Source organism: Delphinus delphis, chromosome 19 (genome assembly GCF_949987515.2).
Source record: "Delphinus delphis chromosome 19, mDelDel1.2, whole genome shotgun sequence".
NCBI lineage: Eukaryota > Metazoa > Chordata > Mammalia > Artiodactyla > Delphinidae > Delphinus > Delphinus delphis.
This window is the reverse complement of record NC_082701.1, coordinates 19,558,246-19,663,832: the sequence shown is the minus strand read 5'-3', so window position 1 is coordinate 19,663,832 and position 105,587 is coordinate 19,558,246. Positions and strand designations below refer to the sequence as shown.

At 48.0% G+C, this 105,587-nt stretch overlaps 7 protein-coding genes and 1 pseudogene across 16 annotated transcripts; 5 read left to right on the top strand and 3 right to left on the bottom strand.

The window, feature by feature from the left end:
* Positions 1–1,950: 1,950 nt before the first annotated feature.
* Positions 1,951–2,622, bottom strand: LOC132414959 (nucleolar protein 56 pseudogene; annotated as a pseudogene).
* A 7,104-nt stretch (positions 2,623–9,726) lies between these two features.
* On the top strand, positions 9,727–63,112 carry ATP6V0A1 (ATPase H+ transporting V0 subunit a1). Of its 3 annotated transcripts, XM_059996863.1 has the most exons (22): positions 9,727–9,835; positions 11,734–11,897; positions 21,702–21,780; positions 23,178–23,275; positions 24,235–24,363; positions 30,106–30,188; positions 30,723–30,849; positions 32,717–32,799; positions 33,421–33,514; positions 35,725–35,937; positions 38,360–38,510; positions 39,406–39,545; positions 40,367–40,524; positions 40,963–41,053; positions 43,127–43,245; positions 43,794–44,010; positions 44,573–44,680; positions 49,924–50,031; positions 50,993–51,010; positions 55,344–55,461; positions 55,754–55,925; positions 61,495–63,112. In XM_059996863.1, exons 2-22 carry the CDS (start codon positions 11,781–11,783, stop codon positions 61,586–61,588), a joined length of 2,517 nt encoding a protein of 838 aa, XP_059852846.1. In that variant the 5' UTR covers positions 9,727–9,835; positions 11,734–11,780; the 3' UTR covers positions 61,589–63,112. The 3 variants fall into 3 exon arrangements, with proteins under 3 accessions (XP_059852846.1, XP_059852847.1, XP_059852845.1); XM_059996864.1 differs by lacking the exon at positions 50,993–51,010; XM_059996862.1 differs by lacking the exon at positions 50,993–51,010 and having other exon boundaries at positions 30,085–30,188.
* Positions 48,101–48,567, bottom strand: LOC132414390 (large ribosomal subunit protein uL15-like). The gene has a single exon (XM_059996865.1). The coding sequence runs from the start codon at positions 48,560–48,562 to the stop codon at positions 48,116–48,118; it is 447 nt and encodes a 148-aa protein (XP_059852848.1). The 5' UTR covers positions 48,563–48,567; the 3' UTR covers positions 48,101–48,115.
* A 5,498-nt stretch (positions 63,113–68,610) lies between the features above and the next one.
* Positions 68,611–76,465, top strand: NAGLU (N-acetyl-alpha-glucosaminidase). The gene is made up of 6 exons (XM_059998545.1): positions 68,611–69,429; positions 70,282–70,429; positions 71,687–71,833; positions 72,019–72,104; positions 73,115–73,371; positions 74,376–76,465. The coding sequence occupies exons 1-6, from the start codon at positions 69,044–69,046 to the stop codon at positions 75,584–75,586; spliced, it is 2,235 nt and encodes a 744-aa protein (XP_059854528.1). The 5' UTR covers positions 68,611–69,043; the 3' UTR covers positions 75,587–76,465.
* A 1,803-nt stretch (positions 76,466–78,268) lies between these two features.
* Positions 78,269–80,201, top strand: HSD17B1 (hydroxysteroid 17-beta dehydrogenase 1). The gene is made up of 6 exons (XM_059996700.1): positions 78,269–78,365; positions 78,475–78,642; positions 78,787–78,966; positions 79,134–79,227; positions 79,695–79,872; positions 79,962–80,201. The coding sequence occupies exons 1-6, from the start codon at positions 78,269–78,271 to the stop codon at positions 80,199–80,201; spliced, it is 957 nt and encodes a 318-aa protein (XP_059852683.1).
* Positions 80,202–87,739: 7,538 nt separating this feature from the next.
* On the top strand, positions 87,740–92,202 carry COASY (Coenzyme A synthase). 2 transcript variants are annotated; one of them, XM_059997661.1, is made up of 10 exons: positions 87,768–88,452; positions 88,843–89,550; positions 90,131–90,345; positions 90,591–90,722; positions 90,865–91,054; positions 91,138–91,202; positions 91,394–91,478; positions 91,632–91,729; positions 91,818–91,964; positions 92,066–92,202. In XM_059997661.1, exons 2-10 carry the CDS (start codon positions 88,854–88,856, stop codon positions 92,123–92,125), a joined length of 1,689 nt encoding a protein of 562 aa, XP_059853644.1. In that variant the 5' UTR covers positions 87,768–88,452; positions 88,843–88,853; the 3' UTR covers positions 92,126–92,202. The 2 variants fall into 2 exon arrangements, with proteins under 2 accessions (XP_059853645.1, XP_059853644.1); XM_059997662.1 differs by lacking the exons at positions 91,632–91,729; positions 92,066–92,202 and having other exon boundaries at positions 87,740–88,452; positions 91,768–91,873.
* A 378-nt stretch (positions 92,203–92,580) lies between these two features.
* Positions 92,581–100,175, top strand: MLX (MAX dimerization protein MLX). 6 transcript variants are annotated; one of them, XM_059997664.1, is made up of 9 exons: positions 92,581–93,045; positions 93,251–93,334; positions 93,870–93,906; positions 94,385–94,474; positions 94,753–94,859; positions 95,106–95,205; positions 95,393–95,492; positions 95,862–96,063; positions 99,039–100,175. In XM_059997664.1, exons 1-9 carry the CDS (start codon positions 92,695–92,697, stop codon positions 99,093–99,095), a joined length of 1,128 nt encoding a protein of 375 aa, XP_059853647.1. In that variant the 5' UTR covers positions 92,581–92,694; the 3' UTR covers positions 99,096–100,175. The 6 variants fall into 6 exon arrangements, with proteins under 6 accessions (XP_059853647.1, XP_059853646.1, XP_059853649.1 ...); XM_059997663.1 differs by having other exon boundaries at positions 93,251–93,496; XM_059997666.1 differs by lacking the exon at positions 93,251–93,334.
* On the bottom strand, positions 99,783–105,045 carry PSMC3IP (PSMC3 interacting protein). Of its 2 annotated transcripts, XM_059997670.1 has the most exons (8): positions 104,923–105,045; positions 104,734–104,834; positions 104,455–104,544; positions 101,526–101,637; positions 100,891–101,036; positions 100,717–100,770; positions 100,536–100,595; positions 99,783–100,449 (listed from the first exon to the last, which is right to left on the bottom strand). In XM_059997670.1, exons 1-8 carry the CDS (start codon positions 104,954–104,956, stop codon positions 100,393–100,395), a joined length of 654 nt encoding a protein of 217 aa, XP_059853653.1. In that variant the 5' UTR covers positions 104,957–105,045; the 3' UTR covers positions 99,783–100,392. The 2 variants fall into 2 exon arrangements, with proteins under 2 accessions (XP_059853653.1, XP_059853654.1); XM_059997671.1 differs by lacking the exon at positions 100,536–100,595.
* Positions 105,046–105,587: the final 542 nt, after the last annotated feature.

Here is a 105,587-nt window from a genome sequence, read left to right as displayed (position 1 = left end):
CTTGTATTCAGAATCTCTAAAACTCTAAGCAAAAAGAAACTTGTAATGGAAATACAGCTCAAGGCAATATCCAACTGAAGGTTCCCTCTTGGATAACTTTCTGCTTCCCCTAAAAAAAATTTCTCCTCTGAAGATGACTCCCTTATACATCCTCCCTACAAATTTCCTGCAGGCTTCCTTCCCCACCATTCTCCCTCCTTGAAAATACCACAAAAGCCTGGTAAGCTGCTTTTATAAAACAAAAACAACTGAAGTGTAAAGCATAGCAATCTCCAGCCTTAAAGAAGTACGTGATTGCAAATAACCTGCACCAGTTTGTCACAAGTTAAGATATTCCACAGTATGGAGGTTCCTTAAAAAAACTAAACATAGAACTACCATACGACCCAGCAATCCCACTACCGGGCATATACCCTGAGAAAACCATAATTCAAAAAGAGTCACGTACCACAGTGTTCATTGCAGTGCTATTTACAATAGCCAGGACATGGAAGCAACCCGTGTCCATCGACAGATGAATGGATAAAGAAGATGTGGCACATATATACAATGGAATATTACTCAGCCATAAAAAGAAACGAAATTGAGTTATTTGTAGTGAGGTGGATGGAACTAGAGACTGTCATACAGAGTGAAGTCAGAAAGAGAAAAATAAATACCGTATGCTAACACTTATATATGGAATCTAAAAAAAAAAGTTCTGAAGAACCTCGGGGCAGGACAGGAATAAAGACACAGACGTAGAGAATGGACTTGAGGACATGGAGAGGGGGAAGGGTAAACTGGGACTAAGTGAGAGAGTGGCATGGACATATATACACTACCAAATGTAAAATAGATAGCTAGTGGGAAGCAGCCACATAGCACAAGGAGACCAGCTTGGTGCTTTGTGACCACCTAGGGGGGTGGGATACAGAGGGTGGGAGGGAGACGCAAGAGGTAGGGGATATGGGGATATATGTATACGTATAGCTGATTCACTTTGTGATGCAGCAGAAACTAACACACCATTGTAAAACAATTATACTCCAGCAAAGATGTTAAAAAAAAATAAATGAATGAATAGAAAAGAAATTCCCAGTTTTGCTTTCTTTCTTTCAAAAATATTAAGTGTAGGGGCTTCCTGGTGGGTCAGTGGTTAAAACTCCGCCTGCCAATGCAGGGGACACGGGTTCGAGCCCTGGTCCAGGAAGATCCCACATGCTATGGAGCAACTAAGCCACACGCCATGGAGCAACTAAGCCCGTGTGCCACAGCTACTGAGCCTGCACTCTAGAGCCCACAAGCCACAACTACTGAACCAGCGTGCCACAACTACTGAAGCCCGTGTGCCTAGAGCCCGTGCTCTGCAACAGGAGGAACCACCGCAATGAAGCCCATGCACCCTAAGGAACAGTAGCCCCCGCTTGCCGCAACTAGAGAAAGCCCACGCGCAGCAACGAAGACCCAACGCAGCCAAAAGTAAATAAATAAATAAATTTATGTATTTTTTAAAATTTCATTTATAAAAAAATATATTAAGTGTATATCGAAGCCATGCACCAAGATAAGCAGTGAGAATACAAAAGTTCAAGGTGAATCTATCCCTTGACCATTAAATCAACCGGATTCAATGAACCTACTGGAATTTTCCCATGTATTTCTTTACTACAGATCTCACCTCCTATCTCCAAGTCACTAGAAACTCAATACAGAAGCATTTGCTAGATTCTCCACTTCAGAAATCTTGAGCTAGTTTCTTGTTTACCTGGGCAAATACTTCAGGTCTAATGTCACAGAGAGGTGTCTCTGCTCTCTGACACTCAATCCTTCCCATCTCCAGTTTTCTCAATTTGATTTCTTTAAGAAGCCTCTTTCCATGGCATTCTTTTTTTTTTTTTTTTTTGACTCGTGAATTTGTTTTTATTTTTATTGGGCTATAGGGGATGGGTTGGGAAATATCTCTGTAATTTATGCCCTACTAAGGAAATGTCCATTCTGATTTTCCTGGGATAGCTTTCGGAGCTTTTTCTTTTTCTTGGAGCTGCTACTCTTACTGGCAGCAGCCTCTTCAGGTCCATTGCTGAGAGGCTCCTCCTTGGAATAGAATTTCCTCTTTTTCTTGGGGACCCTCTTGTTTCCTGACTCTTCAGGGTCACTATCTGGTTCCTCTTTGGGGAAAGATTTCTTCCTCTTGGTAAGACTTCCACTGCCAGCTGTCTCTTCAAGATCGCTACTAACCAGCTCCTCCTTGGAAAAAGATTTCTTTTTTTGGGGTTTGGAGGAGACAGATGGGTCTTCCATTCCATTCTCCGGAGGAGCCTCCTGGGGCTTTTGCTTTTTCTTCTTTTTGGGTCTTTCACTTGTCTCCTCACATTCCTCCGGGGTCCTACTGCTGTTTTCTGAAGACACCAGGGCAATCGCAGCCAGCCTTTTCTTTTCCTTCTTCAAGCGTTTCTTCTCCTGTTTCTCCAGCTTCCTAGTAATCTCAGCAGCCGCTTCCTCTGCCTGAACCATTGCCTCCTTCATGACATCCAGATTCTTTCGTGGAATCTCTCCAGTCTCATAGAAGGACAGCCGCTCCTCAACTTGTTGTCGAAGCTTCTCCCCAAATACACTGGTAGGTACCTCTGAGAAGCAATCAGTTCGTGAGGCAATACTGCATTTGTTTGCCAGGTATCGGGAGATGCGGCCTCTGTTCTTGGAAGCTGCTCAGCCAATGAAGGTAGAGTGGGAAATGAGTCCATATTTTGGGGTGTTGTCTTCAGGGCTCTGGAAAGTTGGTCCCTGTGCTGGGCCCAGGGAATCACTCAGACACCAGGACTGGCCATCCATGGCATTCTTAACTCCCACAAGTTAAGAGGCTTTTTGCCTCGTGTGGGTCACAAGAGTCTTAAGGGTTGCATAAAATGTCACATGCCTTAGTCTCATTCATATCCCCTCGTGGATGTAATCATTACCAGAGCTAAAGGAAGCTGACATTGCCTGAGCTTCAAAGGGAGCCTCAAGATCTATTATGAATGGATTTTTACTTAAAGACTTTTATTTGAAACATTGACAGGCTTTGCAAGTAAAACCACAGTGTTATGTTGAGGAACTCAGAGTGAAACTGCAAAAGTAATTAACATGTTTCTGTGGAGACAAACTGCTAATCAGTATTTCAAGAACAATGGTCAAGGTCATGCCGGGTCACCTAAAGGTTGTGCAGGAGAAATCTCTCAACCAACACTCAAATCAGATCTTTGGTAGAATAGTTTAAGAATTAGAGTTCATTTTGATATAAAAGGGAAAAACAAAAAAATTATTTGACGGGACACATATGATCATTACACTGCACTGCTGTCACCTCAATGAATGTAGACAAGCAGAATTAACTTTTATTTATTTATTTTTAATTTTTAAAATAAATTTATTTTATTTATTTATTTTTGGCTGTGTTGGGTCTTCGTTGTTGCGTGTGGGCTTTCTCTAGTTGCAGCAAATTGGGGCTACTCTTTGTTGCAGTGCGCGGGCTTCTCATTGCTGTGGAGCACAGGCTCTAGGCACGCGGGCTTCAGTAGTTGTGGCTCGCAGGCTCTAGAGCACAGGCTCAGTAGCTGTGGCACATGGGCTTCGTTGCTCCTCGGCATGTGGGCTCTTCCTGGACCAGGGGTCGAACCCATGTCTCCTGCATTGGCAGGCAGATTCTTAACCACTGCGCCACCAGGGAAGCCCAGAATTAACTTTTAAATCAAAATTTTAGCTGCTAACTGCTTGCACTATTATGCAGAGCAAAATTTCCTTCCCCAAATTGGTAAGGGAAGTGTACTGGGTTAAATAGTACTCCCCCCAAATTTATGTCCACCTGGAATAGGTGAATATGTCCTTATTTGGAAACAGTATATTTGCAGATATGGGCAAGTTAAGATGAAGTCGTACTGGATTAAGGTGGGCACTGATCCAATGACTGGTGTCCTTATCAGAAGAGGGAAATGTGGATGCAGATACAGACACACAGAAGGAAAAATGCCATGTGAAGTTGAAGGCGGCCATTGGAGTGATGTATCCCTAAGCCAAGGAATGCCAAGAATTTTGCACAACCACCAGAAGCTAGGTAGAGGGAATGAAGGATTCTTCCCTAGAGCCTTTAGAAATATCATGGCCCTGTGGACACCTTGATTTCAGACTGCTGTCCTCCAGAACTATGAGAGAATAAATTTCTGTTGTTTTAGGCTACTCGGTTTGTGGTAATGCATATGGCCGTTCTAGGAAATTAATACAGGAAGCGTATGGCAGAAAAAGACATGAGCAAATATGTTTTTCAAAACACTTGGTTTAACTTTAACATTCCCATCTAGGAATCTAAGTTGGATGAGCAAACATGAGGTGACCTTTCACTGGTGGAAATTTAGACAATTGCTGTGCATTCATTCAAACTAAAAAAGGAAGGAAGAAAAAGGAGGAAAAAACCATTTGTTTTAGTCATGTCACTACAGTGACAATTCTTGTAACTTTTTGAGACTCGGTTAGATCATTGCCTCTGTTCTCTCTTTTGTCTCGGTAGTAGAACTGATTTTTGTAACTATTGTTTAGACATTTTCACAGATGCTAAGAAATAGCTCAGTTTAGACACCCAGAATTGTATTAGAGGCTACGCCTCGTATGGAATTTCTCACGTCTTCTGGGGCTGTGTGGTAACAACCTGTTTATACTGGATCTTGTTGGACATATGCTGTACTTGTTCAAATTACAGAAAAGCGTAAGCACAAGTTATTTCTTCCCTAGAGAAGCATACAGGTAACTCTAGATAAAATCAACATAAATGCCTGATTATTCTGTATCAAAATATTTTAGTCAGTTTTGGGCTAAGTTGATGTATTTGCTGACTGTGATGAAGACAACATCTGAATTTAGTTTGATATTAGTACTATTTCTGTTCTGTTAGCCTTTGCCTCCTCCTCTGAACAAACTTCTATTAATCCCTTAATACCCATCGCAAATGTCACGTCTTCTTAAAGCCTCCTGCAAGGCCAAACAGGATTAGTAACTCTTTCCTCTGGGCTTACATAGACTTCTACTTCAATTGCTGCTATATCATGTATGTTATACCACAGTTAGTTGTTTGTCTGTCTCTCCTGATAGACTGTGAGCTCCTTGCTCCTCTTTGCATTTCCAGTTTCTAACATTATGCCTGGTATAAAGTGTGCACTTAATAGATGTTTGCTGAAGGAATGATGGATTTTTGATGACTGAAAGCTATTTATTAAAGTAGCCATCATTGGGGAATTCCCTGCTGGTCCAGCGGTAAAGCCTTGGCACTTTCACTGCCGTGGATCTGGGTTCGATCCCTGATCGGGGAACTAAGATCCCGCATGCCACAGGATGAGCCCCACCCCCCCAAAAAGTGCTCATCATTGAAGTTAGAGTATTTTCCTTATAGGAATGTTCCAATGTAGAATAACTTTGGCAACTGTACATGGAATACAAGCATCAGCAGTATTAGTGTACTGAACTTGATGACTCTGTAAAAGTTTTCACTGACTTCACACACAGTTTCTGATTGTAGATTCTGCTTGGAAACTTTCCCTCATATCTCTGTCACAAGCATACAAGCATCTGTCACGAACTCTGTTCCCCACAGATAATGAAGTCCATAAAACAAAGGGGACAGAAAAAATGCAGGATGTGATCATATTCCTTTTTGTCTGATAGCTGTGTTCTTTTGTTGATAGTAGATTTCTATTAGGAGGTCCCCGTTTCTTTCAGGATCATCTACCCATTCACTATTCATCCAAGAAATGGTACTTACCATGGAATGAGTAGGCTCAATGCTAGGGGAGAAAAATCAGGTAGAAACTACTGTGTTTGGGGGAATCCCCTGGCAGTCCAGTGGTTAGGACTCCGCTCTTCTACTGCAGGGGGCACGGGTTCGATCCCTGGATGGGGAACTAAGATCCTGCATGCTGAAGGGCACGGCCAAAACAAAACAAAACCAAAAAAACTCAGTGCTCTGTAGTGACCTAAAGGGAAGCAAATCCCAAACAGAGGGGATATATGTATACATATGGCTGATTCACTTTGCTGTACAGCAGAAACTGACACAGCAGTGTAAAGCAACTATACTCCAATTTTAAAAAAAAAAGGAGAACACACTGCCACAAGGACCTCACTACTGACCCTGTACAAACCTTCTAGGCCTCTGTACAAACCTCAGAAGACAGACTTAGGGCAGATTTATTTTTAAGCTTAATAGCTATTCTTACTTATTTAAAGTTTTATACTCTCTATACAAATTTTGTTCAAGAGAAAACTCAAGGGCTTCCCTGTGGCACAGTGCTTAAGAATCCACCTGCCAATGCAGGGGACACAGGTTTGGGCCCTGGTCCGGGAAGATCCCACATGCCGCGGAGCAACAAAGCCTGTGTGCCACAACTACTGAGCCTGTGCTCTAGACGTCGCAAGCCACAACTTCTGAGCCTGCGTGCCTAGAGTCTGTGCTCTGCAGTGAGCCCGTGCTCCACAGCAAGAGAAGCCACCTCAATGAGAAGCCTGCGCACCGCAATAAAGAGTAGCCCCCGCTCGCCGCAGCTAGAGAAAGCCCACGTGCAGCAACGAAGACCCAACGCAGCCCAAAATAAATAAATAAATTTAAAAAAAAGAGAAAACTCAACACATAATGTTGACCAATTAGACATTCTTAGACAATTATTAGAAGAAAACATTCAACTGAAAGTGAAATTTTTACAAATTATAGAGTGGTTGCTTGATTTTTCACAATATAAATAGTAGAAATTGTTCTCAGAGATATTTTAATATCCAACTTGTGTTAATTTAGCTTGTGTTAAAGTAAACAATGTTAGATAGAAAAAAAAGGATGGCTTAAACTTGGAGCCTGGGTAACTAGGAAAACAATGATGCCATTAGCAGGATTAAGGATCTCAGAGGAAGAGACAGTTTTTATTCAGTGAGAGCTCTAAGTCTTCAAAACTCGTGTCACCACCTCCCTGTAAACTTTTCTGATGTCCTCAGGCCCAATACTGAGATATAGTGTTTTGTATCTCGACAATAATAATGATGATGATGATGGCTAACAGTTTTTAAATGCAGACTGAGTGCCAAGCGTGTACTAAGTTCCTTTTCTTCCTTACAATAAACATATAAGGCAAGTACTATTATTAACTATTTTATAGAAGAGGAAACTAGGGCTTAGGGAGTCGTAAAGTGAGAGATATTAAATGACAGACCAAGATTTGAATTCGGGTTGGACTCAGAGACAGCACTCTTAGCAGAGTCAGAACAGTGCAGTACTCGAGAGCACAAGAAATGGGGCCTAACTGGCTGAGTCTGAATCCTGCTCTGCTATTCATTAGCTGAGTGACTTTTGGCAGATTAGTGTACCTCAATTTCACCATAACATCTGTTAAATGAAGACAATAATAGTGTCTGCCTCCTAGTACTGTTGTGAGGATTAAATGAGTTCATATTTATAAAGCACTTAGAAGAGTGCCTGGCACATGGGAAGTATTAATCTCATCTCACCTTTCTCTCTCTCTCTCTCTCTCTCATAATTGTTGGAACTTTATTTCTCACTGAGCTGTGAGCTCCTCTAGGGTAGGAAGAGTGTCTGTTTCATTTTACTATCTCCAGCACCTAGCACCATTTCTCCGATATAGCAGACTGCCTCAGCAAACGTTTATTGCCTGAATGGCATTATTCAGGCAGCTTGAAATTCCATTTCTGAGCCTTGGAGGAATGAGGTGGGTAGAAAAATAGGTATGTCTTACACATAGACATTTAAGCCTGACAATAGGCAAGACTTCCAAGGAAGAGAGCATGGAGGGAAAAGAAATAGAACACTGGAGAAAGATTGATGGTGGGAAATGAAAGGAGACAGAAAAGGAGCTCCGAGAGAAGATACTTTCAAGGAAGCCGTGAAAAAAGGGAATTCAAGGGCACTGATATGAGTCCAGACGAAAGGCTGTCTTAAAGGTAAGAGTATGAAAATTTGTGGTTAGCGAGCAGCTGACCCTGAGGTTAAAAAGTAACTTTCTTTTAAGTCTCAAAGGAAGGAAATGAGTCATTGTGTAATAGTTTATAAAACTTGGCAGGCTTTCTAATGTGGAACCCTATCAGCCTTGCGGGGAAAGTTGAGAGAACTAGGGAGCAATTAAGCTCACAGGGAAAGGGAGGGCCTGGGGCTCTCCAAGGTGCTACTTCTCAACAAAATCATAATGAAGTCGTTATATCTTCATTCACAATGTGAGATGAAAAATGCAAATTAAACGTCGGTATTTGCCCTTTATTATTTCCTTTAGGCTGGTAAAGCAAGATTGATGATGTTTTTGCCAGGTAGACATATCTCCGTCATTACATTTGAATCTCAGTAGGGTTCCACCACCCATGAAGTATGAATAACCAGTTTTCTGAGTTTTCCTGATATGGTTCTGGTTATGACAAACAACTTGGGATCCCCACTCTTCCTTAAAAGAAGGGCAAGAAAAGGGAATCGACATCAATAGTTGAGAAAGGCGTTTTTATAAATAATAGGTAGACGTCACTTAACGCGTTTTTAAAAACTTATTCTTTTACAAATTTTGAGGAATAGAAAACTTTTAAGTGGTCAAATGGGCGCACAGGAATCCATCAAACAAGATTCGAAATTAACTTTCACAACACCTGGTCTAATAAGGTTCCTGACGAGGTCCGAACGCGGGTTGGGAAAGAATTTCCAGACACAAGGCAGAATGTAAGGAAGATAGAATTTATTAGAGGGAAGGGTCACTGCCAGAACAGCGGCCAACTTCCTAATATCCTGGGAGAGTCAAGCCCCAACATGTGCTATTGATCAGTTTTTATAGCCAGAAAACAAAAGAAATAGTCCGAGGTGAAAATTCCCTTTACTGATTGGTCGAGGCACATATACCTTCCTTCTTAGGGTGGGAGTGGGACAGGGCATATGCCTTTCATTACTTGGGACAGGTCCCGTTGCCCAGGTAGGCATCGCCCAGGTGGTCTCACAAATTTCGTAACCATCGCAACATGGTGAGGAGGGCGATTAGGAGTCCAGTAGGGGGTGTAACGCTGACACTTTTTCACGCAGGGTCGTTCTTTGTCCTTGAAGCACCATTGTCCTTGAAGCACCACAGTTTCTCCCACTGTTAACTGGAGAAAAATAGAACCTGGACAGTTGCTGGAAGGACTGAAGCAAATACCTTTTTAAAGAGGGGTTCTCTATTCTTAAATGAATGAGCCCCCTGATCAAGGCTCCTCTACAGGATCTAGTACCTTTAGCAAGTCGTTCTCCACTCTAGGGCTCAAATTTTCTCCCCTGCATAATAAGGAAAAAGGGTGTGTGTGTGCGCGCGCGCGCAGAGCAGATTGCTCCGCTCGAGCTCCGCTCGAGCTCTCCAGTCATTTCATAATAATTTCTCTCCTTCTTGCTACTTCCCTCGAGGAGGAAGAAGTTGTGAATTAATTCCTCGGGTATGAAAATAAAGAAAGCAGGCAGTCTGGCCTCAAGGATACATATTAGTGAGAAAGGATTCTGAAGGGCTCAAGGACTTAAGGCCTAGAGCACCTGCACCGCCCGCCCCACACACCCGCCCTTCTGGGGCCGGCAGCCGAGGCTGCGGGAACAAGATGGCGTCAGCACGCAGGGTCTCGCCCACGCCCCCGCGACTCCGCAATGAGGCCTCCGGCCGAGTCCTCACCCCATTGGCCAACGGCAATGAGGTCATCGTGGGGGAGGAGGCCGGCGGCAGCGCGGGGGCGGGGCTTTGCGGACGCACGCACGTCGAGGTGCCGCTGCCGGGAGCTGAGGAGGCTGCGGCGTTGGTCTGCGGCGGTTGCTTTGGCGGCGGCCTTCCCGCGGCCGGAGGTGAGCTGGGGCTGTAGGTACAGCGCGGCAGGGAGCGGCCTCCGAGAGGCACAGCAAACCCTTCTAACGGCCCCCTCGGTTGTCAAAGGAATTAGCAGGGGCTTCAGGTCTCAGAGGAAATGGGGGTTCACCCCTCTTCGGGCACCCCTCCTCTGGGCAGAGAAACAGGAGGTTCACTCCCTTTTGGAGGCCCCGATCCCTTACCCCATCTAAGTGGAAGGTGGAGGAACTGAAGGTTATTGGGTAGGCTGAAGAATCGGGGGGCTTCCTAAAGGGGCTCCCCATTTGAGGATTATCACCTTTTATTCCCCACTCCGGGAGGTAGGTGTGCCTGGGCTCGGAGAATTTCTCCTTCTCACTAGGTAGACAGGAAACGAGGCAGGTGAATTTGAACAGCTCGTTAGGAGGCGAGGACTGGATGACAGTCGTGAGGCAGGGCTCGGGAACACTTTATTTGGACTCCTCTTGCGCAGGATTACTGTTTCTTCATATTTTTTTTTGCGACCCCCACGCGCCCGAAGTGCTGTGGCCTTTTTAGTTTTCTCTTTGGTTCCAGTGGGATAGAGATGTTCTAGGGAGACTTGTAATCGTTAAAGAACAGAAACAGGGAGGCAACTCATTGGAGGCTGTCATTATCGGCAGCCTCTGAACTATGCTGGTCTGGCATAATTTTATGTGTTTAGAGGTTGTGGAATCTATTCTTGTTGAGGATAGTGTGGGATCTGTTAACAGCTGTTCTGGATGATTCAGGTGTAGGCAGTCTTAAAGACAAGCTACATGATCTCTTGAGAAATTCTTGCTTATATCTGAATGCGTGGTTTTGCTGCCTTGAACGTCAAATGCACAAAGGTTTTGTCATTCAGATTTCTCAAAATGTCTCCCAGGCTTCCGGAAGAATAGCTCTTCCTTTGATGCCAGTTTCACCTATCATTAGGGATGCCCTCATGATACTAAAAATACCTTACATTTTGTTGAGTTTAGATTCTGTACAGCCTGTGCCTTACAATAGCTGATTGAGAATAAATAATTGCAGTTTCAGGACCACTGATAGCGCCAATTGTCTTTCCTACCCGGTAACGGTAAGACCGACTGAAAAGGAAATCTTTATTGGCTTATTCATGCGAAGCTTTAACAGATGGAAGAATGTAGTTAATCTTGAAGGTGGGGATAAGAAACAGAAAGCTGCGGAGGTCCAAAGCTTATTCTCTGTGACTTAAAATTGCTTTGTCATTACCATGTATTCCTGTCATGCTTGACTTGAAATTGAGCTTAATGTGTAAGCTGTTTCTGTGTTTTTCTGTTTTTGTTTTTTAAGTTAATGCTTATGTGTTTAGATTCTTTTGGGAGAAAATGGTGTTTTCCGAGGAGTTTGGAAAGTTAAACCCTTTAAGGTAGCCGTACCTTTAGGGCAGTCCTGGGACTTTGACTGTTAGAAATTAGCAGTAGAGGATAGAAAACTAGATGCAGCGGAGACATGCTTTATGACAGGGTAACCGAGGTCTCTTCTGTTTGTTACCTGACACAGGAAAAAAAAATGTCAGCTGCCTCATAATATTGTGTCCAAGGTATTTAAAGAGCTGTTTCGGATTCCCAGTTTCTGTTTTTAATCTTAATACATTCTTATGTATTGAGATGTCCCAAATTATTGTCATTCAATCCTGACCTCGAGTGCAAAGGAAGTGACTGTTCATCAGACACTCTTTGGGAGAAGATTCAGTAACAGCCGTTGCAATTTCTCCTTTCTGTCTTTCTAAGAAGGATGTCAAAACAGTTGTTAAAGACCTGTCAGCATGGAGTGGAAGAAATGAAATGCAAAACGGAAGAGGCTTCCTGGGGTGTTGTTTCTCTCAGTCCTCTTGATAATTCCAAGGTCATATAATTTTCTCTTTTTGCCTTAGGTTGGAGAGAAATCCAGGTACTCAGTTGACCGGTCCTTTCTGCTGCCATGGGGGAGCTTTTCCGGAGTGAGGAGATGACCCTGGCCCAGCTTTTTCTACAGTCAGAAGCTGCTTATTGTTGTGTCAGTGAATTAGGAGAACTCGGAAAGGTTCAGTTTCGTGATGTAAGTAGTTATGGGGCTGCTTCTTGATTACCGCTGAACTCTATTTTTCCTGTCATATCATGGCCAATTTGCCTTAAGACGAACGTTTTGCTTTTTATTTTCAAAAATAACATTATAGCACTGGCTTCTATTGGAAGAATGTACATTTCAAGTTGTCTTTGTAGAGATGAGAATGTTTTGTGCCAATCCTTCCATACTTTCACTAGCTACCGCTTTGAGAATAATCTTAAGCATTCTCAAGGTAATTGCTTGGGATGCAGGTGGAGGACACCAGACTAACCTGTTCAAGGCTTGCACTTTGCTTTTGGGCTCCTTAACACCCACAGTACAGTATTTTAAAAAAAGTGTCATAGCTCTTCCATACAATAGGACATATTTATTACAAAATCTGAAGCATCCAGTTACAGATATATAGTATATAAGTAAGCGTATACTGAATACCCATTGTTCTGAAGCATTATGCTGGGCACTTGGAGGAGATACCAGAAGAAAATGGGCAGTCTAAGAATATAAAAAAAGTATGACCTATGGGGCTTGCAATCTGAAGGCACAATCTACGCTGCTGAAAGGAGGGGGCAGGTAACAGTTCCTCGTGATGCAGTCTCAAAGCTCCATGTACCTCTCATTTATAACAGTCATCATAGTCGTGATTTTCCATTCATCGGTGCGACTGGCTGATTAAAGGATCTCTCTTCTACTGTGATCTAAACACCAGGAAGACAGAGACATTCGTTATTATATCCTTAGTGCCCACATAAAAGATAATCAATATTTGTTGGAATGAATGGATGGATGAAAGAGGAGTGGTCAGAAAGGGGTGGAATTAATCAGTTTTGGCTTCCTGGAATTGGCAAGCTTTCAGGAAGTTCTCAGTCTGAGCCGAAATTGCACAAATATAATCCAGTGATGTGGTCTTATTCCCTATTCGCTTTGAACTCTTTTATATCAACTCTCTTCAAATGTTCTCCTCCCTGACTCTGGTTCCTTTTCTTACCTTTCTGAAAACTCATTGTTATCTTCCACCAACCACTCTCTTATGTTCCTTACTCCTGCCATAGGTGTCAGTGTTCCCAAATCTCTTTTCTTTGCTCTCTCTGGCTAAGCTCTGTACCCACATCTTCCCTATCACTTTTTTTTTTTTTTTCTTTTGGTGATCTCATCTATCCTCAAATCTTCCATCTTTACTCAGCAAGTCCCAAATCTGTGTCTCTGGTCCTGACCTCCGAAACACCATCCCTGAATTAACAACTCTCTAAGATTTCTGTCTAACACTACATTGTAAATTAACTGTACTTCAATTAAAAAGAATAAAATAAAATAGCTCAGAAGGCCTTTGTCCCCCCATCCCACCTCCCCCCAAAAAAGATTTTTGTCATCTCTGCTTCTCAAGCTTGTTATGTCTAAATCCCAGCACCTTGCCTTTTAACAAACTATTTCTTCATCCTGACTTTCTAAAGATGAGCTAATGCATCAATATTCTTCCAGTTTTCTAGACTTGAAACCTGAATCAAACCTAAGTCATCCTTAATTTGCAATCCTTTGTCTGGTACTATGGTGTCTCCCTACCTAACACCCATTGTGTCTATTCAGTGTTCTTAACTTTTACTTATGTTGTATTTCAGTCATACAAAACATTATAGGGACTAATACAATGAATATTTATTTTAGTTCCAGACCACTACAGTAAAGTGAGTATCTCAGTAAAGCTAGTCACACAAATTTTTTGGTTTCCCAGTGCATGTAAAAGTTATGTTGGGAATTCCCTGGTGGTCCAGTGGTTAGGACTCCACGCTTTCACTGCCGAGGGTACAGGTTCAATCCCTGGTCGGGGAACTAAGATTCCCACAAGTTATGTTTACACTGTAGGCTATAGACTAAACTGTAGTGTATTAAGTGTGCAGTAGCATTATGTCTTAAAAAAATGTACATATATTAATTAAAAAATAGTTTGTTGCTAAAAAATGCTAACCATCATCTGAGTCTTCAGCAAGTCGTAATTTTTTTGTAATCAAAAGATCACTGATCACCATAACAGATATAATACTGGAAAAGTTTGAAATACTCAGGGAATTACCAAAATGTGACACAGAGACACGAAGTGAGCAAATGCTGTTGGAATAATGGTGCTGATCAACCTTCCTCAATGCAGGGTTGCCACAAATCTTCAATTTGTAAAACAAAGTGATATCTGCAAAGAAATACAGTAAAATGAGTTATGCCTGTAACTATGTTTCTACTATCTGCAAAGAAATACAGTAAAACGAGTTATGCCTGTAACTATGTTTCTACTATCTAATTAAGAGAAACATTCCACAAATAATTGAAAGCTCCTGTGTATCCTTCTTCCCTGCCATTCATGTCTCTCTCCTCCCTCACAAAGGTAATCTCTACAATCTTTGCTTTTATCATTCCTTGTTGTTTTTTTCCACTTTTGCTGTGTATGTATGTATGTATGTATCACTAAATAATATATAGTATAATTTTATGTTTTAAAACTATGTATATGGTTTCATGTTGTGTGTATCCTTCAGCAAGTACTTTTTAAATTTAATGTTTGTAAGATTTAACCACGTTGATACAGATAGTGCTAGTTCATTCCTTTAAATTGCTATATAGTTATTGTAAGAATATACAGTTTATCATTTTTTCCTTTTAATGAACATTTTGGTTGATTGCAATTCTTTGCTCAACAGTGCTGCAAGGAAGATTCATATATATGTCTTGTGGTATACACGTGTGATAGTTTCTCCAGGGCAGTGGTTCTCAAACTTTTTGGTCTAAGGACCTCTTTAGACTCTTAAAAAATTGAGGACCCCAGAGGGCTTTTATAAGAGTTACAGTTAGCGATATTATTGTACTGGAAATTAAAACTGAGAAGTGTTTGAAGTATTTACTTATTAAATCATTTAAAAATTATAATAATAAACCTACTACATGTTATCATAACATTTTTATGAAAAATAGCTATGTTTTCCAAAACAAAAAAATAGTTTCGAGAAGAGGGATATTGCTTTTACACTTTTGAAAATCTTTTAGTGCCTGAATTAGCAGAAAGCTGGATTCTCATTTGCTTCTGCAGTCAGTCTGCTGTGATGTATCTCATGAGCCTCTGGAAAACTTCACTGAAACACTCATGAGAGAATGAGAATGAAAAAGGCAGATGATGTCCTAGTGTTACAAGAAAAGGGTATTGATTCCATGGACCTGCTGCTGCTCCAGGGATTATAACCAGGAGGCGTACTGCTGATGCATCCCTAACTGTTAGATGTTATCAGAGTGAACTTCAGAGTGAATGTACCTGTTCATGCTCCCATCGCTGGCAGAAAGAAATTTGCCAGTCTGATGGTTGTGAAGTGGTGTCTTGTTTTAATTTGCATTTTCTAGATTAGTACATTTAGTATCTTGTTTGTTTATTGGACATAATGGGTTTCATTTTCCATGAATGTCTGTCTATATTATCTGCCTGAAGTTTTTCTATTGGGTTTGCTTGTCTTCTGTATTGACCTGTAGGATTTTTTTTTCAAGTTCTTCATGTACTCTGGAAGCTAATCTTTTTTCTAATCCTCTACTGATAACTTCTTCCAGGCTGTGGCTTGTCTTTTCCCTCTGTTTTTGGTATATTTTGTCATATATATAAAGTTTATTTTTCTTTTTTTGTTATCAGTATTTTCTGTTTTCCTAAATTTTTCTTTTTTCATTTATTTTTGGCTGTGTTGAGTCTTTGTTGCTGTGCACAGGCTTTCTATAGTTGTGGCGAGCAGGGGCTACTCTTCGTTGCAGTACGCAGGCTTCTCATTGTGGTGGCTTCTCTTGGTGCAGAGCACAGGCTGTAGACGCATGGGCTTCAGTAGTTGCGGCACGTGGGCTCAGTAGTTGTGGCTCGCGGGCTCTAGAGCGCAGGCTCAGTAGTTGGGGCGCATGGGCTTAGTTGCTCTGTGGCATGTGGGATCTTCCTGGACGAGGGATGGAACCCACATCCCCTGCATTAGCAGGTGGATTCTTAACCACTGCACCACCAGGGAAGTCCCTCCTAAATTTTTTTTTTTTGCGGTACACGGGCCTCTCACTGTTGTGGCCTTTCCCGTCGCGGAGCACAGGCTCCGGATGCGCAGGCTCAGCGGTCATGGCTCACAGGCCCAGCTGCTCCGCGGCATGTGGGATCTTTCCGGACCGGGGCACGAACCCATGTCCCCTGCATCAGCAGGCGGACTTTCAACCACTGCGTCACCAGGGAAGCCCCCTCCTAAATGTTTATCTTGAAAAATTTCAAGCCTAAATACTCTAATGTAGACTCACCAGTTGTTAACATTTTGCTACCTTTGATATAATCTTTTTTACTGCACTGTCAGAGAGTGAACTGTTTCTTTCAAATCCTTTTCCTTTTCTTTCTCTTATTTTACTGTATCCATTGGGACCTCTAATAACATAACTTTTTTAAAATTTATTTTTTAATATTTATTTGTTTATTTTGTCTGCGCCAAGTCTCAGTTGTGGCATGCGGTGGGATCTTCCTTGTGGCATGCGAGATTTTTAGTTGTGACATGTAGGCTCATAGTTGCAGCATGCAGCCTTCTTAGTTGCAGCATGCAGACTCTTAGTTGTGGCCCATATGCAGGATCCAGTTCCCCGACCAGGGATTGAACCTGGGCCCCCTGCATTGGGAGCTCGGAGTCTTACCCACTGGACCACCAGAGAAGTCCCAATAACATAACGTGTGGATGAAGAGTAAGAGCAAGCTAATACTGGTTAGGATTGTGTTTAGCTGTATGTAACTGAAGACCCAAATGTTAGGGGTGTACTTTTCTCATGTAACATGATGCCCAGCTTCACGCTGTCATCAGTGTCCTAAGATCATTCTGTGTTTCTTTTTGGCCATCCTTGAGCATTTGGCCTTTGTCCTTATAGATGACCACCACAGCTCCCAGCATTTCTTCCATATTCTAGACAGGAAGAAAGAAGTGCAAGGAGGAGGGGGAAGTACTTACATACGGAGGAAAACAACTTTCCCAGAAATCCTCAGCAGACTTTGCTAATTTATCATTGGCCAAAATTATGGCATACTGTAGCTGCAGGAGAGTCTGGGAAATGTGGTGGTTTTCTTTTTTTTTCAGCTGAGCAGTTGCTGCTCTAAACAAAATTGGGATTATTGTTAATAAGGAAATAGGGCAAAGATGACCGGGGCACGAACCGTGTCCCCTGCATCGGCAGGCAGACTCTCAACCACTGCGCCACCAGGGAAGCCCTCACAGTGGTTTTGCTTTGCATTTCCCTCATGGCTAATGATGTGGAGCCTTTTTCATATGCTTACAGACCATTTGTATAGTTTTTTTTAAACGTAAAATCATCCTTGTAAGCCTGGGAAACTTGGTCATGAGGTGTATTCAAAAGAATTTTAGGGTTCAATTTCCTAATAATTTTATTAGGATTTTTTCATTTATATTTATAAATGATATTGGTCTGTAATTGTCCTTTCTCAAACTATTCCTATCTTATTTTGGTATAAAGATTATACTAGCCAATCTCACTTATTGGTTGAGGAATGTTCCTTTCATTTGTCTCCTCATTGGAATAGTTTTTCTTAGCTTTGGGCTTATCTAGTCTTTGAAAGAACCTATCTTTAAACCTTCTAGGCCTGGTGTTTCTAGATGGGTATATTTTAACTATTGAAATTTCTATCTGTAGTGAACTTTTTCTATTCTTATGTTTATTTATGCCTTCTCTCAGTCTTATAAAAATTTGGTCCATTTTGTCTTTTTAAATAACCAGCTTTTAAGAAAAAATGATAACAAATAAAATGATAAAGAGGAATAAAAGAAAAAAGTCAGCTTTTGACTTTGTTTTGTTCAGGAACTTTTATTCATTTCTGCTCTTTTTTTAAATTTTTTTAAGTCTTTTTATTGAATTTGTTACAATATTGCTTCTGTTTTATGTTTTTTGGTTTTTTGGCCCAAGGCATGTGGGATCTTAGCTCCCCAACCAGGGATCAAATCTGCACCCCCTGCATTGGAAGGTGGAGTCTTAACCACTGGACCACCAGGGAAGTCCCAATTTCTGCTCTTTGTTGTTTTCTACTTCCTGTTATGTTTTTTTTAACTTCTTGAACACTTGACACATTAATTTTTTAGTCTTTTCTATTTGCATCTAAGTCTATAAAGTTCCCTTTAAATACCACTTTAACTGCATCCTACAAAGTTTGATCTCTAGCATTTTCTTTATCATTCCATTCTAAATATTTTAAGATATTTCAGGGAATTCCCTGGCAGTCCAGTGATTAGGACTGTGTGCTCTCACTGCCGAGGGCCTGGGTTTGATCCCTGGCCGGGGAACTAAGATCCCGCAAGCCACGTGGCATGGCCACAGGAAAAAAAAAAGAGAGATTGATTTTCGTTATGACTTCTTCTTTGTGCTGTGAATTACTTAGAGCTATTTTAGAATTTCCAAATATGTTAAGTTGTATTTTTGATATGGATTTCTAACTTAATTGCATGATAGAGAACATTTTATGGTACCAATTCTATACTGAGACTTGCTGTGTGACCTATTTTGTGGTCAGTTTTTTTAAAAGAACTCTTGAAGAGAGAACTATTGGATGCAGTGTTAGAAAATGTGTGTGTGTGTGTTAGATTAAGCTGATTACGTTGTTCAAATTTTCTCTGTCCTTTTATAATATTTGGTGGACTTGATGTATCAATAGTTTTAAAATTGTATTAAAATTTCTCACTACGGAGACAGATTTGTCAGTTTTTTCTTGTAGTTCTGTTAATGTTTGTTTGAAATATTTTGAGAATGCCTTGCCCACATATTTCAGGACTTCTTACCCAAAGCAGGCCATGGTGTGGCTACAGTTGAGCCTTGACTCTTGATTATGAAACCAGTAAAGTTACCATGAGTCTTGTGGCTACTTTCACTTCAGAATGTCTTGTTTATTGAAGTGGAAATTTCTGAATGAGAGGCTGAGTAGTGCCTGCTCAGTGAAAAAAACCAAAGCAAAACAAAAACAAATAAGCACTTTATTAGAGACACACAAGTTTGGAATTGTTTCCTTTTCCTGGGAATTGTTCTTATTATCATTATGTAGTGATTCTCTTAATCTCTAATAATGGTTTTTACCGTAGATTCCATCTGTCTAATATTAATGTAATACATAATACCAATAATTTACTTGCTAGGTTCTCTGTTACCAGTCTGTCTCTCTCTCTCTTACAGTTCATTCTTTTTTAAAACATTTATTTATTTATTTATTTATTTATTTATGGCTGCATTGTCTTTTTTTTGAATTTTATTTTATTTATTTTTTATAACTTTATTTATTTTATTTATTTATTTTTGGCTGTGTTGGGTCCTCGTTGCTGCGCGTGGGCTCTCCCCAGCTGTGGCGAGCGGGGGCCACTCCTCGCCGCGGTGCGCAGGCCTCCCACTGTGGTGGCCTCTCCTGTTGTGGAGCATGGGCTCTAGGCTTGTGGGCTCAGTAGTTGTAGCACATGGGCTCAGCAGTTGTGGCTTACGGGCTCTAGAGCGCAGGCTCAGTAGTTGTGGAGCATGGGCTCAGCCGCTCCGTGGCACATGGGATCCTCCTGGACCAGGGCTTGAACCCGTGTCCCCTGCATTGGCAGGTGGACTCTCCACCACTGCATCACCAGGGAAGCCCTATTTATTTTTTTATACAGCAGGTTCTTATTAGTCATCCATTTTATACACATCAGTGTATACGTGTCAATCCCAATCTCCCAATTCATACCACCACCACCACCACCACCCGCCGCTGCTTTTCCCCCTTGGTGTCCATACGTTTGTTCTCTACTTCTGTGTCTCAATTTCTGCCCTGCAAACCGGTTCATCTGTACCATTTTTCTAGGTTCCACATATATGCGTTAATATGCGATATGTTTTTCTTTTTCTGACTTACTTCACTCTGTATGACAGTCTCTAGATTCATCCACGTCTCTACAAATGACCCAATTTCGTTCCTTTTTATGGCTGGGTAATATTCCATTGTATATATGTACCACATCTTCTTTATCCGTTTGTCTGTCGATGGGCATTTAGTTTGTTCCATGACCTGGCTATTGTAAATAGTGCTGCAATGAACATTGGGGTGCATGTGTCTTTTTGAATTATGGTTTTCTCTGGGTATATGCCCAGTAGTGGGATTGCTGAGTCATATGGTAACTCTAATTCTAATTCTTCATTGCCGCACTCGGCTTTCTCTAGTTGCGGTGAGTGGGGGCTACTCTTCGTTGCTGTGCATGGGCTTCTCATTGTGGTGGCTTCTCTTGCTGCAGAGCACAGGCTCAAGAGCGCAGGCTCAGTAGTTGTGGCTCATGGGCTTAGTTGCTCCACGGCATGTGGGATCTTCCCGGACCAGGGCTCAAACCCACGTCTCCTGCATTGGCAGGCAGGTTTTTAACCACTGCGCCACCAGGGAAGCCCCCCTCTTCTTTTTTATGGAGGTAAACTTTATATTCAGTGAAATGCATAGATCTTAGGAGTACAGGTTGATGATTTTGGTAAATTTATATACCCTTATAACCACCACCCGACTCAAGGTATAGAATATTTCCAGCAGCCCAGAAAGCTATCTTGTGCACACTTCTGGTCAGCCCCTACCCATCATAGGTAACCACTGTTTTGATTTCTACCATCATAGATTAGTTTTGCCTGTTCTTGAACTTCATGTAAATGAATGATACATTACAGACTCTTATGTCTGACTTCTTTCACTCAACCTCGTATTTTTGAGATTTAATCTTATTTTTATATATATATATATCTGTAGTTGATTCTTTTTTATTACTGGATAGCATTCTATGGTACGAACATATCACAGTGTCTTTATCCAGTCTCCTGTTGATGGCATTTGGATCATTGCCAGTTTGGGTCGATTATGAATAAAGCTGCTGTAAACATTCTTTTACAAATTTCTGTGGACATGTTTTCATTCCCTTTAAGCGGGTGCCTAGCAGTAGAATGCTCAGTCATGAGGTAGGTAGATATATGTTTAACTGTATAGGAAACTGCCAGCAATATTTTGCTTACTCTTTAATAACGTTTATCACAAAAGTTGTATTGATTGGTTTGTGTCTCTCTTCTGTGGGGCTGATAGCTCTTCAAAGCTAGGTTATCTCTTATTCTTTATATTTATGCCAGTGCCTAATACAGTGTCTGGGACATATATGGTGCTCCACAAATGTTGAGTAACTAATTCTTTCTTTGTATTGCTTTTATGGAATTTATCACATGCTCTCTTATTGGTTGTATTCATCTTCTCTATTAGTTTGCAAGCTTCTTAATGAGTAGGAACTTGTTTTATTCTTATTTGCATTTCCCAGAATATCTGCCACATTGCTTTGAAAATTACTTGTGATGTATGATTGAATAAACCAGCCTATCACCTAGAAGGTGAAGACCCTGGGTCAAAAGAACAAGAGAAGTTTGCCTTCTGTCTCTTCTGATTGGGAAGAAGGAGAGAAGGAAAACCAGGCAGAGCTTCTATTATATCCATTGCCCAAATGTGGGAGATGGTTGTGCTCACTGAGACTTTTGGCCCGGGAAGAACATTTTGTGCCACTGTGCTTGTCTAATCTGCCTCCATTCCAGGGATATGTTGCAGCAGTGAGGGAGGGGATTTTACTTTTCATTGGTGAGACTGGTCCCAAAGCAGGTTGTGTGGATCAGTAGAAAGTTTTAATTAGTGTCGCATCATACACTGACACTAAATTAGGTTTTCACTTTGCAGGATGTGTTGCTTATGAAAGAGAGGAAATGTAACATTTGAATATTTGGTATTCTGTTCTTATTTTGCAGTTAAATCCAGATGTGAACGTTTTCCAGCGGAAATTTGTGAATGAAGTTAGAAGATGTGAAGAAATGGATCGAAAGCTTCGTATGTGCATTTTGGCCTTGTCTGATGTTCCTCTAGTGAGCCATTTGTCTTAAATTAGAGTCCTCTTAATAAAGGAAGAAACTACGACAGGAGGAAAAGAAAAGAGGATGTAAAGATGAATTTCTTGTGCACGAGTAGACGTGTGGTGTTTGGGCTAGGTGGTGCTTAATAGAAACTTTGTTTGAGATGACAAGGCTGCAAGCTGAAACTGGGTTTTCTTTATGGGAAGGCTTTTATGGCAGTACTACACTGTAGAATTCTGAGAGGTAGAACCCAGAACACCATCAATTTTAGATGTCAGCAGAGCCCCCTTTTAAATTTTTTATTTTATTTTATTTATTTTTCCGGTACACGGGCCTCTCACTGTCATGGCCCCTCCTGCTGCGGAGCACAGGATCCGGATGCGCAGGCCCAGCGGCCATGGCCCACGGGCCCAGCCACTCCACAGCACGTGGGATCCTCCCGGACCGGGGCACGAACCCGTGTCCCCTGCATCGGCAGGCGGACTCCCAACCACTGCACCACCAGGGAAGCCCCAGAGCCGCCTTTTAATTTGAGCTATTTATGAGGGAAGAATCTAACATTTATTAAGGTCCTATTGAGAGTTAAGGTGTTCATATACTTTATTTTGTTCATTCCCCACAGCATTCCTTCAGGATGGGTGATTTAGTACCCATATTTAGTAAATGAAGAAACCAAAGATTAGAGAGGTTAAGTGACTTGCCCAAGAACGTAAGCTGTCATGATGGGATCGGTGTTTGAATCCAGGTTGTCTGTCTTCAAAATCCAAGATCTTGCTACTATACTATGCCAGCTTTCAGTTAGCTGTTAGGTGAATTTAGTCCCTGTGCTAAAAACTAAGTCAGTAGTTATCACCTGACACACTTTTGTCTTCTGGTGTTTTGGGGCCTTATTCTGTGCTTTGTTTTTTTGTATTTTTTAAGTCAAAACTGACCTGTTTTCAAATTTAATGAAACCCATGTAGGCTGGAGTTGTCTCACTAGGGTGCTAAGTTTCAGCTATTCTACTGAATCGCACTCTTCTGTAGCTCCTCTCTGCCAACAGTATCTGTGCCCAGAACCATCATACAGTAGAAGTCACAAAGGGTAGAGAGCTGACACAGATGAGGACCAGTTTTAATATCAGAAGAGGGAAAGAAGACAGTAGTGGGATGATAAACCTGTTTGGGGTAGCTATGCTTTAGAGACAGTAGGGTAGGAGGAAGAGGAATGTGGAGAAAAAAGGATTTATACGATCTGCCTTTTTTATGTAAAAGTGTCTTTCTTAGAACGAAGCTCTTTTTAGCCAGGTTTGGGGTCTTATTATTTTTTTCCTCAAGTATTGGCAATTCCAGACATGTGCAGCTAGACATGAATGTTTCGATTCTGTCTTTCTAGGATTTGTTGAGAAAGAGATAAGGAAAGCCAATATCCCAATTATGGACACTGGCGAAAACCCGGAGGTGCCCTTCCCCCGGGACATGATTGACTTAGAGGTAAACAATTCTTCTGAGGAAGCCAGATAAGTTTCTTTCTATTTAAATGCAGAAAGTAATTTCCTGAGTAGTTGGAGAGTAGAATAATTCTTGCTGTCCTTGTCTGTTGATTGCAACAGCATTGTCTATTGATTGCAAGTTTCTTGTGGATGGGACTTAAATGAATTTGCTTTTTTATGGTATAAAAACCACTGTGGTATCTCAAATACTATCACATGCGACTAAATAAATGTTTATTGGCTTATTGAAACTTTATTGGATCAATGTTAATTTATCCAGTAATTTATTAATCTCATAGACTAAATGAATAGCCTTTCATTAACTTTTCAATAATTATTTTATCTATCCCAAGTCCCCTGAGGAATTTAACCAAGTGTACAACAGAATCTATAGACAAAGAAAGACCATTTTAAGCCAAAAAGTTTTCATGAAGAAAATTGCCCTGGTAAAAACACAATACAGTTGTCCTTCAGTATCTGAGGGGGATTGGTTCCAGGCCGTCCCTCGGATACCAAAATCTGCTGATGCTCAAGTCCCTTATATAAAATAGCTGTAGTATTTGCATTAAACCTATGTACATCCTCCCATATACTTTAAATCATCTCTGGATTACTTATAATACCTAATACAATGTAAATGCTATGTAAGTAGTTGTAAATACAATGTAGATGCTAGGTAAATAGTTGCTTGTGGGCAGCAGATTCAAGTTTTGCTCTTTGGAACTTTCTGGAAAATGTTTTTCCCCAAATATTTTCGAACCATGGTTAGTTGAATCTGCAGGTATGGAACCCAAGGGTATGGAGGGCTGACTGTACTTGCTGTGTTGTTCAAAGATACTTTTGAACCATCTGGCTGGCGAGTGTTCTGTGGGATGGATGAATTCATCTGTCTTTCAGAGCAAGCATTTTGAGCTTCCTTTGAGTAAATTGGTTTTGTTATTGTTGTTGTTGTCTCTGTAGGCCAATTTTGAGAAGATTGAAAATGAACTGAAGGAAATCAACACAAACCAGGAAGCTCTGAAGAGAAATTTCTTGGAACTGACTGAATTAAAATTTATACTTCGCAAAACTCAGCAGTTTTTCGATGAGGTCAGACTATTGTTTCTTTTAATATTTGAGCAGCTGATATTACACCAGCAAAGTGGGCCATATTTTTATTCCAATAATTATTTTAATTTGCTAGTTTGAAAGCAGTACCATTTCTGCACCCTGTTTTATTTGAAGAAATGTCAGATTATGTTCCATTTTTCATGCAGTACACAGCCAGCCATGGTTTTGTATAATTTTGCATTTTCAGCAATTTTTCATCTCAAGATGGGGAAAGGAGCCCTAAAATAGTTGTATAAACATAGTTAGATGAAATTTTTACATTTTAAGGTAAGTATATGCTTAAAGTTGAAGCAACAGGAAACAGTTATACATGAAATTATAACAAAGGTTTAATCTCCAAACCTTTTGTCGTTAAATTTAAATTTTTATCCTCTATGTTTGCTTGTCAACCTTTGAGCACATTTTTAAGTACTCCAGATTGCACATCACACTTAATTTTTCAAGAGCTTTTCTTTATGTTGTTTGGAAAATTGGTAGGATGCCTTTTTGAAATTCCTGGATTTTCATATAAACTCAACTTTATTACCTTGTAGGGAAAAAATGTTAATAAATTCCTGGGTTAAAAATGTAGGTGACTAAGTTGCCAGGTGACAGCTTGCTGAGGTGATCCCATGGAAAGGATTGGAATAAGGCTTTCAGAAGGCTTCCTCCTCCTAATTAAACCTGAGAAGAAGTCTTAGCTTTCAGCCTGGACGTGCTTTTTCTGATGGCCTAAAATATGGGTAACTCTCTTTTCAATAGGTGTCTTTGCCACCAGATTAACAACATCAGACATTTCAGAGATTGTCCCAGTCAGTCTTCAGTGTACCTTCCCATAAGTTCTTTATTTCCTTTGCTCAACAACAACAAAAATTAGCAAAGCTTTTGAAAAATAGAAGGCCCATTTTAGTTAGCATCTTATATGTCCTCAGTTTTACTTGTAATTTCTGTCTTTTGAGGAAAGAATAAGTCTCACTAGCTCTCTAGACTGGAGCAGGGGGTTGCCAACTAGCAACATCAGCCTCACCTGAGAACTTGTCAGAATGCAAATTTTCAGTCCACACGAGACTTTTTCGATCAGAAACTCTGAGAGTGGTGCCCAGCCCAGCAATCTGTTTTCACAAGGTTATTCTGAAGCATGCTAGTGTGAGAACCACGGGGCTAGAGAAAGTCAGCTGAAGATGTGATACATTCTTTAGTAACTAAGGATGTGACTCAGAGAAGCCATGCTAATTAAAAGGATCTGTTGGGAAAGGAGAAAAGCTCACAGGAATTTAATTGCCCAGTCTTCCTGAGAATCAGGATCTGGCTACATACCAGGAGAGCGTTGGTGTGAATATTCAGTTTGCTCACTGAGTTGAGAATTTTGAGACTGATGGTAACTTCTTTCACCAGTCCCCGATCTCACATTAAAGGGTGTGGGACAGTGTGATTAACTCTTTCCAGGTGTTACAGGTCTTTTGCAACAGGCACGGCCACTTACGCCCAAGGATTTTGATAAACAAATAATCTGGAATTCCAGTGTACTCACTGTGAAAACATTATTGTGTTTATACTCATTAATTCACAGAGCATTTGAAGAGCACCTGCTGTTTGTAAAGCGTAAGATGGGTAAGACATGGTCCCTATGTTCAAGGAATATGTCACTTACTCATATCAGGAAACATCCCTGAACACAGTGCCTCCCTATGCTCACAGGTGTGTGCTTTTCTATACATGTCCAAGCTGCTGCCCACAGATCCAAAGTAAATCTGGCCTCCAGGTCAAAGCTCAGTTACTTTTATCATTATTTGGGACTTAATTCTTTTACCCTCTCCCCTCTTTCTTTCCCTTTTGATATAGCCTTTAGTTTACTGCTGGGATGTTGCTGAGATGTATGAAAATGTTTTTCATAACCTCCTGAGTTTAAGGATTGGGATAGGCTTCCTAGTCTAGTTCATTTTGGTAGAAATTCTGAATAAAGACTGACAAATGGACTCCCTTAATGGAAATAGTTTTTTAAACTGTTAATTTTATAGTTAAAAAATAGTAAAAACAAAATAAGAGGAGATATAAAATAGATAACTAATAAGGACCTACTGTATTGCACAGGGAACTCTTCTCAGTACTCTGTAATGACCTATATGGGAAAAGAATCTTAAAAAGAGTGGATATATGTATGTGTATAACTGGTACCCTTTGCTGGTACAGCAGAAACTAACACTGGTACACTGGTACAGCAGAAACTAACACAACATTGTAAATCAACTATACTCCAATAAAAATTTTTTAAAAAATAAGAGGAACCACTTGGAAAGATGATATAAGATTTTAAAATTGTAGCTATGGGTTTAGGAATTTTCTTTGTGATTAATAGGTCTAAACATGAAATACTCATCCTGAGAAGGCAGACATGACCTTCACGCCCTATCCATTTTGCATTGTTTCCCCTCTCCTACTTGTGCAAAACGTTTGTTTTTAATCTCTGGAAGTACTTTTGAGCACGAGGCCTTGGCTGTGAGCGGTTCTTCTGTTGCTTTCGTCATCAGTCCCTGTCACTCCCCTGTGAGGAGTCTTCTGGCAAGCACCACTCCTCCTTTTCTCTACTAGTGCCCAGTCAGTGTCTTGCCCGCTCTTACCATTAGCTCTTAGTCTCAGCCAGGTCCCTTTCACTAGCCCCTGCCCTGCTGTGGCCATACAGCAGTCTCAGGCGTCACTGCCATGATAGGAGACAAGGCCTCACAGAGTTAAGCACATCTGCACATGCGAGTGCACGCTTTACTTAATGCAAGAGATAAGGAAACTTGGGACTCTCAAATCTCAGAGATGTGGAATTTCATGAGACTTTCTTCCATGCCTGAGATTATAATGTTTGCAAGTGGCCTGAAACACTACCAATTTTAAACCCTTCTTTTTTAATATAATTTGGTGAATATGATCAGTAATTTACAATAATGAGTTAGCAGAAAATGGCTAAATCAGAAGATGATTCTTTGCATCTCCAGGCATAGGGGTTATGATTGGCCAAGTGTGTAGAAAGGGAGAAGTAAACATATATTGAATATTCTTATGATTTATAATGATTAAAAATTTGATTTAGCCATTTCTTATCCAGAGCATTTAAAATGACTTGTTAATGATTATCCTTTTCTCAGTCTTCTTGCTTATGAAGAACTGTAAGAGCTGGAGAGATTTCTCTGCATCTTTTACCATAAGCACCATAACATATGAGAGCGTAAAGAAGACTGGAAAAGTAATGGTTAATGGCATGCAGATCCCTGCCTTCCTTTCCTTCTGAGTTTTCCATCCATCTGCTTTCTTTACTTTTCTTTCCCATCTGCCATCTCCTTTGGGGCTTGAGTGAATACCTTAGGTGAAGAAATATAATTTCTTTCTCAATGTAGATGGAAACGGGAGTGTTTGCTCTTGGTAATGTAGCTTGAACTGGATGTGCCGCTTATACTGAAGTGCAGAAATAGAACTACTGAAATTCTGCTACTTCCTTTTTTCAAGGCATGGTTTTAGTATTCTGACTGGGGGAAGGGGTAAATCAGAGGGCATAGCAAGTAATTTAGAAGAACCTTGGCAGTACTTTTATTAGAGAACCCAGATTAGTATTTAGATACTTGATGACATGGTTTTCAATATTGCTTTAAAGGCCATCGGTTAGTGGTTGTGGACATCTAGTTTCTCATCAGGCACAGTTATTTCATTTGACAAATTTTAACTTTCCTCTCTAAGACTTAGGATTCTTAAGTATGAAATAGTGAAATTATTAATTAGAATATTATTGCAAATTTCTATTTAATTTTAATTCTGCTGGGTTTTTTTTTGTTTTTTTAATTCCCAGAGAATTCTGGATATGCTCTTTGGAGTAGTCTAGTTGCTAAACACTACTTGCTGTTCCATCAGTTTTCCCCTTTAGAGCACATATGTTTGCACCGAGTCTGATCTTTATGGTTTACGTAAACCAGGTCTTGTGAACCATGTAGGGAAGTAGACAGGAGGCTTGTGGGTAGTAATCAGTTTCACTGGTTTTTGGCAAGGGACATCCTAAGAGCAAGTTGAAAGGCAGTAGTCACCTGGATCCTCAAAACAAGTTGCCTGTGGCTTGCAGTCAGCTGATCTGATTTTAAGTAGAAACAAAAAGAGCCCCTAAGCTTCCATTTGAGGGCAAGTGGTAACCTGTGCCCCCATTATCTCATCTTAAGGTTTTCTAAATCTCATGACAGTATTTCTCTGCACTTCTGGTGTACCCAGTGCCTATCCTTCCTTTTTTTTTTTTTTCCTTTTGGTTGTTGAGAGTAGATCCTGCTTCTAGAATTTACTTCCCAAACAATTGCTTTCACTTGTTTAGACTTTCAGACTTATCATCTGGTTTATACTCAGTTCCCCACCCACCACCCTTTGACTTTACATTTATGGTCCTATGACTTTATCAAGAGGGGTTCCCACGTGGCATTTTTCGATAGTGGGGTTGACAGAAATAGAGTCAAATTGAAATTTAGAGTGAAAATGATAGAGAAAAATTCTCCTGATTTTTTGTTTAGTTTTGCTTTTGAAAAAGAAGATTATTCTGGCTTACTTCTAGTCTTTGGTCAAACACGTAGTGCATGGATATTGAAGTTGGGGAGGTCAGTCAGTGGAGAAGTCAGTTGGCCTTCATTTTTTAGGGTAGCTTCTCCTTCCTGATGAGAGGAAAGGTGGTAAGATGTATTATGAAGAGAGAGACTAGGAAATGTAGACCTACATCGGAGAAGGTCCTGCTCCTCCTTCATTTTATTGTATAAACTGTCATGGTGGAAATCATTTTAAATCTAAACAATCAAACTAGTCCACATTGCTCTATATTGGCTTATTAGCTCTTACTTTTTCTTCACTTCGCTTGATTTAGATTGTTGGCTTAAGCTATGTTCTCAAGAATCCTTAAACTGTAAAGCGTACGTGAACTTTTTAATATTCCTAGATTCCTGGTCAGAAACTAGGACATTCAGATATGTTTTCACTTTTCCTTCCCTTTATTGATGCAATGGAGGCTCATGCCTGCCCAGCTATTGTGCTTCTTATCCTTTTGGACAAAGAAATACTCTTTAAATCCCATGGTTTGGAGCATTTTTTACAGTGGTCATGCTGAAAGTTCTCATGTTCTGAATTTTTAAGAGCATGGAAAACTTAGAAATCTGGAGATGGCCCTTCTATCTTTCTCCTGTTCAAGACGGTGACAACGCCTTGCTTTCTTCCTTAGAAAGAGAGTCTCCATCTTTTGCATTCTTACCCAGAGAAAATTCTAGCTTGTAGCTGCCTGTAAAGTTGGTGTTGAATGTTTCTGCAGAGTTGCCTTGTTTTTGCTCAAAAGGAAGAAACACTTCAGCTTCTATCCATATGCAAAGGTATTTCTTGGTACTTTCATGGCTCATTCAGGGAAACATAAGAGAAAAAATGGTTTCCACCAAGTAACAGATTTATACAGGTGATACCATCATTTAATGTTTTTTCCTTTATTCCTTATTTCTAAAACCATTTCCCCAGATGCTTTACTGGGGTAATTCTGCTTCCTTTACCTCTTGTTTCTTTCCTTTGTTTTCTTCCCCTGTTCTTTTTGTCTTCTTTTTGTAGGTATGTCTTCTCTTTTGGTGTTTTTTTTTTTTTTTAATCTTTATTTTCTGAACTTATCTCCTGGTTCCTCGTTCCCTGCATGCCACTAACTATTTTCATTAGATATTAATTGATTTGTGAATTCAGGCTGAATTGCATCATCAGCAGATGGCGGATCCAGACCTGTTGGAAGAATCCTCATCCCTCTTGGAGCCAAGTGAGATGGGAAGAGGCACGCCTTTAAGACTTGGGTATGTACCACTTCAGCCCTCTGTACTCAGTGGGGTCATGTTTATTTTTGCTTTTCAAAAGAGCGGTGTTGCTGGGCATTCACTTGCTTCCAGGATGCCCTCTCTTCTGAGCCCATTGCGAAGTGTTGCTAAGTTGCTTTGCATTCGGTTACTGAGTTGTTCTGTCAACCCTCTGCTGAGTCCAGGAATCAGACTTTGGCAGCCCTTTTTTTTTTTTTTTTGGCGGTACACGGGCCTCTCACTGTTGTGGCCTCTCCCGTCGCGGAGCACAGGCTCCGGACGCGCAGGCTCAGCGGCCATGGCTCACGAGCCTAGCCGCTCCGCGGCATGTGGGATCTTCCTGGACTGGGGCACAAACCCGCGTCCCCTGCATCAGCAGGCGGACTCTCAACCACTGTGCCACCAGGGAAGCCCCTGGCAGCCCTTTTGACATAACAATGCATATCCTCCTGTTTGGCGTCTTTGCCCCCTGCTCTCACTTTCCTCCCATACCGTGGCGTGGAATTGTTCCCAATCTGGCTCTTCTCCCCACAGCTTCGTGGCTGGTGTGATTAACCGGGAGCGCATCCCTACTTTTGAGCGCATGCTTTGGCGGGTGTGCCGGGGGAATGTGTTCCTGCGGCAGGCTGAAATCGAGAACCCCCTGGAGGATCCTGTGACTGTAAGACAAGGAAATTGCGTCTCATGGAGTAGGTCTTGTAAAGGGAGCTCAGAGCAGTAACTCAGCAGGTGCCACCTGAATCTGACCCTCCCATGGAGGAGCCCTTAGGTTTACTCTGCTTTGATCTATGAATTTGAAGGACTGCTCTTTTCCTCTTTACCTCCATCACATGTGTACATACAATGTATATGTGACGTATACATATATATGTTCAAGCTTTACCCGTGTAGGTATTACTTTGATTAGAAGTGTGTTTTTTCCAGTTATTTTAAACTTTAGCTTTATATGTTTTCTGTTACTTATCTGGGACCAAAAGAAAATTAACTTTCTATGAAAATTAACTTAAAGAAAGACATCTAGTTCCAAGTCTGGTAACATCCATATGTAAAAAGAGGAGAGATTTCCTAAACTGTGATCTTTATAAGCTGATGAAACTTTAATTGGTAAAGTTTTTTGTCTACTTGTTTGTTGGGAGTTTTAGGAACTTAGTTTAAAGATTTATATTGTACAAGATGGGATGATCTTCCCCACCCAATGCTTTGGAAAGTAGGAATAGCTTAGCATCTTGGCATTTGACATAATGGGACAGAGTTCTTAGCATAAACCTACATTTAGAATGGTGAGTCCTAATTTCAGGGATGACAAGCAAAGAAGATTAAATGTTCTGCAAAAAATTTATTTCATTTTGGTATTAGTATTATTTGGAAACCTGGAGTTGGTTTTTATGTTCTCAAGTGTCTTTTGGGTTTCTTAAATTAGTATTCTTTTTTCTACCTAAGAAAAGAGGTTGAATTATAAGGCTTCTCAGAGTCGGTGGGTCATACAACTAGAAATGATCCTGGTAAATGGATCTTCTCCTCGGTACCGAGTAGGAGTGTGGTGACACTTAGGTTACAGTGAGTGTCTCCTTACACTGAGGAGCAGTGTTATAGTCTTACTGAAGGCTGTCCCTGGGTTGTAGAGACATTGTAGTCAGCAATCACACCTAGTGTGGAGCTGTTCTCAGGAATATTCAGCCAAGTTCCTGGGCAACAGAAACATTATTTTATCAACAAATCGAGTAAGGGAGGGTCTGGATATCTACAGCAGAGCAGCTGCACAAAGAATGTGCTCCAGTTTATTCCTAGAGAACTTAGGAATTTCAGACTCTTGAGCCTTACTTTCTTCACTCCTTCACTCTTTTTCCCTCTTTATCCTTCTATAATTTTGTTTGTTTTCCTGTAATAAAGGCTCTATAGGAATAGGAGAAAATACAGGCAACCAGAGACCATCCTGGTTGACACCCACTATAGCTTATTTTCCTGATCTTTCCTTCTAGCCTTTGCCTCATACTTCAGGTATAAACTTGGTATTTGGAATGGATTGCCTTCCGCCCTGCCCCCTAAGGTGTAAATGGGCATGAATCATGAGATTCTGCATCAACATTCTTCCCAACTACTCAGTCCCTTGTAGTTATTCATTCCCCTTTATCTGGAGTTTCTAAGCATGGGAATAAGCAGGAATGGCTTCCTTCTCTTTCCTCTTCTCTGTACTTATGTCATTTAGGCAATATAAGATTTGTTCAGTTTAAAGTTGAATTGGTAAGTAGGGCTAAATTGTTCTAAGAAGAGAATCATCTTTGCATCCGTGTCAATCTCCTGGTTGAGTTGAAAAACAAGTACAGAAAGATTTTTGTGAATCAGAGATTACAGGGCAAATGTTCTTGTAGTGGAGCTTAAGAAATGGATTGAGGGTAATGGTTAAAACACACAGTTGCCATACCCTTAAAAGATTCCAGTTGTTTCTCTGTCACCAAGAAAGTAAGTTACTTAAGAAGTTTTCTTCTGGATTATAAGTCTGAATTCTTGGTTTTTGGTTTGGGGCCTAGGGAGACTACGTGCACAAGTCTGTGTTCATCATTTTCTTCCAAGGCGATCAGCTGAAAAACAGAGTCAAGAAAATCTGTGAAGGGTAAGAGGAAGGTGCCTCCCCCTAGGGTGCATCCAAGCCACCTAACTATTATTAAGCCTAGAGAATAGAGAGACACAAAGCCTGTTCATCCACCTTGACACGGTGAATATGTCTTTTAATAATGTTAAGGTTATTTTAAACAATGAGAAATGGCCTAAGTTTATTTTTTTAGACTGTCAAAATCACAATTTCCTTTTCTTAGAGAAAGTAGTTAGGACTCATGATTTATAAATTCTACATTGTTCTGGGACAATGGGTCTTCATACCTAGCAGTGTACCATAGGCACTGTGCCCTTAAACTCTTCTGAAATTCTGCCCATGAGATCTTTTTTCCATGCCATTTTTCTCCAGCAATTTATAATGTAATTTGTATCACCATTTCTTTTTCTTTTTTTTTTTAATCTAAAGGAATTTAATAGCTACGCAGAATGTTAAAACAGTTCAAATGTTGCTGCTCTATCTGTAGGCTCCTTCTCATAAATAATTATTATTAATTAGTGCATCAGTCTGAACGAATCCTGTTTGGGTCCTTCTAGTAAGTTAACATTACTTTCTGAGATTACTTAAATTGGCTACGTTAAGGAATTTCAGTGTTTCTCAGGCTGTTTCTGCACATTCCAGGTTCCGGGCCTCAATCTATCCCTGTCCTGAGACGCCACAGGAGAGGAAGGAGATGGCTTCTGGGGTTAATACCAGGATTGACGATCTCCAAATGGTACACAGAGGCCTGGAGGGAATTTGTTTTTGTGAAATACTACAGTAGAACACCATTCTTCTTCCTTGAAACACGAACAGTTAGTTTATTAGGCACCTGCAGCAGCCCAGGATACATTTCTTTTTTTTTTGCTATTTTTAATTCATTCCTTGAAACTTTTCCCCAGCTCCCATGGGGAATGACTTAAAAATGGCATGAATCATCTTCAGATGCTACGCATCTGAAATCGTTGTTGCCTAGAGTATTCAGTCCCCCTCCTCATGAGTCTGAGATACTTTTATAGTGAAGTGTGCTTAGTTAGGGAAAAAAATCAAATAACATAGAAGTACACATCAAGTCAATTCTGCCTCACACGCACTGTCTCCAGAGCAGCCACTCTTAACAGCTTGGTGTGGATCCTTCTGGTCACCTTGAATCTGAACCACAGAGTCTAGCCAGTGAGTCCTGGTGTAACTCTCGTACCCAAGAAGAAACATTTCCCAAATTGCAGTGTGTGTGGTTTGCACACACCATGGTTGTCACGGGGTTCTCAGTAGGGGGTCGTGATTTATGCACACATGGAAGGAAAAGGGTGCCCAGTGGGAGCTTTGTTCCCACTATTGAAAGGATGTGATGATTGCCCCCTTGAAACGTTAATAAACATACTTAATCCCAAAGGCAGTTCTTTGCAGCAGTGGCAAATTGTCAGAGATGCGTTGTAACTCCCATTTCAGCATCGTTTCTCATCTTTCCCTCCAACCCCCTCTGTACGTGACCCGCCGACTTGACCTGTTGCCAGCTCCTTTCAGATACACTTACCTGTTTAACCAAAGGAAGAGTTTTTTTAGAACTGCTGGTGGGTGATAAGCCATGCTAGTACATTCTGGGTTCTAGGACTGTTCTACCCCCTCCTTATGAGGTAGGCTTGTGGTAGATTTTGAAGAGCATGTGCAATAGTCGTTATAAATGACTAGAATCTGATTTTTAAAACACCAAACTGTGTGAAGTAAAATTTTAAAAGGGATTGAATACCAAGGGGTGAGATGTGTGGGCGTGGGCTGGTGGGGAAAGAGAAAAGCAAATAGAACATTGCTTGCAAGTTTATTTAGCATCTTTCCAGAAGTTTAAATAGTGATTGTGAAATTGTCAACAACCACGAAAGAAAGTAGCTTTGTTCCTTTATTTTCAAGTGATACAAGAGTTTCCCTAGCATGCCATGGCTTTTTTTTTTTTAAAAAAAAACACCTCTCATGGAAGTTACTTTCTACTGCCCAAGACAGTTTCTCAGGGAGCAGTGACGACTTTTTTCCCAAACTGACTTGAAAAGCTAGCTATGATGGAGACTTGAGCTAAAATGATTAATGTATAGTTTTTTCCTCTTCAAACAAATGTGATTTAAGGTAGATTCTCATGCACAAGTGTGAATGGTGGGGTGCTTGCCCAATTTTGGCTTAGCCCCTCTTCTGCTGTAGAAATCTTAACTATTTGGTGATAAACAAGGTAGTAGAATGTAAAGTGTTCCTGGCCCTTCCTCCCACTCTATTCTTGGCAATGTGATTCCTCCGAGGGAACTCTGTACTGGTTTCCAAAGGATCAGCCTTCTTGGGGGGAAAGGAAGCCTGACAGAAGAATCAAGCCTTATCTGCTCCATGCTGCCCGTGGTATGTGGCGGTGTAAATCCGCTCTAAAGGCCGTGTGTCTCGTCCTCCTGGCAGGCAGCCTCTCTTGGCAGAGGCAGATGCTGGTGTTCAGCGGCACCTCTGTCTCCCGGTCCCTGAGGCTGGCTGATGTTCAGGGTGCGCTGCCGCTTGCTGTGCTTAAGTAGGGATTTGACAACTCGGTCAGCTCCTGGGCCTGTGATGCTGACTTCTTTGACTCTGAGTTACAGGCTCCACATGGAAAGTCATTGCTCTTTAGTGAGCCAGATAAAAGCCAGTGACCTACATTGTTCTGCTGTGGATTTTGTGGTCAGATTAAATTTAGAGAGAAAAGCTAAAAACCACTTCCTCAGGTTTCTCTTCAGCTTGAAACTAAATGAATATGAATGTTAGTCATTGGAACTCTAATTTCTTATAATTTGGCCAAAAAAAAAGAGAAAATTCTAGCCAGAGGAAGAAAAAGCCCAGATCCCCACCTGCCCTTCTCAGAAAGCTGTGCCTCTTTGCCTTCATATCCTGAATTCTAAGACTGGTGTTAGAAGGATCCCTGTCTGCTCCTTTCTCTCCCAAAAGGTTCTGAATCAAACGGAGGATCACCGCCAGAGGGTTCTGCAGGCAGCTGCTAAGAACATCCGTGTCTGGTTCATCAAAGTGCGGAAGATGAAGGCCATTTACCACACTTTGAACCTGTGCAATATAGACGTGACCCAGAAGTGCCTGATTGCGGAGGTCTGGTGCCCTGTCACTGACCTTGACTCCATCCAGTTTGCGCTCAGAAGGGGCACGGTGAGTCCCCCACAGCTAGCAGTGCAGCCTACAGCTAGGAAGAGAGGATCCCATCCATAGTAACATGAACCAATTACATTTTTATGGCATTTTTAGTCTCAGAGTTCTTTAATATACTCATCTTGTATCCTGACAATACATTTCGTATATGCTTATTTTTCAAATGTAGAAATTGCAGTTGAAAAGAAGATTAAATGATTTGGTCATATACCCATGATCCTTCAGGATCAGAACATCAATTTCCTGATCCACTCTCTCTGTCCGTTAGACTAGTTCCATAATATAACCCTCGCAGTTCCATTTAGTAGTTAATTAGAGCTACTGCCCTATCCAAAGCACTGATCTAGGAGCCCGGAGGTACAGAGATGTAAAAAATAGGCCTTCAGGTATCTATGACTTACTTGAAGAGGCTGATGTGCATACAACACAGTCTGTGCTAAGAGTAGTTTATGTGTGTGGAGGGAAGGAAGGCACTAGCTTTTCCAACTAGGATGATCAGAAAAAGCTTCAAGAAGGTGGCATTTACTCAGGGCTTTGAAGAATTGGTAAGATGTTGACTGGCAACAATGAGAAGAAAACAGTATGGACAAAGGCAGGAAATACAGTGTGACCATGTGTGGTTGGGCCAGAACAGGAATGGTAATGGGTGAGCTGAAGAGCAGGAGGCAAACCTAGGTCAGGGAGACTGGAACCTAATTGTCAAGGGTTGTTTTTTTCTGTTTTGCTTTTTTAATTAATTAATTTATTTATTCATTTATTTTTTGGCTCTGTCGAGTCTTCGTTGCTGTGTGCGGGCTTTTCTCTAGTTGCGGCGAGCGGGGGCTACTCTTTGTTGCAGTGCACGGGCTTCTCATTGCAGTGGCTTCTCTTATGGCAGAGCATGGGCTCTAGGCACGTGGGCTTCAGTACTTGTGGCACACGGGCTCAGTAGTTGTGGCTCACGGGCTCTAGAGCGCAGGCTCAGTAGTTGTGGCACACGGGCTTAGTTGCTCTGCGGCATGTGGGATCTTCCCGGACCAGGGCTCAAACCTGTGTCCTCTGCATTGGCAGGCGGATTCTTAACCACTGTGCCACCAGGGAAGTCCCATGAAGGGTTTTTAATGCCAGCTTAGTGGGTTTAAATTTTATCCCAGAGGGAGTGGAGAGACATTGGAAGTTATTTAGCAGTGAAAGGACATGATCAAAACGGTTTTAAAAGAGTAATCCAGGGACTTCCCTGGCGGTACAGTGGTTAGGACTCTGTGCTTCCACAGCAGGGGGCCCGGGTTTGCTTCCTGGTCAGGAAACTAAGATCCCATATCCCACATGCCTCGAGGCGTGGCCAAATAAATAAATAAATAGAATAAAATGAGTAATCCATTGATAGCATCTGGGTTGGATTGGGGAGTAGAGAGAGTCTACAAGTAGGGGTTCAGTTAGGAGGTAATTGTAAACACAGAGCAGTAAGTGATAATGACCCCTGCAGTTAAAAGCAAATAATGATGAATTTGTGAGACACTCTGAAGGAGGTATCAATTGGTATATTTGGTATTTTGCAATGTGCAGGAGAAGTACAAGGAGAAAAAATTAAAAATGTTTCTGAGGCATCAAAGCTGGGTGGCTGGTAGAACAATAGTTTCATTGATGGAAGTAAAAGTTCAGCAAGAGAAACTTATTGATCTGAGAAAGATGATAAGTTCAGTTTCAGTCACATTGAGGGGTTGGACAGAAATCCACATGGAAATCTCAAGCAGAAAATGGGATAGGCTCTCAAAAGAAAGGGCAACATGAAAGAGACGGGTTGCATGAGGTTGGAAGGGTGTGAGACCTCCAAGAGAGAAAATAAGGAGCTAATAGTAGAACGTTGGGGGCCCTGCAGTGTTACAGGCAGGGGAGGAAGAGCCAGCAAAGAGACAGGAAAGGCATGGTTGGTAAGCAGAAGAGGTAGCTCTCCAGCGTCAGGGGCTTGCATATAAGAGAAAAGACCTTTGGATCCGGTGATGAGCCAGCCACTTTGGCCAAGTGTGCTCTGCTAGACTACAAGGATTAGGGAGCTAAGAGTAGGTGGCGAAGGAAGAAAGTCAGAGAATAACTTTGCTTCCTCCATAAAAGGAGAAGAGAACAATGACACTTGTAGACAGGCAGATAAGGATGTCTCCAGAGTAGGTACCACATTTTCTTTGGTTACATATTTTAGAATTATTTTTTTTTCATGGTGAGGATAGTTTTCCTAAGACTTCATTTAAATCTTTCATTGTAAATTTTATAGCTAGTTCCAGTTTCCCCAAAGACCGGAAGGCTTGAGATATAATTTACATAAAAGAAAATACACATATTTTATGTGTACTGTTCGATGAGTTTTGATAAATATATATGCCTGTGTAACCACCATCACAATTAGGAGGGTGACCTGATTCTGAAATATGTGCTTTATGTTTCCCAGGAACACAGTGGCTCTACCGTGCCCTCCATCCTGAACAGGATGCAGACAAACCAGACTCCCCCAACCTATAACAAAACCAACAAGTTCACATGTGGCTTTCAGAACATAGTGGATGCTTATGGAATTGGAACTTACCGAGAGATAAATCCAGGTAAAAAAGCTTGAATCTTTTCCCTCTTAGAGGTTTTATTCTTTGTTATTTCTTTCAGTGCCTCACTCTGAATGCAATTGAACACAATTGGCTTAAAACTAAAGATGTTGTCAAGGCCTCAGCTGTTGTGTATTTCCTGTGAGGAGGTGCCTGTGTGGATGCAGGGAGTGAGGTTTATCGCTGGGTGGCACCCCTTTGGGAGGTGCTCTTATAGGAGTTTTGTAGGAATGAGCTCCATGGATTGGATTCCTCTCTGCCCTCGCGGCTGTACAGCGCCTGGCTTTCTCTTGCACACCATTTGCTGGGACTGCTTTAAGCAAAAAGTTTTCTCCAAGGTAATTGATATTTTAAAATAGCTTCCCTGTTCCAGGTTAGAGAAAATATAGCAATTGTTGACCATTTTAGGCACAAGGCAGATTTCTCCTCTGTTCAGAGAGTTAATGATTAAATCCGGAGTCTGAGAGTTCATTTTCAGTGGGAGCCTTCTGCAGGACCTGCTTTACTCCAGGTTCTGGGCTTTCTCCCACTCACCCAGTGGCTTTTTTCAGCTGATTACTATACAAGGGAGGAAAGCTGGCCTGCCCCAGGAGCAGTGTCCCAGGGGTGAGAGAAAGGAATCAAAGAACAAATCACACTGGTGCACACTAGAGACAAAACTTTGATTTCTCGTGAGGTTCTTTGTTGAAAATGCGGGCAGTAGCTGGGATGCCACCAGAGCTGCTTTGTGAGGCTGTGCAGATCCTGCCGTGAAAGTTACCCCTGCGAGTCCCTCTGACCAACAGCTTGGGAATAAGTCACCTTATATTGATCTTAGATGATGGAGAGGGATGTGATATGCTCGGAATTGCTGCGGTTTTCTGTACTTGGTCTTTTTCCTTCTTTGGTTTCTTTATAGCTCCATATACCATCATCACTTTCCCTTTCCTATTTGCTGTGATGTTTGGGGACTTTGGCCACGGCATTTTGATGACCCTTTTTGCTGTATGGATGGTGTTAAGGGAGAGCCGGATCCTCTCCCAGAAGAATGAGAATGAGGTAATGTTTTGTTTGTTTTTGATAGAAACTCAGAAACATAAGGTAATTTTATTATTTTCTTGACATATTTCTAATATTTTTCTCATATAATCTTTGGCTGCTTTACTATCATTGTCTCTTCATAGGGCAACACATTTTTAATAATTTTGTACAGACAGAAGGATAATTCAGTCTTTCCTCTAGTATGATTGATGGAAGTGTATTTATTATATTTTTATTTTTTTATTTATTGAGATATAGTTGATTTGCAATATTATATTAGTTTCAGGCGTACAAATAGTGATTCAAAACCTTTATAGATTATACTCCACTTACAATTATTATAAAATATTGGCTCTATTCCCTGTGCTGTACAATATATCCTTGTAGCTTATTTATTTTATACATAATAGTTTATACCTCTTAATCCCCTACCTCTATCGTGTCCCTCCCCACTTACCTCTCCCCACTGGTGACCACTAGTTAATTCAAGAACGAGGTAATGTTTAAGTTACATCTGTGTCGGTCTGAAACTTTATAATTTCTCAAGCATTCATTATGAAAATTATCTGGAAATCTTTGATCCATGAATTTATAGAGAAGTTATAGAGACTATTTAGAGAATAGAGAAGTTATTTTCATTTTAACACTAAAGAGGTCACGTGCTGTGAAAGTAAATTTCTTGTTAGCGTTGTATTTTGGTCTTTACTTCAAGCTCTCTGACTCAGAATGGGGTAAGAGTGGTGTGAGAGGAAGCGTCTAGTACATTATAAATAACACTGTCACGACATTAGCTGCATCTAATGAGTACATTTCATTGACCTCTTTCTCCTGGCTCCCAGATGTTTAGCACGGTGTTCAGCGGACGGTACATTATTCTGCTGATGGGTGTGTTCTCCATCTACACGGGCCTCATCTACAATGATTGCTTTTCCAAGTCTCTTAATATCTTCGGGTCATCCTGGAGTGTGCGGCCAATGTTTACTTTATACAATTGGACGTAAGTTGCAAAGAAGCTGAAAGTCAAAGCTTATTCCTTTCGTGTTCAGCTCTGGTTTTCCAGACAAGTGGTAAACTAACACTTCTTTAGCAAGCGGTTGACACTGTCTCTATTCCAAAAGAATGTAGTGTCTCCTCTTATTTATGCTGCAGCCTGGGAAGTGCTTTGTGATTTGTTCATCATTGTTAAGGAACATTGATTCTTTTTGTAAGTTAAAAGCGGGTTCCCCAATTTCTCTATCTGGTCTTGTATGTGTGTTTAATTTTTCTTTTTGTTATTTCGGATCCCTTCTCACTCTCTGATGCTAATCCCTCCTCTTCTATTGAAGAGACAAAATAGCTATAGTATCAATGGTTTCTTTGGGGATCAGTTTTTGGACCCCAGTAATTTCCCTCTCTTGAATAAAAAATAAATGCAGCTTTTCTCCTAACATGGTAGGGAAGAGACGGTTCGGGGAAACCCTGTCCTCCAGCTGAACCCAGCTGTCCATGGAGTTTTCGGTGGACCATATCCTTTTGGCATCGATCCAGTAAGAGCACTTCTTTTCTATATGTCTGACACCAAATGTTTTAACTGAAACCCAGAAGTGAGAGAATGAAAATGAAGATAAATAGTTATTGGGTTTCAGTTAACATATTTTTAGAAAATTCAGTGTATCTGTCCAGAGCACTTTAAAGCTGCAAGAGATCCAGATGCCTTGGGGAGCCAAGGAATTTTTCCTGTACTCCTTATTTTAGAGGTGGCTAATAATACTGACTCTGGGAAGATTGATTTTCAAGACTCCTTCCCAGTTTATTTTTGTTTAACTTAGTTTGGTTTTTATTTTTAGCAGATGTTTTAACAAAGAAAAATAGCTCTTTTCTATGGATTTTAGATTTCCATTCTTATCTTTACATACTTAGACAAAAACTTATCCCAGAATTTTATTTTTTTTCAAATACTTAGGCAAGTAAAGTGTGATCAAGTCTTGTGTGTTATGTGCTTAAACAGGGGAGGGGGGGGGCAGGGGAGTGTGTGGAATTTAAGCCTAAACGTTAGATTGTAAGGATTACAAAATTCCAGAGGAAAAGCAGATCATTATGGACCAGAAAGATTAAGTTTCTTGTAAAAAATGGGAATTAATCTGGCCTTTGAAAAATATTTCAGATTGTTATAGGTGAAGAGAAGTGTGTGCAAAAGCATAGACGTAGGGAGATAACAAAGTTAATTATTTTAATTGTTATAGAAATTAATGGTACTGAAATGCTTACTATAGCTCAGAGACTGTACTGAGCCCTCAGCATGTCTGATTTATGCCCAAACAATTCTATCAGGTAGGTACTGCTATCTGTATTATACAGATAAGGAAACTAAGACTTGGAGATATTTAATAAGATTTCATATGTGCATTTAACAGATGTTTACTGAATCCCTATTGTCTGCAAGGCATAGTGCCTGCTGGGGGAAACACGTAATTCTAACACACAGCTCCTGCCCTCAAGTAACTTGGAATCTAATAATAATATTATCTCACATTTAGGTAGTGTTCTGTAGTTACAGAGTTTTTTTTTTTTCAGACATCTCATTTGGTGCTTACAGGGTAGATACTGAGTTTAAAGTGCCTGTGGGACACCCGAGTATAAAAGTCCATCAGGCAGTTGGAGTTGCAAGACTGGGGCTGCAGAGAGAACCAGCCACAAGTTGTCAGGTTAGAGGTCACCGAGGATGAGCTCTTCATGAGGAGGCCAGTTCAGAAAAAAAGATGCTGGGCTAGATGGTGGAAGATCTGGCTTATCAGGGTACAGAGTTTGCACTTTATTGTAGAGATGACAGTAGGGGTTCTGGGAGGTTTTAGCACAGGGAATGACTGCCTCGGAGTCACGATTTAGGAAACATAATCTGATGGCCAAGTGGAGGCAGAACTGTCAGGAAAATTTTACAGGCATCCAAGCCTTAGGTGACAAAGCATAAGGCAATTAATGTTTAAAAATAGATGGAAGGACAGCACCACTGGGTTTCAGTCAGCAAAATATAGATTGTGGGAGCATCTACAAGATAAACGTCCCAATTTCTTCAACAAATCTTTTGTAATGAATAAAAAAGGAGAGCTGGAGGGAGAACCTATAGAGACTTAAAAGCTTTATCAAGCAATCATTGTTATAGACCTTGTCTGGACCCCACTTTGAATAAATGAATTATTTTAAAAAGTATGGATACAATTGGGGAAATTTGAATACTAATGATTCCAGGGTATTACAGAAACATCGTTAATGCTTTGGGGTATGATAACAGTATTGTGGTCATGTTTTAAAAATGAGTTCTTACCTTTTAGAGATCCATACTGAAATATTTACAGGTAAAATGACATAGTGTCTGGACTTTGCCTCAAAATAATATGGAGGTGGGGAGTGGGTTGGGGATATGATGAACACGATTGACAAGGAGTCAGTAAATAATCGTTGAAGCTGGGCCATAGGCACATGGGAGTTTGTTATGTTATTCTCTCTGCTTATGTATATGTTTAGCATTTTCCGTAATTAAAAAAAAACACAACTATTTTTTAGAATAGGTGAATATTTGAAAACTCTTTGTAATGCCTTTTTGTTTTCTTGGGTTGTGACAGATTTGGAACATTGCTACCAATAAACTGACCTTCCTCAACTCCTTTAAGATGAAGATGTCTGTTATCCTTGGTATCATCCACATGATGTTTGGAGTCAGCCTGAGCCTTTTCAACCATACGTGAGTCACTCTGTTTCATCATAAGAATGCACTTAGTTCAGACAGTGCTTTTGCCTAAAGAAATCATAACAGCTCTAAGGAGGGATTAATAACTCAGAACACTGTTCTATGTTAAAGAAATGCTTTTATAAAAATCTCATTTGTTTGAATGAAGCTTGCTTAATATTAGTCCCTTAACAATGTACAGTCATACTCAAGATCTTTTAAAAAGCCTTGTGTAATTTTCATCAAAATGAGAGTTATGTTCTTTTCCCTTGATGTGTAACTCACATAAACTTATGAACTGTGGTCTCAGAATGTACTAGATTTTCCTATCTCTTCCTCATGAGAGATTGGTAGGGGTGGTATTGGAGCTGTTCACGGTCCAAAAGTTTGGTAGTCATAGTTAATCCTGCTTGTTTCTGTTGCCTCCAGTTCTTCTGGCTTTTGCTTCTTCAAATGATATACATAGAGTTGAGTGAGCATTAGGTAGAAAATCTAGTATACTTGGTATAGGGGTGACCCTGGGTCTGTTCACCTTTAACATTTTTTTCTCTCTTACTTTTTAGCTATTTCAAGAAGCCACTGAATATCTACTTTGGATTTATTCCGGAAATAATCTTCATGACCTCTTTGTTTGGCTACTTGGTTATCCTTATTTTTTACAAGTGGACAGCCTATGATGCTCAAACATCTGAGAAAGCACCAAGTCTTCTGATCCATTTCATAAACATGTTCCTCTTTTCCTATGGGGACTCTGGTAATTCGATGCTGTATTCTGGACAGGTGCGTCAACCCAGAGGTAGACTGTCTTAGGTGGTTTTCCTAGGTCAGGAAGCCAGATGTTTCTGTGACCCTGAAAAAGCCTTAGGGACTTCCCTGGTGGTCCAGTGGTTAAGACTTTGCCTTCCAGCGCAGGGGGGTTGTGGGTTCGATGCCTGGTCGGGGAGCTAAGATCTCACATGCCTCACGGCCAAAAAACCAAAACATAAAACAGAAGCAATATTGTAACAAATTCAATAAAGACTTTAAAAATTGTCCACATCAAAAAAAAAAAAAAAAAAAAAAGCCTTAAAAAAAATCCCCATCAGCCCACACATCCAAATCTAAATTCAGGCCATCCTCCTCCTTTGGGAGGGTGAACTGTAACTTCTGTATGCAGAAAGGGTAGAATTTATAACTCTCATCCTATGGGACAGTCCTGGGCTTTGCCACAACATCTGCTAATTATTTTGAGGTTATTTATTCATAAATCGGCAGGAAAGTACTATTTTAGAGGGAATTTGTGCCGGAGTTGGAAACTGCACATTTGATTAATGTGATGTGCCTTGTCCTTCTTACTTTGCAGAAAGGAATTCAGTGTTTCCTGGTAGTGCTTGCGCTGCTGTGTGTCCCTTGGATGCTGCTGTTTAAACCACTGGTCCTTCGCCATCAGTATTTGAGGAGGAAGCATTTGGTGGGTGTATTTCTATGGCTGAAAGTTTACTAGACTTTTTTTTAAGATCAAGGCAATTCCTCATTGGATATAATGAGTTGTGCATAGCCTGTATTCTCTTAAAATGCATTTGTGTTGTATCCCAGCATGAACACTAGACCTGCTGAAATGAAAAAAACCAAAACCAAGCATGTAATTGCTGCTCAGACATCCAGATTCAGCTTTGAGTAGCCCAGGTAGTGAGAACAAGTCATTAAGTTTTTACCTCCTGTTCACGCTTTGCTCATGTTGTGCTCAGCAAAATCCAGGTCTGGGCCTGTCTCGATGCAGCATCAGCCAAAGCAAGGCTGCAAGAGCTGCAGACAGGTGAACCCACTCATGTGGTTTGCCTGGGCAACCACAGGGCTGACACTGATATATTTTCTTTTAAAATGAGACCGTGATACTTTCACCAACCAAAACATCCGGGGCGGGGAAAGATGTGGTTTAAAGCACATTGACTTTTTTTATTTTTAGAAAACAGCATACATACTTGTGTTTACTTAATGTATGTATGTGTGCACCTGAATTACACACACATACACGCACACACACTTAAGATGCCAGATGTCCATTTCTGGCTATGCGATAATGCTTACTTATTATATTGCCTGGTAAAGACCAAAAGATCGTGTTGCATGACTCATGCAGCTGTTAGATTGTTACTCCTGTTGGAGAGCAGCTGAGTTACAAGACCTGCCTTCTCCCTTTTCTGACCATCTTCATCCTTCCATGTGCCCTCATTCGTCTCCCCTTTCACTCCCTCCCTCCTTTGTTTCCTTCTCCCTTCCTCTTTTCTTCCATTCACTACCAGGAAGGGGCAACCTGTGGAGGCCCCAGTCTGCCCAACCCCAAGCCAACAGGGACTAGAGGCAGCAGCGGCTGCAACAGTGAGTGAATTAAAACCAACAAACCATCACGTTTTGTTTAAAGAGGTGGCAAACAGTGCAGCAGAATTCTTTTTAATTATATCGAGAGCATGGGACATGTGTGCTCTTGGGAAGTATGTCCTTGTTACTCATTGAGAGGATGACAGAAAAGATTTCCACCTCTTAGGAATAGATTCTGATTATCATCTTTACCATTGGTCCACTAAGTTTCCATTCAGTATGTAAGTACAGTCCTGTCTGTGGAAGCAGGGCGGTTGTTGTACCCTCTCCAAGCCCCATCATCTTAATCCAAGAGGGCAGCTCTTAGACTCATCCACTTTCATGTCTGCATTTTGTGACCATGTATTGGATGGTTTTTTTTAGCATGGAGTGAGAACATCTCTGTGATTCTTGAATTGATTTCCCTGCACTTTAAAGTTCTGCTTCAGAGTGATGCTTGGACATTTGGTCCATTTTAGCTATAACTTACTCTCTTTCCAGTGGAAGATTATATGTGTCTACTTTTTTGTGAGAGACTCAGAAGCCCTCATGTCCTCAGCTGTTCATTGAGACCTCCACCCTGCCATGTGTCTCGTGTGTACTCTGCATCTGGTGTAATAACCAAAGTCATCTTCTGTTTTGATCTTTCCTTCTTTCAGTACTAACTCGTGATTCGGTAACAGCACTTCGAATGTTAAGCATTTCAATATTTGTCCTTAAAACATCTCTTGACCAAAATCTTATAATGCACTAAGATCAAATTAGCCCAATCTATTCTAGGTAATGAATCTATAATATTTTTTAAATCTCACCAGTAGTGATTACTCATATACTGTTGTGTTCTAGTAGCATCATACTCCTTTAGATAAAGGAAACATTTAGATGATGACTGTTTCCTTCATTAGGTGTTCCTGATCATTTTAACTCAGAAACTTGCTATAATTATCCTTCTAGGACTAGTCTAAAAAGGCTGATATTTTGGTTCAGAAGATACTTAAATGTTGCTGCTTAAAATTATTTTCAAATGGGGACTTACTCTCTTCTTTCTAATGAGAGGAAAAAAAAACCCTTAAAGCACACACTGTCCACATATTGGCGTTCTTTCCATGTGCTCTTCTTTCTGCTAGTCTTAGTTTATTTAAGATGTGCTTCTGCTGCATCAGTCTTGATACTTTTTTTTTTTTTTTTTTAGTCTTGCATCCTCTTTTATGATAATATCCAAGTTAAAAGTCCCTGGTCTGGAAACCTGCACATTCAGAGGGACTTCTTAGCGCACTGGTTCTTTAGCGGCCAAACATCTGTTTCTGGAGGGCAGCCCGAAGGCATCCGGATGATCATTCTACCACGGGGGTCCTAGATTCCTGACCCCAAGGGCTGAGGACATGAACACTGATCTGTTTTTGTTCTGTTCTCTGTCCTCTTGGTTGTCTGTAAGCAGTGTATCACAATTTAATATTTTCTTTTCTTCTTTCTGCTGCTGTGTGTCTCATCCCCCTTCCTGTAACTCACATCCCCTCTGTTCTGAAGCGACACTTATTCGTGTCTGGCTGGGAGGTTTAACCTGTCTGCCCCTCACTTCATCTGCTGATTGGGGGAAGCTTCAGAAATGGCTTTCTGCTTTAGGCCTTAAAGCCTAAAGCCTGCCTCCGCGACCCTGGGATCCATCCCAAGATACTCTGGAGTCCTCTCCTGTCACCAGTGTGGTGCAGAAAGTGCTGCAGAAAGAGCACCTGTGTTGCACCTTTAGTCCACCTTTTGTGGGTTGTCTGGTGTAATATTTGCATGACCTGGAGGTGCCAGGCGCTTCAGTGGCTCCCAGATCTGCCTACACAGCAGAATCACCTGGTGAACTTTAAATTTGTTTCTTAGGGCATTAAGACAGAACAGACAAGTGGAGGAGAACATAAAGATTGCCTGTAATGCCATGATCCAGACAACCCCCTACTGACATTAAAAACTAAAATCAAAGCAATAGGTGCACTTGTTAGAGATGCAAATAGTACTGACTGTGAAAGCCTCCGCATCCCCAGCCCTTCTCCCCCACCTTCTCCTCCAGGGTATTGTTAACAGGTGGGGAAGTTTGCCTTAGAATTTTTTTCTGCAGATATCAGCATATATCTATCATCTATTGATAGAAATATGTATATATGTACGTACATATATATTTAAAACACAAATTAGCAGTTGTGTTGTAAATTGTAGCACTCTGCTGCCCCTTGATTAGGTTTTTTAAAATTTAGTGTCCTTAGAGATTGTTTCGTAGTGATACTCTTATAGTTGCCTAGCATTCCATAGAACATTCTGTTGGATGTGCTTAAATCATGTAATCATTCTCTTGTTGGTGGCTCTGTTGGTTGTTCCCAGTTCTTTGCTATTCCAAATAACACAGGGAACGTCCTTGTCCTTGTATCTTGATAAAACTTCCCAGGCACAGATGTTCCCAGCAGTGGACTTGCTGTCTCAAAAGGTGCAGGCATTTTTTTGTGCGTGCCTTTTTTTCTTTTTTTTTTCACTTGTCATCATTTAATGAACCTCCCACCATGTGGCTTCAAGCTACCAGGACACAAGGCCCACCCACACCCTTAATCTTCTCCTCAGCTCTTCTGCTGAAGAACTTGGCCTTAAGGATGACAGCCTGCTTTGGGAGCTTTCCCTCCCCCAGAACTTTGTAGTAACCCGATCGCACCACATCAGTGACAGGAGCAGCTCCAGTCTTGCTCTTGGCGGCATTTACCCGTGTCTGCTCACTGACCAAGGTCCACAGTTTATCAAGGTTGATGCTTGGGCAGAAGCTCTGGTCCCTCTTTAAGTGGTAATGCCTCATACCAACTTTCCCAAAGTATCCTGGGTGATATTTGTCGAAGTTGATCCTGTGGTGATGCATGCCACCAACATTACCGCGGCCTCCCGGGTGCTTCCGGTGTTTGCCGATGCGGCCGTGGCTGTGGCTCACGTGGCCCCTAAGTTTCCGGGTCTTCCTTATTCTGGATGGCATGTCGGCGGCCGAGACCAAAGAGCTGTGCATGCCTTTTCCATTTTGATAGACACTCGAAATGATCATACAGTTTGTACTTGGGGAAATATTTTTTTAAATACAGATTTTCTAGGCCCCATCCCAGACCTACTAAATTTACAATTTCTGGGGGTGGTATCTGAGAATCTCTGCTTAATGAAATGCAACTTTCAAGGTGATTCTGATGCAACTGGTTCTCTGACCACTGCTAGAAGAAGAGAGAGAATCTGCCCAAACCCTGAGGGTTGATGGTTGTATGCTGTGGTCATAGATGCACGCCAGAGGTGAAGCTGCGAGGAGGGACCTTGGGGCAGTTGACCGAAGCTGCGTGCACATTCTTTGTGCTGCTGCTCAGAGGCCATTTTGCAGGAGAGCAGTCTTTGAACTCTTGCCTTGTTTGACTCCCCTGACAGAAACCACATGAAGTGGGTCTTGGAGCTGTTTCTTCAGCTCCTTTTCACTCTATGGCAGGTTAGCACTAAGTGGTATCTGTCAGACTTAACCCCAGTTCTGCCTGGTTTTCGTACCCAAAAAGTCCTTTTGCCTCAGCAAACCCAAACTTTTCCAAGTCAGGTTGACTTAGAAATCCTGGTCCTAGGGACCCTGCTGAAAACTGCCTGGGGAGTGAGAGGCAGCAAGCAGCCAGTCGGCCTCCGCCCACCTGCCTGTGGGAGAGCTGTGTTGACACTCCAGAATCCTCCATTGAAGGATAGGGTCAGGGTTGTTTTGGTTTTGTTTTGTTTTGTTTTAAGTCAGTATTCTCTAGCTACAAGCTAATGTACATTAAGGTTTTTTTTCTTCTGTGACCTGGGAAGTCCTTTGTTCCTGGGCAGAGACCCGGTGCGTTTCAGGGAGAGGTTGCTGGAGCTCTCGGGCTCCTGTTGAAATCTTAACAGATTCGGTTGCAGTCACCATGTCATTTGGCTCTCCTCCCTCTTAGAAAGTCTAATCTTTAGTTCCAGAAAAACTTAGGCCATTGAACTCTTTACACATAGAGCTGCGCTTGTCAGGAGACTTTGTTCGTATTAAGCTTTTCACGCAAGCAGGACTCTCAGTCGGCATTGGCCGAGGCAAGGTTGGTGTCTCTTGGTGCAGCAGGAACTGCCTGTTGCCTCTGATCAGCATGAGGTGCTAAATGTAGTTCGGGCTGGGCCTGGGCGGTGGTAGTTGGGATGGGAACAGTGGCTTGGTTTTACTTAGCTGTTCGATCAGTGGGTTTTGTTTTTGTTGTTAGAATATATGCTTTTCTGAGGTTTGTATGTACTAACCATCGCCCTTCCCCACGTCACAGAATGTCACATTAAAGCCCAGGCAAATTCTACTCTTTCTGTTCATCTGTGTAGGGAACTCTCAACTTTGGTGGGATCAGGGTGGGCAACGGACCGACAGAGGAGGATGCTGAGATTATTCAGCATGACCAGCTCTCCACCCATTCAGAGGACGCAGAGGAGGTAAGATCAGTGGTGCGGGCTTCCTCTCCTCCCACCTCGGGTCAGCCCTAGTCTTGTGTCCCTAAGTGGCCTCACTCCTCCGCTCCTTGAAACAATGAAAAGACTAATACTGAGGATCGGCTTGCTTTCTGGACTTCTGAGGGCGCTACAGCTTTTTCCAGTGGCCCCTGCTCTGAACGCCAGGTGTTGCCTGCAGAGCCCGCAGCAGTTGTGTTCTGTTGTCCGGCTTCCTGAGTTCCAAGCGGCCCACAGTACCCTGCACGCAGATCTCAGTTATTGACTGCTCCCCTCGGGGCCGAGGCAGAGCCAGCCCCAGCGCCCCAGCTCTTACTGCCAGAAACCCAGGCCACTTACGGCGGCTCCTTCATCCCTTGCCCCTGCCCAGAATGGTTCCCGTTGGAACTTTAATCAGCGGGACTTTTGAATTCCTGTTCCACTAATGTGCTCTTGTTGCAGACATTTTATTGAGCCTTTTAAAAATGTGACTTGCCTGCTTTTTAGCCAAGTTTAGTCTAGTTTAGCCAAGCTAGACTTTTCCTTAAACCACCATTGGATTTTTTAAAATCCAATCTCCTTGCCTGACCGTTCGTACCACAAAGCCTCTGAGCTGAACTTTTGAACCTCATCTATTCAGTATATTCTTTTTAAAACAAATAGAAAAGGAGTTGAGGACCCAGGGGACTGGACTTTGCAGTCTGACTGACCGCGTCTGCTATGTGTATGACTTTAAAAATAAATTGCAAGGCTTGAGATGCCTTTTAAAAATTAAGTATCAACACTCTTGGTCCTGCTGACTTTGCTCTCCGTTTGTGCTGAGGAGGCTTGCCTCCAATGTCAGACCATTTAACATTCACAGTCCCCACGCCCCCGCCCCCAAGAAGCAATCAGTAGCCTTGTGCTCATGACTTGTGACCTTGTGTGTGGCATGGCTTCCCACTAAGTGTAAATTTGTGTTTTCAAGCCTACCGAGGATGAAGTGGTAAGAAACAAGCTGGCTTTAGCTTCATGTTTATCTGGGGCTTCTCTTCCCGTCCTTGTGATCACTCTGCTGTCCCTGCTGCATCCTGGGGCCACACATGACACCCATGTATTCTGCATCTCACTGGCCATTTCTAACCAGTTTGTGAACCCGTGTTCTGAAAAAGCTCATCTCCATTAACTGCATCTCACGTCAGTCACCTCTGTCTTTGTTTCATTGACTTTGCTGATCTAATGCCTTGAGAATGGCTTTAAAGGAGCTACAAGTAATGTCTGCACTGGCATTCTTGAAGTGACTCCCCTTGGGAGTTAAATCCCATTGGCCCCTGCCTTCCTCTCCTGTGTTGTTATGTATGGTCGCTCTGCCCCGGGAATAACTGTTTCCTCCCTGCTCCTCTGAGTGCTTATGGGAAAGCTCGCCCTTCCTCCCTGTCTGAGATGCAGCCAACCTCTTCCTGCTGCCCTCATCGGCTTGATGATGCTTGGAGTGAGAATGCTGGACGTTCGCTTGGGGTCAGCTTTACCTCCACGTGACCCAGTTGGGAGGTAGACAGTTTTCAAAAGGAGGCTTTGCCTCTCAGATGCATCCCAGAAAAAACAATCCATCTGTGTGAAAGGAGTTCATGTTATACCAGTCACACATAGAGGACAACAGAGAGTAGAAAGAAAGTTGGCTAAATATTCTGGCCACAGCCAGAGAAGAAGGCCTTCTAGCTCAGCAGTAGTTCATTTAGCAATATACAAGCTTTGAATTGGGTTTTTAAAATAGGCCTTGCTGCACTGTTTGCATCTTCCCCCCAAATTTCTCTCTTAAAATACCCAGACCTGTGAACCTTTCCCTTTCCTGGCTTTCCTGGTCCTCTCTAAGGGGGCAGTGGGATGGGAATGGGAAAAACCTTTGCTGTTCTGTGTGAAAGCAGACAGTTGTCCGTCTTCCAGAAGGCCGGAGAGGCTCATTTGCTGGCATCTAGGAGCTTCTGCGTTCCTCTGGACCACTCATCTGTGCAGAGCCACAGGCTGAGCCGCCTGGAAGGTCCCTGTCAGCACAGTCCTCACGTGTAGCCACGTCCCAGGGGAGTTGACATCCAAACAAGATGGACTGGAATTCAGCCTCCCCAGTCTCTGGCCCCCCAGCTCCATCAGAGGTTCAGTTTCCCACAGCGTCCTAAGTAGTGAGGACATTTTATCATCGTTAGGTACATACACAGTCTAGTTCTCTACAGCCAAGTTTAGATAGCTGTCTCAGTTACCTAAATACGTCACAGGTGGAAGCAGCAGTCCCTCTCCCTGGGGCATCAACAGTCCAGCTGCAAACCAGAGCCAGGCTCGTCAGTTGTCTGGGAAATTTTTGAAGGCCGTAACCACTCAGCAGGGGTCAGTGGGACCTCTCCCCACTGTGTCATCTCTCTAGGTACATTCATCCAACCCATCCATTCATTCACCCTCCATGTGCCAAGCACTCTGTTTAGAGCTGCAGGAACTGAGAGAAGAAAAACAAGTCCTTGCCTTCAAGGAACTCCCAAATTTAGGACACAGTCTGTGATCAAGGTGTGCCCAGGATGCTGTGGGAGCACAGGAAGAGGGCACCTGACAAACACTGGGGTGGGGGTAGGGAAGAGGAGGCCTGGAAAGGGCTCCCTAAGGAGATGATTGCTGAGGTTAGCTTGGTCAAGGCGGCGTCTCTGGAGGGAGAGGGAGGGAATGCGGATGCATCAGTATGTATAGTTATCATAAAGATACAGAGGCTGCGTCATCAAGATGCATTTCGGGGATAAACAAGTATTCAGCTTGGCTGGAGCTCGGAGTCAGGAGTTGAGGGACTGGTGAGAAGTGAGGCTAGAGGTTGGAGGACACCAGCCGTAGTAGAGTGTTTGGGTAAGAAGGAGCGTCAGAGGGCAGTGAAGCTGGAAGTGACACAGCGCATGCCATTGCTGAAATACCCTAGTGGCGGGTAGAGGGTGTATTGGGTGGGGGAGGGGCACAGTCTGAGAGGAGTCGGGAAAGAACTGGGAGGCCTGAAGGCATTTGCAGTGGGAGTTGGAAAGGAAGGGACCAGTATGAGCTGAAGGAAGTAAAAGCTGCAGGCCCCAGCGCCTTCATGAATGTAGGCAGTGCGAGTGAGTGAAACGTCAGGCTCGACTTCCAGGTTTGGGTGCCTGGGGCACTAGTAGCGACCCCCTGTTAGACATGGGACGAGGAGTAGAAGTAGGTCTTGGTGGGTCAGAGGAGAGCAATCGATGAGTTTAGTTTGGGTGGCATCGAGTTTGAAGCACCTGTGCTGCAGCAGGAGGAGATGTGGCACAGCTGGTTGGAAACGGGCAACACGGAAAAAGAGGTGTCCATTTGTAAGCCCCTCCCGGCGTGGCCACTGAAGGCCCGCGTGGCAGTGCTACAGGAGAGACGTTAAGGGCTGAGGCAGGAACTCCAGCACTTAAGGAGGAACCAAGAAGGAGGCTGAGAAGGAGCATCCAGAGGTAGGAGGAGAACCAAGAGGAGGTGAGCCTTCTCAAGAGGGGCCAGGACAGGGCAGTAGTGGCGGACACCGCAGAGGCTCAGGTCACAGGATGTCTGTGAGACCTCCCGGCTGGGAGGTGAGGGGAGCGCGCGAAGGAGGCGCGCGGAGCCGAGAGGGCGCAGGAGGTGAGGGGCAGCCACGGTGCGGCAGCGGGGAGGTGGTAGAGAGTTAGACGGGGCGTCTGCAGTGGTTCCGGGTCAGTCGTAGCGGACTCACATGGGGCAGTGACAGACCTCTAAGCGCTTGCCTGGGTTTCTCGCTTAATTCTCGCCCCACTTAATATCTCCCCCCACTACGTAGATAAGAAAACTTACCCAAGGTTGCAAAGCAGGAAGTTGGGAATGGAGGAGAGGAAGAAGCTAGAGCAGTGCCTGGAAGGGAAGCTGTTCATGGGAGAAACTCAAGGTGGAATAAAAATGCTGCAAGGGGCTGGTTCTGAGGGAGCCCCGCACTCGCTTCTTTCTCAGAGCTCTTAGTTAAAGCCCTGCGCTCCTTGGAGCTGGGGGCCTGTCCTTCCTCAGAACGTGGGCTTTGGTGCGACGGCGAGCAGTGGTGGCAAAGAGCTCTTAACGGCACGTTGGGGTTCTGGTGACTGTGATTATCCTAGTTTTCAGGGTAACTAGGAGACTTGGAAGAGCCTGTTTCAGAAGAAAAGCCCAGAAGTACTCTGGGTGTAGATAGTCAAAGGTGAGGGAAAATGAGGCAGAAGCCCAGAGATGGCGAGTTGGAGCGGGCCTCTCCCCCCACTGGCCATGCCTGTGAGGCCTGGGCCGTTAGCGCCTTACCAGCCAGCCCTCCTCTCCTGGCCCCATGTGATTTCTCAAGACTGTTCTTTCTGGTATCTTCTGGGGATGAAGTCATGTGAGTCTGCAAAGAAACTGGTGAAAAATAGACTCTGACCTGTGGGCAGGGCAAGCTGGGGAGGCCCACTGGGCAGTGGCCCTGTGCTCCTGGAGTCTGGTCTGGACCACGTGGGGAGGGGCGGGGAGGCCCCAGGGAGGGGAATGGCCCACCTCCTGGCCTTCAGTGGCTGTGGCCCCACCCAGGAGAGTGAGGCCCGGAAGCGTGCCTGCGGCTTCTCTAGCAGCCTGGCTTGGGGCAGCCCTAACAGGGAGCTCCCGGAAGCTCGCTCCAGCCCCTCTGCTTTATGCTGCAGATAATTTCTGATGTTGAGACAAAAACTGGAAGAAAGGGAGCGTGAGGAAAACAGAAACAACAATACACGTCTGTTAGTCTTCATGTGTCCAAGTAGGAATTTGTAAAACTTTTGCTAAAACGTCCCTGTGTGATCTTTTCAGAAGTCTCAAAAGTAAAAGGAGGTTATCTTGCCGCCAGCGTGTTGTGAAAATAAGAAGTGGCTGCAGAGGCTTAGTCTCCAGGCGGTTTCCAGCCTGGTGGCCTGTCCCCTGACGTACGACCCGGGGAAGAGCCCTTCCTGCCCTCCTGGCTCATTCAGAGGAGGGTGCTCCGCTCTCAGGCACCGTGAGGTGGAAGTCAGCCAGAGCAGGTGCTCCCAGACCGCTCTTACCTCGACAGGCAGCCACTCCGGAGCTGACAGCCTAGTGGGGAGAAAAAGCAGATGTGTTGAGAAGAGTCTCATTAAGATGTAGTTCATTAAAATGTGATGTGTTGAGGGGCATGGGGTGTCCCAGTCGGGGGCTCAGCCAGGCAGGATTTCTGGGGACGGCACGGCTGAAATCCCCACCAGGAGTTCAGCACCGGGGGCTCCAGGCCCATGTAGCCGTTCGTGCCAGCGCTCAGAGCCCTGCACACGCCCCTCCCAGCCTTATATCTTCTCTCTGATTTCCTCCCATGACAGTTTGATTTTGGGGACACCATGGTCCACCAAGCCATCCACACCATTGAGTACTGCCTGGGCTGCATCTCCAACACCGCCTCCTACCTGCGGCTCTGGGCCCTCAGCCTCGCTCATGCACGTGAGTGTATTTCTCTCAGGTCAAAAACTATGTTTCTCCCCTTCTCCGGGCACTCCCTCAGGTGGGGGCTTAAAGAGAGTGGAAATTACGTAAAGCCTCTGGAATTATTGACTCCTGAATCCAGAGAATGATGTACAGGTGGGAGGATCAGTGCTTTTGCCAGGTTAGCTGGTAAGGTCGCAGAAAGCCGGGGGCAAGGAAGACTGCGATTGAGGGAGGCAGAGCAAAACGCAAGGCCTGCAGCACCCCTGGCCCAGCTGAACCGGATGTCATGTCTCCCCCCGTTCCGCAGAGCTGTCTGAGGTGCTTTGGACCATGGTGATCCACATCGGCCTGAGCGTGAAGAGCTTGGCGGGAAGTTTGGCGCTGTTCTTCATCTTCGCCGCCTTCGCCACCCTGACTGTGGCCATCCTCCTGATCATGGAGGGCCTCTCAGCCTTCCTCCACGCACTGCGGTTACACTGGTGAGGGGCAGCGCGGGGCCGAGGGTGGGGACGTGTCCTTAGCTGCACCGAGGGCAGTTTTACTCCTGTCCAGAATGCAGAGACACTAGGAAGTATCTTTCACATCCTCATACCCAAGGACGTACTTGGTAGTGAGCCTCAGGAAATGTGCACAGAAGAGCACAGCTCACTTCCATAGCTGCCAGGGAGGGTTCTCTGGTGAGTGTTGTCACAGTTGCGCTCCCTGTCTTCAGCCTTCTTCAGTGCTCTTGATTATGGCTTAAAAGATCTGCTGGGGTTTTCTGTTTGCTTGGGGGTTTTCGCACTGGCATATAACTCTCTCCTGTCTTCAGAGCAGTGAAAGCAGCTCTGGAACAGATTCTACGTCCAGGAAAGTGCTAGAGCACACTGCCCTCATTTCGTCCCCCTCATTCTGTCATCGTGCCGGTGTCTTTGGGTAGGACCCCTGGCAGCTCTGTGGGAGTAGGGGGATTCTTGACTCCATAGCACGCTAGCTCAGTACACGGAAGCAGCTTCTTCTGAAGGGCAGGTTTTGGACTTGTTAGTTTTCTTTAATGTCGTTTTTGGCTCTTAATGGCTCTGCGTGGAGATAGCTCCGTCCCAGGGAGTGGGAGATCTGGGGTCTGGTCTGGACTGTGACTCCATGACCTCAAAGTAAGGTTGCCAGGTTTAGCAAATAAAATTACAGAGCACTCAGTTACGTTTGGATTTCAGATAAACAGGGAATATTTTTTTACTGTATTTCCCGAATGTCCATGGGACATACTTGTACTAAAAACTGGGCATCCCGTACTTTATCTGGCTACCCTACCTCAAACCCTACATCTTCGCGTCTCCATTTCCCCCTTCACATTATGATTCTCCCTCTCTTTTGTGGTCCAGTGGCTCTGGAAGCTCTAGACCCTCTCTTCAGAGAAACACCCCCCTCAATGTGTGCACACACAGTTTTACCAGTTTAGGGGCTCACAAACTCACTGACCCTACCTTAGGACTCCCTAGACGAGATGATCTGTGGTGTTAATGACCTCAAGGTCAGAAGAGGGCCATGACTGTCTCTCTCCATCACTTCTCGAAACCTGAAGAAAACCAAAATCTGAACCTGAGAAACCTCTTCCCCACTCCCTTTATATTTGATTTTTCTCCTGGCTTGTTACAGCTGAGCCTGCTCAAAGATTCCGCCGTTTGCTGTTCTAAATTACAGAGGGGAACATGAGGTGTGTAAGGGTGAGCCGTGGCCGGGACTTACTCTTCCCTCAAAAGCTCCTTTAGAAGAGTCCGTCCTGCTGCGTCAGTACACGGTGTTTTCTCAGGCCTGGCCCTCTCCTCCTGCCTCCCGTCCCCTCCCCGCCCAGCTGTTGTTTACTGGGAGCCAGGAGGCTGGCCACGCTACCGCTACCGGCTCTCAGCTTATCAGCGCACGCTCGCCCCAGCACACTTCCTACGACTCAGTGCGAGGGGACGTCTGTGCTGCCGCCCTGGGGTGACTCACTTTTTCTTGCCCTCTTGGCTTCCTTTCCTATTCCCTTCCCCGCCTCCTGAGCCCTGGGCTTGAGGGAACAGTTACCACGCCACCTTGACTCCAGCCCAAGTGGGGAGCCTGTTGCATCCTCCCTGGGTGGGTGGGAGCAGCCAAGGAGCTGGAACGGACCTGTGAGAGCAGTGAACCAGGCACCACGGAGCACGGAGGGCCGCCTGGGCTCAGGCCTGTTGTCCAGAATGAGCTGAGGCGGTTGGGAGGTCATGCTTTGCTGCCTGCAGGATTACTTCTTCCTCAGGCTCACCTGCGGCCTTCGAGTGAAGGTGTCTTCCCACGTCCTCATGCACGAGCCCAAGGAAGTGACAAGTGGCGAGAGAGCAGGCGTCAGAATCGGGTGACCCGAGTTTAAATTCCAGCTCTGCCGGTGCTGGCTGGGTGACCCTGAGGAAAGCACTCACCTCTCTGAACCTCACTTGCTCTCATGTGAAAAGAGAGGATAATGTCCACGTGACAGGGTTGCTGTGATTAAGTAGGAAATAATGCACAGACCAAGTGACTGCCACGGTGCCCTGGCACACCGTAAACCTGTGTTCAGTTGCAGACGCGGCTGCCCTGCGGAGAGGGCTGTGGCCCCTGTAAAGATCTGCTTCCAGTCCGTTAGAGAGAAGGGAGACCCCAGGGGGATGCACATGATACCACTTGAATGCCTCGCAGATGCAGTTTGCAAGGAGTAGTCTGGTCAGACATATTGTACTTGCAGGGTGGTGGGTGGTTGCTGTTGTTTGGTAGTGGAAATATTGGGTAGAAGAGAAAAAACAGTGAAAACTCCTTTGTGCAACTTTCAGAATCCCATCACTGGGGGCCTGTTTGGAGCATCTCCCCCACCACCAGAAAGGAGTGAATGAAATTGGTGCTCATGCACCCCCTCCTGGCTTAGTGTGGACATGCCTCGAGGATTCCTGGGTCTTAGTCCAGCAGGACTGCAGGAATTCCGAGTTGAGGCCATCCTCTTGCGGGTGGGAACAGCTGGGCCCACTGAAGATGGCTGCAGGGACATTGCTGCAATTTTTCCTGGCGTCCAGCCTAGGCATCTTCATACCTGTCACTTTACCCCTGGTGTTCAGCTGGGGTTTCTTGATTCTGATGCAAGGGCTGCCCCATTACACAAGTTCTGGGTCTCTTTGGTGGGGACAAGAAGAAAAACCTGTGATTTGAAAGCAAGGATAAACCACAGGTCTGAGGTTCATGTAGGGTCGTGAGGAGGCAGGTGACATCTGGAAACAGCAGTGAGCGGGCTTGTGCACCCGCCTGCTAATTCTGTCTCCTCCCGAGTTACGTCTGTCTCTTTTCCTCCCACCAGCTGTGTGTATTGTGCTTGGTCTTCTTGGCTACCAAAATGAGATGTCTTTTCTTCCTCAGAAAAGGCAAAGGCAGGGGTATGATTTGTGGTTTTCACTGTGGACACCGGACTGCTATTAGCAGAAAGACCGTCGCCCCATGGCCCGCCTTCACAGCAACCTCATCCCTTCCTAGCTAACGGATTCCACATGAACACTCACAGACTGGGGGCTAAAGGGACAGATTTGGGGACCAGTTTGTTGTAAGGAATTCAGTGGCGCCACAGCAGGACCCCGCGGGGTGGCTGCCCAGGAGAACGAGAACACCTGAAGTGTGACCTCATGGCCTCGGCACTGCTTGGAGAGGGACAGAACCATCTTTCTAGAACTGCCTCCCCTCGGTCACATCCCCACAGGCAAGGGAGGAGGCCCAGGCTTTCCCCTTCATTCACTTGAGAAGACATGGTTTCTGTCGTGGGGCAGGAGCACTCTCTCTCTGGACTCCCAGTTAGTCCTTCTGGGCCACTGGGTTGCCTTTTCCAGGTGCGGGAGCTGGCGGGGGCGACAGAGAACCCCCTCTGACTGCCTGAGGCTCTCCTCACATCTACTGAATCCTGAGATGCGTTTTAGTGGCCTGGGGCGTGGCGGGGTCCATGGAGGTGCCCCGAGCAGAGCCCCTCAAGAAGGAAGAACTTGCAGGGCAGCCAGTGGGGCCCCGCTGTGCCCCGGCCCAGAGAACTTCGTGTTTATCCTTTCTCAGGAAGCACCCAGCTCCCGGCTGGGAGGGAGGAGAGGGCGGGGAGACCAACAGGGAAACTGCTTCCAACTTTGCGCCGGGAGGGTGAGGTGAGCACGGCTGAGAAGGGAGGCGAAGTCAGGCTGACGCTGAGATACCCAAGATGTCCCTGGTGGGGGCCACCCTAAGTCACCTCAAGCAGCAGCTGGTGGGCAAGGTGGTGTCAGGTGGTGTGTCCGAGGGAGCGCCCATCTGCTCACACAGCAGAACTTACGTGCCCCCGTCCCAGGCGTGTGTCCCCTGATGTAGATGAGGCAGGCAGGGTGATGCCAAGAGAAGGGTGGTGGTCCCTCAGGCGTCTGAGAACGTCTGCAGCTTCTCCATTCACCCAGTCTGGAGTTGGAATTGTTTGTGTGATGAGCCAGCCAGAGGTCAGAGTTCCAGATACCTCACAGACCCCAAGGTGAGTTGCCCACCGTCTGGCTGTACGCTGTTGAGCGGAGTGAAATACCATCGCCGTGTGCAGACACAGCGTACCCAGCGTGGAGGATTCAGTCGTCACAGCAGTGGGCAGGAAGCAGGAACCTGCCCCCATCCCCACCGCATTCCCCCAGAGGAGGCCTCAGGAGCTGGGCCCTCTTCTCCAGGTGTTGGGGCTCAGGGCTGAGTCCTGTGACTGACTGCAGTTTGAAATACCCTCTCCTGGATCGCATTTACTCTGAGGGAGGCTTGGCCGAGACACTGATGGGAATCCTCCAGGGGCCGGGAGGCTTTGGGGGCCTTGGTGTGGCCCCCAGAATGTAGGGTCGGGGAGAAGGCTGCCTGTTCTTACGCCCGCACAGAAAATTCTGTTCCCCTCTTCTCCCCAGCGGGTGGAGCTGGCCGCTCTGCAGTCAGCTCCTCAGCCAGCGCCCCAGGGCTGAAGGGGCCTCTGAGGACATCTCGGGGCTACCAGCAGACAGTCCTCTTCCCACTCCCTTTTCCCTGATTCCTCCCTTATCTCGGAGGGAGGCCGCCCTGGCTGAAGGCTGAGTGAGGGGCATGAAGGTGGAGAGCGTCTTGGCGCCCTGCTGTGCAGTCACAGTCAAACTGCTGCCTGCGGCCTGCCCCAGGGATCTGGGGCCCCCAGAGTCACACAGCACTGAGTGGAAACTATTCCTCAGGGCAGCTCTCCTTGGCTTTCTTATCCTCTGAATCATGCATTTTTCTGCCCATATTTGGTGGTGATTTGGTTGCTGGGCAGACATCCAGGACGAAGTCGAAGGCTGGCTCTGCATACAGGCGTGTGCTCCTTCCTGCCCCCTCAGAGTTTGAAGGGCCCAGGGAGACCATCGGGGATGGATGCTGGGCTGCCGGGGAAGGGAGCTAGAGCTGTTTTTCCTTTCAGTCCCCAAGAGAAGAATTCTTTCTTAGATGCTTTTGTAGTTGGAGGATGTTTTTGCCGTTGCTTTGAGAAGACTTCCCCTCCTAACTTCCCCCTTTCCTGGGAATTTCCTCCCCTAAGTCGAAAGCCTCCACTGTTCACTAGCAACCCTCCCTTCTCCTTCCTCCCCCAAGAAGAGAAATAAACAAGAAAACAGTGGCGCCTGCCAGGGTTCCTTGCGCTGAGCTGGTGGCTACTCACAAGCTTCCCTTGGAGGTCCGCTGTGGGCCCTGCCAGGAAGGGGGTGTTGGGGGGACTCTTTTTCATCTTTAGAGGCTCAGGCCAGCTGAACGTTTTTTGCGCATGGCCCTCTGCAGAGAGTTTTGCATAAACACACTCTCCGCTGAGCAGGACGGAGCAGGAACTGAAGCCAAACCAGCGCACTGGTGTGCACTCTTGCCGAGGGCAGGCCCTGGGCGTCACGAGTAGGAGGTTGTGTTAGGATTAGGGTTGTGTGTGCCATGAGCAGGCCAAGGTCTGGGCTTTGTGGGCGGCAGGAGGCTCGGGGAGCTCGGGGTTGGGTCATCTTTCTGGCCCAACTGTGGAGTCCCAAAAGGTTTCTGTGGAATGATGAGTCTCCTCTTCTCTTTCTCCAGGGTGGAATTCCAGAATAAATTCTACAGCGGGACGGGTTTCAAGTTCCTACCCTTCTCCTTCGAGCACATCCGAGAAGGGAAGCTTGACGAATAAGCCCCTCAGGGGGGCTGTGCGCCCTCTGCCCTCCCCACTCCCTCCACAGTGATTAGCTGTGCTCCGCTTGCCGTTGGTTGTGATCCCTGGGTATCAGGGCATCTGAGTCATCCCTGCCACCCTTCCCCCAGCCACCTGTGAGTCATTTAGATAGACCCAGCCCTTCCTGGGTCCCCTGCCACCTCCAGCTTTGTGTGTTGTAGTGCAGTGATTTTTCTGGAGAGAAGCGGGCCCGAGCGGTCACTCAAACCCACTCCCACTGGGCACCCTCCTTGCCCTTCCAGCCTCTGTCCAGCCCTTCCTCTGCCCCCTGGTGGTGAAGCCGTTTGTGCATTTACACAGGAGCCCAGAGCGCTTGGAGGGAGCGCCTTCGCTGTCCGCACCCAGACTTTGAGCCCCTGCTCCTGCCACTCTCCTTCCTGGTTGGGGATGGAGTGCTCTTGAACACTCCCCACTCTTGGATTAGCAGGGGTGGGTCCAGGAAGGTGGTGTTTCTGTCCTCTGCCCATCCCCTCTGGTCTTCAATGTGCTCGTTAATCAGGAATTCAGCTGGACCCAACTGTGCCAGCGTGCGTGGCTTCTCCCTGGCAGCCCCAAGGGCCCCTGGATACCCTGCACCACCTTCCTGACCCCCACCCTAAACTCACACCCTTTCCTCCTCCTTCCCAGAATGCCCCTTTAGCACCCAGCATAACATACACAGCAGGGTGGACCCAAAGCAGAGGTCCTGGCTGGCTCCTCTGGTGGCTGCTTCTCAGGCCATGCGTGGGCCACAAGCACGCCCTCGGGGCAGAGGGTCCAAGTCCATGCTCTTTCCTGGTGCAGACCCGGAGACCTTTCCCCACCCCCAATCACGAGTCTTGAGTGCGGAACTGTAGTCATCAGGGCTGGTTCTGCCTGCAGACCTGCCTTGCTCTGCCCACCGGCGCCCCTCCCCACTTCCACACCGACCCCAAGTGGAGCAAGTGGGTCCTGGGCAGGGAAAGTCAATGTCATTTACCATTTGCTGATTGGAGGCAGCTGGCAGGGCCACCAGTGCGTGCAGTTGTGAGAGCTGCGTGGCCCTGCCCTGTCAGGGCTGGTGGGGAGCGCCCCCAAAGGGCCACCGCCCCTGTCGCCCCCACGCCAGGACGTAGATCTTGGGGCCTTTTAATCATGCGTTGGCACAGCAGCCCTGGCTGCCTCAGCTAAATCGATCCCCGTGCCTTCAGTGGGCGAGAGGACCCCCCTCAATTGGCCGGCCCCTTCCCACCCCACCCCTACTCCCTGCTTGTCTGGGAGCTGCTTAGCGCTGCTCACTGGACTCTCCCAGGCTGGGCCGCCCGCCCCAGCTTCACCGTGCAGTAGCCAGTGTGACCCGACCCAGCCCTTGTGCAGAGCCCCCTTCCTTCTGGTCCCTGTGGTTTACATGATGATCTTTGCTCTGTTTACGGCGGGGGTTTGAAGCAGAGTTCTTTATCACGAACCCTGCCCAAGGCCCTTCTGTTCAGACATTCCTGTGCGGAATAAAGTGTGTTTGACTCTGTCAGGGAGGCTGCTTGTCTGCGTGCCTACAGCCCCTAACCCCTGCGTCACTCAAGGCTCAGCCCTCCTGAGCCCACCTAGTATCCTTACACCTGCCACTTCCCTCTGCCAGCATTTCTGCTTTTTCCTCTGATCAAAGACCGCAGTTGCAGTGGCCCTGGCCAGGCAGTTAGTTTGTGAAATTCTCACCTTATCTCAGGTTTCCCAAGGGCTTTCCCACTCCCTGAGCCCCACTCCCTGAGCCAAGGCAGCTTTTCAGACACTACCCATGTTGGGGGGGGGACTTGGGGACCCATCTCTGTCCTGCTTTCTGCACCACACGCAAACAGCCAGGGCAAGCAGGGACCTGGACGCCTGCCCACCCTCCTCTCCCTCTTCTGTGAGCGTGCTCTCCAAGGCTCAGCAGCCTGGCTATTTTGAGCCCTGATTGCCTCTGGCCTTGGTGTAGGCGGAGGCTCGGCGTAGGGTTGGTTCCTGAGGGCAGCTGGAAAATTCGAGGTGCTGAGGCAGGCAGCCCAAGAGCTCAACGGGCTGTCCTGGCAGGCGGGGTGGGCCAGGGCGGGCGCCTCCCCCTCCTCACTGCCATGTAAGGTGACCACATTCTTTCTCAGCCCTCCCTCTCCATTCCTCCCTCTTGGGGCCTCCAGGGCAGGGGCTGCCCAGGAATGTGAACAGCAGCCTACCAACTGCTGCTCCAGGAGGAGCAGGAACACCCTGTTCATTCCATGCTCCTCAAACCCTCTCCTCCCTGACAGGCCACCTTCCCTGGAGCAGCCCTGGGTACAACACCCAGCATCCACTCCTCAAAAAGCTGAGGGTGGACATTCAGGTAAATGAGCCCTTTTAACCTCTTCTCTGTTACTGACTCAGATAGATAACTAGGAATCAATGGACTAGAATTGAGAGTTCAGAAACAAACCCTAACATGTATAGTTGACTGATTTTCCACACAGGGGCCAAGATAATTCACTGGGGAAAAAACAGTCTTCAACAGATGGTGTTAGTACAACCGGGTACCCACATGGAAACAAATTTGGACTGCTATCCGCTATATACAAAAACTAACTCAAAATGGATCGTAGACCTAAACATAAGAGAAGTCTCAGAGGAAATCATAGGAGTACATCTTCCTGACCCTGGGTTAGGCAGTGGTTTTTAGATACGACGTCAGAAGCATGAGTGATAAAAAAGAAGATAAAAGATAAGTTGGGTTTTAGCAAAATTAAAAACTTTTGTGCTTCGAAGGACAGGATCAAGACACTCCTCACACTGGAAGAAAATATTTTCAAAGCATGTATCTAATAAGGAACTTGTATCTGGAATATATACAGAACTTTTACAACTCAGTAATAAAGACAAATACCTCAATTTTTAAAAGGACAAAGGATTTGAACAGGCATTTCTCCAAAGAAAACACGAATAGCCAATAAGTCCATGAAAAGGTACGCAGCATCATTAGTCATTAGGAAAATGCAAATCAAAACCACGAGGAGACACCACATCACACCCACTAAGAAGGCAATAATTTAAAAAAGACAATTACAAGTGTAGGGACTTCCCTGGTGGTGCAGTGGTTAAGAATCCACCTGCCAATGCAGGGGACATGGGTTTGAGCCCTGGTCCGGGAAGATCCCACATGCCACAGAGCAACTAAGCCCATGCACCACAACTACTGAGCCTGCGCTCTAGAGCCCACGAGGCACAACTACTGAGCCCGTGTGCCGCAGCTACTGAAGCCCGCACACCTAGAGCCCGTGCTCCGCAACAAGAGAAGCCACCACAATGAGAAGCCCATGCACCACAACCCGTGCACAGCAACGAAGACCCAACGCAGCCAAAGAGAAATTAAAAAAAAAAAAAAAAGCTTACAAGTGTTGATAAGGATGTGGAGAAACTGGAACCCCCGTCCACTGCTGGTGGGAATGTAAAATGGTGCAGCAGCTTTGGAAAGCAGCCTGGCAGTTTCTCAAAATGTTAAACGTAGGATTAACTTAGGACCCAGCAATTTGACTTCTAGATATCAAGAAAAATGAAAAAATGTGCACACAAACTTGTGCACAAGTGTTCGTAGTGGCATTATTCATAATAGCCCTAAATGGAAACAACCCAAATGTTGATCAGCTGATGAATGGGTAAACAAAGGCAGTATATCCATACCATGGGTATCATTCTACAATAAGAAGGAAGGACGTGCTGATACACGCCGCAACAAGAATGGACCTCAGACACAAGGCCACATAACGTATAATTCCATTTCTGTGAAATGTCTAGAAGGGGCATATCTGTAGAGACAGAAAGCAGATGGGTGGTTGCCTAGGACCAGCTGCCGGATGGGGTTGGGGGCAGGGTTTCTTCTGGGGGATGATGAAATGTAAAATTAGATTATGGTGACAGTTGCACAACTCTGTGGCCATACTAAAAAACTGTTGAGTTGTACACTTTAAACTGGTAAACTTTCTGGTATAGATCAATAAAATGGGGCAGGGGAGGGAGGACTAGGACCTGCCCGGGAAGAAATTCCCCCCTAGCCTGGATGAGAAGACCTGGGCCAGTGGGTCACTGGCTAAGCTGAGCTTCCAGGATCTAGGGCCTTGGGCTGCCTCCAGCCCAGCCAGCTAAAGATGGGACCAACTGGGAACTGAGCCCTGGAGGGTGTGGGAATTCCCAGGAGCCCTGGGGTGGGGGTGGGGAACAGGATGGCTCCATTGCTCCTATTTTTAAGAGTCTTGGCCTTTACCCTGATCCCCTTCTGTGGAATCCCTGGACCCCAGCATCTGCTTAGTGAATCTGTGCCCCCAACCAGCGAATGCTTCCCATCCTAGAACCAATGTGGAGAGGGTGACTTTGGGCCTGCTCAGTATTATAAAGATAGGGACAATTCCATCACCACCTTCTGAACCGCCACCCCTCCTTTCCTGTCCCTCACTGGGGACCTGGGCAGGATTGTGTCTCTTTCTACCCAGGAGCCCTGGGTGGAAAGGGCATTGGAGCTCCCCTCAGATCTGAGCCTGTTTTCCTGCCCTTCCCTCTCCAGCCTACCCAAGGCAAGGCGTAGGCTGCTCCCTGGTGGCCAGACAGGGAAGGACTCATTCCTCCCCCCAGGTAAGATGGGTGGGATCCTAGCAGGGCTGTGACAGGCAGGCAACTGGATTGGCAGGGCAGATGGACAGGGATCTGGAGGGATTCTGGGGTGCATAGACAGAGGGGAGGCTGGCAGGAACGAAAGAGATGAGATAGGAGCGGAGAGAAAAAGTAATAAAATGTAGCACGTGGTAAAAGGATCAAACAGTACAAAAGGCCCTAATATAAGTAAGTCTTTGGCTCCAGCGTCCCAGTACCTTATCCAAAGCGAGCACTATTTACATAGCCTTAAACACACACACACACACACACACACACACACACACACAAATGGGACATACTTTACCCAGTGATTTGACATCTCTTTTTTTTTTTTAAAGAAGATGTTGGGGGTAGGAGTTTATTAATTAATTTATTTTTGCTGTGTTGGGTCTTCGTTTCTGTGCGAGGGCTTTCTCTAGTTGTGGCAAGCGGGGCGGGGGGCACTCTTCATCGCGGTGCGCGGGCCTCTCACTATCGCGGCCTCTCTTGTTGCGGAGCACAGGCTCCAGATGCGCAGGCTCAGTAGTTGTGTCTCACGGGCCTAGTTGCTCCGCGTCATGTGAGATCCTCCCAGACCAGGGCTCGAACCCATGTCCCCTGCGTTAGCAGGCAGATTCTCAACCACTGCGCCACCAGGGAAGCCCCTGATTTGACATCTTTTTTCATTTTTTTTTTTTTTTTGGCCGTGGGCTTGTGAGATCTTAGTTCCCCGACCAGGGATTGAACCCCGGGCCCTCGGCAGAGAAAGCACTGAGTCTTAACCACTGGACCACCAGGGAATTCCCTGACCTCTTTTTAAAAAGTACACTTTGCAGAACATTCCGAATCAGCACCAACACATCTTCCTCACTTTTCTATTTTTTTTTAGCAAATGCTTGGTATTTCATCCTATTGATGCAACTTAATTTCTTCAACCAGCCCCCCTATTGTCCTCAAAGAGTTCCCAGCTTGGTGGGGAAGACGAGAAAGACAGTGTGACACACCTGGAGTAATCGGTGACACTCTTGCCAAGCACCCATGAGCTCAGGCTGTGAATGTGCTACCAACCCCCCGGGATGGTGTCCCCAACCTGCTGCCCCTGCCAGCATCCGTCTGCCATTCTGGATGAATCCAGACCCCACAGAGAGGCACCCTGAGCCTGACGGTGGACCTGCAGCCCAATTCCCCCAAGCAATGTGTTCCCTAAGATCCAAATTGCTGGTAAAACAGGTCCTGGGAGGAGGAGAGTCTGACAAATCTCACCTGAAGCTAGAGGTGTTTGGAAGGGGGTGTTAGAGGGAGTGTAGAGAGGCCTGGGGGGCTACAAGCTATAGTTTCATGAGGACCCATCTCTCTGGGCAGGTCTAGGAGCTGCTCTCTGGGAAAAGCTGAGAGCCTTCTGATATTAGGAACTGGGTGGAACAGGGCTGCACCTCCTGAACTAGCTGCTTGCTGAGCTGGGAACAAGGCAGGGGGCACTGCAGCTTGAGTCTGCAGCTGGGGGCAGGGGGCAGAGGGGCAGAGCAAGCTCAGTGGACTCCCATGTACTCTTTCAGTCCAGGCTCTGGCAACCCTTCTCTGACCCCTTCCCTGTCTCTAAGCAGCTGCACTCAGGCCTGACAACCTGGAAAAATCTACACCTGCCTCCAAAAGGACTCAGAATCCCCTTAGAAAGTGCAGTCTTTATAAAAGGCCCACCACTCCTGGCCATCACACAGCCCCACTCAAACCCTCCCTGCTGGTAAGCAGCCTGAAAAGTTGCATCTCTTGGGGGATAGTGGCAAAAACACTTATCTGAGAGTTAAGAGTTCCTGGTTCTAGTCCCAGACCTGCTGTCTTACTGGTCACTGATCTTTGCAGAGTCACTTCCTATCTCTGGCCCTCAGTTTCCCAGGATGTAAAATGAAGATAACTCCCATCCTGTTCAGCTGCTGCTACCGCTTACAGATCACATGAGAGCCCTTGTCACACCCACTAGGCCCCGCCCCATGGCCAGTCCAGGCTCACACGGTGCATCCCTCCTCCAGCTTCCTGACCTTTTAGTTCCTCAGATCTGCTCAGCTCTTTCTTTACCCTTCCTGGGTCTTCATATATGCATTTTTTTCTTCACAGAATGGTATTCCCCTCCCTCTTCTCCTGGACAATCCCAACTTAATTCGGATTAAATGTCACTTCCTTTTGGAAGCCTCTGGCTGGGGACCGTGCACAGCATCACGAGTACAGTGGACCCCTGAACAACACGTGTTTGAACTGCCGGGTCCACTCATACAGGAATTTTTTTTCCATAAATACGTGCTACAATACTACATGGTCCGCGGATGCGGTACCCTGGATACAGGAGGGCTGACTGTAAAGTTATATTTTGGCTGCCAGAGGGTCGGCCCTCCTAACACACATGCAAAGTTTAAGGGTCAACTGCATAATGTAAATCTTTGTTTATATAAGTACTTGGTTTGTAGGTCTCCCCGGAAGAGGGGTGGCAGTGCCTGGTACAAAATCAACTTCAAATACTTATTGGGTGGTAGGATGGACGGAAGGAAAGTGATCTGCATGTGAAAGCGCGCTGTATCTGAAGGCATTTGTGAAGGACTACGAGTCACATCCGGCCCCGGACTTTTGAAGTCACCAGGGTCACGCGCTCTTGCACCACGTGTGATCAGAAAACACCCTCAGGAGCTGGTGTGGAACCCGGAAGCTGGTCTCTCAGCCGCCGGCCGGTGCTTTACCTTCAGTTCCGCGTGACCTGAGGCCCTCAGCTGATTGGACGCGGCCGTCACGCCCCTGGTCCCGAGTCCCCATTGGTGCCCGGCGGGCTGAGACCGGTGGACCATGGAGACCGTGGCGGTGGCCGCGGCTCTGGGGTTCCTGCTCCTGACCGCGGCGGGGGGCTCGACCGGGGACGAGGCCCGGGAGGCGGCGGCCGTGAGGGAGCTGCTGGTCCGGCTTCTGGGACCCGGGCCGGCGGCCGCCTTCTCTGTGTCGGTGGAGCGCGCCCTGGCGGCCGAGTCCGGCCTGGACACCTACCGCCTGAGCGGCGGCGGCGTCGGAACGCGGGTGCGGGTGCTCGGCTCCACGGGCGTGGCCGCCGCCGCGGGGCTGCACCACTACCTGCGCGACTTCTGCGGCTGCCACGTGGCCTGGTCGGGCTCTCAGCTGCGCTTGCCGCAGCCGCTGCCCGTGGTGCCGGAGGAACTGACCGAGGCCACGCCCAACAGGTACCGCGGCCGGACCGCGCCCCTCGGCTCCCTTGCAGCTCCCCGCCGCTTCCACCCACCCGGGCGCCAGCCCAAGCTGAAGTCCCCGCCCCTCCCCACCCTCAGCGCCGGGCTGCCAGGAAGCACTGGCCTTAGGGTCGCACGACCTGGCTTCAGACCCCAGGTCTGATTCTAAAAGCCTTGTATCTTTGAGCAAGTCACTTAGCCTCTCTGAGCCTCGGCTGGCTCATCTGAAAAATGGAAATAATGTCATCTACCGTGCAGTGGTGCCGCTTTGATTGTGAGGATTTGCACGGTGCGGGGTGTAGAATTTGTGGTGCATAATCGGTGATCGGTAAATGCCATTACTTTCCTCCCCCACCTCTCTCTTCGAAGATGCTTACTGAGGAATGACCCCCAGCCCTGTCACAGGCCTCTGTTCTAGCGTTTGCCCCACTACACCGAGGCGATGCATTCACACAGCTGCCTCCCCATTAGACTGTGGGGAGAGGGATTTCCCCCCTCTTCAGGACAGGGGCCAACTTTGCCATATGGCACTCAAACGCTGTACACAGAGTAGGAATGAAAACGGAATATGCTCTCCCAAATATCTGCGAGGCTAGGGAGCTGAGTGCTGGGCGCAGGTGGGTGGGCACCTTCGGAAGCTCAGACTCCACCTGGAGTGGATCCTGGAGTGAAGCAGTAGAGCTCACGTCTGGAGCCACGTCTTTCTGGGTTAGATCTGGGTGGTGTGGAGAGCTGTTCCAGGCCCGGGATGCCCTCCAAGTTCTTCCCCAGGCTGTGGACCCTCAGCGGTGAGGGACATTATCTTTGCCTCCAGGGCCACGCCCCAGCTCACGCCCCTGCCTGCAGGTACCGCTATTACCAGAACGTGTGCACACAAAGCTACTCCTTCGTGTGGTGGGACTGGGCCCGTTGGGAGCAGGAGATTGACTGGATGGCGCTGAACGGCATCAACCTGGCGCTGGCCTGGAGCGGCCAGGAGGCCATCTGGCAGCAGGTGCGTGCCCACCATACCCCAGGCATCCTGCCTCCCCCCCTGTATCTGGCACATAGAGAATAGGGCTCCAGGACTGTTGGTAGCAGGAGTGATGGCTCCAGCCTCCCAGCTTCCATGGTTGAGACAAACACACAGGAGCACTTACCCAGGGCTGGACCCCAGCACCCTACTGTAAACACTCTAAGAAGCCGGCCTCCCCTCTCTCCCCACCCTCACGTGGGTCAGTCAGCTGCCTCTGTGGATTCTGTCTCATTAGCAGCTCTTGATCTGCCTTGTCTTCTCCATCCTTATCCATGACCCCAGTTCAGGCTCTCATCCCCTCTGCCTGGACCCCAGTCTGCCAGAGCCTCTGAACAGCATCAACCAAAAAATAATGCAGGAGGCTGCAAATAAGAAGAGTTTATTTGGGGTCTTTACTGACTGCAATTTGGGAGACACGGGCTCGGGTAATCCTGAAAGAGTGTCCTGAGGAAGAAAAAGAGGGGCTAATTTTTTTTTTTTAAGCCATGAGATTGTTAAAAATTGCCTCGTGAGAATTGTGACTGACTCTGACGTAAGCTGGAAAATATTTGTTCATAAGGCATTGAGAGTTATTTTAGGGTAAGAGTCCAATAAGTATCTTGAATTTCTCGCAGGCTCTTTGGATAACTTGATCAGATCAAAAGGTCAGATTCCATCCAGTCTGAGACGTGAAAAGTTACACTGCCTTAATGGCCTCCCGGCCATGAGAGCTTAGAGAGCTCTCTAAGCAACATTTTCCTTTCAAAGCAAGACTCCTCACTCTCCAAGTTCCACCAGAGTGTCCTTTCCGAATTGCAAATCTGGTGGAGACCTTCCACTATTAACGCACTCAAGAGCTCCCCATTGCCTTCAGGCTTTGCCCGGCCTGGGAGCTTCCATACCTGAGCCCTGAGCGCTCTGGCTACACCTGGGGCTGCTTAAGCTCCCTGCAGAGCTGCCCTCACCCATCCTTCTAGCCCTCCTTGCTCCATGAAGCCTTCTAAGGCCCCTTCCACATCTTGGGGAGAACCCCTTTGTGCCTCACCTCACCCATGCAACAAGGGTGACATTCCCAAACTCACCTGGTCACGGATCTGTTTCTCCCAGACTTTGGGCTCCTCGCAGGCAGGGATCGGGTTTTGTCTTAGTAACCGTAGGGTGCAGCCCAGAGAAGAGATGAACGTGCGTATGTTGAGTGAATGGATCAATGAATAGAGATAAATGATTTACAAGTGTGGGGCTCTCCCTCCTCCTCAGGTGTATCTGGCCTTGGGCCTGACCCAGACAGAGATCGATGAGTACTTCACTGGTCCTGCCTTCCTGGCCTGGGGGCGCATGGGCAACCTGCACACCTGGAGTGGCCCCCTGCCCCCCTCCTGGCACCTTAAACAGGTTTACCTGCAGGTAAAAGGATGGGGAAGGGAAGGAGCAGAATTGCTGCTGGGCAGGTACAGGCCTGGGGTTGGGGGTGGTGTTTGGCCCACCCCGGGGCCCTTAACTGAATGGTGGGGACTCCGTGTGCCCCGAGAGAGTGAGGGCCTCCCGCCTCGGGGGACCGTGCTCACTGCCGCCCCTCCCGTTCCTCGCAGCATCGGATCCTTGACCGGATGCGCTCGTTTGGCATGATCCCCGTGTTGCCAGCGTTCGCAGGGCATGTCCCCAAGGCTCTCACAAGGTGAGGTCCCCCCTCACCCTCCATTCAGCTCAGAGAGAGAATTTATATTCCCCTGCCAGGCACGAGTCAAAGAAAAATAAGCTCTAGATGTAGGCCTGCGCTTGATTCCTGGCTCTGTTACTGACTAGCCACGTGACCTCGGACAGATGCCGTGACTGCTCTGTGCCTTAGTTTCCTCACTTATAAAATGTATATATGACTTGGCATGGAGTCTTAGCAAACGGCAGCTCTTAGTGATGGTAGGGGTGCACTGGTCTCCTCTGTCCTTCCTGCCCCTCTGTTCCTCTGTGCTACCCACCCATCCTCTGCTGCGGCTGGCAAAATTCTTCAGGGCCCAGCTGAGACCTCCCCTCCTTCAGGAAGCCTTGCAGGGGGGGCCCCCAGCATTGGTTACCACCTCCCTCATGCACATGAGCACCTGGTTCCCACCACTGTCAGCGCTCAGCACGCGTGGCCGGCCTCACTGGCCACTCCTTGGCCTCCCCATCTGGACAGTAGGAACCTCATTCGTACGTTCAGCCAACGTTTGTCAGGCTATCCGGGGCTGCCCAACCAGGCCCTGTGCTGGGGCCTGGGGATGCAGCCACAAAGGTGCACAGAGGCCCCGCCCCCAGCGGGAGATACGTTGCCAGGGGGATACAATACAGTGATAAGGGCAGGGATATATGTGGGCCCAATTCTCTGTCAAGGTCACTTCTGCTTGGGGAAGGGAGGGTGCAGCAAGGGCTCAGAGCAGAGGTGATGTCATTTGTTTCAGCCAGTGGGAGGGGGAGAGACAGCAAAAGCTTTCCAGACAGGTGAAACTTAAAGGATGTCGAGGAGAAACCAGATGCATAAGCGGGGAGGGAGGAGGAAAGGGCTCCAGGCACAGGGCACGGTATGTGCAAAGGCACAGAGGCAAGAACGACCCAGGAACTGCAGAAGTTAGTGAGGCTGGAGATGACGACTGGTCAGCCTCCAGTAAATGTCTGAACTGCCACACACACACACACACCCCCCCCCCCAACTAGGGTGTTCCCTCAGGCCAATATCACCCAGATGGGCAGGTGGGGACATTTCAACTGCTCGTACTCCTGCTCCTTCCTCCTGGCTCCGGAAGACCCCCTATTCCCCATGGTGGGGAGCCTCTTCCTGCGGGCGCTGACCAAAGAGTTTGGCACGGATCACATCTATGGGGCCGATACTTTCAACGAGATGCAGCCACCGTCCTCGGAGCCCTCCTACCTGGCTGCAGCCACCGCCGCTGTCTACCAGGCCATGATTGCAGGTTCGGTGCCAGGGGAGGTCAGAAAGGGAAGACCCCCCCCCCCCGAGACCCTCAGGGAGATGGGGGTGGCAGAGGTCAGTAGGGGGTGGGAGGCAGGACTGGGAATAATAACACCTGACTGTGACACACAGCACTTTACAGTTTACCAAGCACTTCTACACACACACATCATCTTATTTAATGACACTGTGGTTGAGAGGTGAGCTCTGGAGCCGATATCCTGCTCCAACGCAGGCACTGCCACTCTTCCTGCCTGTGAGACTTGCAATGAATCACCTCCCCGCCAGTGCCTCCCAGTGCCTCAGCTGCTTCATCTGCAAAATGGGCTACCTCATAAGTAGAGTAACGCCTGGCCCAGAGTAAAGTGTCGTTAAGTGCCAGCTATTGAACATATTTTATTTGGTCTCTACCTCCATGCTGAAGTAGGTAACACAGGCCAGAGGTTAGGGGATGCGCCCCAAGCTGGTAGGTGCCCTTCTAGATGCACAAATGTGAACCCAGCTCTCCTTCCTGCCACTTACAGGGGAAGGGCAGAGAGGGGCCAGGTCAGGAATGGCTTGGGGAGGCCTCTGTGTCAGCCAGGAAGGAGCATATTGGCTCAGGCTTTGCGCAGCAATGCTCCAGGTGTGACCCGGGACGGCAGCATCAGAATCACCCTGGGGCCTGTCAGATGTGCAAATTCTCAGCACCTCCCCTACCTCCTGAATCAGAATGCCTGGGGCTGGGGCCCAGCCCTCTGGGTAATTCTGATGCTCTGTAAAGCTTTACAGCATACCCTGGCACTCCCAGTGGGAGGAGGAGGAGATGGGAAGGACTCGTGCTGTGGAATGCCCTTCTGGCCGCGGTGGGGCGGGGTGGTGTGGGTTTCAGGGGAAGGAGTGCCCTGTGATAGAGTCATTTAACTTCTCTGGACCTCTGTTTCCTCATCTGTACAATGGGGTGAATGCTCTCCTGCCCCCTCTCCTCTTACCACCCTCTTTTCTGTCCCCACTGCCCCACCACAGTGGACCCTGACGCCGTATGGCTGCTCCAAGGCTGGCTCTTCCAGCACCAGCCCGAGTTCTGGGGGCCTGCCCAGGTGGGGGCCGTGCTGGGGGCCGTGCCGCGTGGCCGCCTCCTGGTTCTGGACCTGTTTGCTGAGAGCCGGCCCGTGTACGTCCGCACAGCCTCCTTCCAGGGCCAGCCCTTTATCTGGTGCATGCTGCATAACTTCGGGGGCAACCACGGCTTGTTTGGGGCCCTGGAGTCTGTGAACCGAGGCCCCACAGCCGCCCGCCTCTTCCCCAACTCCACCATGGTAGGCACGGGCATGACCCCTGAGGGCATCGGCCAGAACGAGGTGGTCTACGCCCTCATGGCTGAGCTGGGCTGGCGGAAGGGCCCAGTGGCAGATCTGGGGGCCTGGGTGACGGGCTTTGCAGCCCGGCGGTACGGCGTCTCCCATGGGGACGCAGAGGCAGCGTGGAGGCTGCTTCTCAGGAGTGTCTACAACTGCTCTGGCGAGGGCTGCAGTGGACACAATCGCAGCCCGCTGGTCAGGCGGCCGTCCCTACAGATGGTTACCGACGTCTGGTACAACCGATCGGATGTACTGGAGGCGTGGCGGCTGCTGCTGACAGCCACCCCCGCCCTGGCCTCCAGCCCGGCCTTCTGCTACGACCTGGTGGATGTCACTCGCCAGGCAGTCCAGGAGCTGGTCAGCTTGTACTACGAAAAGGTGAGGACCGCCTATCTGAACAAGGAGCTGGTTCCCCTGATGAGGGCAGGAGGCGTCCTGGCCTATGAGCTCCTGCCCGCGCTGGACAAGGTGCTGGCTAGTGACAGCCACTTCCTGCTGGGCAGCTGGCTGGAGCAGGCCCGGGTGGCTGCCGTCAGTGAGACTGAGGCCCGCTTCTATGAGCAGAACAGCCGCTACCAGCTGACCCTGTGGGGGCCAGAGGGCAACATCCTAGACTACGCCAACAAGCAGCTGGCGGGACTGGTGGCCGACTACTACGCCCCCCGCTGGCGGCTCTTCACGGAGACCCTGGCTAAGAGCCTGGTCCAAGGCATCCCCTTCCAACAGCACCAGTTTGACAAGAATGCCTTCCAGCTGGAACAGACCTTCGTCCTCAGCACAAAGAGGTATCCTAGCCAGCCCCAAGGAGACACAGTGGACCTGGCCAAGAAGCTCTTCCTCAAATATTACCCCCGGTGGGTGGCTGGCGCCTTGTGACAGATCAAGCACCCTTGGGCCATGTTTTCCCCAAATTCCAGGCCTGGGCAGGTTCCCAGGGCCTGGGGCTAGGCAAGCAGCACAGGAGTTCCCCAGGCCTGGGTGAAGGAATTCATGCTGATGGCATCAAGCATGGAAGGTTTGGAGGGAGCCGAGCCGCCTTCCTCCACTATCCCAAATGTGGGATCAAAGTACTGTTTTAATACAACTTAATAAACTGATGAATCACCTGGACCTGTGTGTCAGAATGTCACTGCCATGATGCCGGGGAGGACTCAGGGCTATAGCATGGACACTGGTCAGGTCAGGCCTCCCTGTCCCCTTACCTCAGCTTCCTCGGGTGTTTTGTTTGTTTGTTTCATTTCATCAGTTTTGTTGGTCATATATCCAGAATTCATTATATAAATCTTTCAAAATAACTAGATATTACAAGAATATCTACAATTCAGCTCTGATTGTGCAAATACTTGACACAGGAAACCTTTTTTACAAATAATTATTTTTCTTATAAGAATACTTTAGGGCTTCCCTGGTGGCGCAGTGGTTGAGAGTCCGCCTGCCGATGCAGGGGACGCGGGTTCGTGCCCCGGTCTGGGAAGATCCCGCATGCCGCGGAGCGGCTGGGCCCGTGAGTCATGGCCGCTGAGCCTGCGCGTCCGGAGCCTGCGCTCCGCAACGGGAGAGGCCACAACAGTGAGAGGCCTGCGTACTGCAAAAAAAGAAAAAAACAACAAAAAAGAATACTTTAGTACAACACTGCTATATTTAAAATGAATAACCAACAAGGACCTACCATATAGCACAGGGAACTGTGCTCAATGTTTTGTGGCCGCCTGGATGGGAGGGAAGTTTGAGGGAGAATGGATACATGCATATATATGGCTGAGTAGCTTTGCTGTGCATCTGAAACTATCACAACATTGTTAATCAGCTATGCTCCAATATAAAATTAAAAGTTTTTTAAAAAGAATACTTTAGCACAGAAAATAAGTCTCTATATATCTTACAGCAAATTTTATGCAGTGTTTTTTACCAATTCAACCATCATTTCAGGTTTCCTATCATAGCACGTCCATCACATCCCATAAACCAAACTATAATCTGCTACTGCTTCTCATTGTCATTTACCACTGAGAGTCACATTGTTAAGAGTTTTTAGGCTTCTTCTTCTAATCTTTCCTGATCTGAAAGAATTCATGTATTCAGGCTAGAAGAGGTAATTTAAACAACATTCCTTCTAAATCTAACTTGTATTGGGTTAATCGCTGTGCTCGGTGAAGCATCTTTTCACTTTTCTCTTAGGCTAGACTGGCTAGTAGTCCACCCCTGCTGTATCAAGCAGAAGGGATAAAGTCCTAATATTCCTAAACGTTTCTAAACTGCAAAAACAAAACCCTAGAAACAAGAGTTAAATACAAATATTTAGAAAGCTAAAACATTTGCTAATGATGAGAAGTAGAGAATACTTTCAGATTTGAGGTCTCTCCTAGGTTGAAGAAGACATAAAAGAAAGTATAAGGATGTGGCAGTAGTTTTATATTGATAAAATATTGAAAAACTGAAAAAAGGAATCACTTAGCTCAGTGGTGTGGTGTTTCCACAGTGCCAGGAGATACAGGATCTTAGACTCTGTGGCTAGCTGAACTATTTGACATTCTTTGGATGCTGTGACTTTAAAATAGCCTAATAAATACCTTGGTCAGAACAAGTAATCATTTAGGCCAGGGTAACTTTACAGAATACTGACCATGTTTCCCTGAAGAGACAGGACACCTCCCCAGGGGAAACATTTAGTATTCGCTCCATTCCTTCAGTTACTGAGAAGTATGTCCAGTTAGCAAAAGCTTGTCTTACTTTGCAGGTAGCATGCATTAAAACCAAGAGCCTGGCAGCCGTCGAGTTCCTGAGTGCTCAGCTCCAATTATCCAATATTCTTTTTTTAAATTAATTAATTAATTTGTTTGCGGCACGCCACAAGTGGGGGCTACTCCTTGTTGCAGTGCACGGGCTTCTCATTGCGGTGGCTTCCCTTGTTGCGGAGCATGGGTTCTAGGTGCACGGGCTTCAGTAGTTGTGGCGCTTGGGCTCAGTCGTTGTGGCACGCGAGCTCTAGAACGCAGGCTCAGTAGCTGTGGCTCACGGCCTTAGTTGCTCCGCGGTACGTGGGATCTTCCTGGACCAGGGCTCGAACCTGTGTCCCCTGCATTGGCAGGCGGATTCTTAACCACTGCGCTACCAGGGAAGCCCCCCTCAGTTTTAAACTAACCCCTGACCTTTGAACTGAGAACGCCCTTCCAAAACATTTACTTTCACACCCTCAGCAACAAACTTTGGCAACTATAATTGTCCCTGTGGGACAGAGGCTTGCCAGGCAAAGATCTGCCTGGGGCGCTCAGTGCCCACATGGGAGCCCACACCTCCTGTTTGCAAAGCTTCACCCTCCCTCTGACTAGCAACTTAAAGAAGGGGTGTTCTAAGTGGTAGCCTCATCTCTGCCTTGACCTAGAGTAGGTTGGGGAGAGAAGGCCAGGGATCCACAGTAGGTCTCAGCCTTGAGATTGTGCTGCAGACATAACAAGGGGTGGGGACCCACGCAGGCAGGGGCGGGGCGAAGCAGGTGATATCCATCCCAGAGACCAGCGCCCAGCATTCCCGGGGCCTCTCCCTACACAGCACAGCGCCATGGACCGCACCGTGGTGCTCATCACCGGCTGTTCCTCCGGCATTGGCCTACACCTGGCCCTGCGCCTGGCGTCCGACCCATCCCAGGGCTTCAAAGGTACATGAGGGGACTGGGGTGGAGAGACCAGCTCCTTCCTGGTCCAAGGGGGCCTAGGTAGGGTTGTAAGCCCGAAATTCAGAGCCTCGTCCTCTCCCTGAACCTCCAGTGTACGCCACGCTGAGGGACCTGATGGCACAGGGCCCACTTTGGGAGGCCGCCCGGTCCCGAGGGTGCCCTCCCGGCTCCCTGGAGATGTTGCAGCTGGATGTGACGGACGCAGATTCCATAGCCGCTGCCCGGGCACGCGTGACCGAGGGCCGCGTGGACGTGCTGGGTGAGTCTCCCTGCAAAACTAGTGCAGGAGCCTTCCTCACCCTGTGTCCAAACCAAGACGTCCCGAGGCCCAGGGAGCACGAGGGGACAGGCGGGGAGGAGGGCCGTGCGTGAGGCGAGCGGAGTTCGGGCTCTCTTCCCGCAGTATGTAACGCAGGCCGGGGCCTGGTGGGGCCGCTGGAGGCACACGAGGAGGGCGCCGTGGGCTCCGTGCTGGATGTGAACCTGACCGGTACCGTGCGGATGCTGCAGGCCTTCCTGCCGGACATGAAGCGGCGACGCTCGGGACGCATATTGGTGACCGGGAGCGTGGGAGGCTTGATGGGTGAGTGGAAGCCGGGGAAGAAGCAGAGGCGCGCAGGAGGCGGGGCTCAACGGGAGAGTCGGGGGTCTAATAAAAGGGGTGGGACCTGGTGAACCTTCCCCGGGCCCCTCCCGCTCCCCGCGGCTCCCCTCCTCGACGCACCTCAGCAGCCTCCTCTCGCCTCCAAGCTCTTCCCTTCAACGCCGTTTACTGCGCCAGCAAGTTTGCAATCGAGGGTTTGTGCGAGAGTCTGGCGATTCTGCTGCAGCCCTTCGGGGTCCAGTGAGTCACCGCCCCGCCCCCGGGACCCTCTGAACACTGACTTTGGGAACCCCAGCACCCTGTTTTGTTGGAACCTCTCTCAGGCGTTCTCCCTGGCCCCTCCTTAGTGCGGCGCCCGTTTGTTGTGTGCCAGGCACAGTACTGGGCGTTTGGCACCTGCCCTCTCACGCCACCTGCCGACCTAGCTGGTGAGGCGTCGGTATTGTTAGTGGGAAGCTCAGGCCCAGAGAGGTTCGGTGACTGGCCCAAGGTCACACAGCTGTTAAGGGACCCAGCCAGGGTGGCATAATGACGCCAGAGCCTCTCTCACACACTCTCCAAGGGACGTGGGGGCTCTTTTCTGGCAGTAAACCGCTTTCAAATGCTCGGGTTACCCTAAGCGCCCGCCAGCCGGGCGCAGCCCCCCTCCGGCCCTCCCTCCCGGACTCGCATTCGCCCCCGCCCACCCGCCGCTCTCCCGCCGGCAGCTTGAGTCTCATCGAGTGCGGCCCGGTGCACACCGCCTTCCCCGAGAAGCTGGAGGGCGGCCTGGGCGGGGTGCTGGACCGCGCGGACGCCGAGACCCGCGACCTCTTCTCCCGCTACCTGAGCCACTCCGAGCAGATCTTTCTTGAGGCGGGGCAGGACCCGGAGGACGTGACCGAGGTGAGCGCCGGGCCGGACTGCGGGAGCGGGGGCAGCGCTCCGGTTCCCCAGCCCAGCCCCGGCCAGCGCGCCTCCTCCCGCCGCTGCAGGTCTTCCTCCAGGCGCTGCGCGCCCCGCGCCCGGCCCTGCGCTACTTCACCACCGAGCGCTTCCTGCCCCTGATACAGCTGCGCTTCTCCGACCCCAGCGGCTGCAGTTATGTCGCTGCTGCGCACCAAGCAGTGTTCGGCGACCAGGCCGCCGAGGGCTCAGACGGCGCCGGGGCGGAGGCCGGAGCCGGAGAACCGGGGGCACCTGAGCTCGGAGCTCCTCTTGCCGCCCCGAAATAAAGGCCTGGTTCGCCGCTGTCTCCCGCGCTCTCCTTTGCGGCCCCGGGTTGTGCGGTCTGGGGATGAAAAGGGGCTTTTCACTGCACCGCACCTGTGTGATCACTGGCGCGCGCGACGGGTGGATGATCCGGAAAGAAGGTGTTAGCCCAGGTTATACCTACGGAAACCGAGGTCCAGAAAGGGAAGGAGCTAGTCCAAGGTCACGCCTCAAGTGCGCCTCAGGGCAGGGAGAGTGGTCCCTGGATTCCCGAGGGGTGTCTGCAGCAGTAGGAGTTAGGTGGACTTGGGTGCGGGGACAGTCGGCTTGTGACTTGGCTCCCACGAGTCCTGGGACCTTAGGCAACGTCCTACCCTCTCCGAGTCCATTCTCGTGCCCGCAAAACGGGTATAATACCTATGTCGTGGATTGTGATAAGAATTAATTGAGATAATGCCCAAAAGTGCTGGTATAGAAGTCTTAATAGCAGGCCCTATTATTATTACTACTAGTGGTATTACTATTGTGATTGTGTTCCCATGTGGAAGCCAGATATGTAAGGAAGAAACAAGGCTAAATGAGCCCAAAGGAGACAGCCCCACTTACCCCTCTCCTTGCCCCCTGCCGTTAAGACAACACTCAGCAGGAGAGATCCCCCCTTGCCCAGAAGACAACACTCAGCAGGAGAGATCCCCCCTCGCCCAGAAGCTGCCTCTCACCAGGAGGTCAAGCCGAAGCTCCAGATCTGCCCTGTGGTCCACGTCCTCCTTCCGGAAGCCAGCAAAAGGAGCTGGCGTGGCAGCAGCCACTTAAAGGGCCTGCAGGGTTGCAGAGCCAATCTCCCTCTAACCTCCTCTGAGGTTGGGTGCCGGAGGAGGGGTGGAGATAGAGACTAGGGGAGGAGGTTGCAGGCAGAGGAAAGCAGTAGGGGTGCCGCAGGAGGGGCTTAGTAAAGAACATACATTAGCAGACTCATCAGGTTCACAACACTCTGGGTAATGGCACAGGTGCCTCCTTGCGTGGCAGTGATAATGTCCGAAGCCATCCTATTTTGGAGGACAGCTTTCTCCTTAGAGACCTAAGGGTGGGCTTTGTTGGTTATCATTTAAGGCTTGCTGGATGCAGTTAGTTAGGAAGGGCACCTGTGTGTGCTGTAACATCCCCCAGGCCGATGGAGGGAAACAAGACAGCGGCCAAATGACTGCAACAGTGGAAAACAGAACATGCCCACCTGGCCTTGAGGAGAGGGAGGTGGCAGCCTTAGGCACTTGACCTGGTTGTGCATACCATACACGTTGGCTGGGGAGGCAACACTGTCAGTTGTGAGGATGGGGGCGGGGGCGGGGGCCGCGTGGCGGGATGTGCCAGACCAGACCTTCACCTTCTCCCCTCTTTTTTTTTGGCCACGTGGCTTGCGGAACCTTAATTCCTCAACCAGGGATGGAACCCATGCCCTCAGCAGTCCTAACCACTGGACCACCAGGGAATTCCCACCTTCTCCCCTCTTTTTCCATTCCAAGTGTAGCGTGTTTCAGTAACCAACCCGTCACTGGTTGGGAGCTCCGATGCACGGCCCAGACTCCTTTGGCAGTTGCTCTGGGCATTGTTTAGAACACATAGGTCATGATGTTACTGCATTAACCAAGTCACCATATTTCAAGGGCAATCAGGTATCCTTGGCAATATGCCATCCCATACAGGCTTTACAGTGGCTGTTTTTTCAATGCACCCAATCTGCTGTATCTACTGAAGGGTCAGTTGCTAGGGCTTGTATCCTGGCTAGGGCATCAGCTTCTGATTGCCAGGGGATGTCAGTGCCTTATGAGCCAGGATGTGGAGGACAGTGAGGACTGCCTCAGACTCGCGGATGAACTCAAATGTCTTTTCACACATCTTGTACAAGGGCTGATTTCTTTTTTTTTTTTTAATTTATTTTATTTATTTTTGGCTGCACTGGGTCTTCATTGCTGCGCGTGGGCTTTCTCTAGTTGTGGTGAGCGGGGGCTACTCTTCGTTGCGGTGCACGGGCTCCTCATCGTGGTGGCTTCTCTTGTTGTGGAGCACAGGCTCTAGGCACGTGGGCTTCGGAAGTTGTGGCATGCATGCTCAGTAGTTGTGGCTTGCGGGCTCTAGAGCGCAGACTCAGTAGTTGTGGCGCACGGGGCTTAGTTGCTCCGCAGCCTGTGGAATCTTCCCGGACCAGGGCTTGAACCTGTGTCCCTTGCATTGGTGGGCGGATTCTTAACCACTGCGCCACCAGGGAAGCCCGAGGGCTGTTTTCTGATCAGCCATCTCTCAGCTTCCCTTTGTCCAAGCCATAGGGTTAATCCCTTTAGAACAGTCCAACTGTTCTGAGTTCAGCCCATTGGCTGCTGCAGTTCGTTCCTGTTTCCAGCCAGATGGTGTCAGTGTTGGGCAGAATAGCAACTGCAGTCCATGTAGGTGGGTTGCCCCGACTAGACCCAACTGTATACCAGGCATCAGCGGGGATCCCTGCCCCCACCCCGCCTCTCTACAGGCTGCAGGGGACACCCCAGGTATAGAGGCAGGGGAATTTGGAGGATTACATACTCTTCAGGGCCTAGTAGCACTTGAATTTCTAGAGACAGTGGGCTGGCAGGCAGGGTGCCCCTCTGTTGCAAATGGGCCACTTAGACAACGTGGGGGTTGAGCCATGGCAGAGGTGGGTCCATAGAACATAGTCTCAACCCCGCCCTTGATAGGAAGGGACGTTCTCACCATGATATGCTGTTCTTTCGTGAGAGGCTGTAGCTGGTGGGGTGTTCTGTGTACATTGCAAGGAGCTGTTGCTCTATGAGGGGTACATTGGGGTTTCTGTCCCCGCCCCCCCCAGAGCTGGGACCAAAATCCTAAGGGTGCTCTCTTCTCCTGTTGTCTCTGCCACAGTGTGTTCGGAAGTCACAGACACATCTAACAAACGGTTGCCCTGCTGGGGAGGTGCCCAGAGCTGCGATCAGCTTCACTAGTACTTTTTCCATCTCAAAGGCAGCTTGCTGCCCTGATCCCCAGTTCCACGGGCGCCTTCTCTTCATCAGGCGGCATAAGGGATGGAGGCACTGTGCCAGGTGGGGAGTAAAAGTCCCCCCAAACCCCAAAATCCCTGCAAAGGCTTGCACCTCTTTCTCTTATATATATATTTATTTATTTATTTACTTATTTGTGGCTGCGTTGGGCCTTCGTGGCTGCACGCAGGCTTTCTCTAGTTGTGGTGAGCGGGGGCTACTCTTCGTTGTGGTGCGTGGGCTTCTCATTGTGGTGGCTTCTCCTGTTGTGGAGCATGAGCTCTAGGCACGCAGGCTTCAGTAGTTGTGGCACGTGGGCTCAGCAGTTGTGGCTCGCGGGCTCTAGAGTGCAGGCTCAGTAGTAGTGGCACACGGGCTTAGTTGTTCCGCGGCATGTGGGATCTTCCCGGACCAGGGCTCGAACCCGTGTCCCCTGCATTGGCAGGCGGACTCTTAACCACAGCGCCACCAGGGAAGTCCCGCTTGCACCTCTTTCATATTCTTAGGGGTTGGATAGGCTTGTACCTAATCAATCACAGCTTCTGGGACAATGCACGTCTTACCCCACCAAACAACTCCCCAAAAACTTTACGGGGGTGCCTGTGCCTTGAATTTTCTGAGGGCTCACCACCCATTCTCGTCCTCACAGATATTCCAGCAAAGTCTGCAGAAGGTCCTGCAGCAGAGGCAAGTCTTCACATGTTAACATCATCTCATCAATGTAACAAGCCCATTTTACTGATGTGGGGAAGGAGAATAGGGACAGGTCTTGGGCTACCATCCCATGACATGTGGTGGGGCTGTGCAGGTGGCCTTGAGGAAGCACTTGAAAGGTCCATTGTTGCTCCTCTCGCATGAAGGCAAATTGATGTTGTGACTCGGTGGCCAGGTGTAGACTGAAAAAAGCATTCGCTAAGTCAGGTAGCGCATGGTATGTTCCTAGGATGGCGGCCAAGGTACCGAAGGCGGTGGCACTGTTGGGCACAGACACATGGATGGGGCTTGTTCAGCTCTCCGTAGTCCACGGTTATCCGCCATGAGCCATCTGGCTTTTTCACCAGCCATACCAGGCTGTTGAACGTACTATGGGCAGAACGTACCATTCCCACTCAGTGCAGTTCTGGGATAGTTTCTTCTATTCCCTTAAGCCCCACCCACCCAGGCAATTTATATTGTTTGACAGTTTCCACTCTTCCCGGGGGGTGGCAGGCTTACCGTTCCCAGTTGGTGTTCCCCTCATCACTGGTCTGATTACTCTAACCCAGAGGCAGATTCGCAGACATAGGTTTGCAGAGCTTGACCTTGTAGGATATCAATGCCCACTATGTTCTCTGGTATTAGTGATAAAAACTCTCATATTCTCTCTAGAAAAATGGTACAGATGAACCGGTCTTCAGGGCAGAAATAGAGACACAGATGTAGAGCACAAACATATGGACACCAAGGGGGGAAAGTGGCGGGGGTGTGGTGGTGGTGGGATGAATTGGGAGATTAGGATTGACATATATACACTAATATATATAAAATGGATAACTAGTAAGAACCTGCTGTATAAAAAATAAAATAAAATTCAAAAAACAAATCTCATATTCTAGGGGTGTGGAGGGGCAAGGAGAATGCCCAATTTGCTGTGTGAAAAGGACTTTCCTGACTATAACCATTTGCGCTCTATAACTCAGTGGCGCTGAGGGGGCCAGAAAACTTCTGAGGGTGACCGTGTATTACAGTACATCCGGGGAAATTCCCTGGCGGTCCAGTGGTTAGGACTCGGTGCTTTCACTGCTGTGGCCTGGGTTCAATCCCTGGTCGTGGAACTAATATCCGGCAAGCTGTGCGGCACAGCCAAAAAAAAAAAGGAAGAAAGAAAAAGATATTAGAGTACATCCGGCTCCAGGATCCACCAGAGCTGTACTTTTTTTAAAAAATAAATAAATATTTATTTATTTGGCTGCACCGGGTCTTAGTTGTGGTATGCGGGGTCTAGCTCCCTGACCAGGGATCGAACCTGGGCCCCCTGCATTGGGAGCATGGAGTCTTAATCACTGGACCACAGGGAAGTCGCCAGAGCTGTCACCTTCTGTTTATTTCTGGAAGATCAAGCAGTAGTGAGCTCCACAGGAGGCCTCCGATTGCCTCCAGTGGGCCTCACCTGGAAGCAGTCTTGGCCTGCATCCTATAACCTGGGCACGTGGGAGGCACCCACCTCAAACAGGAGAATCCCTGAGGCCTCTGCTGGAGCGGGCAGGGCGTCAGGGATGGTAGGGCCAAGTGGGCAGTTCTGAAATGTTATGCAGGTTTTAAGGCTTCCCACAGGCCAACCAACACAGCACTGGATGGCCGATGTATCTTTTCAGTTGCGTTCCCAGCAGCAATGAAGTCAAACCACGTTTGTTTCCGGGTTACTTTTACCAAACCCTTTACAGCCCTTCAGGATAGCCTGTTGGCTTTTTGAGCTCCCTCTCTGTCTTGGGTCTTTCCTGCAGGCCAGTATGTAACCGTTCCTGGGATTTGTTGGTTTCCTCTAGATCAGCAATGGATTGCCCAACATCACAAATGTCTTGTCCCACAACTGGGCTCAGCGTGGATATTACTGTCCCATACCAGGTGATGGGGGCAGTCTGGAGTATCTTGGCTTTCATTCCTGCAGTGAATGTGGCCTGATCAGGCCCTTCAAAGATAGGAGCACAGATGGCCTGTCTCACTCCCAACTCCCTAAGCAGTTGTTGCACCTCCTCTATAGATTTCCAGGGTCCCACATGCCCAGGGAAACCCCTCATATTGGGACAAGCCTCCCTGCAGGTTAGAATAATCCAATCTATAAGGGAGTGAGGACCTCGAGCCGCCAAGTCCTATGCAGATGCTTCAGGAGGGCCGGCTGTGTGGTGACGTTGCTCATTTTCTCTGCCTCCTGCCCAGCCAGGGAAATCATCCCCACACCCCCCAGTTCCAGAGCCATACTAACCATGCTTGGATACTTTCCCTGGCCTTTTGCTGGAATTCGGCAGCTGTATCACTAATCTCAGTGGACGTTTATTCTCTCATCGTGAACGTTTCCTGAATGGGGGCTGCCCTGCTGGCTGGGATGGTCATCACCTGGTTTTTGTTTTCTTCTGCATAGGGGTCCTATGGCATGGGGTGTTTCGTGTGTTTTACTGTCAGTCACCACAACACCCCCCCCTTCCCTCTCTTCACTTTCCTGGGGATTCCGCCTCTTAGCATCCAGTCGGGCTTTGTCAAGCGTTTGGACCTTAATCTGAGGCAGCTCTCGAGCTCCTAGCTTTGTAAACCGCACAGTAATGTCTCCAACTTATCATCCCACTCCCCCACCCCGCCTGCCAGCCCCGAAGTGAGCAGAACAGTGGACAATGCACGTCCTTCTCTAACCTCAGCTCTTCTTCCAGCTTTTCAACTTGAGTTTCAGCCTCTAGTTAGGCATCAGTGGCCAGCGACCTGCCCACCCTGCAGACATTCATCTCCCGTCTTAGCCACGGTGCACCCGGCACAGTTCCTCAAACAGGCACGTTAGACCAGCCTGCGTTTCCCAAGATTTCCCATGCAGGTGCCTCTTTCCCAAGGCCCATTTCTTCGGTCTCCTGGCAGGCTTGCCAATGTTGATTTGTAAACTGGCCCCATACACAGAGGGCAAAGAGAGACTGAAGAAAGAGACAGCCACTCCAGATTGGTAGGTGGCAGGTTTAATAAGCAAGGGAACTTACATACGAGGCTTGTCCTGGGCAGTGCTAGAAGAGTAGATCTCTGCACCTGCACACCAGAATCTTCAAGTTTCTACAGAGGCCTTAACTGGGTTCAGTCATGTAATTCATCCAGTTGGTCGCAACAACACATTGCCCTCTCAAGTCTGCGTCCTTGAAACAGCTCCCACTGTGGGAGTCGTGGGCAGACTACATTCCAAGGACACGGGAGGGGTGAGCAGCCTCTGACTGCCTGTGTCCAGCTGGCAACTGGTCAACTGGCAGTCACGTCATCCAGATAACCTCCTCCAACAATGTCTAAGTAGGCATGTGAGACTGTGTGTCCAGATGTTTCAGGGAATTTCCTGACCGTCTTTGCGATTTGCTTCTTCAACTGGTCCTCTCTTTAAAACCCAACTTAAGATGTGTTTGCAAGAATCCTGGTCTCAAGGCCTTTGTGGCACTAAAACTCTTCCATCCTTGACTCCAGGACCAAATGCAGGTTCTGTGGGGCCAGAGGCTTATACGCTTTGGGAGACCTCTTTAGGAATACAAAACCCACAAAATTAAGTATGAAAGTGAGCATTTATTTAGTTTGGGAAAATAAACTACAACACGTTACTGTAGTGGAATCCTGGAGATTGGCTTCCCTCCCTTTTTAGATCGTCCTGAATAGTTTACCCGAAATGTTTCCTGATGGCAACCTGGCTTTGTCCTCCCACGGAGATTTCCAGTTCCAGCCTCTCCAGCACTCATTAGCTTCACGGTAAACCCTCGGCACTAAGTCCCACCCCTCTCCCCCCCACCCCCGCCGCCCCCTTTTCTCCCGTCCATAGGGACCATTCTCTGGCGGCTCTACTGAGCTCACACGCAGAGCTCTCCTCCTCCTCCTCTCCTCTCTCCGTAAAAAACTGTCATATCACTGGTTCTGGGTGATGTGGAGAGCACTGCACGGGAGCCACGACACATGGCCTCTGTCCTTACCTCCCCAGATGTCCCTGGAACACACAGGGCGTCAATTTTTCCATCTGTGAAATGGGGGCTTGTACATTGTCCTGTGACCTCCCACATGAAGATCCTCAGACTGGGAGGGCGCCAGGAGGGCTCTGGGGACGCCGAAACCTCATTCAAGTGCTACCCTACGACCCCCCCACCTCCGCCCCCGCGATTTACGCAGGAAAGCCAGGTGTTAGTTCCGCCTTTGCCGCTGTCTCCTGAGGGACATGGCTGAGCCAACCTCTTCTCTCAGAGTCTGAAGGGCAACCGTGTGAAACGGGCTTTCAAGTCCGCCTTGACCTACTCGACCCAAGTCTCGTGAGGTTGGGTTTTGGAAATAACTTTCCCCGTATCTCCCAAACCCCCGAGCTCGGCTCCTTATCAATGCAGGTGCCCCACCCCATAAGAAATCTCGCGAGAATCCCTCGCCGAACCAAAGTTGAGATGTTTGGCCTTTCTCAGGTTCCGTAGCTCGGAGTCGCAGCACCGGAACTAATGTTAACTGGTCGCGGCTGGGGAATCCTTCGCGGTGGTGCAAGCGGAACCAAGGCCCGGAGGTCTCAGTAAGTAGGACCCGAGCCTGAGCGTCCCCTTTTCGTACTCTCCTCCGATTCCTTGAAGATCCTGGTGTCGCTCAGCAAGAGCGCCCAGGATTTCTGGATCCCCAGCCTTATGACTCAGGGGCTCCTGCCGAGTTTTCCCCTCCCGGGATTTCGATGCAATTCAGCGAATTCACCGCTCCGTCTGAGAAATGATAAAACCGAGATTTAGAGCACAGCCCCGAGGCGCCGTTTGCCAGGTCCCGTACCCTCCCCCGGGTTCCTCTCGATCCGCACTGGGAACGCCATCCCTGCTCCAGGTCTCCCTCTCTTGGGTCCGAGTCCTCCTACAGTCTTCGGCCTCAGACACATACCACTCAGTAACCTTCGCCTCGTCTCCCTGACTGTCCGCAGGCCTGGGCAGCATGGCCGTATTCCGGTCGGGCCTCCTGGTGTTGACAACGCCGCTGACCTCCCTGGCCCCTCGCCTGGCCCCCATTCTGACCTCGGCGGCCCGGCTCGTGAATCACACGCTCTATGTACACCTGCAACCGGGCATGTGCCTGGGCGGCCCGGCTCAGCCCCAGTCCAGCCCCGTGCAGGCCACGTTTGAAGTTATCGATTTCATCACGCACCTCTACGCTGGCGCCGACGTCCACAGGCACCTGGACGTTAGAATTCTGCTGACCAATATCCGAACCAAGAGCTTTCTCCCTCCCCTGACCGGCTCAGTCCAGAACCTGGCCCACCCGCCGGAAGTGGTGCTGACCGACTTCCAGACCCTGGATGGAAGCCAGTACAACCCAGCCAAGCAACAGCTCGAGCGTTATGCTACCAGTTGTTACAGCTGTTGTCCGCAACTGTCTTCGGTGCTCCTATACCCCGATTATGGGCCTGGAGTTCTGCCCGTGGGGTCCCTGGACGTCCCCTTACCCTCCACCATCAGCCCAGCCTCCCCCGTGGGCAGGTCTGCCAAGCAGCCAGTGCGTGGCCACCAGCGAGGTGCTGTGGGTGGCACGTTTGACCGCCTGCACAATGCCCACAAGGTGTTGCTCAGCGTCGCGTGTCTCCTGGCTCAGGAGCAGCTTGTGGTGGGAGTAGCAGACAAAGACCTGTTGAAGAGTGAGTGAGAGAGACCGAGTTAGGGCAGTCTTACCCTCCCCACAGGCCAAGATTGAGGAAGGGTGGGGCCATCCGTTACTTCCCACCACTCCCAAATGTCACAGTGCCTGGCACTCAGTTTGCACGGAGGGAATTTTGTTAAATGAATAAATGCAGCTTTCTAGGTGTGTGGTCCAGTCACCATTCAATCAGGATCCCCCAAATGTGTAGCCAAGGAACCTGCACTTTTAAACAAATTCTCCAGGTGATGAATCCTAAAGTTTGAGTCCCAGGGAATAAATGGATGAGTAAGTTGCAGGTAGCAGTGCCACAGGCGGTCAGAGGAGCCTCTCGGAATTCTCTGGCTCTTGGAATTCTCCATCTGACTCTGGTGCCTTCTGGCACTGCTAGTTCTCTGCACACGTGCCAGCCCTTGTAGCTCTATTGTGCTTGCCTGCTGCCTCCTCATAGCTCCCCCGTACAGACCACTGCCCAGCTCCCCTCTGGAGATAGGATGCTTAGGGACGCTCTCCCCTAAACTGGCCCACACTCTTCCTCCCCAGTAAAAAGATCTCACTGTTCTTCTGGGCTCCTTCCCCAGGCAAGTTGCTCCCTGAGCTGCTCCAACCCTACGCAGAACGCGTGGAACATCTGAGTGAGTTCCTGGTGGACATCAAGCCCTCCTTGACTTTTGATATCATCCCCCTGCTGGACCCCTATGGGCCCGCTGGCTCTGACCCCTCTCTGGAGTTCCTGGTGGTCAGCGAGGAGACCTATCGTGGGGGGATGGCCGTCAACCGCTTCCGCCTTGAGAATGTAACCCCTGAGGGAGACTGGCAGAGGGAGTGGATGGGGATGGGGAAGGCCACTGGGGGCTGTTGGAAGTACATGACCCCAGAGGAGGGAAGAGAGGGCTCAAGGTGGTGGGAAGAGGCAAGGAGGAACTTCCCAGCTTGCCCTCCGAGGCAAGCCCTACCTCTGGGTAGGCGGGGGAGGATAAGGCGATAGATTTGTCCTCATCTCACCCCTCCTTCTCTCTCCTCACTCTTCCTTTGCCTCAGGACCTGGAGGAGCTCACCTTGTACCAGATCCAGCTGCTGAAGGACCTAAACCACAAGGAAAACGAAGAGGACAAAGTCAGCTCCTCCAGCTTCCGCCAACAAATGCTGGGAAACCTGCTCCGGCCTCCACATGTAAGCCTAACCCACCTGCCTCCCACCCCTTCCCCTGCATGGGTGGGCTGGGAATGCTGGAGAGGAGAGACTGAAGGGTTCAGCCTCAAACCTGAGTCTGGGGACCCTAGTAACTGTGGGGTTCCCTCTTATCTACCCATAGAAGAGGCCAGAGCTCCCCCCAGGTTTCTACGTGATTGGGCTGACGGGCATCAGTGGCTCTGGGAAGAGCTCAGTAGCTCAGCGGCTGAAGGGCCTGGGGGCATATGTTATCGACAGTGACCACCTGGGCCACCGGGCCTATGCCCCGGGCGGTCCTGCCTACCAGCCTGTTGTGAAAGCCTTTGGAACAGGTAATAACTGGGGAGGGCTGGAGGTGGCCTGAAGTGAGGAGATGGCTGGCCTCCTTGCCCAATCTTCTGTCTCTGTCATCCAGATATTCTCCATAAAGATGGCATTATCAACAGGAAGGTCCTAGGCAGCCGGGTGTTTGGGAACAAGGTAAACACACACCTCTCCAAGGGCTCTGCAGCTGCTGCTAGACCCAGAGGTTGGGACCCAGTGGACCTCTCTGGTCTGGCCCAGAATGCCAGTTTCCACTCAACTGTTCCCAACTGCCTCCTCCCTCGGGCTGGCTCCATCTCATCCGGGGGAGGGTAAACTCTGCCCACCCCTTCCATTCCCTTTCTCAGAAGCAGCTGAAGATACTCACGGACATTATGTGGCCAGTTATCGCAAAGCTGGCCAGAGAGGAAATGGAGCGGGCTATGGCTGAGGGTGAGTGAGCAGCCCAAGGGAACAGCTAAGCAGAAGCTCCCTCGGGAGCGTTCCCACCCTAAATCAGACCATCCACTTTCCCTGGGACTGTGTTTCCTTGGCTCTCTGACTGGTAGAAGGTGGCTGCTGGCAGTGACTGGGGTCTCCCCACAGGAAAGCAGGTGTGCGTCATTGATGCCGCCATGCTGCTCGAAGCAGGCTGGCAGAACATGGTCCATGAGGTGTGGACCGTTGTCATCCCTGAGACTGAGGTATCTGGATCCCACCCCCCACTCTATCCCCACTGTAGCCCGCATCCTGCTCTAAACCGGTGGGCTGATGAATGCCTTGTCTGCCCAGGCTGTACGACGCATTGTGGAGAGGGACGGCCTGAGTGAGGCTGCGGCCCAAAGCCGGCTGCAGAGCCAGATGAGTGGGCAGCAGCTTGTGGACCAGAGCCACGTGGTGCTGAGCACCTTGTGGGAGCCACACGTCACCCAGCACCAGGTTGGTGCCCAGGGAAAGGCTGGGTTGTGGGGAGGGAGTCTCTGGTGGATGCTTGTATGACCCTGTCCTCTTTTCTTCCCAACATTCTGGCCTGTCCAAAGGTGGAGAAAGCCTGGGCCCTCCTGCAGAAGCGCATCTCCAAGGCACCATCAGGCCCATGACTGACAATGAGTTCTCTGTGGGGCCAAACTGACCCCTGGAGCTGACAAGAGATCCAGTGATGATGGCGAATTGGGGCCTTGAAGCTCACCGTAGCTGGGGCCTAGAGGGCTCTGTGCTAAGCTGGGCGGGGCCTGGCTGGGCCTGCTGGACACAGGAAGCCTACCCAGCTTGCCAGTGTTTGGCCAACACTGAGAATGTGGCTCTTGGGGGAGCAGGCCCCCTAGCGTTGTTCCGTCCTTGCTTTTGCCCACAGGCCTGTGGCACCCGTGGTGGGCTGGAGCCAGGGCAAACACTGAAGCTTGTTGCAGAATTAAAGGTGAACGTTGCTAGGTGCTGCCTGTATGGCGCTTACTTCCTGCTCCAGTGCCTTTGGGTATCTTTGCGACACTTTAGCCACAAGTGCAGGGCCCAGGCCCGAGCTGTAAGCCAGGAATGCAGTGGTTAAGAGCATGGCTTTTGAAGCTAGCCAGACTGAGGCCAGTCTTGGCCCTATCACTGACTAGCTGTGTGCTTTTGGATACGTTTTGGACTTTGTAGTTACCTCAGTTTGCGTAGCTTACAAAGTAGCATGACTTGGCCAACAGGCTCTTTGAAAGCGTCAATTCCACAACTATCCTGCCAGACTTGGGCTGGGCGTTGCAGGAACATCCTACAAGCCACGCGGGGCCTCTGGCCTCACAGAGGTTGCACCCCGGAGGGGTCGGACGAGGTGGCCAAGACTGCAGGTCCGGGAAACTCGTCCCGGTCCTCGGAAGCTGGCTGGCCTCGGCAGTGCGAGTGCGCGCAACTCTCTGCGACACTGCGTACAAGCCTTTTGCGGGGAGCCCGTTTCACCGAATGTGCTTCATGTCGCGGCGGCTGGGACGCCTGCCCTGAGGAAGAGCAGGGACGGGCGAGTAGGACGGCCCCAAGACCGCCGGTATCAGCCCCGACACCAAGCCGGACTCCAGCACTCCACCGGCCGCAGCGGGGGGGGGGGGGGGGGAGGGGGGCGGGGGGAGGGGGGCGGGGCGGGCGTCTTCCGGGTCGCGCATGCGCAGCCTCCTCGCCCCGCCCCCCGCCTCTGGGCCGCGGGTTGGTGGGTTTGGGTCACGTGGGCGCGCATCGCCGCTTCCTCGCCGCAGGGGGCCAGCCCGCGGGCAGGTTTCCGGTTCGGTGGGTCGGAGATGACGGAGCCGGGCGCCTCTCCGGAGGACCCCTGGGTCAAGGCAAGCCCCGTGGGCGCGCACGCCGGCGAGGGGAGGGCGGGTCGGGCTCGTGCACGTAGGGGGTCCGGAAGACGAGGGGACTCCCTGAAGTCCCCAGAGCTACTCCCGCTCTCCGGGCCCCGGGGCTGCAGAGAAGACAGCTCTCACCCCGCGTGTGCCAAGGTGGGAAGACAACTGAGGCGTGTGCGCGCGGGTGTGAGGGGACGGGGTTGGAGGGCTGGGGGTGTGGAGTGGGCGGACGGGGTCCTGCCGAGGGGTGGCGCTCCCGCGGCCTAGCCACTCTTGGCTCTGGGGGAATCCTGCGGCTGCCCGCGCACCCCAGGGGTGTGTGTGTGTGTCACTCTTGGCTCTGGGGGAATCCTGCGGCTGCCCGCGCACCCCAGGGGTGTGTGTGTGTGTCACTCTTGGCTCTGGGGGAATCCTGCGGCTGCCCGCGCACCCCAGGGGTGTGTGTGTGTGTGTGTGTGTGTGTGTGTTTGTACACGCGCGCAGGGGCGGAGGTCTGAACGGGCTTCTCCCTTGCTTGGTGCCGCAGGTCGAGTATGCGTACAGCGACAACAGCCTGGACCCCGGTGAGTGCGTCCCCCACCGTCTGCAGCTGTGGAGGAACACTCCCATTTCAGCCCTATAGATTTAAGTGGCCTTGCTAGCCACACCTGAGCACAGTCCACTGCCCTTGAGCTGAGCGGGCCTGAGCAGCGAGGGAGGAGGAGCTGGAGGACAGGGGCAGGAAGCATCCAAGGGTGACACCTAGTTCCCTATGTCCTGGAGCAGAGACGTGATGGAAGTAGTGACAGTTGGTCACGCACCATCATCACGCCCCGATGCCACTTTGTGAGCCAGGAGGTATCACTACAGGCCTGTGGAGCAGAGTAGACACTAGAGACAGGAGCACTGCGAAATGGCACGACAGGAAGTAGGTGGCCCAGTATGGCTGGCTTTTGGGTTGAAGGGGAGAGGTCAGTATTTAAGGCCCAGGAAGCCATTATGCTCCTAGCAGGGCCCCTCCCTCTATCCTACCCCTTAGTGATTGGGGCCTCTCTTTTCCAGGGCTTTTTGTAGAAAGCACCCGCAAGGGGAGTGTAGTGTCCAGAGCTAATAGCATCGGTTCCACCAGTGCCTCTTCTGTCCCCAACACAGGTAGGCAGCAACGTCCCCCCCACTCGGGGGAACCAGATATGCCTTCATTTTAGTATCTTTCCTAGACAGGGCAGCTCCAGCCATCCACGTGGAGGCGCTGGAACCCTAGTGCTAGAAGCAGGGTATTGCCATCTCTCACCTCATCTGGGATATTAGGTTCTTGTATCTATCTGCCATCTCTGGGTACCAGGTTCTTCTTCCCAGCTGGGGAAAAGTGGGCTAGATGGGCCCCACTGGGCCCCAGAATGACCTCTTCCTGCCCCCAACTCTGAGCGTAGATGACGAGGACAGCGATTACCACCAGGAATCCTACAAGGAGTCTTACAAGGACCGGCGGCGGCGAGCACACACTCAGGCTGAGCAGAAGAGGAGGGATGCCATCAAGGTGACTGGGGATGCCTGGACCTCAGCCAGCGCAGGAGGGCGCTGCACACTTCAGATCCACTCTGCCTCGACCCCGTCAGGCAGTCCCAAGCAGGCTTGGGGGCAGCTAGTCTAGGCCCTGGACATGAACTTCTCCCTCCTTCCCACTCCCTTTGAGTGAGTGAGCATGGAACTTGGTATCATGGAAGAAAAACTTTGTGCTCATTTGCCTTAACCCCGGAACCCATGTCCCCTGCTGTCTCCACAGAGAGGCTATGATGACCTGCAGACCATCGTTCCCACCTGTCAGCAGCAGGACTTCTCCATTGGCTCCCAAAAGCTCAGCAAGGCCATCGTTCTGCAGAAAAGTATGGCCAGGAGAGCACTGGAGGGCTTGGAGCCAAGGGGGCTGTGAAGGCTAGCGCCTCAGAGCCGCTTTTGGCCTGGCCCTGGTGGGGTGGTTGTAACAGGAGAGGTGGGGTCTGGGGGAAGGGGAGACACAATCAGCTTGGTCCTTCTGGTTGTGCCCACCCCCTCTTCCCTCCCCCACTCCAGCCATTGACTACATCCAGTTTTTGCACAAGGAGAAGAAAAAGCAGGAGGAGGAGGTATCCACGCTACGCAAGGACGTCATGGCCCTAAAGATCATGAAAGTGTAAGGGGGGTGCTGGGCTGGGGGAACCAGGGCTTCTGGTTCTGAGGGGACTCTGAGGCCCCTTCAGTTCACGCCCTTCCCTTTGTTCAAAGGCCACATCAGATAATATTCTCACTCTCTCATGTGGTAGGCAGGACTCTATCCCAGCTGTAGCAGATACTCTGGAAACGCCTGTGGGATTAAAGAAGGGAAGGCTGGAGAGGGTGGGTCACCACTGCTGACCTGGAAGCGGTATCTAGCTGATGTTGAATACCTCCCCAAGGCTCTCTGGGAATCTCCTTCCCAGGGGAGTACGTAGGGTAGCGCTATTCTTCTTCCGGGGCCGGTGGAGCTGCTGCAGCCCCTTAGCCCTGGCCTGTTCGCTCTCAGGAACTACGAGCAGATTGTGAAGGCACACCAGGACAACCCCCACGAGGGGGAGGACCAGGTCTCTGACCAGGTGAAGTTCAACGTGTTTCAAGGCATCATGGACTCCCTCTTCCAGTCCTTCAATGCCTCTATCTCCGTGGCAAGCTTCCAGGAGCTGTCGGCCTGTGTCTTCAGCTGGATTGAGGAGCACTGTAAGCCTCAGGTATGGGGCAGCAGTGGACCACGGGGTTGGGGGTCTTCCCTCAGGCACAGTGGCCTAAGCTGTTGTTTGTTCAGAGAGACCGGGTAGCAGGTTTTAGGTTTCTTGAGGATATTTCTACAACTTTCAGTATTCTTGTTTCCCCCTTTGCTTTCTAGCCCAGTTTTTCGTTAAGGTTTCATGTGGCAAGAAGGATTGGAGCACTCACTAATGCAAGGCCTAGCTCTTGGCCTTTGTTTCACCCACATAGTGGCAAGTAATGGCAGCCTCAGGCATTCCTCCTCGGCCGCCCCGCAAGTAAGCCCCGATCACTTGCAGCAGACTTACTTGGGGTTTTTGGAAAGATTCCTGGCCCCCACCCCCAGGCCCACTAAAGTAGCTTTCCATGGGGTTTCTAATTATTATTTGTAATGGAGAGTGTGTTAATGGTTGCACTGAGTCTTCCATTTTTGAGGCCTGGTTGCTTTTTCTGAGGCTTGACTTGTATCTGAGATTCTCACGTTTTTGTTTCCCAACATTTTTTTCAATGTAATTTTTAAAAGTTACACTCCATTTACACTTATTACAAAAAACATTGGCTACATTCCCCATGTTGTACAATACCTCCTTGCAGCCTTACACCCAGTAGTTTGTACCTCCCACTCCCCCACCCCCCACTGGTAACCACTAGTGTGTTCTCTGTATCTGTGAATCTGCTGCTTTTTTGTTATATTGACTAGTTTGTATTTATTTAGATTCCACATATAAGTAATGTTATACACGTATATGTGGAATCTGTCTCTGACTTACTTCACTTAGCATAACGCCCTCCAAGTCCATCCATGCTGCTGCAGATGGCAACATTTCATTTTTCTCTTTGGCTGAGGAGTATTCCATTGTGTGTGCGTGTGTGTGTGTACCACATCTTCTTTATCCATTCATCTTGGTTTTTTGCAGGGTTTTTTTGGTACTTTTAAAAATTTTATTAAAGTACAGTTGATTTACAATGTTGTGTTAATTTCTGCTGTACAGGAAAGTGACTCAGTTATACATACATATAATCTTTTTCATATTCTTTTCCATTATGGTTTCTCACGAGATATTGAATATAGTTCCCTGTGCTCTACAGTGGGACCTTGCTGTTTATGCATCCATCCTATATACAGAAGTTTGCCTCTGCTAATCCCAAACTCCCACTCCTTCCCTTCCCTACCTCCCCCACCCCTGCAGCCTCAAGGCTGTTCTCTGTGTGAGTCTGTTTCTGTTTCGTAGAGATGTTGATTTGTGTCATACTTAGATTCCACATATAAGTGATATCATATGGTATTTGTTTTTCTCTTTCTGATCTACTTTGCTTAGTGTGATAATCTCTAGGTCCATCCATGTTGCTTCAGATGGCGTTATTTCATTCTTTTTTTTAAGGCTGAGTAGTATTACATTGTATATATATGCACATTTTCTTTATCCGTTCACCTGTTGATGGATGCTTAGGTTGCTTCCGTATCTTGGCAGTTGTAAATAATGCTGCTGGAACATTGGGTTGCATATCTTCGAATTAGTGTTTCTATTTTTTTTTGGATATATACCTGGGAGTGGAATTGCTGGATCATATGGTAGCTCTGTTTTTAGTTTTTTGAGAAACCTCCATACTGTTTTCCACAGTGGCTGCAGCAGTTTACATTCCCACCAACAGGGTGCAAGGGTCCCCTTTCCTCCACATTTGTTATTTGTGTTTGATGATCACCATTCTCACAGACGTGAGGTGATATCTCATTGTGGTTTTTTGTTTTTCTGGCTGCGCTGGGTCCATTGCAGCATGCGGGTTCTTCTTCATTGCAGCACATGGGCTCAAGCTCACGGGCTTAGCAGTTATGGCGCTTGGGCTTAGTTGCCCTGTGGCATGTGGGATCTTAGTTCCCCGACCAGATCTTACCCGCGTCCTCTGCATTGGAAGGCGGATTCTTAACCACTGTGCCACCAGGGAAGCTCACCATACTGTTTTGATTACTGTAGCTTTGTGGTATAGTCTGACGCCAGGGAGCATGATACCTCCAGCTCTGTTCTTTCTCAAGATTATTTTGCCTATTCGGGTTCTTTTGTCTTTCCATACAAATTTTAAAATTATTTGTTCTAGTTCTGTGAAAAATGCCATTGGTATTTTGACAGGGACTGCAATGAATCTGTAGATTGCCTCGGGTAGTATGGTCATTGTAACAATATTGATTCTTCCAGTCAAAGAACATGGTATATCTTTCTGTCTGTGTCATCTTCAATTTCTTTCCGTCAGAGTACAAGTCTTTTACCTTCTTAGGTAGGTTTATTTTATTCTTTTTAATGTGATGGTAAATGGGACTGTTTTCTTAATTTTTCTTTGATACTTAAATGCAAGAGATTTCTGTACATTAATTTTATACCCTGCAACTTTACCAAATGCATTGCTGAGCTCTAGTAGTTTTCTGCTGGCATCTTTAGGATTTTCCATGTTTAGTATTGTGTCATCTGCTAACAGTGATATTTTACTTCTTCCTTTCCAATTTGGATTCCTTTTACTTCTTCTCTGATTGCCATGGCTAGGGCTTCCAAAACTATGTTGAATAAAAGTGGTGAAAGTGGGCATCCTTGTCTTGTTTCTGATCTTAGAGGAAATGTTTTCAGCTGAAAGCATGTCCCAACATTTTTATTGTGAAACACTGTAAACATACTGCAGCATTGAGAGAATTTTATAATGAACACTCATATATCCCCCCCCCCCCCCCCCCCGCTCCAAAGTTTACCATTAACGTTTTTTGTATTTGCTTTATCACATAGTAATGCATCTCTCCATCCCTGACTGACTCCTTCCTGTTTTGGGGGCATTTGCAAACTGTAGACATCAGTGCTTCCCAGGTTTTTTGTTTTAACTGTACTCTAAAGAGCACACCTGGTTCAGGCAGGCATCACTGAGCAGCTCTGTGCCCTCCGTGAGCATGATCTCTCTCTTTCTCTGCTGCCCCTACCAGACCCTACGGGAGATTGTGATTGGTGTTCTACATCAATTGAAGAACCAGCTTTACTGACCAGCTCTTGGAACCTGCAGAACAGCCAACAAGAGGCCTTGAGTCTCCTACTTGGCCGTGGAGCCACTGGGCTTATGAGATTGGACTGTGACACTGCACACCAGTCAGCTGCTTTCTCCTCAGTGTTTGGCTCCCCAGCTCCCCCCTCCCCCTCAGCCCCATCTTCAGTGGGGCTGGGGAGGGGGGAAGGTTATTATGAAAGCTTTGATTAATTTATTATACTGACCATAGATCTCAAACCTACCTAGTCTTTCCCCCTCCCCATGGAAGTCCTCGGGATGGGGTCTGCTCTGGGAACCCTAGAAAGCTCCTGGCCTCTCCCTTTGTCTAGGCCTCAGGTTTCTGCTCCCGTTTGGTAACTACCGTTTGCCTGTTCTGGTCTCTCTGGCAACCTTTAGCCTGAGTCTGGCCACTTTGGCAGTAGTTGGATGGGAAGGAAGGAGGAAGGGAAAACGCTCTCACAGCCATGAAGGGTGAAAGGTGGCCTCATGCCTAGGCTAGGGCTGCCTGGTCAGCCCAAGGTGAGGCCAGAGCTTTCTCTGGCCAGCTCAGGGCAGGGCTGCCAGGTTCCTGCCCTTGCCCCCTACTCTGGGTGGTGGAGGGAAGCAACCTCCTCACCCACTCCTGTCCTCTGTGTCCCCACAGGCAGTAGCACTGCACAGCAAAGTCAAATGTGACACAACACTACATATTAAATTTTTTAATTTTTCTAAACACCAACAATGCAATTTTGCTGAAGTTACAATTTTGGAAAACTGGTCTCAAGACCACTCCCAGGCTTTCTGTCAAGTGTATCTGGGTCTCCACCACCTCAGTGCTGCCTGAATTTCTCCCAGGACTTAGGGTGGGGTGAAGGTGGGTAGAGAAGATTTTCTAAAGGTCTCCTGGAGTGTAGAGCCCAGGAGAGTCCTGGGTGAGGCCCTGGGCTCCTTGAATGCTGTGCATAGTAGCCTCTCCCTGCCCTTGTCCCCCAAGCTCTCTTTTGCCTTCCTCAGGTTTGATATCTGGGAGGTTTGATTATCCAGAGGAAATTAAATATTTTTATATCAAATTATATTACAATAAATATTGCCAAATGCCTTCCTTTTGCATTGTTCTCCATCTAACTAACTGTTAAGTTCAGGCAGTCAAAATGTGGATGACGAAATGAGTGAAACCATCCTCTCTGGGCCACCAGTGCTCCACCCAGTACTTTGGTGTGTGCCCAAAAGCGGACAGCAGCAGGAACAACAAAAAAGCTGACCTAAACAAGGCAGCCAGTCCAGGACATCTGTGTTCCCAGGCCTGCCGGAGGGCCTCAGGGATCTGGGAGCTTGAGGTTGTAATCTTCATCTGTCTCTATCCCAACTTCCTCCTGCGGTGGAGGGGCAGCAAGACAAGTGAATGAGACCTCCCTGGACGCAGGCCCCAGGGGAGCAAGGAAGGGATAACACCACTTACAAAAAACTGCTTCTTGCTCTTGGGGTATCCTTCAAGGATTGCATCAGACAGCTCTGTTGCCTGACAAGAAACAAAACCGCCCCCTTTCAGATGGGCAGTACTCGGCTTGCCTGAGGGGTCCATGATACCCCCCCGGTGGCTGCCGCTGTCCAGGGCCTGCCTAGAGTTCCCCCGCACTTACCATCCTCTTGCGCTTCCTCCACTCCTTGCAGTACCTCTGCCTCTCTCTGTACACCTAGACAGGGAAACAGGTTCCTCTGACCCCCTCAGCCCCACAGCAGCCGCTGGGGTCGACCCTCCTCACTTTGAACCTGCACAGGCAGCCCTCCCTGCTCCCCACCCCCTCCCCACCCACCTGCTCTTTCTCTTCTGGAGTCACGTGGTTGGTGGCCGCTTTGATGTTCTTCAGTCTCTCTGTGTAGCCAGCACATTCCTTCTTTAACTCCTGGATCTCTTTCTGCATCTCCGCTGTGGTCAGGGCACTAGCTAACTCCTTCAGCTCTAAAACCACATCCCCCGGAGAGGTCACTGGCTACCCTGAGGTAGGAGACCAGGCCTCCACCTTGCTCTGGGCTCTATACACAGGGTCCAGAATGGGTCCCATATTCTGGAAATCCTCACGAGAGATTAAGGCTTACAGAATTGTCGGTTTATTCTAGTTTTCTTTCCTTCCCCATCTACAAATAGTTGAGGGGAATGAGTCTGAGTAGACTGTTAGCTGTAGTCAGTTAAAGTAGCAGAGTAAAGGGAAGTGTGGGAACCGTATACTGGTACTCACAGCAGGGAAGGCAAATGCCTGACTTGCCCACTTGTCTTCAAAAGCCATTAGTTGTTAGACATTGATTTTAAGGTAATGCTTATGACAGCCCAGCAAAGGGATCTTTGCTGCAAGAAGACAACACTGCAGTCAACAAACCCTTCACTTGGTAATTCCTGACCTCGGACTGACCCTGACACTAGGGGTTCCTTCTGGGGGTTGCCCAGTCCTACCAGCCTCCATGTGGCGGCAGCCCTGCTGCAAGCTCTGCACCTTAGCAGTGAGGGCCACGATTTTGGCATCCAGGACTTGGAGGTCAGCATCACTGGCCGTGTCAAATTGTTCCTGCCAGAGACAAAAGGAAAAACAGAAGCAGGCTGATGGGAGAAGCAAGAAGGGAACCCACGTTTGGGAAGGCCACGTTCATACACACTCGCGAACCTGGGCCTGGGAAGATAGTGAGAGGGTACTTTCGAGCAGTCAGTTCAGTACCAGTCCACTCAAAAAGCTGTAAAAGAACAAGTTGAAACCTGATACTCGTCCTCAAGGGGTTTTGAGGTGCAGGATACTGAACAACAGGACAGAAATATCTTTCAGGTTACCGGCAAAACCACTCACTGGGCTGAAGGAGTAAAGGAACATTCTTCTCAAGGTGATGATACCTAATTATGGGTTTCCACAATAGGAAGAATCTGGACAGGTGAAGAGGCATGGTGGGAGGTATTTAGATAAAGGATACCAGTGAAGTCTGAGGAACCTCTCGCGTGAGACCAGCAGCTAGAAAAGGCCTGTGCTGGGGCTCAGTGGGGTCTTGTCAGTGGTGATGGGAAGCAGAATGGAAAGGATGGGAATACCAGCCCAGGCAGTTTGGACTCTACATTCAGGTGAGGTAAACCATTAGGGCAGGAGGCAGCAAACTACAGCCTGCAGGCCAAATCCTGCCAAATGCATGTTTTTGAAAAAAACTTATGGAAACGTAGCCACATCCACTTGCTTACATATTGTCCATGGCTGGTTTTGCTGTACGGTGGCAGACTTGAGTACTAGTGACAGTTGTGTAACTGGGACAAGAGACCATCTAACCTGCAAAGCATAAAAATATTAACTGGCCCTTTACAGAAAAAAAAAAAAAAATCTGCCAACTTCTTTAAGGGATCGTCAATAGAGCAGTAATATAATGAAATCTATTTTGGGATAATCAGCCTTGATGGTGGATGTTAAATCCTGTGGGGTTACTGAGTAAAGGAAGACGAGAAATGGGGTCTGCCCCAGAACAGCTTCAGTTTTGTGAGGGAGACAAGTGAAAAGACAATTACAATAGAGTGTGCCTCAAAAGAGGTAAGTGCCCGAAGAAGGCAGTTAGCTCATAGCATTCAGGGAAGGTTTCTGGAGGTGATGCCCTGTGTGAAATCCTAAGGGATGAGTAAGAGTTAGCCGGGCAAAGAGAAAGAAGGGACTCAAAAACTCTGAGCAGAGGAAGGACAATGAGCAAAGGCCACAGGAGTAAAACACATCTAAATGGTCTAGTATTGATGAATGGAGAAATAACAGGGACAGGAGAGGCTAGAGGCAGGCTGGGGCCAGGTCTCCAAGTGCCTTTTATCTGTTCTAGGGAGCACTAGAGTTTTCAGTAGGGAAACGGCATGACTAGATTTGTACGTACATAGATTATTCTGGCTGCAATGTTTAAGATATGTTTAAGGAGGCCAGGAGTTAGAAGGATATTGCAGTAGCACCTAAACTGCACCTAAACTAGAGCACCTAAACTAGAGCAGTGGTGGCAGCTGGAAAAGGAGAGGATGGATTCAAGAAGAGGAAAACAACTGGACTTGATGGCTGACTAGGCATGTGAAATAAGGGAAGTTAAGAATGATTCCCCGGGACTTCCCTGGTGGCGCAGTGGTTAAGAATCTGCCTAACAATGCAGGGGACACAGGTTTGATCCCTGGTCCAGGAAGATCCCACGTGCCACAACTACTGAGCCTACGTGCTGCAACTACTTAAGTCCACGCACCTAGAGCCTGTGCTCCGCAACAAGAGAAGCCACCGCAATGAGAAGCCCACACACCGAAACGAAGAGTAGCCCCCACTCGCCGCAACTAGAGAAAGCCTGCACGCAGCAACGAAGACCCAATGCAGAAATAAATAAACGAATGAATGAATGACTCCAGGAACATCCCTGGTGGTCCAGTGGTTAAGAATCCTCCTTCCCATGGACATATATACACTACCAAACGTAAGGTAGATAGCTAGTGGGAAGCAGCCGCATAGCACAGGGAGATCAGCTCGGTGCTTTGTGACCCCCTGGAGGGGTGGGATAGGGAGGGTAGGAGGGAGGGAGATGCAAGAGGGAAGAGATATGGGAACATATGTATAACTGATTCACTTTGTTATAAGGCAGAAACTAACACACCATTGTAAAGCAATTATACCCCAATAAAGGTTAAAAAAAAAAAAGAATAAAATATACTTATTTTCTTCAAAAAAAAAAAAAGAATCTGCCTTCCAATGCAGGGGACGGGGGTTCGATCCCTGGTCAGGGAACTAAGATCCCACGTGCGGGTGGGCGGGGGGCAATTAAGCCCCCCCACCGCAACTAAGACGCAATGCAGCCAAAATAAACAAATAATAATAAAAAAGAATGACTCCCCGGTCTCTGGCCTGGGTGAAGAGTGATTCCATTAAGGGAGAAGAATACAAGAGGAGCCAGTTTAGGGGAGAGATGAGGCATTCTACTTTGGCAATATTGATTCTGAACGGCCTGAAAAGCATCCAGGTGAGGGGGGTCTGGGCTGGAGATACAAAGTTAATGTCACATGTGTTTACGGAAGGGGGTGGAGACAGAAGGAAAATAATTTGGAAGACGGTGGTTCTCATCTAGATGATTGGGAATAAGAACTTCCAAGGATAAATGGATCTCGATAGCAACAACTCAGGATCTTCTGTCCTCTATCATATTTCAAGTCTGGAAATCTCGTGAAGTTTGGATGACAGCAAAGGGGGTCCATACTTTGACTTAAAGGCTGGCTGGGACCCTTTTATGGGCCTAAGACCGGTGAATTTCACAGGATGCTTCAATTCTCCCAAAGAGAGTTCATACCAGGGACTGATTCACCTAATGCCGGACTCTCACACACGTGCTAATCTGCACGTTTCCCTCACCTGGTCAGCAAAGTATATTTTCTGCTTGCCGTACATCTTCTCTTTGATCTTGCCTTGTTGGGCCAGCTGGTCCAGCGCCTTCACCACCGCCTGGCAGAGGGGAGGGGGCGGAGAAGTCGGGGGAGTGACTTCGGGCCGGGCTGGGGAATGTCACCAATGAGGCGGGAAGCGCCCGAAGAGCCTTAGGAAGCCCAAGGCTAGAATGGCAGCCTCGGGAGGGGAGGAATCCAGGCTGATTCAAGGGGTCCCAGGGGAGGAATCCCAGGAGAGGGTCCTCACCGCCTTGCCCAGTCCGTGTTCCCGCTGCAGGTTCCCGAACACGTCCTGGGCGCTGTAGGGCCGGTTCTGCTCCTGTAGGTACCTCAGCAGGATCCCGGAGGCTGCGGAGAGAGACGAGGCGGGTAGGGGTTCCCTCAACCGACCCCTGCCCGCCCTTCTCCCAGGTCTCCCGGCGCCCACGGCCCTTACCTCCCGCCACGGCTTCCGCCCGGCCTTTACTCATGTCCTTTACCGCCACAAAACTCCGAAAGCCGGAAGTTGCAGTTGCTCGGGGCAACAGCTCCTTCCGGCGATGAGCCGGGCTGGCCTCAAGTGCTGATTGGCGGAGGGAAGCCTTCGCGAGGGGCGGAGCAGCCCTTCCCGGACACCGTGTTTCAGCTCGGCCGGGAACTCGGGCGCCTACGTCTCGCCGGCCGGGTCCCGGTCTCTGCCGGGTAGGCGGGGCGCGCGCTTCGAACCTCTCACTTACTCCTCTCGGAACCAGGGCTGTAGGGAATCACGCGCTGATGTTTCGGGACCCAGTTCTAGCGGCCGCTGAGCACTCGTGACCTTGAATTGGGCTGAGTATTCGAACGGAAAGAAACCTCAGCATCACCTCCCGCTGGGCAAGCGACTTGCTCAAGGTCACAGGGCTAGTTACCTACGGACGTGTCCCCTCCTACGGCCCAAACCTTTCAGTCGGTTTTTCTCATTTTTTGTAAAACGGCAACAAGAGGTGTTTGCAGGAGGGGAGTTATGAAGACAATAGAAGGGGTAAGCGCCCTGAAAAGAATAACGCTGCCTTAATTTGCCCGTTACCGAGCTTCGCACACAGGGGGCGCTCAGCACATGCTGTGGTTGAAGGTAGGGTTGGG

Bases quoted from the DNA above. Each gene is read 5' to 3' on its own strand.
- HSD17B1 (XM_059996700.1), top strand. From the start codon at position 78,269: ATGGACCGCACCGTGGTGCTCATCACCGGCTGTTCCTCCGGCATTGGC. The intron at 78,643-78,786 runs GTGAGTCTCCCT...CTCTTCCCGCAG, and splicing joins GGGCCGCGTGGACGTGCTGG to TATGTAACGCAGGCCGGGGC. The intron at 78,967-79,133 runs GTGAGTGGAAGC...CTCGCCTCCAAG, and splicing joins GAGCGTGGGAGGCTTGATGG to CTCTTCCCTTCAACGCCGTT.
- ATP6V0A1 (XM_059996862.1), top strand. From the start codon at position 11,781: ATGGGGGAGCTTTTCCGGAGTGAGGAGATGACCCTGGCCCAGCTTTTT. The intron at 23,276-24,234 runs GTAAACAATTCT...TTGTCTCTGTAG, and splicing joins GGGACATGATTGACTTAGAG to GCCAATTTTGAGAAGATTGA. The intron at 41,054-43,126 runs GTAAGAGCACTT...GGGTTGTGACAG, and splicing joins ATCCTTTTGGCATCGATCCA to ATTTGGAACATTGCTACCAA.
- MLX (XM_059997663.1), top strand. From the start codon at position 92,695: ATGACTTGGCCAACAGGCTCTTTGAAAGCGTCAATTCCACAACTATCC. The intron at 93,497-93,869 runs GTGGGAAGACAA...TTGGTGCCGCAG, and splicing joins CTCACCCCGCGTGTGCCAAG to GTCGAGTATGCGTACAGCGA. The intron at 95,493-95,861 runs GTAAGGGGGGTG...GTTCGCTCTCAG, and splicing joins GCCCTAAAGATCATGAAAGT to GAACTACGAGCAGATTGTGA.
- NAGLU (XM_059998545.1), top strand. From the start codon at position 69,044: ATGGAGACCGTGGCGGTGGCCGCGGCTCTGGGGTTCCTGCTCCTGACC. The intron at 70,430-71,686 runs GTGCGTGCCCAC...CCTCCTCCTCAG, and splicing joins AGGAGGCCATCTGGCAGCAG to GTGTATCTGGCCTTGGGCCT. The intron at 71,834-72,018 runs GTAAAAGGATGG...CGTTCCTCGCAG, and splicing joins TTAAACAGGTTTACCTGCAG to CATCGGATCCTTGACCGGAT.
- LOC132414390 (XM_059996865.1), bottom strand. From the start codon at position 48,562: ATGCCATCCAGAATAAGGAAGACCCGGAAACTTAGGGGCCACGTGAGC.
- COASY (XM_059997661.1), top strand. From the start codon at position 88,854: ATGGCCGTATTCCGGTCGGGCCTCCTGGTGTTGACAACGCCGCTGACC. The intron at 89,551-90,130 runs GTGAGTGAGAGA...CTCCTTCCCCAG, and splicing joins AGACAAAGACCTGTTGAAGA to GCAAGTTGCTCCCTGAGCTG. The intron at 91,203-91,393 runs GTAAACACACAC...TCCCTTTCTCAG, and splicing joins GCCGGGTGTTTGGGAACAAG to AAGCAGCTGAAGATACTCAC.
- PSMC3IP (XM_059997670.1), bottom strand. From the start codon at position 104,956: ATGAGTAAAGGCCGGGCGGAAGCCGTGGCGGGAG. The intron at 104,545-104,733 runs GTGAGGACCCTC...CCCCTCTGCCAG, and splicing joins AACACGGACTGGGCAAGGCG to GCGGTGGTGAAGGCGCTGGA. The intron at 100,771-100,890 runs GTGGGTGGGGAG...TTCCCTGTCTAG, and splicing joins CTCCAGAAGAGAAAGAGCAG to GTGTACAGAGAGAGGCAGAG.